General features: G+C 42.3%; 1 protein-coding gene, 3 pseudogenes and 4 gene segments (V, D, J or C); all 8 read left to right on the top strand.

The window, feature by feature from the left end:
- The first annotated feature begins 2,038 nt into the window (after nt 1–2,038).
- LOC123386255 lies at nt 2,039–2,482 on the top strand (annotated as a pseudogene).
- Nucleotides 2,483–14,317: 11,835 nt separating this feature from the next.
- LOC109497166 lies at nt 14,318–15,103 on the top strand. The segment is given in 2 exon segments: nt 14,318–14,457; nt 14,559–15,103. Coding segments are annotated over 2 exon segments (591 nt in total).
- A 20,985-nt stretch (nt 15,104–36,088) lies between these two features.
- LOC123386256 lies at nt 36,089–36,780 on the top strand (annotated as a pseudogene).
- Nucleotides 36,781–47,638: 10,858 nt separating this feature from the next.
- LOC123386257 lies at nt 47,639–81,011 on the top strand. The segment is given in 3 exon segments: nt 47,639–47,760; nt 79,764–80,202; nt 80,807–81,011. Coding segments are annotated over 3 exon segments (690 nt in total).
- A 1,648-nt stretch (nt 81,012–82,659) lies between these two features.
- Nucleotides 82,660–85,007, top strand: LOC123386291 (disintegrin and metalloproteinase domain-containing protein 21-like). The gene is given in 4 exon segments (XM_045060713.1): nt 82,660–83,269; nt 83,272–83,419; nt 83,421–83,914; nt 83,917–85,007. Coding segments are annotated over 4 exon segments (2,280 nt in total). The 3' UTR covers nt 84,945–85,007.
- A 17,661-nt stretch (nt 85,008–102,668) lies between these two features.
- On the top strand, nt 102,669–103,199 carry LOC123386313. The segment is given in 2 exon segments: nt 102,669–102,785; nt 102,871–103,199. Coding segments are annotated over 2 exon segments (360 nt in total).
- An 11,260-nt stretch (nt 103,200–114,459) lies between these two features.
- On the top strand, nt 114,460–115,194 carry LOC123386258. The segment is given in 2 exon segments: nt 114,460–114,581; nt 114,683–115,194. Coding segments are annotated over 2 exon segments (558 nt in total).
- A 13,702-nt stretch (nt 115,195–128,896) lies between these two features.
- Nucleotides 128,897–129,482, top strand: LOC123386259 (annotated as a pseudogene).
- Nucleotides 129,483–134,602: the final 5,120 nt, after the last annotated feature.

Below are 134,602 nucleotides of genomic sequence, written 5' to 3' on the forward strand. Positions count from 1 at the left end.
TCTCAGATACACAACCTAACCTTACACCTTAAGGAGCTGGAAAAAGAACAGCAAATAGAACCGAAAATCAGCAGAAGACAGGAAATAATAAAGATTACAAAAGAAATTAATGCTATCGAAACAAAAAAAAACCCAGTAGACCAAATCAATGGAACCGGAAGCAGGTTCTTTGAAAAAATGAACAAAATTGATAAACCACTAGCCAGTTTGATCAAAAAGAAAAAGGAAAGGATGCAAATAACTAAAATCAAGAATGACAGAAGAAAGATCACAACCAACACAACAGAAATAAAAACAATAATAAGAGAGTATTATGAGCAATTATATGCCAATAAAATGGGCAATCTGGAAGAAATGGGAAAATTCCTAGAAACATATACGCGACCAAACTGAAACAGGAAGAAATATAAAAATTTGAACAGACCCATGACCAGTAAGGAAATAGTATTAGTAATAAAAAATCTGTCAAAAACAAGAGTCCAGGGCCAGATGGCTTTCCAGGGGATTCCACCAAACATTTAAGGAAGAGTTAACACCTCTTCTCTTGAAGCTGTTCCAAAATATAGAAATGGAAGGAAAACTTCCAGACTCTTTCTGTGAAGCCAGAATTACCTTGATTCCAAAACCAGACAGAGACCACACTACAAAGGGGAACTATAGACCAATTTCCCTGATGAACATGGATGCAAAAATCCTCAACAAGAATTTAGCCTACCAGATCCTACAATACGTTAAAAAAATTATTCACCACGACCAAGTGGGATTTATACCTGGGATGCAGGGCTGGTTCAATATCTGCAAAACAACATGATTCATCACATCAATAAAAGAAAGGACAAGAACCATATGATCCTCTCCATAGATGCAGATAAAGCATTCGACAAAATACGGCATCCTTTCTTGATAAAAACCCTCAAGAAAGTAGGGATAGAAGGAGCATACCTCGAGATCATAAAAGCCATATATGAAAGACCCACTGCTAATATCATCCTCAATGGGGAAAACTGAGAGCTTCAATGTGCTTAGTGTTACTACAATAGTGAAGAACTAAGGTTTCTCCACACAGCATTCTGGGGCCTAAATTCCTTTTTCTGGTGATAAGCACAGTTCTCCCCTCCTGGTACAAAAAGGGTGTATTTCACATAGGAGATTTATATTCTGTTTAGGGAACAAAGGATGGTCAGTGCGTCTCTGCACTGGCTGTTTCTCAAGCAAGTTTCATTCCAGCGGCATATTTGGGGTGGCATATTCTGCTCCAATCCACCATGTAATGTTGGAGTAGAGACACTGGAATAAATGTCCTGTGAGTCTTGACAGGAACCTCCCTGCAGGGCCAGGCCTAGACTGCAGGGAGCTTTCAGTACTACCCAGCACCAGGCTGATACCCCAGGTGAGTAGGTGCACAAGGGGTGAGGAAGGCTTTCCTGTAAGAAGCCAGTGTTTCCTTTTCCAGACAGCAATCTAAAATATCAGTAGATGAGGGATGCTAAAGGGTGTTTAAATATCCTGTTCCATCAGAGCATTTAATGAACTCAGGCAGTGAGAAGACACTTGAAGACGCTGCTAGTCCAGGGCTTTTAGATATCTTCATCTAAGAGATGGAAACCAGGATGCGTTTATTACCCCATTTTGTGCAGCAGTTTGGAGTCACGCTTATCCAGGAATAAGACGTTCAGATATCAGAGCCAACAACAGGTTCAGGTGGTCTCTGCCTCATTCAATACTGGTCCACAATGGGGAGAATTTCCTGTAAGGTCTTATCACTCAGTGGCAGGAGCTCAGTCTGCACACAGTTCAGGAACCTGGCCAAGGACCCACGTCCTCAAACAAGGATTAGACTGGTGCTCTCTGAGTCCCAATGTGCACGGTCCCTGTGACATTCTCTAGATGGTTCTGGTCCTGTGTATGAAATACTCTGTCTCATGACTATGCAAATAATCATTAGAGCACTAGGTTAAATATGGGTGTGTCTGTGCCCTGAGAACATCACCATACAACGCCATCCTCTACCGGAGACCCTGAGACACACCCCCTCACAATGGACTGGAGCTGGAGAATCCTCTACCTGGGGGCAGTGGCTACAGGTAAGGGTCACCCAAGTCCCTGGACACAGGAGAGGACCAGGACCAGTCAACATTGATTTCATCCACTCTTGTCCCCTCTCTACAGGTGTGCACTCCCAGGTTTTGCTGGTGCAGTCTGGGGCTGAAGTGAGGAAGCCTGGGGCATCAGTGAAGACCTTCTGCAAAGCATCTGGATACAGCTTCACTGATTACTATATGCACGGGTGCAACAGGCTCCTGCACAAGGGCTTGAGTGGATGGGAAGCATTGACCCTGAAGATGGTGCTACAAGTTATGCACAGAAGTTCCAGGGCAGACTCACTCTGACGGCAGACACATCCACAAACACAGCCTACATGGAGCTAAGCAGTCTGAGGTCTGCAGACACGGCCATGTATTACTGTGCAAGGACACAGTGAGGGGTTGTCAGTGTGAGCCCAGACACAAACCGCCCTGTAGAAGAAGATCAGGACCGCCAGGGGGTGCACACTATGCACCATTCTGTTTGTGTTCCCAGGAGCAGGTGCAGGTAGGGGTTGCTGGAAGGTTTTGTGCCATGGCCTGAGGCTTCCTCTCCATACAGCAGTTTCCCCCAGGAAGCCTCTCTGGACACATGATTCTGTGTTTACCTACTTGGGTCTGGTTTACAAAGTTTATTTTACCAGGAAAACTATATTTACATGAACAAGAGATAGAGTCTCTTACAATTGCTTACCCTTGTACTAAATATCAGTGGTTTACACATATCCTGATGCACATCAACTGAACATTTACAGGAGTCCCAGGTGCGCTCACTTTGCATCTATGACCACAGGATCCCATAGCTCCTCATTATCCTCACCCTTCTCTTGTCCCAGTCAAAAACCATGACACTTCATTCATGTCACTTTGCTTCTCAGAACTTTATATGTGTTACAGTTTTCTTCAAATACTTGAAACTACAAGAGAAAAAGCATCTACATGTATTAGTCAGGATAATCCTGAGGAACAAAACATAGCACATTGGCTTACATGACTAAATAGGCTGAGAAGTCCCATGATATACTATCACATGCTGGATACCCAGTAAAGTCAATGGTGTAATTCTCATCTGATTCCAAACTAGTGTCAAGTCTGAGAAAGTGGGGACCTGATGGTTTAACGTTCACTCCAAGGGCAAGAAGAAGCCAATGTTACAGCTCAAGCAGGCACACAAGAAGTAAAAATGAGAGAATTTGCTTCACTTTTATTTTTATTCTATTCATAACCTTAATGGATTGGGTGATGCCCATTTACCAAGACACCCAAACGCAAGAACACAGTGCACACAGCACTCACCACAAACCCTTCCTGAAGTGCCAGTCTCCGTACAGCATATGAACTCTTATTACTGTAGCCATTACTCTCAGAAGCAGAAAAACTAACAGGTTTCCTAAAACACAGAAGACAGAGACCTAGACAATATGAGAATATGGAGGAATTCATCCCCAAAGAGAGAACAAAAAAGGATCATATCCAGGGATCTAATCAAAACAGATATAAGGAATAGGCCTAAAACAGAACTTAAAACAACAATAGTAAGGATAATGGATGGGCTTGAGAACAGCATAGAAGACATCAAGGATATGCATACCACAGAGATAAAAGACATAAAAACTGGTCAACGGTGAAATTTAAAAATGCTATGAAAGAGACATGATGCTTACTGCACATAATAATGGGTGGAAGCAGCAGAGCAATGACTAAGCGATATAGAAGATAAAATTATGGAAAATAAGGAATCAGAAAAGAGAGGGTAAACTAACTTCTTGGGTTATGGATGTAGACTTAGAGAACTCAGCCACTCTGTACAGTGTAGTAAAATTCCTTTCATAGGAGTCCCAAAACATGAGAGGGAAAAAGGAACAGAAGGTTTATTTGTGCAAATTGTAGCTGAAAGTTTCCCTAACCCAAGGAAGGAAATGAACGTCCAAATCCAGAAGGCACAGAGAACTCCTATCAAAATCAACAAAAGCAGGCCATTACCAAGATAAATCATAGAAAATTGACATAATATAGAGATAAAGGAAAAATTCTAAAAGCAGCAAGAGAATGGGAAAATAATAGGCAGGCAAGAATACTTTATCCAGGAAGTTTGTCATTGAGAAGAAGGAGAGATAAAGAGCTTCCCAGACAAACAAAATCTAAAGGAGTCTGTGACCCCTAATCCAACCCTGCAAGAAATACTAAAGGGGACTCTTTGAGTGCGAAAGAAAGACCAAAAGCAACAAACACTAGAAAGGAACAGAGAAAATCTCCAGAAAAAAAAATTACTTTACAGAAACATTGTGATAACACAATTACACTAATATCATATCTTTCAGTAATCACTGTGAATGTAAATGAACTAAAAAGTCCAGTCAAAAGACACAGGGTATCAGAATGGATTAAAAAAACAAGATCCATGTATATTCTGCCTGTGAAAGACTCCTTTGAGACCTAGAGATACCTGTTGATTGAAAGTGAGGGGTTGCAGAACAATTTACCATGCTACTGGACATAAAAAGAAAGCTGTAGTACCATATTCATATCAGGCAACCTAGATTTAAAATACAAAGACTGCAAAAAGAGATGAAGAAGGGCATTATATCATAAAGTGGTCTATCCAACAAGAAGCACTAACAACTGTACATATTTATGACCACACATTGGGGCACTGAAATATGTAAAGCAATTAATGACATAAAAAACCTCATTGATAATTATACACTAGTAGTAGGGGACTTCCACACCACACTTACAACAATGAACAGATCGTGTAAGAAGAAAATCAAGAAGGAAACAATGGCTTTGAATGACACAGGTGCAGATGGACTTAACAGATATATTCAAAACATTCCATCTTAAAGCAGCAGAATACATTCTTGTCGCGTGCACATGGAACACTCTTCAGAATAGATCACACACTGGGACATAAATCAGCCCCTACAAGTACAAAGATTGAGACTATGGCATGCATAGTTTCAGATCAGAACACTATGAAACTTGGAGTCAACCACAGGGAAAAATTTGGAAACACCAGTAATAGTTGGAGTAAAAGACCATCGTACTGAAGAATAAAGCGGTTAAACAGGAAACTAAAGAATAAATAAAAATACATGGAAGCAAATGAAAATGTTAGCGTTGACAGTCCAAATCCTGTGGGATGCAGCAAAAGCAGATTTAAGATGGAAGTATATAGCAGTACAGGCCTAACACAATAAAAATAAAATTAAAATTTTAAACACACAGCCACTTTACACCTAAAGAAGCTATAAAAGGAGAGCAAATGAAGCCTAAAGTCAGACGAGGAGGGTAAACAATCATAGAGTACCTATAAATGGCACAGAAAGAAACAAAAACAGTAGACAGATCATCAAAACTTTTAGGTTGCTTTCTGAAAGAATGAATAAAATTGAAGTTCCTGGACCAGATTATTCAAACAGAAAAGAAAAAGGACACAAAGAGACAAAATCATGAATTTCATGGGACAGATCACAACCAACACCAGAAATACAATCAATTATAAGGGAATATTATGAAAAACTATATACGAACCAATTAGGCCATCTGGAAGAAATGAATAAATTCCTAGAAACATGTAAACTACCAAAATTTCAAGAGGAGGAATTAGAAAAGGAGAATTATAGACCAATTGCCCAGGTGAACACGGATGCAAAAATTATCAACAACATACTTAGAAATTGAATCCAACAGTACATTAAAAGAATCATTTACCAGGATGAAGTCGGATTTATTCCTGGGGTGCAAGGATGGATCAATATTAACAATCAATCAAAGTTATACACCATATCAATAATAGGATAAGACCCAAATGATCCTTTCAATAAATGCAGGGAAGCATTTGATAAACTACACTATCTTTTCTTGATAAAAACCATCAAGCAAGTAAAGATAGATGGATAATTCTTCAACAACATAAAGGCCATATACAAAACACGCACTGTTAACATCATTCTCAATGGGGAAACACTGAGTGCTCTCCACATATGGTCAGGAACATGACAGGGATATCCACTGTCACTAATTTTGTTCAGCGTAGTACTAGAAGGCTTAGCCTCTGCAATCAAACAATGAAAAGAAAAAAAAAAGGCATAGACATTTGAAAGGAATAAGTCAAACTTTCACTCTTTGCAGATTACATGATACTCTATGTGGAAAATCCAAAAGATTCCACCAAAAGACTTCTAGGACGGAGACAAAACTCAGAAAAGTTGTAGGATACAAAGACAACATCAAGTTATTGGCACTATATACATACACCAAAAATGAAGCAGAAAAGAGAGGCTTTAAGGAATCAGTCCCATTTACAATTGCACCAAAAATCATAGCATACCTAGGAATAAACCTAACCACAGATGTTAGAGATCTGTATGCTAAAAACTATAGAAAGCATATGAAGCAAATTACACAAGACACAAAGGAAGAGCATTCCATGGTCATGGATTGGGAAACAAATATTGTTAAAATATCAACACTACCCAAAGCAATCTACACATTCAATGTGATCCTTACCAAAATAACACCAACATTCTACACAGAAAAAGAACAAAGAATTTTAAAATTTGTATAAAACCAGAAAACACCAAATAGGCAGAGCAATGTTGAAAAAGAAATCCAAAGCTGGAAGCATCACAATTCTAGACTTCAAGCTGTATTATGAAGCTGTAATCATCAAGAAAGTATGGTATTGGCACAAAAATAGACACATACATGAATGGGACAGAATAGAGAACCAGATTTGCTGAACAGTCTGTTCAGCAAATGGTGCTGGGAAAACTGGATAGTAACATGCAGAAGAATGAATCTGGCACACTTTCCTACAGCAAACACAAAAATATATTCAAAATGGATGAAAAACCTAAATGTAAGACCAAAAAGCATCAACATCTATAAGAGAAAACAGGCAGAAACCTCTTTGACCTAGACCTCGGCAACTTCTTAATAGACATGCCTCTAGAGGCAAGGAAAACAAAAGCAAAAAATGAACTATTGGGACCTCATCCAGATAAAAAGCTTCTGCACAGTGAAGGAAACAATCAACAACACTAAGTGGCAACTGACAGAGGAGTGAAGATATTTGAAAATGACATATGTGGTAAAAGATAGTATCCAAAATCTATAAGAACTTAACAAACACAGAAGAACAAATATCCAGTGAATGGTCAAAAGACATGAGCAGACACTTTTCCAAAGAAAACATCTGGATGGCTAAGAGACACATGAAAGATGCTCAACATCACTCATCATTGGGGAAAAACAATTCAAAATCATGATAAGATACCACCTCACACCTGTCAGAATGGCTAAAATGAACAATTCAGGAAACAACAGATTTGGCAAGGATGTGGAGACAGAGGAACCTTCCTATACTCTTGGTGGGAATGCAAAGTGGTGTGACCACACTGGAGAAGAGTTTAAAAAGTTAAAATAGAATTACCTTACGTCCCACCAATTTCTCTACAAGGTATTTACTCAAACGACACAAAAATTCTGATTCAAATAGCTAAACGGGTGATGGCGATTATGCAGGTCACTTGTTGTGATGTGCACTGGGTGTTAATGTATGTGATGAATCACTAAATTTTATTCCCAAAACTAAAACTACACTACATGTTAACTAACAAAGATGTAAATAAATAAAATCTTCAGACATTAAAAAACAGTGGAAAAAAAGAAAGGGGACAAATTATGTTCCAATGGTCATAACCAATGGGATCTAGGGCAGTGAGTTTAACTACTTGCATTTACCCATTTTATCCCTAACTGGTAATGGACATTAATTAACAAACATACTCATGATTCCCAATGTTGGTGCTACGTGAGTTGGAATTCAAACCCCAGCTGCCCTTCCCAGCTCCTCTGTGACCACATCTCATGGGCAGTCTGTCTAGACAGCTGGCATCTATGTATTGCCTGTGTGTAGACGTCCTTGCTCCTGGAGTAGGCCCATTCACCCAGGTCTGTTGGGTACTTAAGAAGCACAGACTAGTGTCAGCTGGCATTCCTTGTACTTCCCATTCCTCACTAGGGAACAAGTTCAGCCTTGAGGATGCATGTTTACCATGTGCTGTTCCACTGGTCTACACCACCTGACACCACCCATGTATTCCAGTACTTGCTTCTGAAGGGAATTTCCAAACAGATGACAATTTCACTAGTGATTTACATGAAAAAATAATTGGATCCAAGTGAGGGCACAATACTGGATTTTAGCTGCATGTTAAGGGGAACTTTGATTTCATTCTTAGAAGACAGAGAAGAGGTTTATACCAGAGACAAGGTCACAAGGACGGATCCCCCGAGAACCAGCAGTGGACCATCACCTTACTGAGAGAGGGTACATTTCACATACAATAGAAGCTGTGAATGTATAACATTTGGTGGGGGGGGGGCACAGGGTGGCCAGAACATCTCTTTACCCTCAGGTGAGGGACTTCCGGAGTCATGTCACTTGTCCACAATACAGTCAGCTTAGGATGGCTATGGTTCTGGTCTTACATCCAGAGCCCAGTTTGTAGGGCTTCCCCCGAACTCCACTGGTAGTGTCCAACATCCTCCAATCAAGGCTGCAGAAAACAGGATGCATGTCAGCCCCAGAAATCCTCTCTCAATGGCAATGACTCCTTTATGTGTCTTTCCTTGTTGTTATCTGTCTTCATGTTTCTTTCCTTACTGTTTCTCTTCACCTCAGAGCATTTTGGGGACATCCATGCATATCCACCTAGGTTCGGTTAGACACTCAGACCCAGAGGGAGACATGGACTTCATGCAAGAAAGTGTCTGTGCCTGGTGATGAGGGGTTTCATCCCACAATTCTCAAGGTATTCCCTCCCACAGATGTGCTGTCTTCAGGACCCACTCATCTTCAGTTCCGAGACGGACATTTGGTGACTGCCCATCTGTGTCCTGCACTCCATCCCCAGACTCATACACATGGCAGTAATATCAATGTCTCAAAATTAATCTCATGTGACAAGTCCCTTTGGCCACATAAGTTATTCTACATAGGTTCAAGAATGACATAGATGGCCACAGTCCACACTGATGTCAGGGAAAGTTCACCTCCATCCCATATGACACTCACATTACCACACCCCCAAATCCTCCAACATGTCAAATCATTAAATATTAAGTCAAGTCCAAAACGTACCTAAATTTCACTACCTCTAAAACGCCAAAACTAACCATGTAGCTTGGGTAGGGTGAGACTGTGGTACCTTCCATCCGGGGGTGAAACGCTCTCCATCAGCCGACCTGCATTTATAGAAAACCATTCATGTTCTACTGAATGCTTCTGCATGGTAACCATAACATAACAGGTACTGACATTCCTATGCCAGAAGAAATACAGTGTAATTGAGAAGTGCATCACCAACAAGAAACAATTTGATTATCAATCTCGGGAAACCTGTTAGGTTCAAAGACAGAATGCTCTGAATCTCAGACTCCAACTTGTCTCTGGGATTGACACTTCCTTTTTTCTTAAAGGTGGTACATGTCTGAAGCTGAGCACATTTATCCCAGTTTCATGAAAGTAGAATTTCTGAGCCCAAAAATCTTTCTTTTGTTCTCTCAATTATCAAATGAAAAGTTCTTCTGACTCTTGCCAGCTGATAAGGATAACTATTCAAGATTGTTGCTCACCAATGATTAAAGGAAATATAACTGTATATTTATAGGCAAGAAGCAGAGTGAAGGGTTCAAAGATGGAAAATATGTAGGAGGAGACATCCTGTGAACAGAAGGGTCTGCAGTGCTCATGATGGAAGGGTCTCACCCTTGCATGTTGCATAAATGGGGAGGGGAATAAAGGAGTCACTGTATCTCTGCAGGGGTCTGTGAAACAACAGGAGCACGGGGACCACCGGGGGCAATCACAACCACCAGGAGGAACTCAGAGACCAGGGAGCTCATGATCCAGGACAAGAGATTGTGTGAGGACTGGTCTCCTCTCAAGGGCTTTCAGATCCAGGCTCTGCACACTTATTCTGACATGAACACAGCAAAGAGTTTGTAAAAGCTGTGGAAACACACAAGTGTCCTCCCTGTTGAAATAAACCATGATAATGGGAATACACAAATTTTCCCAGGGTCAGACACTGGGATAAATACATCTTTGATCATTCTCACATTAACAAGAGTTTAGAAGAATAATGATCTCCATTTCATAAATGAAGAAATATTTTTAATTAACATCATCCTTCCTGATCTCAAGTGTTTTGCCTTCAACATATTTCAATAAAATTCAACCATTTTAAAGTTATTGAGGCTTTCTTTTTTAATGTTTATTTATTTTTAAGAGAGAGAGAGACAGACTACGAGTGGGCAAGGGGAAGAGAGAGAGAGGAGACACAGTATCAGAATATGAAGCAGTCCCTAGGCTCTGAGCTGTCAGCACAGAGCACGACACAAGGCTCAGACTCATAAACTGTGAGACCATGACATGAGTCAAAATCGGACACTTAACCAACTGAGCCACCCAGAGGCTCCATATTGAGGGTTTCCATTGATGTCCACATAGAGTTCATGTGTAAATGACCCATTGTGTTTGTAGAAAACCCCTGGCATCTCCATCAGCTCTGTGAGTCTCTGTCGAGGCTTCTCACTCTCTCCAATTTGTGACACAATAGACCTGGCTTCCACCCATCACTCTCCTGGGACTTCTAGAAGGTCAGGAACCTGCAAACCTCACTGGGATGTCCAGCCTTGTCCTGCATGCGGTTCAGGAGGCCGGTGGGTCCCCTGATGGGGAACACACGTTCAGATACGGGGACTACTCCCACCTCTTACGTGATCTTGGACACTCACACAATCCATCTCTGTCGCAGTGTATCTGTTAGCCTGTACAATGGTGGTATACTGATTCTTACCTCAAGTGTTTGGGTGCATATGTGAAAATAAGGATTATCATGGGTACTTATAATCACTGCAGCAAAATCACAAATTAATAAATCACAATGTCCTGAAAAATATTGTGACACCAAACACTGCCCCATCACTTACACCTGCCAAGGGCCACTGGCTTCTTGAGGATTCTATTGCAAAATTTGCTATATTGTCAAAGGACTTCTGTATGCTGATTAAACCCTCCCATCCCTGAAACTGTAGCTGGGTGAAGAGCCCCAGCCCCTAAGTGTTCACATTCAGTGATCAGAACAGAACACAGACATCTCACCATGGAGTTTGGGTTCACTTTGGTTTTCCTTGGTTCTATTTTAAACAGTAATTCATGGTGAACAAGAAACACAGACTATGTTAGTGGATATGAGTGAGAGAAACAGTGGATGTGTGACATTTTCCGGACTTGTATCTGTAGCTGTCTTGTGTGACGTACAGCTGGTGGAGACTGGGGGAGACCTGAGAAGCCTGGCAGGGTAGGGGGTCTCTGAGACTCTCCTGTGCAGTCTCTAGATTCACCTTCAGTAGCTAATTGATGAGGTACGTCTGCCAGACTCCAGGGAAGGGGCTGAATGGGGGTCTATATATCTGTATGGTATAAGATAAGCACCAAATGTCATTATTTTATTCACTGGAATTCAAAACCATTTGTGAAAGAGGCCATTTTTTCCCTAATTTTAATTCTATGAAATCTCATGGAGGATTTGCTGACTGAATCCAGACACATTTCACTCTGGTCTCTGTAATCTGCTCCACTGGTCTGTGTGTCTGACTCTGTGCCAGTAGCACACTGTTATAGACAATGTACCTCTGCAATATACTTAGAAAGGAGGATGTGTGCTGTCTCCATGTTTGTTCTTCTTTCTCAGGATTGTTTTCTCACTTCTGTGTGCTTTGTGGTACCATATAAATAAGAATTTCCCAGATACATTCATTGGCATTTTTATTTACTCAACTAATACTAGAAATTATTAGAACAGATAAAAGGAATAAAAAGTGTAACAATACAAAAAATTAACAAATTGAAATGGATATCTAGAAAGCTAAATGCAATTGAAAAAGCATCTATACTAGGAAAATAGGTAAAACTCAAACAGATAGAATTAAGGAGGGGACATTCTGATACCAAAGAAGTGAAAAACAATAACAGAAAATTCCTAGATAATTATAGACCCATTATTAGATAACAAAGGGCAACTAGGCAATTTCCAGAGCCAAACAATCCGCAAGACTGTACATGAAGAAATAGAAAATTAACAGAATGAAAACAAATAAAATTCAATCTATAATCTAATCATACACCGCCCCAAAAGGAAAAAGTCAGCTTAGTAACACAGGGCTTTATCTATGAATTATATCAAAATATAAAAGAGACTTAATGACAATACCTCTCAGACTCTTACCAAAAACTTAAAAGAAAGGAATATGCCCCAATTCATCTACAAGACGAACCTTACTATGCTGCAAAATCGAAAGACACCGTAAGAAGAGAAACTAAAGGCCAATATCTCAGATGGACATACATGCAAAACTCCTAGCATAGTGAATGCAACAGCACAATGAAAGGGTCATATGTGACAATGTAGTCACATCTATTGATCACCTATATCATCATCTATTGAGATATATAAAACTAGGCAAAATTCAACAAATTGTCATTATTAAAAAATCTCAGCAACTGAAGGAAAGAAATAAATAACCTCCACAAAATCGTGGCCATAGATGAAAAGCCCACACCTGACAGCATATTTAACAGTGAAAAACTGAAGCTTTTCCTGTCACGTTAGGAGCCGGGCAAGGATGCTCATTCTCTACATAGGTATTCCACATGGTAACATGAAGACCAGTAAAATATGGCACCCAATGTATGTCATCTTGTCACATTGCTTATTTGGAGGAAAGTCACTTGAGTAACAGCTAGTCTAAGGAAACTGTGACCCTTCTTTGTCCCCCTGAGAGCAGGAAATAAATCTCTCCTGGGAAACTTCTTCCCCTCTACCAGAATGGAAGAACCATCCTTAACACCGGAAATGGGAAGTTAGCACCAAGAAGGCTGTGCAAACAAGCCTGGTTAGTTCCTCACTAATTGATTTACCCAAACCCAAATCTCTGTCTGGTTAACTCTTCGCAAATCCATTGTTTTTTATTCTAAAAGGCACAAGTGCCACCTGCTTTCTTCATTCTCTGGGTGTCATATTATTAGGAAGCTTGTGCACATGCAAAATGAAATTTATTCTCTTCTCTAGATCTGTCTTATGTCAATTGAATCCTTAGACCAGACAAAGAACACAGAAGCAAAGAAAGAAAAAGCTTGCTGCTCCTACAAGTTGAAGATGTACCCATAAAAATTAGGTAAGAAAATGAAATAAAGACAAGTAAATCAGTAAGAAGAAAATTATTTGTTTGAGAATCACACGAACTTACATATAGTGAAACCTTAGAAAGTCCACAAAAAAAGTATCAGAACTAACAAACTCAGGAAAAGTTCAGGGTACAAATCAACATACAAAAATATGTTGCATTTCCATACACCAAAAACATAGTATATGAATAAACTAACAAAATCACACAATTGAAAATGGCACAAAAGGGAGCACCTGTGTGGCTCAATCCATTAAGTGCCTACTGTTGATTTTGGCTCAGGTCATGATCTCATGGTTCCTGAGTTGTTTTTTTTTTTTTTTTTTTTTTTCAAATTTTTTTTCAACGTTTTTATTTATTTTTGGGACAGAGAGAGACAGAGCATGAACGGGGGAGGGGCAGAGAGAGAGGGAGACACAGAATCGGAAACAGGCTCCAGGCTCTGAGCCATCAGCCCAGAGCCCGACGCGGGGCTCGAACTCACGGACCGCGAGATCGTGACCTGGCTGAAGTCGGACGCTTAACCGACTGCGCCACCCAGGCGCCCCTCATGGTTCCTGAGTTTAATTCTGAGGCAGGGTCTGCAATGATTGTGCAGAGCCTGCTTGGGATTCTCTGTCCCCTTCTCTCTCTCTCTGATCGCTCTCTCCTTCTCTGTGTCACACAAAAATAAACACACATTAAAATTATATAGCACAAGATAAAATATTTATGATTAAATTTCACCAAAAAGTAAAATGGCATACCAAACATGACCTGCTGGGAGAAAGACATGTAAAATGTCAAACACAGATGAAAAGATAACTGTGTTCACAGATTAGAATTATTTATACTGTCACAGTCCCTTCTGCAAGAAGTGATCTAGAAGTGCCTCTCAAACACTCGTTTTAAATTTGAAACAAATCTAAGTCTGGAGATTGATATATAGTCAAAGGATATGCAAATAGGGCCCTCCCCGTGCTGATTAAACCAGTCCAGCTCCAACCCTGCAGCTGGGAGAGGAGCCCCAGGCCCGGGAGTCCCAGGTGTTCCCATTCTGTGATAAGCACAGAACATAGACACCTCACCATGGAGTTTGTGCTTGGCTGGGTTTTCCTTGCTGCTCTTTTAAAAGGTAATTAATGGTGAATGAGAGACACAGAGTATGTGAGTGGACATGACTGAGAAAGAGTGGATGTGTGACAGATTCCTGACCAAGATGTCTTGTGTCTGCAGGTGTCCAGTGTGACGTGCAGCTGGTGGAGTCTGGGGGAGACCTGGTGAAGCCTGGGGGGTCCCTGAGACTCACCTGTGTTGCCTCTGGATTCACCTTCAGTAACTATTGGATGAGCTGGGTCCGTCAGGCTCCAGGGAAGGGGCTGCAGTGGGTCGCATATATTTATGATGATGGAAGTAGCACATACTACGCAGACTCCGTGAAGGGCCGATTCACCATCTCCAGAGACAACGCCAAGAACACGCTGTATCTGCAGATGAACAGCCTGAAGACTGAAGACACGGCCACATATTACTGTGCAAGTGACACGGTGAGGGGACCTCACTGGGAGCCCACACACAAACCTCCCTGCAAGAGGGGATCAGCACCACCAGGGCGCGCACACTATGCACAATTCTGGTTTGTGTTCCCAGGAGCAGGTGCAGATGGAGGTCACAGGCAGGTTTCCTGTCAGGGTCTGGGGCTTCCTCTCCACACAGCAGTTTCTCCAGGGAGCCTCTCTGGTCACAGGATTCTGTGTTTATCTATCAACTCTCTGAATTAGCAACTGTGTTGTCATAGGAAAACTACCCTAACATGCACAAAGACACAGTTGTTTGCATTGCTTACTCCTGTCACTCAGTATGAGTGAATTGCAGATTTCCTGACGCACAACAGCTGAACCTTTTTTTCATAAAGTATTTTTTTAACGTTTATTTATTTTTGAGACAGAGAGAAACAGAGCATGAACGGGGGAGGGTCAGATAGAGGGAGACACAGAATCTGAAACAGGCTCCAGGCTCTGAGCTGTCAGCACAGAGCCCGATGCGGGGCTCGAACTCACGGACTGCGAGATCATGACCTGAGCCAAAGTCGGCTGCTTAACCAACTGAGTCACCCAGGCGTCCCAACAGAAGTCCCAGATGCACTCACTGTGCAGCCAGGCCTACAGGAGCCCCCAGGCCCCCATTATCTTCACCCAGCACTTGTCACAACAGTGTGACACTTCCCTCCTGGCACTTGCTACTCAGGACTTTAAATGAGCTACAGCTTTATCCAATTCCTCTAAAGAAGAGATAATTCATCTCCATGTATTAGTCAGGATTCTCCCGAGGAACAGAAACCAAAGAAACTGGTTTACATGACTAAATACATTGATAAGACCCACATTCCACTCTCACATGCTGGAGACCCTGGAAAACCAGTGGTGTAATTATCATCTGATTCTGAACTAGTTTCCAGTCTCAAACGTCAAGAGCTGATGATGTAACTCGCAGAACAAGGGCCAGAGGAGACCAATGTTCCAATTCAAACACACACATGGGAAGTGAAACTGAGGGAATTCCTCCTCCCTCTGCATCAGTTTCTATTCAGAACCTTAATGGAATGGGTGATGCCCAGACAGACAGAAACCATGGATAGAAATGCCAGTCTCTTCTGGAACACATCACAGACATCCACAGAAACAGTGGGGCTTCTGGGCACCATGATGCAGTCAAGATGACACATAAAGGTAATCATGACAAGTCAACCTCCTGTAAATGTGCAGTTCAAAGACTGAAGATTTAGAAGTCCATGCCATCACTGGCATGGAGCCTGGTGGGCATAGCTGTGCTTCTGTGGAGAAGGAAGGCAGAGTCGCATAGGGGGCATTGTGGTCTGAGAATCCCCTGGGCGACTTGGAGAGAGACAGTTCCCTTCTCAGGGTGCATTTCGTAAAGAGAGTATTGCCTCTCGTGGGGCAGGAGAGCTGACAGGCACCATTGCACTGCCATTGTCATTAGCATAGGAGCCTCTGTTGAGAGCGGCTAACTGAATGCTGCCTTCATGTTCTTCCTCACCATGAACTCCAAGCCCCTAGTGTTCATGAAACTGCCCTCCTGGGATAACTAGCTCCAGGCACAGCACAGCAAGACCCTCTCCTAGAGGATCAGTGGGGTCCCGGTCATATTGAGTTCATATACTTTGGAGTTTTCAAACCCAGCTAGAGCTCCTGAGATAAAACATAAGAGCCCTGTGCCACCAGGTGGGCCAATGGTTTGGACACAGACAGGGTGAAAGCAGGGTTCTGATGGAAGCCTGGGACCCACAGGTACAAATTGTTCTCTCTGTGGGAGGGCTTCCTGAACAGGGGAGGCTGGGAACTCCAACTCAAGGGACTAGATAGGGAGCTGATGCCAATATTTCCTCCCACCAATCAGCATAGACAGAATTCAATGAGCAGCACAGAACCTCCCAGTAGAAGGTGAGCCACTGACACCAAGATATACCCCCCCTTGCCTTCCTCAGGTGCTTCCTTACTAGAGACAGAGGGCCTGGAAACCAGATCAGCTCCATGCCCCTCCCTCAAAAGATGACATATACCCACAAAGGCACCAAGTCTACTGACCATATAGTGAGGCATAGCTTCACCTCTAGGGGAAATAGGAATTAGCCTCTTTTACAGGCAGAACAAAGTCACCTAGTTAAAACTCACAACATTGTGGACAATGTCTAAAGACTCATCAATGGAGAAAAGGAGAAACTCTTCAGAGGACTTAGCTGAGGGACAGAGCAGCCAATACACGACAGCACAGTGCACACAGAATATGCAACAGATGCTTCCTAAAGTGTCAAGCCCTCAACAGCAATTGAACACTTCTCAATAAAGACACTACTCCAGAAGCAGAAAACAAAACAGGATTTTCTAAAACACTTAAGAAAGCAGAGATATAGACATACACCATGATGGAGGAATTCATCCCAAAAGAGAAAACGATAAAAGGTCATTGCCAGGGATATTATTAAAGCACATATAACTAATATGCCTCAAACAGAATTTCTAAAAACTCTCAAAAGGAAATAGAATTTTTCAAAACTATCGTAAGGATACTTGCTGTGCTTGAGGAAAGCATAGGAGACATGAAGGATACCCTTACTGCAGATAGAAATGACCTAAAACCCAGTCATGTTGAAATTTAAATTTTTTTTCAACGTTTATTTATTTTTGGGACAGAGAGAGATAGAGCATGAACGGGGGAGGGGCAGAGAGAGAGGGAGACACAGATCCAGAAACAGGCTCCAGGCTCTGAGCCATCAGCCCATAGCCCAACACGGGGCTCGAACTCACGGATCCCATGAGATCGTGACCTAGCTGAAGTCGGACGCTTAACTGACTGTGCCACCCTGGCACCCCGCAATTTTAAGTGTTGTAACCGACACTTCTCTAAAGAAGACATCCGGATGGCCAATAGGCACATGAAAAGATGTTCAATGTCGCTTATCAGGGAAATACAAATCAAAACCACACTCAGATATCACCTCACGCTAGTCAGAGTGGCCAAAATGAACAAATCAGGAGACTATAGATGCTGGAGAGGGTCTGGAGAAACGGGAACCCTCTTGCACTGTTGGTGGGAATGCAAATTGGTGCAGCCACTCTGGAAAACAGTGTGGAGGTTCCTCAAAAAATTAAAAATAGACCTACCCTATGACCCAGCAATAGCACTGCTAGGAATTTATCCCAGGGATACAGGAGTACTGATGCATAGGGTCACTTGTACCCCAATGTTTATAGCAGCACTCTCAACAATAGCCACATTATGGAAAGAGCCTAAATGTCCATCAACTGATGAATGGATAAAGAAATTGTGGTTTATATACACAATGGAATACTACGTGGCAATGAGAAAGAATGAAATATGGCCTTTTGTAGCAACGTGGATGGAACTGAAGAGTGTGATGCTAAGTGAAATAAGCCATACAGAGAAAGACAGATACCATATGCTTTCACTCTTTTGTAGATCCTAAGAAACTTAACAGAAACCCATGGGGGAAGGGAAGGAAAAAAAAAAAAGAGGTTAGAGTGGGAGAGAGCCAAAGCATAAGAGACTGTTAAAAAGTGAGAACAAACTGAGGGTTGATGGGGGGTGGGAGGGAGGGGAAGGTGGGTGATGGGTATTGAGGAGGGCACCTTTTGGGATGAGCACTTGGTGTTGTATGGAAACCAATTTGACAATAAATTCCATATATTAAAAAAATAATAGTACACAAAAAAATAAAATTTAAAAATTTAAAAAACAAAAAAAATTAAAAAAATAAATACATGTAACCAAGATGTTTCAACTCTCCACAGACTAAACCCTACAACCTAAGACCCCTCTGAATGGAGAGTTGTTGAGGCCATAATCTCACATGTGTTCTAACAGGAACTGTTCCCTCAACTGTCCTTGGCTCTGGCTCTCTCCTGCAGGTGAGGAGGAGTAGGTTAGGAATAATCCACTGAAACCATCTGTCTCCTGCACCTGACTCTCCCACAACATGAGGCCCAGAACTTCCTCACCCTCATCTGTAAATGAAGTCAGCTGTACCAGAACCAATTTGCACCTTGGTTTAGTGGATTGCTCCAGCTCCCCCCCTGCCCTGGGCAAAACTCTGCAGCTGCAGGTGGGGACAAAATAAGGGCTCAGTTTAGGGGTGAGTGGCAGCTGCACTTCTTTGAGGCTTGCTTGTCCTGGTGGCATGAGATCCCTGCCGTACAAGTCAGGTCTGGGGCGACCAGGCTCCCAGCATCCCTAGTGGACTGTGCCCAGGGCAGAGTTTCCATCCTGGGAGTGGGGATGCAAACAATGAGTGAGTCGCACATCTCAGTGGCACCTGCTGGGGCTTGGCCTCAACAGCAAACAGCTTAGGGTCACTGACATCCTGTCCCTCTGGGAAAGAGTCCTCTGAACAAGAGCTGCTCACCAGGAACCCTGGTATTGGTTGCAACAGTCTGGAGGGGAGGTTGCAGCCAGGCTCAGTGGCACATGCCTATAGTCCCAGCTCCTTGCACTGGAGTTTCCATTTGCTGAGCTGGGGTGGGGAAGGAAAGGCACATACCTTAGCTCAAAATTCTAGCTTTTCCGTCTGTCGGTATATTTTCTGCAATAAATGTTTCTTCATGGGCTGTATGCCAACAAGGCCATTTGCAGACACTGTAAATACATCATTTGAGATTTTATTCATATTCCACATAGTAAACATTCAATGTAGTATTACTTTCAGGTGTAAAATATAGTGATTCAACATTTCCATACAACACCCAGTGCTCATTATGACTGCGGCCCTGCAACCCCATCACCGTACTTCCCCAAACCTCCTCCCACCTTCCCTCTGGTAACCACAAGTTTGTTTTGTATAGGTAAGAATCTGTTTTGTTGTGTTTATATGTTCCATGGGTTAAGCCTAAGACTCTTGCTTTGGGCTCATGTCTTGATTTCATGGATCCTGAGATCAAGCCCCATTTTGGTTTCTGCACTGACAGCAAAGAGACTGCTTGAGATTCTCCTTCCCGCTTCCTCTGCTCCTCCCCCCATTCTATCTCAACATAAATTTAAAAACATTGAAAAAAGTTTATTTCTTGGTGTAGCTCTTCTCTCTCCTTTGTCCCCTTTCCCATTTGAAGTTTCTTAAATTCTACATATGAATGAAATCATATATTTGTCTTTCGCTCACTTGTTTCAGTTAGCATAATACTCTCTAACTCCATCCATATCATTACAAATAGCAAATGTCATTCCTTTCAGGGCTGAGAAACATTCCAGTGTATGAGTATGATTGTGTGTGTGTGTGTGTGTGTGTGTGTGTGTGTGTGTGTGTGTGTGTAGATATACCACATATACTTTATCCATTTATGAGTCAATGCTTACTTGGACTGTTTCCAGAGCTGGGCTGTTTTTGATAGGGCTGCTATAAACATACAGTTGCAATCCCCTTTAAATTAGTATTTTTGTATCCTTTGGGTAAATACCTAGTAGTTCAATCGATCAATCATAAGGTAGTTATATTTTTAGCATTTTGAGGAACGCCCATGCTGTTTTCCAGACAAGCTGCACCAGTTTCCATTCCCACAAGCAGTGCAAAAGTGTTCCTCTTTCTCTGTATCCTCACAAACACCTGTTGTTCCTTGTGTAGTTGAGTTTAGTCATTCTGACAGGAGTGAGTTGATATTTCGTTGTAGTTTTGATTTATATTTCCCTGATGATGAGTGATGTTGAGCATCTTTTCATGTGTTTATTGGCCATCTGTATGTTGCATTTTGGAAAGTATATTCATGCCTTCTGCTCATTTTTTTAATAGGATTATTCAGTTTTGGAGTTGAATTTTATACTACATACAGAAAACCTGAAAAACTCCACCAAAAAAAAAACCCCACTAGAACTGATACAATAAACCAGTAAAGCTGCAGCATACAAAATCAACATACAGAAATTTGTGCATTTCGATACAACAGTAATGAAGCAGGAGAAAGAGAAATCAAGGAATTTATCCCATTTACAATTACACCAAAAACCATAAGATACCTAGAAGTAACCCTCACTAAAGAGTTACAAGAGCTTTACTCTGAAAAACCTGGGACATTTATGGTACAAACTGAAGAAGACACAAAGAAATGGAAAAATATTCCATGCACATGGGTTTAAAAAAAAAAAACATTGTTAAAATGTTGATACTGCCCAAAGCACTCTAGACATTCAATGCAAATAATTCAGTGCAAATATCCCTGTCAAATAATACAAGCATTCCTCACAGAGCTAAAACAAATAATTCTAAAATTATCATGGAACCACAAAAGACCTTGAACACCCAAAGCAATCCTAAAAAAGAAACAAAATGGAGGCATCACAATTCTGGATTTCAAGCTATATTACAATGCTGTAGTCATCAAGACAGTATGCTCCTGGCACAAAAAGAGACACATAGATTAATGGAACAGAGTAGAAAACCCATTAATGGTCAACTAATCTTCGACAAAACAGGAAACAGTATCAAATGGAAAAATGACAGTCTCTTCAACAAATGGTGTTGGGAAAACTGGACAGCAACAGGAAACTCTAATGGAACTGGACCACTTTCTTACAATATACACAAAATCAAATTCAAAATTGGATGAAAGACCTAAATGTGAGACAGGAAACCATCAAAATCCTAGAGGAAAACACAGGCACCAAATTCTTTGAGCACGGTCAGAACAACTTCTTACTGGACATGTCCCAGATGCAAGGGAAACAAAAGCAAAAATGAACTACTGGGACCTCAAGATAAACAGCTTCTGTACAGCAAAGACACAATCAACAAAACTAAAAGGCAACTGACAAAATAGGAGAAGATATTTGCAAATGGCATATCAGATAAAGGCTTAGTATCCAAAATCTATAAAGAATTTATCAAACTCAGCACTGAAAAAAACAAATAATCTGGTGAAGAAATGGCCAGAAGACATGAATAGACATTTTTCAAAGAAGACTTCCAGATGGCGAAAAGACACGTGTAATGAGGCTCATTGTCACTCCTCGTCAGGGAACATAAATCAAAACCACAATGTGATAACACCTCACACCTGTCAGGATGGCTAAAATTAACATGGTGGGAATGCAAACTGGTGCAGCCATTCTGGAAAATAGTGTGGAGATTCCTGAAAAAAATTAAAAATAGAACTATCCTGTGATCGAGCAATTGTTTTACTAGGTATTTATCCAAAGGATACCAAAATGCTGATTCAGAGGGGCACATGGACCCCAATGTTTACAGCAGCCCTATCAACAATAAGCAAATTGTGGGAAAGCCCAAATATCCGTCAGGAGATGAATGCATAAAGAAGAGGTGGTAAATATATACAATGGAATATTACTCAGCCATCAAAAAGAATGAAATCTTGTCATTTACAACAATGTGGGTGGAACAACAACATATTAACCTAAGTGAAATAAGTCAGTAAGAAAAAGCCAAATATCATATGATTTCATTCATATGTGGAATATAAGAAACACAACATAGGGGAAGGCAAAATAAAATAAGAGAAAAACAGAGAATAGGAAACCGGAAGAGACTCTTAAATACAGAGAACAAATCAAGGGGAGAGGGGTAAGGTGGGCTAAAAGGGAGGTGGGCATTAAGATGGGTACTTGTTGAAATGAGAACTGTGTGTTATATGTACGTGATGAATCACAAAATTCTGCACCTGAAATCAATACTGCACTGTAGGTTAACACACTTGTATTTAAATTTAAAATATTATAAGAAAATTAAGTACATACATATATGAACTCTTGGGAGTACCTCAAAATAGCAAGCTTCTGCACAGTGAAGGTAACAATAAACAAAACTAAAAGGCAACCTATGGAATGGAAGAAGATATTTATAAATGGCATATATTCAGGGTTAGGATCCAAAGTATGTAAATTTTTTAAAATTATTTTCACTTGTCAGTACAGAGTGTGTGTCCATGCATACTTTGTGTGAGAAGCAAAACTCATGTATTGTGGGAAGATCTCACTGAAACTGAGATCCACTCTCTTCACTAAATTTTAAACGTACAGTACAATATTGTTAACTACACATGTAATGTTGTGGAGAAGACCTCTAGAAATTAGTCGTCTTGCATAACAGAAAATCACACCCCCTGATATCTAACCCTCATTGCGCCTCTCTGCCAGCCCCTGGCAACTGCCACTCCACTCTGTTTTATTGTTATCAAAACCCGAATTCAGCTACCTGTTGCTGGAAAGGTCAACATTCAAAGTTTTAGTTTTGGTAGGAAAGGATTTGAGCTTTATGCACAAGGCCAGCCACTGGTGAGAATGCAGACTCCTGTCCAAAAGCCAACTCTGAGGTTTCTCCCTGACGCAGGGGGTGTTAAAGGAGTAGAGCATATTTAATCAAACAAAGGAGTTCCATGGTTGATAACGTCTTTTGATCATGTGCAGATTCCACAGTGCAAGCTGCCAAAGTTACCTCAACTCCCTTGCATCTCCAGCTGAGGAGGGAACCACACATGCATGGGAGGAGACTGCCAGAGGCCAGGAAAGAACCCCAAAAAGGGATTAGAGCGGAAAACCCATGGGGCTCACACATGGTCAGCAGTACTTTCTGTTCTCCCCAGCTGGCATAAAAAAATACTAAAATACAACCTTGTACTTCACCAATCATGACATAAAATACTGGGTAATGTTTCCTCAGTAAACTCAGAGGAAACTTCAAACCAAAAACCAAAAGGATCAAATGGCTTGAAAACTAATGTCTAACCATAATGAGACATGAAAAACGACAAAGCTATTCTTTTAGTCACCTATAAAGGTAAAATTGACAGTCCACCTCCACATCTCAAGGAAGTGGGAAGCATTGGTCTCCATAATGAGGAAAAGCAGTCGTCCATAGAAAGTGACCCAGCAGTACCACAGGACATGGAATTGGTAGAGAAGTTCAGGGTGTTAAAATTTCATATCCCATATTCACTAGCTGGAGGAAAGATGGAATGTGTTGAATAGAGCCATGTCTCTGGGTCCAAGTCCTTACTATGTCCATGTGAGTAAGCTTCAACCGGCTCACCTGCTCCTCCCACATCCACCCCAGCTGAACTGTTGTGCAGGGTCACACAATGCCACACTCTGGGACTGTTACCTAACCCCACAAGTGGATCCCAGGTGCAGGGTGCAGGCCACCCGGTACAGCCCTCTGTTCTGTCAGATGGCCTAGACCTCACTTTGCTGAGGATCCTCCATTTATCCATTCTCACTGGCAGATGTCTCTGAGCAGGGGCATGAGGGTGGCAGAGGGCCAGGTCACCTTGAGGGCGTCCCTCTTGCAGTTTGCACTCTGGGCAGTGCAGGCTCCTGTCCAGGGTCTCAAGGTCGCCCCTCATGGCTCTACATCTCCTTGAGGTGGTAATTACAAAGAAGGAGCTGTACAATGGCAAGGGCATTCAGATGACTGGTTGGCTGTCCTGTAGCCTGTGTTTTGGGGCCAAGAGACACATTATCCACATGCGGCACAAGACACCCTTTTGGCCCATACATCTGCTGATGATGACTCAAGATGATCAGGTGCCTTTCAGATGGACTACCCCTCCATGCCTCCAGACTATTACTACCTTGGCTACCTGGAGGAGATTCCTCTTTCCATGGTCTCCATGGACATGTGCTATCAGGGCCTTGAAGGTATCATGAAGTTGGGTGACCTTGCCTATGAAATCAGACGCATCAGCGATTCCCAATATTTGAACACATTGTTTCTCAGAGAGTGGCAGACACCAGTGCAATGGGACCTACTTATCACCTGGGATATAAGGAGGATAGGAACCCCCTGTTCTCTCAAGCAAATATCAGTGCAGCCCCCAGGATCTCTAGTAAGTTGTAGTCATCCCATCACAGAATTTTGCTCTCAGACCCTAAACAATATACAGTGTGTTCAACCACGTGTCAACCACGTGTCAAAATGTGCCCAATTCTTAATAAGGTTAGTTAGCTTAATTGACTCATTGTTTCATGGGATTCGTGTAAGTTACTATATTGGTTTCATGATAATTTATGAGAGAGATCTAGCTAACATGGGCAAATATGTGTTGCATCAGAGTCCTTTTTTTTTTTTTTTGATACCGTGAATCCAAGGGTTTTCAAATTCTAAACCACATTCATCCTTAGTTGCGATTCGAAATGGATCCCATGAAGTTAATTTCAGTCCAGTTGTATCTAGTATATGCCATCCACAAACCCTATCATGATGGGTTATTTAGGCAGATATTATTTACTCTTGTCTGTCATAGCAACACATCAGATTGCAAAATATATTGGTTTGTGGGTTGACACTGATGAATATGCTTGCCAGAAAAGGCCCAACTGCATTAGGACCCAATTCCCTTGTATACCTGAAGCTTTCAGTAAGTGTTCCTTCATTCATACGCACTACATAATCAGTGGCATATTAGGCAAGTGCCTCTTCAACATCTAAATGGTGCATTGAAATAAAAGCCTGACCCACAATCATTTCGGAAACTACTTAGCTGACCCAGGCAAGCATTGTGACTGCAGCTCCTTAGAGCAGTGCTATAGCAATCTATGCTGTATGAGTGATTGTATTTTAACCCCTGGGGACAAATGTAATTCAGGCAGATGCTATACAAACTGCACCGATTTCGATGCTGAGACACTTGGCAGGCCAATCCAAAATATATGTGATCTTCCAGAGTCCTGCCGTGGGGTGTCCTTGTTGGGCCCTGATGACTTCCGTATGCAAGATGGAACCCCGTGCACTGAAGAGGGATGCTGCTATCATGGGAACTGCACTGACCGCACTATGCACTGCTAAGAAATCTTTGGCAGAAACTCTGGGAAAGATGAAGATGTCTGCTATACCATAAATCAAAAAAGCAGCCGACATGGACACTGCAGAATATCCTGGGGAATTCAACGCTGAACCCTGCTCCCACACAGACGTGCCGTGTGGAAGGCTGCAGTGTAGGAATGTCACAAATCTCCCTCAGCTGTAAGAGGATGTTGGATTCCATCCATCTGAGATCTCATGGTTCTGGTGTTTGCGGCTGAATTTACATAGTAGCACAGGAACAACCGAGATTGGTCATGTGAGAACTGGTACCCCCTACGCTCCTGGAAAGCTGTTTCAGGACACCTACTGCACTGGCAGTGTGGCTCAGCTGAATTATCACTGTATCCCAGAGAAATGCCATCACAGAGGGTCGTGCAACAATAACAGGAACTTCCATTGCCACATAAGCTGGGATCCTCCATGGTGCACTGGATGAGGCACTGGTGGGAGCACAGACAGTGGACCCCTCCAAGAAGAATGGGGCCAGTCAGGCAAACTCATGAATCACTGTTATATCTCAGATCAGTTTTTGGTCCCATTTAAGCCATAATAGCTTCATTCCTTGTGGTGTCGCCACAAATGTCAAATTATCAACCCCGAGAAAGTTAAGGGACTGATTGTTGCTGACGACAATCCATAATTAACCTCCTGACTGCTGAACAACTATAGACAATCCAACTGGCACATGTGTGAAAATACAGTAATGAGGCTGCAGAGCTGACATCCACGTTTCGGGGGTCTGCAGGAGACACAGGGGTCCACAGGCATATCAGGCTCTGACACACATCTCTCATGGCTCACTGACCAGAACGCTGAAATAAAACTTAAAAACTGCATGCGTGTGGCCTCTACGTATATATCTTAGCTTCCAGGAGCCCAAACTGAGCCCGAGATTATGTGCAGAGGACCTGAGTCAGCATCTGGGCCTTGAACTGAAGTATATGCTTCCAGAATTAAGAGACGTTCACACAAGCTCTTTCAGGGACAAATTCATGAGTTGTCCAAGGTATCAACGGCCTGTTTACTTAGAGACAACCTACGGAGACTCCAGTCTTTTCACTGTATCAAAAGGCTATGACAATCACCCCAAGGCACATGGTAAAAGACACACACCAAGGAAAAAGGGGAAGGCTCTGAGGAAGAGGCTCCCTAGAGCCCAAGAGCCCAAAGAGGTAGGAAGAAAGAAGCTCTGATTCTCCTGACTTGGATTTTTATGGCACGACAGCACAGGCCCACTGGGAGAGGTCAAGCCCAGGTGATGCAATCCAACTCTAAGATAGAATGGGGACAATTCAATGGGTGTGGGTTTTGGGTGTTTTTTTTTTTTTTTTGCCTTATGTCATGCGCCCATGAGCCCTTGTCCATTTGCACCTGGAGGGGAGGCACTTGACAACAGAATCTAAGGAGTTCTTCTTGAAGGACCACTCTGATTTTAAGCCTTGTGCCAATACAATTCATGGAAATACCAGCTTTAGTGTAGCAGGCATTAGCATGCATGCCATAGTCAGATGTGAAAAGGAGAATTTTCAAGAAGCCCAAGACTTCTTTGCTGCAAATGCTGATGGGATCACCACCTCCATAGATAGGAGCCCACAAGAGGGTCCCAGCAGTGCCCCATTCAAGGGGTGGAACTTCAACCCAGATCTCTTGCTCTAGAGATGATGCCCACACTACTCTTTATGCACAGCTCTGAGAAGAAGGGTCCCTAGTGACTTGATCTCAGGCAGCCTGAACACAAGCCAGAAACTTTGATCAGACTCTTTGGAATCTTCAAGAGAATGCTATTATTCCTACCCTTCGGGTGGGTGCCATCACTTCTCTGGACATGACAGCCCTGGTAGTGGGGAGCTGGGATCCCAGTGGGTGGGGAGATGCCAAGGCCCCTGCCTAGGGACACGGAGGTTTGTGGAGTATGTCCTTCCTCCTGGGACAACTGCCTGTATACTTCTGTAATTACACTGTAGGACACAGACACAGACAACACTTTATTTCTCTCATTGACTCTGAAGCCAAGGTACAGTGCTTCCCAAAAACCCCTCCAAATATAAGTGTGGTGCTCTTTAGCTTACTAGGTATAAAGGGAGGGATAGTAGAAGGGTCTCAACATCCGTTTGATGTCACTATTGGAAGAATCTTTACTGAATCTCTTTTAGCAACGGTGGCCCCTTGACCCTGCATTGTCTGGTTAATGATGTGGATGCCCTCACATGCCATCAAGGCCAGTAGGAACAAACCCAGTGCCTGGCTTTCCTGGGGGGAGCTACATATCAGGAGTCTGTAGGACTGCAAATTGCACCCCCCTACATCCAATTAAGACAGTATATGCACATCAATATTGTGTGCAATAGAGGACTGAGTAATTGCACCCCATACTTCAAGATTTACTGAAGGAGGGGGGACATTAAACACACCATTTCTCCTTTCAGTCTGCCCACTTGATGGCCATTAAAGCCCCCTCCTAACAGGTGGTGCTTTACAGTTGACTACTGAAATGTAAATTCCCAGCTGTGCATAAGATGGCTCACGTTCCCAAGACTGTCTAAGCAGTTGAGGGTATCTAAAGGGCCACAGGGGAGACTCTGCATGACTGAGCTAGCCAGTATGTCCCATTCAGCATCGATGACCAAGGAGTCCCAGCCACAGTCTGCTCTCAACCTGTACATCTCTACCCTGCTGCCTTGGGAATTCCTAACAGTCCAAACAGTGCCAAGATGTTAGGCTGACAAGCTCATGTAGAGCCTGTCATGAGTTCCCACTGGTCTGGGCAATTGAGGGTCACTGTCACTGGTCAATTATCATGCATTATTGAAAGTTTGTGAGACATGGGAGGCCTGCAGCCCTTCAGCAGCTATAAGGTGGGTTTTGTCACCTGACTGAGCTACTCCAGATTTTCGGTCTACTCTCATATGACTTGTGCTGTTAGGCAGCCTTACCTGGAAGTGGCTGAGCTATGCCACTTGAAGCACAGGTAGTCTGAATGCCAATGAAACATTTTGGGATCTGAAAAGTGTTTGTGCCATGGGGGTTATGCTGGAGCACCTAGTGACCATCTGGCACCAGATTGCCTTGCTATGTCACCGAGAGAGAGAAGCCAGCACCATGACTGTCTTCATACAAAGGGAAATATTCTTTCCCAATACTTCACCTGAGCAAAGGACCATCCTGAAGCTTCCATCAAAGTTGTGGTCCCAATCAATGCAGTGGAAGGAAAGGCAGAGTGACATTGTCGTGCTGGTTGTGGATACCACACCCTTCCATTTGTCCATCCACATGTTGCATTCACCTGCTTGCATTGGCAGGAAATAACACTACTTTGGGGGTTTACTTCCTATCCTGATGTCAAAACAATTGACAATCAGACTGATTATTTCATGTAGACAGGACTTGGAAAACCTGTGTAGGGGTCTGTGTCTGACCTGCTGAGATAACTACACAGGTGAATGGGGCAGATGCAGTCTGAAGATAGACAGTCATAGAGGTTCAGAGGGAGAGCAGGAAATGTAGTCAGTCTTTTAATAGTGGAGGAAAGGGTAGGCTCCATTTTAAAAAGGTGTTTTTTTTTTTTTTCCTGACAGGAAAGAGCCAGAAAATGAAACTAGGTGGAAATGCAGTTTTTTGATCCGTGACCTACTATGTGATGCCATGTGCTTCCAGAGCCTGGGAATTGGCTCTGGGAATCCTTACAACGGTAATCATTGGGATGGTCATCCACGGTCTTGACAATGGCAATATGGAACTATTTTGTGCAGCTTGCGTGAATCCAGAAGAATCTTTCCGTAATTCTGATGGCAGTGTAGTCGGTTAGGAGTTCGTCATAAGGTCCTTCTCAGTGAGGTGGCACTGGGTGCTCTCTGAAGACCTGATGACTGTCCCATATTCTGTAGAAAGGGTGGCAAGGCTAGTCAGTGGCAGAGGCTGTGTTCTTATTGTCTGTGGATGATATGACCCAAGTGTACCTGTTAGTTCTTGGACATGGCTATGCATGGCATCAACTTGGTCATATAAGTTATCATGAAGTTCACTCAATCAGTAAAGAAAGGGTTAAGGATTCCTTTTGAAAATACTGTCGCAAAGGGGGTCAGTCCCTGCCTGCTATTTGGAGCATTCCAAATCTCTTTAAGGGCCAAGGACAATGATTCTGGATGTTCCAGGCCAGTTTCCAGGCGGATTTTTCCTGAGGACTTTTGTGTCTAGTTTTTCATGTTCCATATCTGTTCCCCTAATCCACATATCCTCATCGTCCTCTTCTGTGATGATTAAGGATGATGTGGGGTATGAAATTCTAATTATCACCCCCAAGTCTTTGCAAGTACGTAGTTTGTCTATGTGCTGAAGTGAGTTCCTTGATCTGGCTAAATCCATAATGGAATGGCAAATCCAGGAACCATTTCAGGCATTACATTCTTTACCACAGTTGTGGCACTGGCATATCCAGTCAGACAGCATCAGTCCATCCACCAAACATGCAGTCATTAACCAAAGAGGAAGCCAATTTGTCAAATCCATCTGGAGAGCCCCAGTGGGTAGGGAGGGGCTAGAGGGACTCCCTGGGGCCTGCTGATATTATAAAAACTTGAAGAGATTTACAAGTAGTGCCCTGGGAAATAATTTAGTCAGAGGTTTAGTGGATACCTGAGAAGAACCACTGTCTTCAGTTTCTTAATTATCCCATCTGATGGGGTTGGTGCAAGACCAAAGGAGAGAAGAAAGGGGCCTCAGGAGGCCCACTCAACCCCAACGTACACCCCATCTGATCATTATCTGCCCACCTGTCTTTTCCCATTGTGAGGAACTTACATGATAAACAATAGTCCAAGTCAGGGAAAAAGGCAGGCTTCTAAAGTGAAGGAAAGGACAGGGGCCTCTGATCTTGGCTGTGTATTTGACAGCCTTGTGAGCTCTGTCAGTCGCTGGAGAGACAGTGACAGTCTCCCCACGGTTTGGGCTGGAGAGTGACTGTTAGCAATTTTAGCAGAAAGATCAGTTGCGTATAATGGGGCAGCAATTATAGGCCTGCTGGCAAAATGTCCTCTGTCCTCTGGTACTCATGGCAGTTAGGACCTGTGGGATTTACAGAGGGTGCCAACAGCCCTGAAGACTCCAGGGCAGGTCTGGAATGGCTGTGAATAGTGGCAGTCGTTCCCTCTGCAGATGTGCAAGCTTGGGAAAACCTGGGAGCGCAGTGGCTTAGACTGATTTTACAGCAGGCAGAGAGGACGCCTGGAGTACTTCCAGTAGGGACACTGGCCTGAGTGGTTCCTATGTTTCCCCACATACAGAAGCTGTCACAAAATAGAAGTCAGGGCGGGGCACCTGAGTGGCTCAGTTGATTAAGCTATGGACCTCAGCTCAGGTCATGATCTCATAGTTTGTGAGTTCAAGCCCCACATCGGGCACTGGACTGACAGCCCAGAGCCTGGAGCCTACTTCAGATTCTATGTCTCCCCCTCTCTCTCTACCCCTCCCCTGCTCACGCTCTGTGTCTCTCTGTCTCTCAATAAGAAACAAATGTTAAAGAAATATATATATATTTTTTAATAGAACTCAGGGTTGACCACCAGATGTCCCAGAAACCATTCCTGTAGCTGAGGGCAATCGTGTGGAATGAAGTAGGGTCTCCCCTTTTAAATGTTTTTAATGTTTATTTATTTTTGAAAGAAAGAGTGTGAGTTGGGAGGAGTAGAGAGAGAGGGGGACACAGAATCTGAAGCAGGCTCCAGGCTCTGAGCTGACAGCACAGAGCCCGATGCAGGGCTCAAACTCACAAACCACGAACTCATGACCTGAGCTGATGTAGGATTCCCACCAACTGAGCCACCCAGGTGCCCTGGGTCTCCCTTTTTAGGGAGGGGAGTGGTATAGCCCGATTTAAACTGTTAACATGACAAAAGATGATGGAAGGGTTGGTCAGTGGCCAGCTGGTAGATAGGTGGTGGGCATGGAAATTACAAACTTGTCAGAGAGGAATACAGAGGTGAGTGGGGATCCTAATGTATCCAGACAGCAGTTGTGGGGGTGCAAGCATGCAGTGGTGCCTGATGGCCCAAGGTCTAATTTTCATGGGAAGAAAGTTATAGGACATATCTGACAGGCACAGGTTGTCGCAGGATACCTGTAGCCACTCCATTTCCATGGAATGAGAGGTGAAACATGTTATTGACATTCAGACAGTTGAGAGTTTGGGTGTGCACAGAACTAATATTAACACTTTAAAGTAGGTTAATGACTCTGAAAGCCACGAAAAGAAATCTGCGGCAGCATCAGGTAGGGGTGAGGGGCTCACAGAGACAGAGCAAAGGCAGGGAAGTTAGGGGTCCTTGGGGGCAGTAGCCAGGTTTCCTTAAAAGGTTATGCAACTGCATTTTTGTACCGGTGAGAGGGATGTGAAAAACTGACAAGACACTTTGTGGGGAGTTTTGAAGCACTGTGACATAGTCCTCGTTGGCAGTAGCTGTTTGCAACTGTGGACATTAAGAAGACAGGAGGGTTGGGGCGCCTGTGTGGCGCAGTCGGTTAAGCGTCCGGCTTCAGCCAGGTCCCGATCTCGCAGTCCGTGAGTTCGAGGCCCGCGTCAGGCTCTTGGCTGATGGCTCAGAGCCTGGAGCCTGTTTCCGATTCTGTGTCTCCCTCTCTCTCTGCCCCTCCCCCGTTCATGCTCTGTCTCTCTCTGTCCCAAAAATAAATAAACGTTGAAAAAAAAATTAAAAAAAAAAGAAGAAGAAGAACACAGGAGGGTGAATGGCCCTGTCCGGCTGGTGCTTTAGGAGGGTGGGGGAGTCTGCAAGGGCTCTCTGACTCCTTTGGTAATAGAGTGACAAGTCACGGACATACTAAACAAGATGCAGCCTTGGGTGAAGGCACAGAATGTAAGTTGGCTTCAAGAACTTGGAGTAATATTGAGCCCAACTTAGTTGCCTTCCCCAAGCATACATGAAAAGAGAACTTGTGAATCAGAGTGCAATGGCATTGACAAGAAAGTTGAGCAGATGTTCATTCCAGTAATGCATCTTCATTACCAGGAATTGAGGCATGAGCAGCAGCCCAGTTAGGGACAAAAGATGTGGAGGGAGAGTAATAGATGACAAAAGACTTTATGGTTCCTACATTGTACAAACCAGTAGCTTTGCCTTCTGAATCAAATTCTGTTCTTTCTTTACCCACAAGATCGGGGTGTTACACGGTGAGGAGGTAAAGCAAGAACATCCTGCGGTAACAGAGTCTATCACAGGGTCAGGTCCTCCCTCTGCAGCAAGACAGGGCATCTGGCTACTGATGGGTGGGGGCAGCTCCTTTCTCAGGCCCCCTGAGCACAGGCTCTGCACTGGGGGCAATCCATCCTCTTGTGCATGTGAGGCCTAGACAATAGTGGGCACATCTTTAAGACTCATCCTCTGAGGAGTACTTTGAATGGAGGTGGGTCTCCATTAAGGAAAGGGGGAAGCTGGAGGTGTGGTCTGATGGCAGGGAAATGAGAACACCTTATTGTCCCTCCTGCATTGTGGATATTAACTCCTTTTCAATATTTTTTACTGTAATGTCTACCCTCCCATAGACTGCCTTCTAGCTCTGCAAATATTTGCTTGCCCCTTTTCTAGTATGGTGTAGTCCCCCTTGCCTGCTTTGTTCTCTGTGACTTTGCTTTTTATATCAAATCAGTCATTCTCAAGTGAATGTCATCATGTTTATCTTTCATGTTTTCTTTTAAGGCATTTAGGTTCAAGTGTTCTTCTTAATCCTTCATCCATTTTGAAATTTTATTTGTGTCGACGTGTATGTATGAAGCAAGATTATGGCCAAATGTTATTATTTTGCATGTATATATCAATAGTATTTTTTAAGTTTTACTTTGTTTTTGAGGGAGAGACACAGATCATGAGTAGGGAGGCAGAGAGATAGAGGCAGAAACAGAATCCAGGCCCTGAGCTGTCAGCAGGAGCCTGATGTGAGGCTCGAACCCACAAACCATGAGATCATGACCTGAGTGGAAGTGGGATGCTTAACTTACTGAGCCACACAGGTGCCCCTAGTCAACACCATGTTTAAGAGACACTATCCTCCCCCCACTGTGCATTGTTGGAAATCTCGTGGAGGATTTGCTGACTGCATCTGCAAACTTCTACTTTTGGGCTCCGTAATGAGCTCCCCTGGTCTAAATGTCTCATTTGACGCCAGCAGCACATTGTTGTGGTTAATGTCCCTCTGCAATATCTTTAGAAAGAGAGAAGTGTGATGTCTCCAGGTTCTCTCGACATCATGATTGTTTTGTTGCCTCCATGTGTTGTGTGCTTTCATAAGAATTGTATATTTTTCTGATGCCTTAAAAAACTCATTGGCATTTTAATTGACATAAAAAGATAAACATAAAAATAACATAAAAAGATAAAGCAGAGAGAAAATAAAGACTATCACAAATACAGAAAACAAATAAATTACATAAAAATTTGTATTTGGAAAAGTAAGTAAAATTTAAAACAAATAGGTAGCCTGGGGAAATAGGGAAGACTCAAACAAATGCAATCAGAATTGAAAGAGGAGACATAACTGAACCAAAGACTTTAAAAGGATCATTAAAGAAAAACTTTGGTATTTAAGGGCCAACAATTAGATCACCAGAAAAAATTACACGTTATGAAATAATGTAGTCCACCAAGACTGTTTCATGGAAAAATACAAAATGAACAAAAGAAAAATTAATAAGATTTCTCTATCTAAAACCTCACCCTCCAAAAAATCTGCATAGGAGTCCATGGCTTTATTAAAACTTCTACTAAATATTTAAAGAGGAATTAATGCCAATATTTCTCAAACTATTACAAAACACTGATAAAAAAACAGCACTCCCAAATGAAATTTGTGAGGACAGCATTGTTTTCACACCAAAACCAAAGAAAGACACCACAAGAAGGGAAACTACAGGTCAGTATCTCAAATGAACATACATGCAAAATTCCTTCACAAAATCTGAGCATAATGAATTCAACAGAACATTGAGAGGATCATACAACATAATCCAGTGTGATTCACTCCAGGGATGATGCAAGGATCCTTCAACATACACAGATGCATAAATGTGATGTCCTCCATTACCAGAGGGAATGATTGAATCAAAACATTAGACAAAATTCAACACATGTTCATCATTTAAAAAGAACCCAATTAAAAAGGAACTGAAGGAAACTACCTCCACATGATCATGGCCACTATGAAAAGCCCACACCTGACAGCATATTGAACGGTAAAATGCTGAAGGCTTTCCTGTCAACTCAGGAGCCAGGCAATGATGGTCACCCCTAACATAGGTATTCCCCATGATAACGTGAAGAATACATATGCCACCTCAAACTATGTCAATTTGTCACACTGCTTATTTGGGTGAAAGTCACTTGAGAAATAGTCCAAGTACACTCAGCCTCTCCATCGTCCCTTGACAGCAGGATATAAATCTCCCTCCCGTGTACCAAGAGGGAAGAACCATCGTTAGCACCAGAATAAACAATACAGGGACAAGAAGGCTGTGCAAACAAACCTACTTACTTGGTGACTAACATAATATCCCAAACTTAACTCTTGCCAAATCCAATGTTTTGTTGTCTGAAAGACACAAGTGCCACCTGCTTTGTCCTTTCTCTGGGTGTCATGTCATTAGGAAGGCCATGCACTTACAAAATGAAATTGATTCTCTCCTGTACATATGTCTTATGTCAATTGAATCCTTACACTGGCTAAATCCCAGAAGAAAAGAAGGGAAAAGCTTTCTTCTCCTACAACTGGAAGATGTAACCAGAAAAAATAGGGAAGTAAAAAAAATGAAAGACATTTAAATCAGTAAGGAGGAAGGAAAATTACTTGTTTGCAGGTGACATTGATCTTAAACATAACAAAACCCTAGAGATACCACAAAAAATATTAGAACGAGTTTTTTTTAATGAGGAAAAGAGCAGGATGCAAAATGAACAAAGAAAATAAATGAAAATAAACCACCTGTGATTCTACACACCAGCATGAAAATACATGCAAAATAAATAACAAAATTATACAAGTGAATATGGCAGAATAAAGTATTTTGGGTTAAATTTCAAAAAGTATGTAAAATACTTATAGAGTGAAAAAAATCTATGTTGATGACAGACCTGTAAAAATGCACACAAGACTGCAAATATACCTGTACTCACTGAATACAATTATTCATATTGTCACAGCACCATCTACACAAACTAAACTACAAGCGCGTCCCTAACCCTGTCGTTCATTTTTAAACAAACAAATCTAACACTGGAGCTTGATATATATGTCAGAGCACATGCAAATGGGGTCCTCTCTGTGCTGATAAAACCAGCCCATCCCAGACTCTGCAGCTGGGAGAGGAGCCCCAGCCCCGGGAGTCCCAGTCGTTCCCATTCTCTGATCAGGACAGAACAGACACCTTACCATGGAGTTTGTGCTTGGCTGGGTGTTCCTCGTTGCTCTTTTAAAAGGTAATTCATGGTGAATGAGAGAAACAGAGTATGTGAGTGGATATGAGTGAGAAACAGTGGATGTGGGACAGATTCCTGACCAAGATGTCTTGTGTCTGCAGGTGTCCAGTGTGACGTGCAGCTGGTGGAGTCTGGAGAAGACCTGGTGCAGCCTGGGGGGTCCTTGAGACTCACCTGTGTATCCTCTGGATTCACCTTCAGTAGATATGCAATGAGCTGGGTTCGCCAGGCTCCAGGAAAGGGGCTGTAGTGGCTCGCATATGTTTATGATGATGGAAGAAGCACATACTACGCAGACTCCATGAAGGGCCGATTCCCCATCTCCAGAGACAACTCCAAGAACACGCTGTATCTGCAGATGAACAACCTGAAGTCTGAGGACACGGCCACATATTACTATGCAAGAGACAGGGTGAGGGGACCTCGCTGGGAACCCACACGCAAACCTACCTGCAGGAGGGGATCATCACCACCAGGGCGCGCACACTATGCACAATTCTGCTTTGTGTTGCCAGGAGCAGGTGAAGATGGAGGTTACAGGCAGGTTTCCTCTCAGGGTCTGGGGCTTCCTGTCCACACAGAAGTTTCTCCAGGGAGCCTCGCTGGACACAGGATTCTGTGTTTACCTATTAACTGTGTGAATTAGATCATTGTTTTCCTAGGAAAACTACCCTACCATGCACAAAGACACAATTGTTTGCATTGCATTCTCCTGTCCCTCAACATGAGTGAATTACAGATTTACTGAGGCACAATAGCTAAACATTTACATGAGTCCCAGATGCACTCCCTGTGCAGCCAGGACCACAAGCTCCCACAGCTCCCCATTATCTTCACCCAGCCCTCGTCCCAAAAGAACAACGTGACACTTCCTTCATGGCACTTTGCTACTCAGACTTTAAATGAGCTACAGCTTTATTCAATTCCTCTAAACAAGAGATAAATCATCTCCATGTATTAGTCAGGATTCCCTCGAGCAACAGAACCCAAAGCACATTGGTTTCCATGACAAAATATGTTGAGAAGTCCCATGATCTACTGTCACAAGTTGGGAAGCCAGGAAAACCAGTGGTATAATTCTCGCCTGATTCTGAACTAGTGTCTAGTCTCAGAACCTGCAGAGCCTAATATGTAACACTAAGAACAAGGGCAGGAGGAGACCAATGTTCCAGTTCAAACAAGCACATGGGAAGTAAAAATGAGGGAATTCTTCCTCCCTCTGCATCGGATTCCACTCAGAACTGTGATGGAATGGGTGATGCCCAGGCAGAAAGAAACCATGGATGGAAATGCCAATCTCTTCTGGAAACTCATCACAGACATACACAGAAACAGTCGTGAATCTGGACACCCATGACACAGTCAAGATGACAAATAAACATAATCATGACAAGTCAACCTGCTGTAAATGTCGAGTTCAAAAACTGAAGATTTAGAAGTCCATGCCATCACTGGGGTGGACCCTGGTGGGCGTAGCAGTGCTCCTGTGGAGAAGGAACCCCGAGGCCCATAGGGACTGCTGCGGTTTGAGGATCCCCTGGGTCATATCGGGTGAGACAGTTACCTTCTAAGAGTGCATTTGGGAGACAGGGCATTGCCCCTCATGGGGCAGGAGAGCTGAAAGGCACTGTTGCACTGCCCTGGTCATTAGCATAGGAGCCTCTGCTGAGAGCAGCGAACTGAATGCTGCCTTCTTGTTCTTCCTCACCATGAACTCCAAGCTCCTAGTGTTCATGCAACTGCCCTTCTGGGATAACCAGCTCCAACCACATCACAGCAAGACACTGTCCCAGAGGATCAGTGGGGTCCCTGTCGCATTGAGTTCATACAATTTGGTGTACTCACACCCAGCTAGAGCTCCTGAGATAAAACATAAGAGCCCTGAGCTGCCAGGTGTGCCAATGGATTGCACAAAGGCAGGGTGAAGGCCGGGTTCTGAAGGAAGCCTGGGACCCATCAGTACAGATGTTCTCTGTGAGGGCTTCCTGAACAGGGGTGGCTGGAAACTCCAACTGCAGGGACAAGAGAAGGAGCTGATGCCAATATTTCCTCCCACCAATTATCATGGACAGAATTCAGTGAGCAGCACAACACCCCCCAGTAGATACTGAGCCACTGACACCAAGCAATACCTACCTTTCCTTCCTCAGGTGCTTCCTTAACAGAAAGAGTGCCTAGAACCCAGACCACCATTGCACCCCTCACTCCAAAGACCACCATATACCCCCACAGGCACCAAGTCTACTGACCATATAGTGAGGCATACCTTCACCTCTAGGGGAAATAGGAATTAGCCTCTTTTAATAAGGAGACCAAACTCACCTAGTTAAAACTCACAACACTATGGACAAAGTTCAAAAACTCTCCCCTGGAGGCAAGGAGAACTCTGCAGAGGACTGACCTGAGGGACAGAGCAGCCAATACATGACAGTAGAGTGCACACAGCACATGCAAGAAATGCTTCCAGAATGTCAGCTTGTCAACAGTATGTAAACATTTCTCAAAAAAGACACTCCTCTAGAAGCAGAAAACATAACAGGATTTTCCTAAAACACTTAAGAAAGCGGAGACATGGACATACAGAGTGATGGAGGAATTCATTCCAAAAGAAAAAAAACCATAAAAGGACATTGCCAGGGATATAATTAAAACACATATAAATAATAATCCTCAAACACAATTTAATACCTACCATAAGGAAACTGAACTTTTAAAAACTATCATAAGGATACTAGCTGTGCTTGAGAAAGCCTAGAAGGCATGAGAATACGCTGACTACAGATGGAAAAGACCTAAAACCCAGTCAGGCTGAAATTTTTAAAATGCTGTGACCAAGATGTGAACCTGATTCGATATAATGAACTCAAGGGTGAAAGAAGCAGATGAATGAGTAAGTGACATGGAAGCTAAAATTTTGTGAGAAATGAAGCAGGAAAGAAGAGGAAAATTAAAATATTGCATCACAAACGTATACATAGAGAATCAGCAACTCCATAAAGTGTAATAAAATTCTTTTCAAAGGAGTCCCAGAAGAAGAAGACAGGGAGAAAAAATGGGAGAAGTCTGTCTGAGTGCATTAGAGTGGAAAATTTCCACTAAATGGTGAAGGAAACAGATGTCCACATCTATGAGTCACAGAGAACTCCCACTAAAATTAAAAAAAAAAAAAAAGCAGGCCGACTCTGAGACATAACATAGTAAAATTCACAAAATACACAGATTAAAAAACCCTATAAGCATGAAGACAGAAGAGTTTGCTAATCTTTGTCTAAAAAGACTATGGCAGAAGTGTCCACAGAAACCTGCAGGAAAGAAGGGAGTGGCATAATATCCTCAAATGTTCAATTGAAAATTAGGCAGTCAATGGGGGAGGAGACAAGATGGCAGAACAACGTGGAAGATTTTTGTGTGTCTCACGTCCATGAAATACACCCAGACCAACACTAAACCATCCTACACACCTAGAAAACTGATTGAGGATTAACACAACAATCAGCACAACCTGAACCACAGAATTCAACAAGTACGTGGCGTGGAGAGGGGACCTTGGGGAGCAAGAAGCTGCAGGAAGGGAGGTGCTTTTGCAGGCAGAGAGAGGACGGAGACTGGGGAGTGGGGGAGAATAAAGGAAAAGCACCCCTCCCCAAAAGCAGCTGGACAGAACGTGGAAAATTGGAAACACCCACAGGGACTAAACTAAAAAGGGAGAAAGGAGAAAGGAGAGTATGTAAATTCCACAAAGACTGTAAACAAGGGGAGCGCAAAGGCTGCAACTCCACAGCTCGATACCTGGAGGTGTTCTGGTGGGAAGGGAGAATCCCAGGAACAGAGTGGGGTCCGGGATGTTCTCAGGCCACACGGGGAGAGGCAGTTGCATAGCTGGAAGGACATTTGGAGGAGACTGCCAAAGCCATCTGGTCCCAGCAGACCCCTGAAAAGGGCCACATTCGCTGGTGCTGGAACAAGGTCGTTTAGGGTGAAGCCTGGTGCCAGACGTGTGTTGTGATTTTCCATAATCCACGAAATGCTGCTGCTACACTCTCTCGCGAACTTTTTCTGGGGCAGGCTGGCACCTGACCATAGTCTCGGGGCACCAACAACAATAGGGTCCAGCAAGTGTTCCTAGGTGCAGCCGATATTCAGCCATTGCTCATTCGGACATTGCTTGGTGAGACCCTCCCAAAGAGGGGCAGAACAGGTCAGAGCCGCAGTCCTTTGGACATAAGGGACCAGGGAAAACAGCCGCATCTCTGACAAAACTTGGGAGAGAGGTGCGGCCTGGGGCCTGGTCACGGAGAATGAAGGAGCAGGGAGTGGACAAGGGCTGAAGACAGAGGATGGGAGCATGATTGCTGATCCAGGAGAACAGACTGGGTCCCTGGGTGGCGCCATTTTCACCTCTCACGCGCATGTGCATTTGCACCTACAAGCACCACATAATCCACCCCAGGAGCCTAAAAGCGCCATCTAGTGGACAGGAGAGCCATTACACTGAGCCCCGCCCAAATGGGCCAACTGGGCTCTTCAGGAACACAAGTCTCACTGCCGCTTAGTTTATGGAGTATAAAGAGCTACATAGACAGACATCTAGGGGATAACGAAGCAATTTCAGTCCTACTTCAATCTGTTAGCCAGTTCATCCACTCAATTTTCTTTCTTTATTTTCTTTTTCTCTTTCACACTTTTCTTTTTCTTGAATGCACAAACAAAAAATTATTTTTATTATCAATTATTATTAAAAATATTTTTATTTAATTTTTATTACTATATTTTTTTACATTTCTGTATTTTTTTCAAATTCTATTTTACTTCCATCATTTTATTTTACTCTACTTCAGTGTATTCCCGTTTTCAAATTTCCAGTTTCCTTTTTATTTTTTCTTTCTTTTTATTTTTTTCTCTTCTTCGTTTATGTAGTTTTTCTGGAATGCAGAATGAGAAAAATTTCCTTTTACGTTCAATTTCTATTAAAAATATTTTTCTTTAATTTTTTTACTATATTGATTGCTTTTATGTAATTTTTTTCAAATTCTATTTTACTTCCATCATTTTATTTTAGTCTACTATGGTGTATTTACTTTTTGAATTTTCAAAGGATTTCCTTTTTTTACTTTTTTCTCTTTTTTGTTTCCTCTCTTTTTTAATTTTTACTAAAAATATTGTTCTTTATTTTTCTACTATATTCGTTACATTTCTATATTTTTTTCAAACTCGATTTTACTCCCATCCTCTCATTTTAGACTACTTCAGTGTATTCATTTTTTCAAATTCTCAAATTATTTCCTTTTTTTCCCCCTCCCATTTTTTTCTCTAATCTATCAAACCACTTTCAACACCTAGAACAAAACACACCTAGGATGTAGCATATTCCATTCAATTTGTGTGTGTGTGTGTTTAAATTTAATTTTAATATTTTTGTAATTTTATCTTTTAATTTCAATTTTGCAACTTCATTAATTCCTTTTCTCCCTTCAAAATGACAAAAGGAAGGAATTCACCCCAAACGAAAGACCATGAAAAAACGACAGCCAGGGTTTTAACCAACACAGATACAAGCAAGATTTCTAACCCAAATTAGAATCACAATAATAAGAATACTAGCTGCAGTCAAAAATAGATTAGAATCCCTTTCTGCAGTGATAAAAGAAGTAAAAAATAGCCAGAATGAAATTTAAAATGCTATAACTGAGCTGCTATCACAGATGGATGCAGCGGTGGCACGGATGGATGAGGCAGAACAGAGAATCAGCGTTATAGAGGACAACATTATAGAGAATAATGAAGCAGGAAAAAAAAGACAGAGATTAAGGCAAAAGAGCAAGATTTAAGAATTACAGAAACCAGTGACTCATTAAAAAGGAAAAACATGAGAATCATAGGGGTCCCAGAAGTGGAAGAGAGAAATAGGGGTGGAAGGGTTATGTGAGCAAATCATAGCGGAAATCTTTCCTAACCTGGGCAAAGACACAGACATCAAAATCCAGGAAGCACGGAGGACTCCCATTAGATTCAACCAAAACTGACCATCAACAAGGCGCATCATAGTCAAATTGACAAAGTACTCAGGCAAAGAGAATCATAAAACCAACAGGGAAACAAAGTCCATGACTTACACGGGAAGACAGATCAGGTTTAGCAGACCTATCCACGGAAAGTTGGCAGGCCACAAAGGAGTGGCGGGATGTATTCAGTGTGCTAAATCAGAAAAATATGCATTCAAGAATTCTGTATCCAGCAAGGATGTCATTCAAAATAGAAAGTGAGATAAAAAGATTCCCATACAAACAAAAATTAAATGAGTTTGTGACCACTAAACCAGCCCTGCAAGAAATTTTAAGCGGGAATCTCTGAGGGGAGAAAAGATGAAAATATATCTGTATAAATAAATACATAAATACCAAAATCAACAAAGATTAGAAAGACCAAAGAATACCACCATAAACTCCAACTCTACAAGCATAATAGCAATAAACTCCTATCTTTCAGTACTCACTCTAAACGTCAATGGACTCAATGCCCCAATCAAAAGACACAGGGTAACAGAATGGAGCAGAAAACAAGGTCCATCTATACGCTTTTTACAAGAGACCCACTTTAGACCTAAAGACGCCTCCAGATTGAAAATAAGGGGATGGAGAACCATCTATCATGCTAATGTTCAACAAAAGAAAGCCGGAGTAGCCATATTGATATCAGACAATCTAGACTTTAAAATAAAGACTGCATCAAGAGATGCAGAATGGCATTATATCCTTCATAATCAAAGGGTCTATCCACCAAGAAGACCTAACAATTGTAAACATTTATGCGCCAACTGTGAGAGCACCCAAATATAGAAATCAATTAATCACAAACATAAAGAAACTCATTGATAAGAATACCATAATAGTAGACTTCAACACCCCATTCACAACAATGAACAGATCACCTGATCAAAAAATCAACAAGAAAACAATGGCTTTGAATGACACACTGGACCAGAAGGACTTAACAAATATATTCAGAACATTTCATCCTAAAGCAACAGAATATGCACTCTTTTCCAGTACGCATGGAACTTTCTCCAGAATAGACCATATATGGGACACAAATCAGCCCTAAGTAAGTACAAAAAGATCGAGATCATACCATGCATATTTTCAGACCACAATGCCATGAACTCAAAATCAACCACAAGAAAAAATCTGGAAAGGTAGCAAATAATTAGAGACTGAAGAACCTACTAAAGAATGAACCGGGCTAACCAAGCAGTTAAAAAAGAAATTAAAAAGTATATGGAAGTTAATGAAAATGATAACACCACAACGCAAACCTCTAGGATGCAGCAAAGGCGGTCATAAGAGGAAAGTATATAGCAATCCAGGCCTTCCTAAAGAAGGAAGAAAGATCTCAGATACACAACCTAACCTTATGACTAAAGAGCTGGAAAAGGAACAGCAAATAAAACCCAAAACCAACAGAAAGCAGGAAATACTAAAGATTAGAGTAGAAATTTGTGCTATCGAAACCAAAACACAGAACAAATCAATGAAACTAAAAGCTGGTGCTTTGAAAGAATTAACAAAATTGATAAACCACTATCCAGTTTGATCAAAAAGAAAAAGGAAAGGACCCAACTAAATAAAATCAAGAATTACAGAGGAGATGGGGCGCCTGGGTGGCGCAGTCGGTTAAGCGTCCGACTTCAGCCAGGTCACGATCTCGCGGTCTGTGAGTTTGAGCCCCGCATCAGGCTCTGGGCTGATGGCTCTGCAGCCCAGAGCCTGTAGCCTGTTTCCGATTCTGTGTCTCCCTCTCTCTCTGACCCTCCCCCGTTCATGCTCGGTCTCTCTCTGTCCCAAAAATAAATAAACGTTTAAAAAAAAAAAAGAATTACAGAGGAGAGATCACAACCAACAAAACAGAAATAAAAACAGTAATAAGAGAATGTTATGAGCAATTATATGCCAATAAAATGGGCAATCTGGAAGAAATGGACAAATTCCTAGAAACATATACACTACCAAAACTGAAACAGGAAGAAATAGAAAATTTGAACAGACCCATAACCAGTAAGGAAATCGAATTAGTAATCAAAAATCTGCCAAAAGACAACAGTCCAGGACCAGATGGCTTTCCAGGGGAATTCTATGAAACATTTAAGGAAGAGTTAACACTTATTCTCTTGAAACAGTTCCAAAAAAATAGAAATGTAAGGAAAACTTCCAAACTCTTTCTTGAAGCCAGCATTACCTCGATTCCAAAAACAGACACAGACAACACTTAAAAAGAGAACTATACACCAATTTCCCTGATGAACATAGATGCAAAAATCCTCAACAAGATATTATCCAACCAGAAACAATAATACATTAAAAAATTATTCACCAAGACCAAGTGGGATTTATACCTGGGATACAGGGCTGGCTCAATATCTGTAAAACAATTAACATGATTCATCACATCGATAAAAGAAAGGACAGGAACCATATGATCCTCTCCATAGATGCAGAGAAAGCATTTGACAAAATACAACATCCTTTCTTGATAAAAACCCTCAAGAAAGTAGGGATAGAAGGACCATACCTCGAGATCATAAAAGCAAGGGGTGCCTGGGTGGCGCAGTCGGTTAAGCGTCCGACTTCAGCCAGGTCACAATCTCACGGTCTGTGAGTTCGAGCCCCGCGTCAGGCTCTGGGCTGATGGCTCAGAACCTGGAGCCTGTTTCCGATTCTGTGTCTCCCTCTCTCTCTGCCCCTCCCCCGTTCATGCTCTCTCTCTCTGTGTCCCAAAAAAAATAAATAAATGTTGAGATCATAAAAGCCATATATGAAAGACCCAATGCTAATATCATCCTCAATGGGGAAAAACTGAGAGCTTTCTCCCTAAGGTCAGGAACAAGACAGGGATGTCCACTCTCGCCACTGTTATTCAACATAGTATTGGAAGTCTTAGCCTCTGCACTCAGACAACACAAAAAATAAAAGGCATCCGAATTGGCCAGGAGACGGTCAAACTTTCACTCTTCACAGATGACATGATACTCTATATGGAAAACCCAAAAGACCCCACCAAAAAACTACTAGAATTGATTCATGAATTCAGCCAAGTGGCAGGATATAAAATCAATGCAGAGAAATGTGTTGCATTCCTATACACCAACAATGAAGCAACAGAAAGAGAAATCAAGGAATCTATCCCATTTACAGTAGCACCAAAAACCATAAAATACCCAGGAATAAATCTAACCAAAGAGGTGAAAGATCTTTACACTGAAAACTAGAGAAAGCTTATGAAAGAAATTGAGGAAGACAAAATATGGAAAAACATTCCATGCTCCTGAATAGGAAGAACAAATATTGTTAAAATGCTGATAATACCAAAAGCAATCTACATATTCAATGCAATCCCGATCAAAGTGACACCAGCATTCTTCACAGAGCTAGAAAAAATAATCCTAAAATTTGTATGGAACCAGAAAAGCCACCGAATAGCCAAAGAAATCTTGAAAAATAAAACCAATGCAGAAGGCATCACAATCCCAGACTTCAAGCTATACTTCAAAGCGGTAATCTTCGAGACACTATGGTACTGGCACAAGAACAGACACTCAGGGGCATCTGAGTGGATCAGTCTGTTAAGCATCCGGCTTTGACTCAGGTCACGATCTGGCAGTTCGTGAGTTAGAGTCCCACATCAGGCTGTGTGCTGACAGCTCAGAGCCTGAAGCCTGCTTGGAATTCTGTGTCTTCCTCTCTCTCTGACACTCCCCGGCTCATGCTCTGTCTCTGTCTCTGAAAAGTAATAAATAAATGCCAAAAAAAAAAAAAAAAAAAACAAGAACAGACACTCAGATCAATGGAACAGAATACAAAATCCAGAAATGGACCCCCAAATGTATGGCCAACTAATCTTTGACAAAGCAGGAAAGACTATCCAATGGAATAAAGACAGTGTCTTCAGCAAGTGGTGCTGGGAAAACTGGACAGCGACATGTAGAAGAATGAACCAGGACCACTTTCTTACACCATACACAAAAATAAACTCAAAATGGATGAAAGATCTCAATGTAAGTCAGGAAGCCATCAAAATCCTCGAGCAGAAAGCAGGCAAAAACATCTATGGTCTTGGCCGCACCAACTTCCTACTCAACATGTCCCCAGAGGCAAGGAAAACAAAAGCAAAAATGGACTACTGGGACCTCATCACAATAAAAATCTTCTGCATAGTGAAGGCAACAATCAGCAAAGCTAAAATTCAACTGACAGAATGGGCGAAGATATTTGCAAATGACATGTCACATAAAGTTAGTATCCCAAATCTATAAAGAATTTATCGAACTCAACACCCAAGACACAATCCAGTGATGAAATGGGCAAAAGACATGAATAGACACTTCTCCAAAGAAGACATCCAGATGGCCAACCGACACATGAAAAAATGCTCCACATCACTCATCATCACGGAAATGCCAATCAAAACCCTAATGAGATACCACCTGACACCTGTCAGAATGGCTAACATTAACAACTCAGGCAACAACAGATGTTGGCGAGGATGCAGAGAGAGGATCTCTTTTGCATTTTGGGGGGCAATGCAAACTGGTGCAGCAACTCTGGAAAACTGTATGGAGATTCCTCAAAAAACTGAAAATAGAACTCCCCTATGACCCAGCAATTGCACTATTAGGCAGTTATCCACGGGACACAGGTGTTCTGTTTCAAAGGGACACATGCACCCCCATGTTTATACCAGCACTATCAACAATAGCCAAAGTATGGAAAGAGCCAAATGTCCATCGATGGATGAATGGATAAAGAAGAAGTGGTAAATATATACAATGGAGTATTACTTGGCATTCAAAAAGAGTGAAATCTTGCCATTTGCAACTATGTGGATGGAACTGGAGAGTATTATGCTAAGTGAAATGAGTCAGTCAGAGAAAGACAAAAATCATATGAGTTCACTCATATGAGGACTTTAAGAGACAAAACAGATGAACATAAGGGAAGGGAAACAAAAATAATATGAAAACATGGAGGGGACAGAGCATAAGAGACTCATAAATATGGAGAACGAACAGAGAGCTACTGGAGGAGTTGTGGGAGGGGGGATGGGCTAAACTGGTAAGGGACACTAAGGAATCTACTCCTGAAATCATTGTTGCACTATATGCTAACGAATTTGGATGTTAATTTTTAAAACTAAAAATAAATACTAATTAAAAATTAAAAAATTAAAATATTGTAAGAGAAAATAATGCGCGATCATGCTGCTGAGGTAAATATTTCTTAAAGATTATGCCGAGGCCTCCATTAATAAAGATAAAAATCCAAAACTGAAAAAAAAAGAATTCTTCATATTGTCACACCGCCAACCACACAAACTAATATTGAAGTGCGTCCCTACCCTGTCATTCACTTTTACACAATCAAATCTAAGTCTGGAGCTTGATATATATGTCAGAGGACATGCAAATGAAGCCCTCTCTGTGCTGATAAAACCAACCCAGCCCGACTGTGCTACTGGGAGACGAGCCCCAGCCCCAGGAGTCCCAGGTGTTCCCATTCTGTGATCAGCACAGAACACACACACCTCACCATGGAGTTTGTGCTGGGCTGGGTGTTCCTGGTTGCTCTTTTAAAAGGTAATTCATGATGAATGAGGGACACTGAGTCTGTGAATGGATATGAGTGAAACAGTGGATGTGTGACAGTTTCCTGACCAACATGTCTTGTGTCTGCAGGTGTCCAGTGTGACGTGCAGCTGGTGGAGTCTGGGGGAGACCTGGTGCAGCCTGGGGGGTCCCTGAGACTCACCTGTGTGGCCTCTGGATTCACCTTCAGTAGCTATGAAATGAGCTGGGTCCGCCAGGCTCCAGGGAAGGGGCTGCAGTGGGTCGCATATATTAGTAGTGGAGGTAGCACATACTACGCAGACTCCGTGAAGGGCCGATTCACCATCTCCAGAGACAATGCCAAGAACACGCTGTATCTGCAGATGAACAGCCTCAAGACCGAGGACACGGCCACATATTACTGTGCGAGAGACACAGTGAGGGGACATCACTGCGAACCCAGACACAAACCTCCCTGCTGGAGGGGATCAGCACCACTAGGGGGCGCACACTATGCACAATTCTCCTTTGTGTTCCCAGGCGCAGGTGCAGATGGAGGTTACAGGCAGGTTTCCTGTCAGGGTCTGGGGCTTCCTCTCCACACAGCAGTTTCCCCAGGGAACCTCCCTGGTTATATGCTTCTGTGTTTACCTATTAATTCTCTGGATTAGCAACTGGGTTGTCATAGGGAAACTAGACTAATGTGCATAAAGACACAGTTGTTTGCACTTGCTTACTCCAGTCCCTCAACATGAGTGAATTACAGATTTCCTGAGGCACAACAGCTGCACCTTTACAGGATTCCCAGATGCGCTCCCTGTGCAGCCAGGACCACAGGATCCCACAGCTCCTCCTTATCCTCACCCAGCCCTTGTCCCAGTCAAACAATGTGACACTTTCTTCATAGCCCTTTGCTACTCAGGACTTTAAATGAGCTACAGCTTTATTCAATACCTCTAAATGAGAGACAAACAATCTCCATGTATTAGTCAAGATTCCCCTGAGGAACATATCCCAAAGGTCATTGGTTTCCATAACTAAGTATGTTGAGAAGTCCATAATATACTGTCACAAGCTGAAGAACCAGGAAAACCAGTGATGTAATTTTTGTCTGATTCTGACTAGTGTCTAGTCTCAGAACGTGGAGAGCTGATGATGTAACTCTCAGAAAAGGGCCAGAGGAGACCAATATTCCAGTTTAAACAAGCACATGGGAAGTAAAAATGAGGGAATTCGTCCCCCATCTGCGTCAGATTCTAGTCACAACCTTAATGGAACAGGTGGTGCCTAGGCAGAAAGAAACCATGGATGGAAATGCCAATCTCTTCTGGAACACATCACAGACATCCACAGAAACCGTGGTGAATCTGGGCACCCATGATGCAGTCAAGATAACCCATGAAGTTAATCATGACAAGTCAATCTCCTGTAAACGTGGAGCTCAAAGACTGAAGATTTAAGTCGATCCCATCATTGGGGTGGAGTCTGGTGGGCACAGCAGTGCTCCTGTGGAGGAGGGCAGAGGCCCATAAGGGGAACTGTGGTCTAGTATCCCCTGGGTCACATGGGGAGAGACAATTCCCTTTGTGGAGTGCATTTGGGAGACGGGGCATTGCCTCTCATAGGACAGGAGAGCTGACAGGCACCATTAAAATTCCCTGATCATTAGCACAGGAGCCTCTTCTGAGAGCAGCTAGCTGGATGCTGCCTTCTGGTTGTTCTTCACCATGTACTACAAGCCCCTAGTGTTCATGCAACTGCCCATCCAGAGTAAACCAGCTCCAGGCACAGCACATCAAGGCCCTCTCCCAGAGGATCAGTGGGGTCCCTGTATATTGAGTTCATTCAATTTGGAGTTTTCAAACCCAGCTCGAGCTCCTGAGATAAAACATAAGAGCCCTGTGCCACCAGATGGGCCAATGGCTTAGACGCAGACAGGGTGAAAGCAATTCTGACAGAAGCCTGGGACCCACAAGTGTTCTCTCTGTGTGAGGGCTTCTTGAACAGGGGAGGCTGGGAACTCCAACTCCAGGGACTAGAGAGGGAGCTGATGCCAGTATTTTCCCCCACCAATCAGGATGGACAGATTTCACTCAGCAGCACAGCATCCCCAGTGGAAGCTGAGACACTAACACCAAGCTCCACCTACTCCAGCCCCCATCAATTGCTTGCTTACTAGGAAAGAGTGCCTGGCAACCAGACCACCACTGCACCACTTCCTCCAAAGACCACCGTAAACCCCCACACGCACCAAGTCAGCTGATCATACAGTGAGGCATATCCTCAACTCTAGGGGAGATAGGAATTAGGCTCTTTTAACAAGCAGACCAAACTCACCTAGTGAAAACTCACAACACTGGGCACAAGGTCCAACACTCCCCACTGGAGGCAAGGAGAAAATCTGCAGAGGACTGTCTTGAGGGACAGAGCAGCCAAAACACGACAGCACAGTGCCATGGAACATAAAACAAATGCTTCATGATGTGTCAGGCCCTGGACAGGATGTGAACACTTCTCAATAAAGATACTACTGTAGAAGCAGAAAAGATAACAGGAGTTTCTAAAACATTTAAGAAGGCAGAGACATAGACAACAACATGATGGAGGAATTCATCCTAAAAGAAAAAATGATAAAAGGTCATTGTGAGGGATATAATTAAAACACATAAACTAATGTGCCTCAAACAGAATTTCTAAAACTCTCATATTGAAACAGGATTTTCAAAAAGTATCATAAGGATACGATCGGTGCTTGAGGAAAACATGGACATGAGGGATACCCTTATTACAAACAGAAAAGACCTAAAAACTAGTCACGATGAAATTTTAAATGTTGTAACTGAGATGTGAAACTGATTGGATATAATGACCTCAAGGCTGAAAGAAGCAGATGAATGAGGATGGGACATAGAAGATAAAAGTATGGGGGAAATGAAGCTGGAAAGAAGAGGAAAATTAAAATATTGCATCACAAACATACACTTAGGGAAATCAGCAACTCCATAAACTGTAATAACATTCTTTTCAAAGGAGTCCCAAAAGAATAGGAGGGAGAAAAAGTGGGATACATTTTAGCTGAGTGAATTATAGTGAAAATTTCCACAAGCTGCGGAAGGAAATAGACATCCACATCTAGGAGGCAGAGAGAACACCCATTAAAATAAAATTTTTAAAAAAGGCAGGTCAACACTGAGACATATCATAGGAAAATGGCAAAATATCCAGATAAAGAAAAACCATAAAAGCATCAACACAAAAGAACTTGCTAACTAACAAGGGAAGATTAAAATAAAAAAAAAACTATGGCAGATATCTCTACAGAAACCTTCATGCAAGGAGGAAGTGGCATCATATCCTCAACATGCGCATTTGAAAATTATGCAGCTAAGAATACTTTCTCCATAAGGCAGTCATTCAGATACAAGTAGTGATAGAATTTCCCAGACAAATAAAACCAAGGAGTTCAGGCCTCTAAATCAGCCCTGCGAGAAATTAAAGGGGACCCTTTGAGTGGGAAAGGAAGACTAAAAGTAACAAAGACTAGAAATAAACAGAGAAAATCTCCAGAAAAAATGACTTTGGAGGTAATACTATGGCACTAAGTTTATATCTATCAATAATTACTGTGAATGTAAATGGGCAAAATGCTCCAATGAAAAGACATAGGATACCAGAATGGATAAAAACAAATACAAGATCCTTCTATACACTGCACACAATTGACTCATTTTCAACCTAAAACACCTGGAGATTGAAAGTGAGGGGAGGGTGAACAATTTATCATGCTAATGGACGTCAAAAGAAAGTTGTAGTACTACACTCATATCACACTAACTAGTTTTCAAACCAAAGTTTGTTACAAGAGATCAGGAAGGCAGTATATCATCATAAAGGGGTCTATCCAACAAGAAGATCTGAAGCTTTAAATATTTATACCTCAAAAATGTAAGCACTGAAATATATAACTCGATTAATAAAAAACATAAAGAAACTCATTGATAATAGACAATAGTAATAATAGAGAATGTTAACACTCCACTTACAACAATGGAAAGACAATCTAAACTGAAAATCAATAAGGAAACAATGGCTTTGAAAGACACATGGACTGAATGGACTTAACAGATATATTCACAACATTCCATTCTAAAGCACCAGAATACACATTCTTTCTGAGTGTGCATGGAACATTCTCCAGAACAGATCACATACTATGTCACAAATCAGCCCTCTACAAGTACAAAAAGACTGAGATCATTCCATGCGTATTTTCAAACCACAACACTATGAAACTTGAAGTCGACCACAAGAAAAATTTGAGCAACACCGCCAATACATTAGGTTAAAAAACATTGTAGTAAAAGTGGAATGAGATTTTCAGGAAATTACAGAAGCAATAAAAAATAAATGTAGCAAAGGAAAATGAAAACATGCCAGTTCCAAACCATCTGGATGCAGCAAAGTTGATGGAAGAGTGAAATATATAGCAGTACAGGCCAAACTCAAGAAAGAAGAAAGGTCTCAAACACACAACCACTTTACAACTAAAGGAGCCAGAAAGAGAACAACAAATAAACCCTAAAGCCAGCAGGAACAGGTAAACAAAAAAGATTAGAGCAGAAATAAATGATACAGAAAGAAAGAACAACAGTAGAACAGATGAATGAAACTATAAGTTGGTTTTTGTAAGAATAAACAAAAATGATAAACCCATGGGCAGACTTGGCAAAAACAAAAGAGAAGGGACGAAAGTAAATATAATCAGAATTTGAGAGGAGACATTGCGACTGAACCACAGAAATACAACTATGAGAAAATAGTTTGGAGATTTATATGCCAACAAATTGGGCAATCTGGAAGAAATGGATAAATTCCCAGAATAATGTAAACTACCTAAACTGAAAAAGGAAGAAATAGAAAACGGGAACAGACTGATAATGAGCAAAGAAATTGAATCATTAATCAAAAATCTACTGACACACAAAAATCCAGGGCCAGATAGGTTCACAGGTGAATTCTACCAGATATTTAAGAAGAGTGTCAAATATTGTTTTTAAGTAGAATAGAATATTCCTGTCTTCACAAACTGTTCCAAATAATAGAAATGGAAAGAAAACTTCCAAATTCATTCTATAAGATCAGTATGATCATGGTTCCAAACCAGATTAAACCCACTAAAAATGAGACTTACAGGCCACTAGCCCTAATGAGCAAGAATGCAAAAACTGTCAAGAAAATACTTGCAGGGGCGCCTGGGTGGCTCAGTCGGGTAAGCGTCCGACTTTGGCTCAGGTTGTAATCTTGTGGTCCATGAGTTCGAGCCCCGTGTCAGGCTCTGTGCTGACAGCTCAGAGCCTGGAGCCTGTTTCAGATTCTGTGTCTCCCTCTCTCTGACCATCCCCCAGTCATGCTCTGTCTCTCTCTGTCTCAAAAATAAATAAACGTTAAAAAAAAAGAAAGAGAATACTTGCAAATTGAATCCACCAATACATTAAAAGGATCCTTTAACGTGACCAGGTGGGATTTATTCCTTGGCTGTAAGGGTGGTTCAATAGTCACAGATAAATCAATGTAATACATACCATCAATCAGAGAAAGGATACGAATGATATGACCCTCTCAATAGATGCAAAAAAAATTGACATAGTACAGCATCCTTTCTTGATAAAACCCTCAAGAGGGGGTAGAGGAAACACACCTCAACATCATAAAGTCTGTACATGAAAACCCCACAGCTAATATCCTCAGTGGGGAAAAGAAACCTTTTCCTCTACTGTCAGGAACACAAGAGGGATGTCCACTCCCATCATTCTACTTAACACAGCAGTGGAAGTCTTATCCTCAAAAACAGACAACAACAAAAAATAAACGCATTCCAGTTGGAAAAGAAGAAGTCAAACATTCCCTCTTCACAGATAACATGACGATCTATATAAAAAACTCAAGACTCCACCAAATTATTGCAAGAACTGATTCACAAATTCAGCAAAGTCACAAGATACAGTATCAACATACTGAAATCTGCTGCATTTCTACACAGCAATAATGAAGAAACAGAAAAATTAAAAAAAACTATCCATCCCGTTTACAATTGCACCAAATATAATAGGATACCTAAAGTGTTAAAATATCTATACTCTGAAGACGCTAAAAACAGTGAAAGAAACTGAGGATGACACAAAGAAATGGAAACACCTTCAATGTTCATGGATTTAAGGAGCAAGGAGTGTTGAAATGTCTATGCTACACAAAGAAACGGGAGACTTAATGATTATGGATTTCATGCTATATTACAAAGCTGTACTTATCAAGACAGTAAGCTACAAGCACAAAAGAGACACATAGATCAAAAGAACAGAAGAGTAAACCCAATATGGACTCACAAAGGTATGGCCACCTCATCTTGGATGAAGTAGGAAAGACTATGTAATGGGAAAAAAAGACAGCCTTGTCAACAAAGGGTGTTGGGATAACTGGACCAGAACATGCAGAAGAATGACACTGAACCACTTTCTTACTCCATACACCAAAATAAATCCAAATGGGTGAAAGACCTAAATGTGAGACAGGAGACCATCAAATCCTAGAGGAGAACAGGCAGCAACCTCCTGGACTTCGGACATAGCAACTTCTTACCAGACGTGTCTGGAGAGGCAAGGGAAACAACAGCAAACTTGAACTACTGGGACCTCATCAAAATAAAAACTTTCTGCACAGCTAAAGAAACAATCAACTAATCTAAAAGGCATTCTACAGAAATTAAAAAGGTATTTGCAAGCCACATATCTGATAAAGGCTTACTATCCAAAATCTATAAAAAAAATACTTCTCAAACTCAACACCCAAAATACAAAGAATCCAGTTAAGTAATGGTCAGAAGACATGAGGAGATACTTTTCCAAACAAAGCATTCAGATGGCTAACCGACACATGAACATATGCTCAACATCACTCATCATCAGGGAATTACAAATCAAAACTACAATGAGAGATGCCCGCACACCTGTCAGAATGGCTACAATTAACAACGCAGGAAACAACAGATATTGATGAGGATGAGGAGAGAAGGGAACCCTTTTATACACTTTTTTTTCCTTTTATACTCTTGGTGGGAATGCAAAGTGCCTGGACCATTCCAGAAAACAGTTTAAAAACTAAAAATTAAACAACCTTACACTCCAGCAATTGCTCTACTAGGAATTCATCCAAAGCATACAAAACTTCTGATTTGAGGAAGCACATGCACCCCAATGTTTACAGCAGCATTAACTATGACAGCCAAACTGAGGAAAGAGACCAAAGGCCACCATGTGATTAATCTGCTATATTTATAGAATGGCATATTACTCAGTCACAAAAAAGAATGAAATCTTGCCATTTGCAAAGGTGTTGATGCAGCTAGAGGGTATCATGCTAAGCAAAGTAAATCAGTCAAAGATGACAAACACCATATGATTTCCTCATATGGGGAATTTAGATCTAGGGGAAGGGGAAAAAGAGCAAGAAATCATAAAAATAAACTCTAAGGTTAGAGACCAAACCGAGGGTTGCTGGAGGGCAGGTGAGTGGGGGATGGGATAATGGGTGTTGGGGATTAAGGAGGCCACGTGTTGTGATGAGTACTGGGTGTTAATGTAAGTGATGAACCAATAAATTCTACTACTGAAATTAATATTACACAATATGTTAACTAACAAATATTTAAATACAAACTTAAAAAATTTAAAAAGTGGAAAAAAGGAAGGGAGAATTGTTGTCACAAATTGTCATGAACATGGAATCTAAGGTAGTGAGTCTAACGTCTTGCATTTACTCATTATATCCCTAACTGATGGTGGACATAAATTAACATACTCATGAATTTTCACAGCAGTGCCAGGTGGGCTGGAATTCAAACCACAGATGCCCTTCCCTACTCCACTGTCCCCACACATCATGGGAAGCTTGTCCAGACACCTGCACGAGAACCCAGGTTGGGCCTCAGCAGGGACCCACATCTGCAGAACTGGAAAGTGTGGACAGTTGACGCTTCCTGAGAAGCTCTGGGTTTCCTTCCCTGACTTGCTGTCTCAGCTCCCTTGTCTTCCTTTCCTGTCTCTTGAAGAAAACCATGCCCCCTGTTAGTGGTTCATGAAAGTGAGGGGCTATATGTTCTATAAACATTCAATATGACAGATAACATACAAGGGGACAAAAAAAAAAACCCATATGATGCAGCCTGTCTCGCGGCTCCTATCACCCAATGTGGTAGAGTACAAATAAACCGAAGTATTCATTTGGTCAAAAACTGCACAGCACGTTGGAAAAGTATTAAGAGATGAGAAGCCTGGAAGAATTCCACAAATGCAGATATGAGCTCCCCTTGGAAGGAAGAAGAAAAATTACAGTCTCAAACACGCAAGAGTAAAATAATTTTAGGAAATGATACAAGAGCTTCAATGCGTTCTATTCATGATGTGTCTAAAATTGGCAATGCAAAAAATGGATTTTGAGGGTTTCACATAGAATTGCGAAGGAAAAATTGTGTCAAGAACTCGGTTGTGTGCACAGAGCTCAACGGCTCCTGAGACATATAGAAAGCCGGCTACCTGAAAAGGTAAACGTGTTTTTGGACCCCAGGAGCATATCTATCAAATCTGATGAGCAGTCTGGCCAAAGAGACACAGAATGGCAACTCTTGTGAAATTTGAACTTCAATTTCATATATTTCCACATAATTTCCATATATTAGGAAAAACCATGCCACGAAAATGATTTGCTAGAGTCTATAAATTTAAAAACAAACGACAAAACTCTAAGCACCAGAGACCAAATAGAGAAGAAGTCAAGAGTTGAGAGAAACCAGAAAAAAAACAAGACTTTTAGTTACATTGTAAGTCAAGAAATCAATGGGGTGCCTGGGTGGTTGAGTTGGTTAAGTGTCTCACTTCAGCTCAGGTCTCGATGTCACGATTTGAGGGTTTGAGCCCCGTTTTCAGGCCCTATGCTGACAGCTCAGAACCTGGAGCCTGCTTCAGGTTCTATGTCTCCCTCTCTCTCTGCTTTTCCCCACTCACGTTCTGTCTCTCTCTCTCTCTCTATCAAGAATAAACACTTTAAAAAAATATTAGTCATAAGCAATCAATCATCAAGAAAATGAAAACTATAGCTAAGAACACAAGACCCATAAAAAGAAATGGTATCAATAGACTTTGTGAAAATCAAATACGCTTATCTGCCCACATGAATACCAATAGTAAGATAAGTTACAGAGTAAGAGACAACATTCACAAATTACATAACCACCAAGGGACCTGCATCTTGAATATGCTAAGAACCCTCAACAGTCAATAGGAAGAAAGGAAACAAACCTCCCTAAAACAAGCACAGCCTTGTGTAGTAGACATCCTATCCTTGAGGTTATAGACACATTAGGTACGGACTGGAGAAGACTCTTCACACCATCGACTGTCAGGGAAATTCAAATCAAGAACGCAATAGATGCCCTATACACACATCCCAATGTCTCCGGAATGAAAACAACACTGACAGCAACATCCAGGTGAGCATCCAGCATACGTGGGGCCTCAACCAATGCAGGAAGGATTGACAAACAAACACCAGCTCTGGAAAACCGTTGGCTGTTGCTTATGAAATTATACATGGATGACATAAAAAGGAACCTGGAAATACCACTCCCAAGTATTTGTCCCTGAAGAATGAAATCCCATGCTCAGAAAATAAATGGTGTGTAAATATTTATAGCATCTTTCTTAGTGTTAGAAGCTCAGAATAAGGCAAAAGTCTTTCTAAATATAAAGGAATAAACCAACTACGAAACTTCCATCAATGGGATGCTTTGCCACAGAAATGTGACACTACTGATGCACACCTGAAACCAGGTGAAACTCAAAGACATGATGTGGAGGGAAGGGCGGTAGTTCCATAATTACAGAGGTGGTGTGACCTGGGACATTCACACAGCCAGACCATGGTGACACTGGTTTGGTTGGGCATTCCTTATCTCTTTCTTTCCCAAACCACATGATGAGATACTCTGCTTCATTTGAGAGCACTCCTATGTTCAACCACCCTCTGATGTATGGAGTCTCCACATACTGAACCCTACAACCTCGGACTCCTCTGAATGGAGAGTTGTTGAGACCATAGTCTTATATGTGTTCTGACAGGAGCTGTTCCCTCCACTGTCCCTGGCTCTGGCTCTCTCCTGCAGGTGATGGGGAGTAGGTTAGGAATCCTCCACTGAAACCATCTGTCTCCTGCACCTGACTCTCCCACAACATGAGGCCCAGACCTTCTTCCTCACACTTAGCTGGAAATGAAGTCAGTTCTATAGTAACAGATTTGCTCCTTGATTTAGAGGATTGCTCCATCTCCCCCTTACCCTGGGCAATACTCTGGGCAAAGGTCTGCAATTGCAGGGCATGTCGGGGACAAACAGGATTCCAAACAGTTTGGAAACTGAGGGCTCTGTTTAGGGGTGGCTGGCAGCTTCACTGCCTTGTGACTTGCTTGTCCTGGTGGCATGAGACTCCTGCCATACAAGTCAGGTCTGGGGTGGTCAGGTTCCCAGCATCCCTAGTGGACTGTGCCCAGGGCAGAGCTTCCTTCCTGGGAGTGGGGCTGCCAACAATGAGTGAGTCGCACATCTCAGTGCACCTGCTGGGGCTTGGCCTCAACAGCAAACAGCTTAGGGTCACTGACATCCTGTCCCTCTGGGAAAGAGTCCTCTGAACAGGAGCTGGTCACCGGGAACCCTGTGTATTGGCTACAACACTCTGGAGGGGAGGTTGCAGCCACGCTCTGTGGCACATGCCTATAGTCCCAGTTACTTGCACTGGAGTTTCTACTTGCTGATCTGGGTGGGAAAGGAAAAGAACATACCTTAGTTCAAATATTCTAGGTATTCTTTCTGGTAGTATATTTTCTGCAATAAATGCTTCTTCATGGGATGTATGCCAACTTGGCCATTTGCAGGCACTACAAATACATTATTTGAGTTTTTCTTCAAATTCCAGTTAGTTAACATGCAATGTAATATTACTTTCAGGTGTAAAACATAGTGATTCAACATTGCAATACAGCACCCAGTGTTCGTTGTGAGCGCTCCCCTTAATCCGCATCAACTACCTCCCCATCCCTCCACCCACCCTCCCCAGGGTAACCATCAGTTTTTTCCCTATAGTTAAGTATCTGTTTCGTGGTGCTTACGTGCTTCCATGGGTTAGGCCAACGACTCTTGATCTGGGCTCTTGTCTTGATCTCATCATTCCTGAGATCGAGCCCCACTTTGGTTTCTGCACTGACAGCATGACGTTTCCTTGGCATTCTCTTCCCATCTGCCTCTGCCCCACCTCCCATTCTCTCTCTAAATAAATAAGTGAACATTGAAAAAATTGCCTATTTCTTGGTTAGCCTCTTCTCTCTTATTTGTCCCTTTGCCCATTTGTTGTTTCTTAAATTCTACATATGGATGAAATCATATATTTGTCTTTCTCTGACTTATTTCAGTAAATATAATACTCTCTAGGCCCATCCCTGTCCTTACAAATAGCAAACGTCATTCCTTTTACGGCTGAGAAATATTCCAGTGTGCATGGATGGGGTTATGTAGATATACCACGTTTTCTATACCCATTCATCAATCAATGCATACTTGGGCTGGGTTGTTTCCATAGCTGGCCTGTTTGTGACATAGCTGCTATAAACATAGAGGTACAATTCCCTTCAATTAGTATTTTTGTATCCTTTGGGTAAATACCTAGTAGTGCATTTGTTCTATCGTAACGTAGTTGTATTTTTAGCTTTCTAAGGAACCTCCATGCTGTTTTCCATAGTGGCTGTGCCAGTGTGCATTCCCACCAGCACCTCGAAAAGGATCCTCTTTCTCTGCATCCTCACGAACACCTGTTGTTTCTTGTGCTGTTGAGTTCAGCCTTTCTGACCAGTGTGAGTTGATATTTCATTGTAGTTTGGATTTATATTTCCCTGATGAGGAGTGATGTTGACCATCTTTTCATGTGTTTATTGACAATCTTTAGGCCACATTTGGAAAAATGCTTATTCATGTCTTCTGGCCATTTTTTAATAGGATTATTCAGTTCTGGAGTTGAATTTTATACCATATATAGAAAACCTGAAAGACTCCACCAAAAAAAAAAAAAAAACCCGCTAGAACTGGTACAATAAACCTGTAAATTTGTAGCATACAAAATTAACATATAGAAATTTGTTACATTTCTATACACCAATAATGAAGCAGGAGAAAGAGAAATCAAGGAATCAATCCCATTTAAAATTACACCAAAAACCATAATATACTAGAAATAAACCTAAGTAAAGAGGTAAAAGATCTGTACTTTGAAAAGTCTGGGACATTTATGGAAGAAATTGAAGAAAACACAAAGAAATGGAAAAATACTCCATGCACATGGATTAAAAGAAAAATCATTGGTAAATGACAATACTATCCAAAGCAATCTAGACATTCAATGCAAATAATTCAATTTCCTGTCAAATAATACCAGCATTTTTCACAGAGCTACAACAAATAACTCTAAAATTATCATGGAACCACCAAAGACCCCAAATAACCAAAGATCTTAAAAAAGAAAAAAACCTGGAGGCATCACAATTCTGGATATCAAACTATATTACAATGCTGCAGTCATCAAGACAGGATGATACTGGCAAAAAAAAACATAGATTAATGGAAAAGATTAGAAAACCCTGAAATGGACACATAACTATATGATCAACTAATCTTTGACAGAGCAGGAAAGACTATCAAATGGAAAAAGTCCTTTCAACAACTGGTGTTGGGAAAACTGGACAGTATCGTGAACTTGTAATGAACCTGGACCACTTTCATACAGTACACACACAAATAAATACAAATTGAATGAAAGACCTAAATGTGAGACAGGAAACCATCAAAATCCTAGAGGAGAAAACAGGCACCAACCTCTTTGACCTTGGCCAGAACAATTTCTTACTAGACATGTCCCCAGAGGCTTGGGAAACAATAGCAAAAATAAACTATTGGGATCTCATCAAGATAAAAAGCTTCTGCACAGCAAAGAACAAATCCAGAAAACTAAAAGGCAACTGACAAAATGGAGGGGAGATATTTGTATGACATCTCAGATAAAGGGTTAGTATCCAAAGTCTATAAAGAACTTACCAAACTCAACACTCAAAAAACAAATAATCCAGTGAAGAAATGGGCAGAAGACATGAATACATATTTTTCCAAAGAAGACATCCAGATGGCAAAAAGACACGAATTAAGATGCTCAACAACACTCTTCATCAGTGAAATATAAATTAAAACCACAATGAGATACCAACTCACACCTATCACAATGACTAAAATTAACAATTCAGAAAACACAAAATGTCAGCAAGGATGCAGAGAAAGCAAAACCCTTTCACACTGTTCATGGTAATGCAAACTGGCGCAGCCACTCTGGAAAACAGTGTGGAGATTCCTCAAAAAATTAAAAATGGAACTACCCTGTGATCAAGCAATTGCATTTATCCAAGGATACCAAAGGTATCCAAAGGATACCAAAATGCTTATTCGAAGGGGCACATGCATCCCAATCTTTATGGCAGCCTTATCAACAAAAAACAAATTGTGGAACAGCCCAAATATTCATCAACACATGAATGCATAAAGAAGAGGTGGTAAACATATACAATGCAGTATTACTTAGCCATCAAAAAGAATGACATCTTGCCAATTACAATAATGTGGATGGAACTACAGTGTATTATGCTAAATGCAACAAGTCAGTCAGAAAAAGTCAATTATCCTATGATTTCACACATTAGTGGAATAGAAAAAACACAACATACGGAAAGGAAAAATAAAATAAATCAAAACAGACAGGGAGGAAACCAGAAGACACTCTTAAATACAGAGAACAAACTGAGGGGAAGTGGGGGAGGTGGGCTAAATGGCACGTGGCGATTAAGGAGGGCACTGGTTGAAATGAAAACTGGGTGTTATATGTATGCGATGGTTCCCTAAATTCTACCCCTAAAATCAGTACTACACTGTATGTTAACAGATTGAATTTACATTAATATAATACAAGAAAATTATAGAGAGAGAGAGACTACCTCAAAATAGCAAGCTTTTGCACAGTGAAGGAAACAATCAACAAAACAAAAAAGCAACCTATGGAATGGAAGCAGATATCTGTAAATGACATATCCTCAGGGTTAGTTTCCAAAACGTATAAGTTTTTTTAAATTGTTTTCAAATTATCAGTAGAGAGTGTGTCCATGCAGTTCAGCACACTGTTGTGTGAGAAGCAAAACTCGTGTCTTCCACTTTTATATTGTGGTAAGATCTCACTGAACATGAGGCCCACACTCTTCACAAAATTTTAACCGTACCTTACAGCATTGTTAATTACAGGGGTAATGATGTGGAGACCCCCCTAGAAATGAATCATCTTGCATAACACAAAATCATAGCCCTTGAGATCTACTCCTCATTGACCCTCCCTGCCAGGCCCTGGAAACTGCCATTTCACTCTCCATTTCATTTGTATCAAAACCCAAATTCAGCTGCCTGTTGCTGGAAAGGTCAATGTTCAAAGTTTTAGTTTTGGTGGGAAAGGAATTTGAGCTATATTCAGAAGGCCAGACACTGGGGAGAAGGCAAACTCTTGTCCAAACGCCAACTCTGAGGTTTCTCCCTGACCCAGGGCGTTTTAAAGCAGTAGAGGGTACATAATCAAGCAAGGGAGTGCCACGGTCAATACCATCTTTTGATCATGGGCAGACTCCATGGTGCAAGCTGCCAAAGTAACCTCAACTCCCCTGCATCTCCAGCTGAAGAGTGAACCAAACTACATGGGAGGAGACTGCCAGAGGCCAGGAAACAACCACCATAAGGGATTAGAGGAGAAAAACCCCGGGGCTCACACATGGTAGCAGTACTTTCTGTTCTCCCCAGCTGGCATAAGAAAATACTAAAATACAACCTTGTAGTTCACCAATCATTACTCAGAATACTGAGAAATGTTTTGCTCAGTAAACTCAGAGGCACCTTCAAAGCAAAACCCAAAAGGATCAAATGGCTTGCAAACTGATAGCCAAGGAGAATAAGACACATAAAACTACAAAGCGATTTTTTGCATCACCCATAAAGGTAAAATTGACAATGTTTACCTCCACATTACAAGGAAGCAAAAGCAGTGGTCTCTGTAATGAGGAAAAGGAGTCATCCAAAGAAAGTGACCCAGCAGTACCACAGGACATGGAATTGGTAGAGAAGTTCAGGATGTTATAACTGCATAGCCCATATGCAAGTAGCTGGAAGAAAGATGGAAGGTGTTGACTAGAGCCATACCTCTGGGTCCAAATCCCTACCCATGTCCATATGACCACTCTACCATGGCGCACCTGCTCCTCTCACATCCACCCCAGCTGAACTGATGTGCAGGGTCACCCCCTGGGACTGTTGCCGAACCCCACAGGTGGCCCCCAGGTGCAGGGTGCTAGCCACCTGGCACAGCCCTCTATTCTGATGGTCTAGACCTGGCTTTGCTGAGGATCCTCCATTTATCCATTCTCACTGGCAGATGTCTCTGAGCAGGGGCATGAGGCTGGCAGAGGGCCAGGTCACCTTGAGGGCGTCCCTCTTGCAGTTTGCACTCTGGGCAGTGCAGGCTCCTGTGCAGGGTTCTCAAGGGCATCCCTCATGGTGCTACATCTCCTCTGAGGTGGTAATTCCCAAGAAGGAGCCGTACCACAGCAAAGGCATTTAGATGCCTGGCTGTCTGTCCCATAGCCTGCGTTTTGGGGCAAGAGACATGTTATGCACATGCAGCACAAGAAACTCTTTTGGTCCAGACTCTGCTGATGATGACTCAGGAAGCTCAGGGAGCCTTGCTGGTGGACTACCCTTTCATGCCTCCAGGCTGTTACTACCTTGGCGACCTGGAGGAGATTCCTTTCTCCATGGTCACAATTGACACAGGCTATGGCAGCCTTGAAGATATCATGAAGTTGGATTAACCTGCCTATGAAATGAGACCCCTCGGTGATTTCCAGTGGTTTGAACACTTTGTTTCCCAGATAGTCGCAGACATCTGTGCAATGGGACCTACTTATAACCTGGGATATAAGGAGGACAGGGGACCCCCTGTTCCTCAAGGAAATACTAGTGCAGCCCCAAGGATCTCTAGTAAGTTCTGTTCATCCCATCACGGAATTTTCAAAGGACTTGCTCTCAGTTTCAAAACAATGTATAGTGTGTTAACCACGTGGAAAAAAGTGCCTAATTCCTAATAAGGCTAGTTAGCTTAACTGAGTCAATATTTCATGGTATTGATGTAAGTTATTGGTTTCATGGTCATTTATAGTGAGAGACATTAAGCTCACACAGGCAATTATGTGTTGCATCAGAGCCCCTTTTTTGTCTTCAATAGTATGAGTCAAAGTATTTTCGATTTCTTAAAACACATTCACCCTTAATGTGATTTGAGATGGGCCTCATGAGGTCCATTGCACTCCAGTTGTATATTCTATATGCCATCCACCAATGGGTTATATGCCATCATTCTGGGTTATTTACGCAGACATTATTTACTCTCGTCTGTCATAGCAACACATCAGATGGCAAGAAATTGTGGCTTGTGCATTGACAATGATGAATGTGCTTGCCAAAAAAGGTCCAGCTGCCTTAGGATCCAACTAACTGGTATAATGGAAGCTTTCAGTAACTGTTCCTTCATATGCCAGCACATAATGAATTGCGCAACAGGCAAGTGCATGTTCAACACTGAAATGGTGCATTTAAATAAAAGCCTGACCCACTATCATTATGGAAACTACATAGTGGATCCAGGCAAGCAGTGTGACTGTGGCTCATTCAACCAGTGCTACAGCAATCTAGGCTGTATGCGTGATTGTATCTGAACCCCTGGGGGCAAATGTAATACAGGCAGACGCTATACAGACTGCACCAACTCCGCTGCTAGGACACTCTGCAGACCAATCCAAAATATACGTGATCTTCCAGAGTCCTGCCATGGGGTGACCTTGGCGTACCCTGATGACTTCCATATGCAAGATGGAACCGCGTACACTGAAGAGGGCTGCTGCTATCATGGAAACTGCACTGACCGCACTATTCACTGCCAAGAAAGCTTTGGCAGAAATTCTTGGAAAGGTGAAGATGTCTGCTATACCATAAGTCACAAAGGCAGCTGACATGGACACTGCAGAAGACCCCGGGGAATTCAACGCTGAACCCTGTTCCCACACAGACGTGCCGTGTGGAAGGCTGCAGTGTAGGAATGTCACATATCTCCCTCAGCTGCAAGAGCATGTTGGATTCCATCTGTCTGAGATCCTGGGTTCTGATGTTTGGGGCTGGATTCACATCATAGCACAGGAACAACCGAAACTGGTCATGTGAGAACTGGTACTTCCTGTGCTTCTGGAAAGTTCTGTCAGGATACCTACTGCACTGACAGTGGGGCTCAGCTGAATTATGACTGTATCCCAGAGAAATGCAGTCACAGAGGGATGTGCAACCATAACAGGAACTGCCACTGCCACATAGGCTGGGATCCTCCATGGTGCACGGACAAGGCACTGGTGGGAGCACAGACTGTGGACCCCTCCAAGAAGAATTCAATGAGCAAAGTCATGAATCCATGGTATATCTCAGAGTGGTTTTTGGTCTCATTTATTTCATAAGCGCTGCATTCCTCTTAGGTGTTGCCATAAATATCAGAACTATAAACACAGAGAAAGTTAAGGAAGAGATTTTTGGAGAAGACAATCCATAATTCACCCTCCAGACCCCTGAAGAACTATAGACAATGCACCTGGTGCATCTGTAAAAATACAGTAATGAGGCGGCACAGCTGACATCCATGTTTCCAAGGGTCTGCGGGATACACAGGGGTCCTCAGGCACATCACAGCTCTGACACCAGGTCTCTCATGGGTCACCGACCAGCACTCTGAAATAAAACTTGAAAACTGCATGCTTGTAGCCTTTATGTAGTTTTTAAGCCAGTAAGAGCCCAAACTGAGCCTTAGTTTCTGGGAAGAGAACCTGAGAGTGCAGCTGTGTCTTGAGCAGAAGTGTCTGGTTCCAGAATTAAGAGAAGTTGACACAAGGTATTTTATGGGCAACTTCATGAGTTTTCTCCAAAACTTTGTTCTTGTGCACTGAACATTTTCTCATACTCCAGGTAATCTGTCTTCCCTCACTCCCAACATGTGTTCAGGATAATAGAGGGCTACGACCACCCATACTGCCTGTCCCAAACTGGGATGTCTGTGGGCTGTGAGGGAAAGGGACGGGCATTAGGTTCCACCTAGCGAAAGTTGTGCCTCCCTGGAGACAAAATTTCCAAATGTGGGAGACTGAGACCATGAGGCTGAAAGGAGCACCCAATGAAATCAATCAGAAAGGTAAACACAAGTGCCTATGGATGACTCTGGCATCTAGAGGGAATTCGGTGAATGTGAATCCCTGCTCTCTTTCTCTTGCCTACTTTTCAGTGAGTTTAACTGTAGATAAGAATCCACCTAGGATACCCACTTTGGTTTTCCAAGCACCTTCTAGAATAACACAGAGGTGAGCCTCTGAAAGTTAACGAATTCAGCCCCATCCACTCCCAAGAAATCCTGTACTTGCTACCCTGTTTTCTATGTCCTGATCATTGTGAATGTGGGATGGAGGCCTGCCCTTCCCTGGGTCCTTGTGCCCTCTTATTCTGGGCTCTGTAAGTCATAAATCCTGTGCTTCCATTTCCTTTGTTGGGGTGTACTGAAACCCCACCTTCAGTCACAAGGGGCCCGCACATCTCATGTACCCCAAGCGAGAGCTCAGATGCCTACGGAGCTGCCTGTCACCCACTGTGACTTGCTGTTGCCACTTCCTTCAGCAGGTCACAGTCTACATGTTCTTAATTCAGTCCAGAAGCTGAGGTCCCACAATACATTTATCCCCAAGGATGCGATTGGGAGCCTAGCTGATGGCCCCCTACAATGCCTTAGACCTAAGAACGGCTCACTCATTCCTCACCCTCACGTCTCAGCTGCTGTGGGAAGGAGCTGGTGCTTGCTGGTGGTCTGTAGCTTTGATTTGGGCTTATGCCACGTGTTGCCAGAAACCCTCACCCTAAATTATCAGTGCCATAAAAGGTCAGACTCCCTGCAGAGACCAACAAGCAGGCACCAGTCGGGGGGTGCAGGGGTGTGTATTTCCTATTCACCTCAAAAGGAGGTAGACACTGAGGACAGTGTTCCTAGATAAGTGTCGAAGAAGACGCCAGCTGCTTGGTCCACTGTGTTGCAGCCAGCACCATGGTGTTGTGCTTGATTAGCCAGCCCTAGCTAGTGATGGAGGCAAATCTACAAGGAGCATCATGGCACCCAGGGTGGAGGACTTGGCCAAGGCAAGCTCCCCCTAGTGGCTGCAATCCTCGCTGCTGTCGCCAACGGCTCCCCACCTGTCAGGTGTTGAGTGGGACACCTCAGTGTGGGAGGCCACAGAACACGACTCTGGGAAGAAATAACTTCTACCCCAGATTTTCCCTGTCACGATCCACTACCCCTACATGTCCAAGGACCAGCGTGAGAGACAGAAATGGTGACAGGCACTATACCATCATGGAAATTCAAGGCTTCCTAGAATCATTTGTCCAAAGGGAGGGAGACAAGGACATTGATTGGCTTTTGTGGGTCTTCGTCATTGGCTCCGACTGTTGCTTACAGCACTTGACATGCTGCAGCTGACTGGATTGGTCCAAGACCGCCACAGTCATCATTCACTGAAAAACTCAAAGTATCCACAGCCTGTTTACAGAGACACACTAGAGGAGCCTCCAGGCTTTTCACTCTATCAAAAGACCTTGACAAGCACACCAAGGCACAGGGCAGGAGACACAGACAAAAAAAAGGGGGGGGGAAGGCTCTGAGGAAGATGCTCCCCAAGCCCCCAGAGCCCACAGAGGTAGGAAGGAAGAAGCTCTGATTCCTGGGACCTGGATTTTTATGGCATGGCAGCACAGGCCCACTGGGAGTGACCCAATCCTCCTCTAAGATAGAATGGGGACAATTCAAAGAGTGTGGGTTTTTGGTTTTTGTTTTTGCCTTGTGTCATGTGCCCAAGATCCTTGACCATTTCCAACCTGGAGGAGAGACCCTTGACAACACAATCTAAGGAGCTCTTCATGAAGGACCACTCTGACCTTAAGGCTGTGCCATTACATTCACAGTGGGGTAACAGGACGACATAGGTTCCTGTCCACGTGGCAAGAACCTAGTCTGCTCAGGACCCACTGTGGAGACTTTGGGCGGAGGAGGGCATGCATCCATGCTGATAAGAACCGGTTTCATCAGGACCCCCTGTGGAGGATTCCAGGGGACGAGGGCCCAGGTCCACACCGACATGAACCCGGTTTCGTCAGGACCCGCTGTGGAGGATTCGGGAGGGCGAGGGCCCACGTCCAAACTGACAAGAACCTGGTCTCCTCAGGCCCTGCTGTGGAGACTTCGGGGGGACAAGGGCCCGTGTCCACACGGACAAGAACCAGTTTCATCAGGACACCCTGTGGAGGATTCGAGAGGACTAGGGCCCATGTCCAAACCCAGAAGAACCTGGTCTCCACAGGACACCCTGCGGAGGATTCGGGAGGACTAGGGCCCAGGTCCACACTGACAAGAAGCCGGTTTCGTCAGGACCCGTTGTGGAGGATTCGGGAGGACCTGGGCCTGCGTCCACACAGACAAGGACCCGGTCTCCTCAGGACCCACTGTAGAGGATTCAGAGGGACGTGGCCCCGCGTCCACACTGACAAGAACTCGGTCTCCTCAGGACCCACTGTGGAGGATTCAGGGGGACGTGGCCCTGCGTCCACACTGACAAGAACCCGGTTTCGTCAGGACCCCCTGTGGAGGATATGGGAGGGCGAGGGCCCAAGTCCAAATTGACAAGAACCCGGTCTCCTCAGGGCCTGCTGTGGAGACTTCGGGTGGACGAGTGCCCACGTCCACACTGAGAAGAACCCGGTCTCCTCAGGACCCTCTGTGGAGGATTCAGGGGGACGTGGCCACGCGTCCACACTGACAAGAACCCGGTGTCCTCACGACCCACTGTGGAGGATTCAGGGGGACGTGGCCCCGCGTCCACACGGACAAGAACCCGGTCCTCTCAGGACCCACTGTAGAGAATTCGGGGGGACATAGCCCCGCGTCCACACAGACAAGAACCCGGTGTCCTCACGACCCGCTGTGGAGACGTCGGGTGGACGAGTGCCCACGTCCACACTGAGAATAACCCGGTCTCCTCAGGACCCGCTGTGCCCTGTCCTGGGACAGCAGGCCTGCCACCTCCTTGCTTAGACTTCCTCTGGGGCACGTCGTTCCTTCTGCGGCGGTTGTAAATGGCACCGTCTCTTCCTTTCTCTTTCCGACGGGTTGTCAGGAGAGTGCAGACATGCACGTGGTGTGTGCGTGCTGATCTCCTCTCCTGCGAGTGTCCTCGTTTATCCTTCCGTTGCCCTTGGAAATCACGCCGCCAGTTATGTTACCAGCAAAAGTGGGTTTATTCAGGAGTAGCGGAGAATTGCCATCCGGGCCCAGCAAGCTGTGGCAAAACCGCGGCCGGGTGGGGAGCACACGGAGAGGAACGCTGTTTCCGGAGAAGAGGAAGTTGGGAGGGTGGTTTTGAAGGGAGGTCCCCAGGAGGAAAGCAGGGCTGCAGGGTGAGCAGGCGCCTCCCGGGCCCGGCTGCAGGCGCGGTGGGTTTCCTGTAGGGGCCGCAGGGCTCAGCTTCCCCTGGTGGGGCCTGAGCCTGGGGCTTCTCTCCGCGGAGGGTTCTAATCTTGGGTCTGTAGCCGTGGGTTGTTCCAGAGCCTGACCCTGGGTGGTGGGCTCCGCCTTCCAGCCTCCCCTCCCCGCCTCCCGGGTCCACTTCGGTGAGATGTCCCTTCATTGGTTTTGGCAGTTCTAACAGCATATTAGTGGCGTCTTGTGGACAACCGGAATTCCAAATCCCACTGCTTCCGCTGCACCCAATCACGTGGCCACCAATTGAATCCTCCCACGTGCCTCTGGCTCACGTGCTGCCTCCTGCAGGGCCCGTGGCCTCTCCGCCTGGGTGAGCTGGGTCTGGGCGTGGGCCTACGTCACAGCGTTTGACCCCTCTCTTGCTTCTGTTATGTGGGGCTGACACTGTTGTTTCGAGGAATACCTTACTCTGTGACTTCAGACGTGCAGTCAACGTGTCAGAGCAGCGCAAATACACTTTACCTGGACGCTCGTTTCTTTGCCTCGTTTGCCACTTCACATGAGATACTTTGGTGCGTTTTAACATAAATGGGGACGCCCTCCCGAGAAACCACCACAGAACCCCAAATGAGGAAATCCCTGCGTTTCCACCTTAGAACCCAGACCACAGGCCCACTTCAAGTGTCCCCACCTGCCCCACTGTGAAATGTCTTTTCCCATTCTGATCCGGTTTCTTTTGGGGACGTGCTCCTGAGACTTTCCCCTATCTGTGTAACCTGGGGGGATTTAAAGAGCAAGGTGGTTCCTGGGGCGCCTGGGGTCTCAGTCTGCTAAAGGCCGAGTTCACTTCAGGTCATGATCTCCAATTGATGGGTTCCAGCGCCTGCTTTGTGCTCTGTGCTAACAGCTCGGAGCCTGCAGATTGCTTCAGATTGTGTGTCTCCCTCTTGCTCTGCCCCTCTCGCTATCATGACCTGTCTCTGTCTCTCTTTTTCACCAATAAATAATAAATGTTAAAAAAAAAAAAAGAGCAAGATGGTTCCTGAGTGGCCTTTTCTGGATGGCTTCTGTCACTGAGGATGTTTTCTGCATTCACCCATGTTGTGACGTGTATCAGTCCTTCCTTTTTAAATTCTGATTAAATGTACGTAACATAACATTTACCACGTAAGTCACTTTAGGCATACAGTTGTCTGGCATTAACTGCATTCACACTGTTGTACATCCATCTCCAGAACGTTGTCATGTTCCCCGAGGGAAACTCTGTATCTGTAAAACCCTAAATCCCAATTCCCCTTTCCCATCGGCCCCTACAGCCACATTCTACTTGGTGTCTCTGAGTATGACTTTTCTGGACACCTCACTTAAGTGGAACCATAGTGTATTTTCCTTCTGTCACTGGCTCATTTCACTCAGCATAATGACTGCCAAGTTCAGTCGGTGTGCAGGTGTGTGTCAGAACTCTCTTCCTTTTTAAGGCTGAATCATATTCCATTGTGTATATACTACATTTTGTTTATTTACTCATCTGTGAATACTTACTTGGGTTGCTTCCATCTTTTGGCTGTTGTGAAGAAGGTGCTATGAATACGGGAACATGAATACCTGCTCAAGGCTTTGCTTTAAATTTCCAGATGTAAGTGCAGATGTGGAGTTCTGTGATAGCTTTCTGAGAAACCAGTATTCTCTACAGCCACAACATTTTACTTTATTTCTTTGTATGACAGAATAATATTCCTGTTTAAGGGTCTGCCCCAGGTTGTGTATCCATTCACACACTGATAGGCATTTGCATAGTTTCTACAATTTGGCTATTGTGAACAGTGCTGCTATGTATATGCACATGCACTTTGTTTAAACAACTGTTTTCAATTCTTCGAGACATACATCTAGGAGTAGTATTGTTGGGCCATATGGCAATTCTATGTTTTTATATTTTTTTGGGGGGGGGAATTGCCAAACTATTTTACACATAGTCTCCACCATTTTACATTTCCACAAGCAAGGTTGAAGGGTTCCAATTTCTCAACATCTTTACCAACATTTGTTATTTTGTAGTTGTATTGATTAGAGCATTTTGAGTGCGTGTAAAAGGGTATCTCACTGTGGTTTAAATCTTCATTTCCATAAGGACTATTGATGTGTAATATCTTTTCAAGTGGTATTCACCATTTGTATGATTGCACTGGGGAAAGATATAGCCAAATCCTTTGTCCATATTAAAAATTGGGTTGTCTTTTTGTTGATGAGTTGTAAAAACTCTTTATACATTCTGCATAACAGATTCTTACCAGACAAATACTGTGCAAATATTGTCTTCCATTAGGTTTTGTCTTTTCACTTTGGGGATAGCATCTTCTGGTGTACAAAGGTTTCTAATGTTGAGAAAACTAAATTTATCCACTTTTTCTTTCCTTGCTTGTGCTTTGGTGTCATCTCTAACAGCACTGCTAAACCCAATGGTCATGAAGATTTATCTCGATATATTGCTTCCAGAGGTCATAATTTTACATTTAAACTCTTGATCCATTTTGATTTGATGTTTGTATATGGTGTGAGGTCTGGATTCAATTTCATTCCTCTGCACATGGATAGCCAGCTGTCTAGCACCCTTTATTAAAAAGACCATTTGTTCCCCTATGTCATGTTGTCTGCTCTTGTCAAAATTCAGTTGACCAAAGATGAAGGGGCTTATTTCTGGGTTCTCCATTAAATCTCACTGACCTGTACGTATCTTTATTTTTGTAATGTTTATTTATTTTTGAGACAGAGAACACGCGAGGCCCAGAGAGAAAGGGAGAGATAGGAAACTGATTGGTGTGCAAAGGAAAGGGTTTGGATAGACCTGAGAATGATACATTTCTTTGACCTGTGGTTACTCAGTTGTCCTGTAACTTGATTATGTTCATCTAAACTCATAGAATCTTATAATAAACATGGTCATTTACCATATTTAAGTTACTTCTGTAAATATCATTACTTTGATTATTATATAAAATTTTATAAAATTATTTCTATAAATACTTATGTCTTCACACTCTGTGTTGTGTTCCTTCTTAGCTTGGTGGTTGTCTGATGACCATATAGAGTAGATAGATAGGATGGACCAGTTTTGTAGGGGGGACAGATTTAGTTCAGTTCATGAAAGTGATCGTTTCTAATGCAAGACTGTGGGGTCAAGGGGCTGAGATGGGGTGCAAAATAATAACATCATGGGAATGAACTCAAGGCTATTGTGGAGAGAGTCTGTCATGTTTTACCTATACAGTTCTTTCCTCAATGTGAATTATTATTAGGAGACCTGCCAACCTAACAAACTGTTGTTAAATCCACAGGAAATGAATGGAAGAGTCCAGAAGGAGACTGGCAGGTGGTGGATACAGGGATGGAGCCTGGTGGGCAGAAGCCTGGTGGTTGAGCAAGGGCCTGGAAGGAGCTGTAAATGTTAGGCCAAGGGATGATGGTCCAGATCCAGGACAGAGCTCTTGTCCCTGCACATCCCAGAGCTCAGGACATCCTGGGAAGGGAGACCCTGGGAACAAATGGGAATGGAAGCCAAAGCCCCAGAGGGAGGAGGAATCTACAAGCAGGCATGTGCTACCCCATGTGGAAGCTGTATTCAGAAAATATTGAAGTCATAATAATTTCTTTTGTATATCTAAAGTTGGTGTCAAATATTCTTTTCCGTATGAAATTGTGGTCTTTTAAAAAATATTGCCAATAGTGGGTAATTTCATTATAATACATTCATAATGATGTGACTCCTCTATAATTACTTTAATATAACATAAAATTATCTATTATCTATCTATCATCTATCTACCCTCTATCATCCATCACCTATCCACTCATCATCTATCTACTATATATCCATCTGATCTCCATTTGAAATCTATTCAGCTAACTCGGCATTTATCCTCTTGGCACATGCCTTCAGAACTATGAACACATTTTCTACAATTTCTTTAGGCTCTAATGTTTAGATTCCAATGTTGTCCATGTCAGCCAATCCATTTTCATTAATGTGGTTGTTTTAGTACCATTAACTTCTCACCTCAGATACTGATGGTAGCTGTGCCATATCAGTGAAGAGTCCCCCACTTTTCTGTGAAATCTGTGCCTCCTCCCTGAGTTAACAGCCCCTTGTGTTGGATGGGGATTTCTCAGGAGATGGAGACACCAGCCATGCATGGGAATCATATCTGCAGGTGACAGAAAGGTGTCCATGTCTTGGTGTCTGTGCACTTAAAGATGTCGGCACTGCTTCCAAGCTTTGCAGGTGACTGAGGAAGCAAACCCCATCAGCAGAGAACCATCAAGATCAGAAGTCTCTAGGTGTGCCCATGTTTTGCAAGTAGTTGTCAGGTGAGGTTAATACATCAGTGTGGAAACTAAAAGAAATGTGATCCTGGGAACAAGTGTCCTTTGCTTGTTATATTTACACCAGACTGGACATCAATATAGATTTTTCCTATGCAGTTATGTGAGGAATGACTGTTAAAATTGAATGTATTTAAAGACTTGATTTGGAAAGTTTTCGAGAAAATATGGATCCCTTCAAATATCTTTTGGACAGATAGAGTATAGTGAGTTGTGATCCACTCATTTGTTCACTATCTGATCAGAAAGGTGAGGCCATCACTTGACCTGCCTCCAACACAATTCATAGACCAAGTGCTGCCTTGACCGAGGACCAACAAGCCTGTGGATCCACAAAGAGATGCCCACAGGTGGACCTGGAAGGACCAGGGGAGCCTGACTCAATTTTTGTCCACTTTTAAGGACATGCTCCCTCTCACACAGGCAAACTTCTCTAGATCTAGAGTAAACTCCAATCTCAGGGTGTGGGAGCCCACAGCTCTCTCCTCAGAGAGAGGTGAAGTCCCTAAGGAAGGCAGAACTGTATTCAAGACAAAGAAGAGACTGTAGGGCCTTCCTTGTGCCTGGTGAGAGGTCCCAAAGGTGAGGGTTTCAGATGTCACATGTGGGATGGTGGGAATGTTTGTGACTGCTGGTGACTGGCCCAGGCTGAGTCTCCTTGTCCCCAGGGGTCCTGTCCCAGGTGCAGCTGCAGGGGTTGTGCCCAACTGGTGAATGCCTTGCACACTCTGCACCTCACTAGCAGCATCTTGGGGTTTTCCATCTCAACCAGTAATTTCTGGTGGAATTCGATCCACCGACACCAGCAGAGTGGATGCAGTGGATGGTTCACATACTATCATATATTCTATATCACATACTAGGGTCCAGACCACAAGAGCCACATGTCCATCAGTTAGGCAGTTTGTTAGGCAAGAGGGAAGAGGGATAAAGCAGGTGCTGGCCACACCCTTGGAGGTTCCCCCAGGATTAACAGCCACACAATCAGAACCGCCTCTAAGGGTGAACAGGACAGGATAGGCCTAGCCACAGAGCTGTCTCAAACACCACAAAGGACTTCTGAGAGCTGAGCATGGGCCCAAAAATTGCAATTTGCCCTTAGGTTACCTAAAAGTCATGAAGGGGCATTCACGACAACAGGGGTAACTGAGATCTCCTGGGGTGCTCAGGTTACCAGGGGGAGCTGAGGACACCAGGGTCGCTCAGTTCTGCATGGAGCACTCAGACCTCCAGGGGGATGCTCAGGTCTCCATGGGGCATTGAGGTCACTAGTTGCCACTCAGTTCACCTGGGGGCACTCAGGTCATCAGGAACGCACAGGACACCAGGAGCCACGTAGGTAACCTGGAGGTTCACAGGTCTCCAGGGGGCACCCAAGGTCTCAGAATTCATATCCAGAACCAGTGTTTCAGGGTCAGGTTTCCTGTGAAGCATCTTTCTCATCACGCCCTGGAAACTTCATGCTGACCAGTAAACAGCACACACTGTTTCCTAAACCATTTACAAACACAGATGTCTTCTAACATTTAGAGTGAACAGTCATATAGTAGTACCGACCTTAACAGAGACCAAGCTTGGGGATAAATCAACTCATATACAGACCTGTGCCTCACAAGTACACGGGCCACCATTTAAGATACATGTAAGTGATTTTCAAACAGAGGAGACTGACTCATTCAAGTGATCTAAATTTAATATATTTGAGCAGCTCCTCTCTCCTTTTATTTTTCCTTAAGGTTTTCCTTTGATGCCCATGAAGAGAGACCATGAGTTAAGACCCTTGTGGTTGTTGAAACCCCATAGCATCTTCATCAACTCCACGACTTTCTCTCAAGGATTCTCAGTATATACACGTTCCTGTGAGAGAAAAGAGTAGTTTCTACCCCTCACTCCTTTTTTTCTCCATCCAGTTCAGGAAGCCAGAAACAACCAGTGGGGAGGCACACTGAGTCAAGTCTTACAAAACGGTCAGCCAGGGGTCCATTCTACTGAAGGAGTTAAGGAATCATCCACTGGATCCACCTGTCTCTGCACCTGCCTCTCCACAGAACATGAGGCCCAGACCTTCCTCACACTCAGCTGGACATGAAGTCAACTGTATGGGAGCAGATTAGGAACTCAGTTTAGTGGGTCATTTCACCGCAGTTTTCCATAGTGGCTACACTATGTTGCACTCCCATCAAGTGAATTCTAGGATTGCCTGTTCTCCACATCCTCAGCAACACTTGAGATGTTCTCATTGTGTTTGCCTTATTTTATAATAGCCTTGCTATCAGTTGTGAGGTGATATCTCAGTGGATCGGGGGTGGAATTCTCTGATGATTAGTGATGATGAACACCATTCATATGCTGGATGGACATTTTTTCAACCTTAATAGTGAAATGGATATTTACATGCTTGACCCAAATTTTAATCAGGTGATGTGCTTACTGTTATGATTATAATTGTGATTTTTGCTATTGATGTTAAGGAGTCCCTCCTGTATTTTGGATATTAACTCCTTTTCAATATTTTTAATGTAATGTCTCCCATTTCATAGGCTGCCTTCTCACCCTGCTACTGTTTGATTTGCCCCCTTTCTAGTTTGATGCAGTCCCCCTTGTCTGCCATGGTTCTCTGTGATTTTGCTTTTGTATCAAATAAACCATTGTCAAGAGAATGTCATGATGTTTATCCTGTGTGTTTTCTTCGAAGGCATTTTGGGTCAGGGTTCTGCTTAATCTTTAATCGATTTTGAGATTTGTTTGTGTTGACATATATGTATGATGCAAGATTACGGCCAAATGTCATTATTTTTCATGTGTATATCAACACCATTTTTTAATGTTTCTATTATTTTTGAGGGTGAGAGACAGATCATGATCAGGGGAGGCACAGGGATAGAGGCAGACCTAGAATCCAGGGTCTGAGCTGTCAGCACAGAGCCTGATGTGGGGTCAAACCCACAAATCATGACAACAATACATGACTGGAAGTTGGATGCTTAGCTGACTGAGCCACCCAGGCACCCCTAGTCAACACCATGTTTAAGAGACACAATCCTTTCCCCACTGTGCATTGTTGGAAATCTCATGGAGGATTTGCTGACTGCATCTGCACAATTCTACATTTGGCTCTGTAATGAGCTCCACTGATCTATATGACTCATTTCATGCCAGCAGTACACTGTTAGAGTTAATGTACTTCTGCAATATATTTAGAAGGAAGAAGTGTTCTCCTTCTCCGGGTTCTCTCGTCTTCATGATTTTGTTTTTTACTTCCATGTGTTTTGTGGTTACATATGAATTAGTATATTTTTCAGATTCCTTTAAAAAAAAGGCATTGGTATTTTCATTGAGATAAAAAGATAAATATAAAATTAACATAAAAAGATACAGCAGAGAAAAAAGACTATCACCAACACAGAAAACAAATAAACTTCATTAAAATTTGAATTTGGAGGGGCGCCTGGGTGGCGCAGTCGGTTAAGCGTCCAACTTCAGCCAGGTCACGATCTCGCGGTCCGTGAGTTCGAGCCCCGTGTCAGGCTCTGGGCTGATGGCTCAGAGCCTGGAGCCTGTTTCCGATTCTGTGTCTCCCTCTCTCTCTGCCCCTCCCCCGTTCATGCTCTGCCTCTCTCTGTCCCAAAAATAAATAAACGTTGAAAAAAAAATTAAAAAAAAATTAAAAAAAATTGAATTTGGAAAGATAAGTGAAATTTAAAAAACTTAGGTAGCCTAGGGAAATAGGTAAGATTCAAACAAAAGCGAATGGAACTGAAAAAGGAGACGTAACTGAACTAAACACATGAAAGGGATCATAAAGGAAAAACTTAGATATTTATAGGTCAACAATTAGATCACCAAGAACAAATTACACATTTTCTAGCATTATATAATCCACCAAGACTCTTTCATGCAAAATACAAGAGGAACAAAACACAAATTAGTAAGAAGATATCCTTAATGTAAAACCTTCACCCTCCAAAAAGAAAAAAAAAAAACCAAGGCTTTATTAAAATTCTACAATATTTAAAGAATAATTAATGCCAATACTTCTCAAACTATTACAAATTGCTGATGAAAAAGACCACTCCCAGACGCACTTTATGAGGATACCTTTACTCTCACAACAAAGCCAGAGAAACACACCACAAGAAGGGAAACTATAGGCCAGTGTCTCAGATACACATACATGCAAAATTCTTTGATTAAATCCGAGCCTACTGAATTCAACAGCACACTGAAATTATCATACATGATAATCCAGTGTGATTCATCCCTGAAATGCAAGTATCCTTCAACATACACAAATGCAAAAATCTGATGTCCTCCATTAACAGAGGGAATGATTGAATCAAAGCCATCCTTAATTTATTCATAAAATCATTAGACACAGTTTTTTCATGAACAAAAATACATATCTTCATCACTTTAAAAGAACTCAATTAAAAATGAGAAGGAAATTACCTCCACATGATCATGGATACTATGAAAGCCCACACCTGACATCATATTGAACATAAAATACTAAAACCATTCCTGCCACATCAGGAGCCAGGCAATGATGGTCATCGCAATAGGAGTATTCCACATGATAACATGAAGAATAACTATGCTGCCTCAAACCATATCATCGTGTCACAGTCCTTATTTGGATGAAAGTCACGGGAGAAACAGCCAGTCCAAGGACACTCAGACCCTCCTGTGTCCCTTGACAGCAGGATATAAATCACCCTTGGGAAACTCCCTTCCCTGTACCAGGAGGGGAGAACCATCCTTAGCACCAGAATAAGGAACTCAGGGACAAGAAGGTTGTGCAAACAAACCTAGTTATTTGTTGACTAATTAAATACCCGAAAACCACACCTTTGCCTTGACTCTTGCCGAACCCAATGTTTTGTTGTCTGAAAGTCACAAGTGCCACCTGCTTTGTTCATTCTCTGGGTGTCATATTATTAGGAAGCCCAGGCACTTGCAAAATGAAATTTATTCTCCCCTTTAGATCAGTCTTATGTCAATTGAATCCTTACACCAGGTGAAAACCCAGAAGAAAAGAAGGGAAAGGCATTCTTCTCCTACAACTGGAAGAAGTACCCACAAACTTTGGCAATAAAAAGAAATAAAAGACATTTAAATCAGTAAGGAGGAAGGACAATTACTTGTTTGCAGATGACATGATCTTAAACATAACAAAACCCTAGAGATACCACAAAAAATATTAGAACCAGGTTTTGAAAATGAGGAAAAGTGCAGGATGCACAATGAGCACAATGAACAAAGAAAATAGATAAAAATAAACCACCTATGATTCTACACACCAGCATGGAAATATATGCAAAACAAATAACAAAATTATACAACTGAAAATGGCACAGAATAAAGTACTTGGGATTAAACTTCATAAAGTATGTAAAATAATTGTAGAGCGAAAATGACCTTTGTTGATGAAAGACATGTAAAAATGCACAAGTTCCACAAATATACCTGTGCTCACTGATAAGAATTATTCATATTGTCGCAGCACCATCCACACAAACTAATGGAGAAATGCATCCCAAAACTGCCATTCATTTTTAAAGAATCAAATCTAAGTCTGCAGTGTGATATATATGTAAGAGGACATGCACATAGGTCCCTCTCTGTGCTGATTAAACCAGCCCATCCCAACTATGCAGCTGGGAGAAGAGCCCCAGGTCCAGGGGTCCCAGGTGTTTCCATTCTGTGATCAGGACAGAACACAGACACCTCACCATGGAGTATGTGCTTGGCTTAGTTTACCTTGTTGCATTTTTAAAAGGTAATTCATGGTGAACGAGAGACACTGAGTATGTGAGTGCATATGAGTGAGAACCAGTGGATGTGTGACAGTTTCCTGACCAAGATGTCTTGCGTCTGCAGGTGTCCAGTGTGACGTGCAGCTGGTGGAGTCTGGGGGAGACCTGGTGAAGCCTGGGGGGTCCCTGAGACTCACCAGTGTAGCCTCTGGATTCACCTTCAGTAGTTCCAGCATGAACTGGGTCCGTCAGGCTCCAGGAAATGGGCTGCAGTGGGTCGCGTATATTAGTAGTAGTGGAGGTAGCACAAGCTACACAGACTCCGTGAAGGGCCAATTCACCATCTCCAGAGACAACGCCAAGAACACGCTGTATCTGCAGATTAACAACCGGAAGTCAGAGGACATGGCCACATATTCCTGTGCAAGAAACAGGGTGAGGGGACCTCGCTGGGAGCTCACACGCAAACCTCCCTGCAGGAGGGGATCAGCACCACCAGGGGGCGCACACTATGCACAATTCTGCTTTGTGTTCCCAGGAGCAGGTGAAGATGGAGGTTACAGGCAGGTTTCCTGTCAGGGTTTGGGGCTTCCTGTCCACACAGCAGTTTCCCCAGGGAGCCTCTCTGGACACAGGATTCTGTGCTTACCTATTAACTCTCTGAATTAGATACCTGTTGTCATAGGAAAACTGCACTAACATGCACAAAAGACACAGTTGTTTGCATTGCTTACTCCTGTCCCTCAACATGAGTGAATTACAGATTTCCTGAGGCACAACAGCTGAGCCATTAGAGGAGTCCCAGATGCACTCCCTGTGCAGCCAGGACCACAGGATCCCACAGCTCCCCATTAACTTCACCCAGCGCTTGTCCCAATCAAACAACGTGACACTCCCTCCTGGCACTTGCTACTCAGGACGTTAAATGAGCTACAGCTTTATTCAATTCCTCTAAACAAGAGATAAATCATCTCCATGTATTAGTCTGGATTCTCCTGAGGAACAGAACCCAAACACATTGGTTTCCATGACTAAAGAGGTTGGGAAGTCCCATGATCTACTGTCACAAGCTGGAGACCCAGGAAAACCAGTGGTGTAATATGTCTGATTCTGAACTAGGGTCTAGTCTCAGAACGTAGAGATCTGATGATATAACTCTCATAACAGGGCCAGAGGGGACCACTGTTCCAGTTCAAACAAGCACAAGGAAAGTAAAAATGAGGGAATTCTTCCTCCCTCTGCATCAGATTCTATTCAGAACCTTAATGGAATGGGTGATGCCCAGACAGGAACCATGGAAGGAAATGCCAGTCTCTTCTGGAAACACATCACAGACATCCACAGAAACAGTGGTGAATCTGGGCACCCATGACTCAGTCAAGATAACCCATAAAGTTAGTCATGACAAGTCAACTTCCGGACAACGTGGAGCTCAAAGACTGAAGACCTAAATTTAAATTAAAAATAAAAGAAGAAAATTAAATACATACATATATGAACTATTGGGACTACCTCAAAATAGCACGCGTCTGCACAGTGAGGGAAACAATCAACAAAACTAAAAGGCAACCTATGGAATGGAAGAAGATATTTGTAAATGACATATCCTCAGGGTTACTATTCAAACTATGCAAATGTGTTTCAATTATTTTCACATTATCAGTACAGAGTGTGTCCATGACATTCAGCATACTGTCATGTGAGAAGCAAAATTCGTGTCTTCCACTTTTGTTTTGTGTTAGGATCTCACTGAACATGAGACCAACACTCTTCACAAAACTTGAACCATACAGTACAGTACTGTTAAATACAGGGGTAATGTTGTGGAGACCCCTCTAGAACTTAATCATCTTGCATAACACAAAATCATAGCCCTTGAGATCGACCCCTCAGTGCCCCACCCTGCCAGCCCCTGACAACTGCCATTCCACTCTCCATTGTATTGTTATCAAATCCCAAATTCAGCTGAGTATTTCTGGAAAGGTCAATGTTCAAAGTTTTACTTTTGGTGGGAAAAGAAGTTGAGCTTTATTTAGGAGGCCAGCCACCCGGAGAAAAGGCAGACTCTTCTCCAAAAGCCAACTCTGAGGGCTTCTGCCCAACCCAGGGGATTTTAAAGGACTAGACGGTACTTAAACAAGGGAGTTCCATGGTCGATACCATTTTCGATCATGTGCAGCCTCCATGGTGCAAGCTGCCAACGTAACCTCAAGTCCCCTGCATCTATCTCCCCCTGAGGAGAGAAACTCACAGGCATGGCAGAAGACTGCCAGATGCCAGGAAAGAACCACAATAAGGGATTAGAGGGGAAATCCCCTGGGGCTCACACATGTTCAGCAGTACTTTCTGTTCTCACCAGATGGCATAAGAAAAAAACTAAAATACAACCTTGTACTTCACCAATCATGACACACAATACTGGGAAATGTTTCCTCAGTAAACTCAGAGGAAGCTGCAAAGCAACAACCAAAAGGATCAAATGGCTTGCAAACTAATAGCTAACCAGAAGAAGACATGTAAAATTACAAAGCGATGTTTTTCAATACGTACAAAGGTAAAATTGACAGTCTACCTCCATATCCCATGGAAGTAGGAAGCATTGGTCTCCATAATGAGGAAAATCAGTCATCCAGAGAAAGTGACCCAGCAGTACAACAGGACATGGAATTGGTAGAGAAGTTCAGTGTGTTATAATTGCATATCCCGTATCCAAGTAGAAGGAGAAAAGATGGAATGTGTTGAATAGAGCTGTGTTTCTGGGTCCAATTCCCTACCCATGTCCATGTGAGCACTGTTGACCATGGCCCACCTGACTCTCCCACATCCACCCCAGGTGAACTGATGAGCAGGGTCACCCAGTGCCACACCCTGTGACTGTTACCTAAGGGCACAGGTGGCCCCGAGGTGTAGGGTGCTGGCCACCTGGTCCAGCCCTCTGTTCTGTCTGATGGTCTAGACCTGGCTTTGCTGAAGATCCTCCATTTATCCATTCTCACTGGCAGATGTCCCTGAGCAGGGGCATGAGGCTGGCAGAGGGCCAGGTCACCCTGAGGGCGCCTCTCTTGCTGTTTGCGCTCTGGGCATTGCTGGCTCCTGTCCAAGGTTCTCAAGGTTGTCTCTCATGGCGCTACATCTCTTCTGAGGTGGTAATTCCCAAGAAGGAGTTGCACCAAGGCAAGGGCGTTCAGATGCCTGGATGGCTGTCCTATAGCCTGCATTTTGGGGACAAGAGCCATGTTATCCACATGAGGCACAAGAAACTCTTTTGGTCCAGACATTTGCTGATGATGACTCAGGATGATCAGGGAGACTTGCAGATGGACTACCCCTTCATCCCTCCAGACTGTTACTACCTCAGCTACCTGGAGGAGATTCCTCTTCCCATGGTCACCATGGACACGTGCTATGGGGGCCTTGAAGGTATCATGAAGTTGGATGACCTTGCCTATGAAATCAGACCCCTCAGCGATTCCCAACGATTTGAACACGTTGTTTCTCAGATAGTGACAGACACCAATGCAACGGGACCTACTTATAACCTGGGATATAAGGGGGATAGGAACCCCCTGTTCTCTCAAGCAAATATCAGTGCAGCCCCCAGGATCTCTAGTAAGTTGTATTCATCCCATCATGGAATTTTAAAGGACTTGTTCTCAGTTCCAAAACAATGTATAGTGTGTTCAACAACGTGTCAAAATGTGCCCGATTCCTCATGAGGCTTGTTAGTTTGACTGACTCAGTGCTTCAAGGTATTGATGTAAGGCACTATATTTCCTCCATGGTCATATAATCTGGAAGATCCAGTTGTCTTGGACAATTTTCAGGTGCCAGGGAGTCCGATTCTTATCTACTTTGAAAGACACTTGTTTGTTGCTTTTAAACCACATACAGCTTTACTTATTAAGAAAGATGCACCACAGGAACTTCAGTTTCAGCCAGCCACATATGCGGTATGCGGATCAAAATCCATCATCTCGCTTGCTTCTCTAGGCAGACATTTTTTATTGTTGTCTGTGTTAGTAGCCCAAAAAATTGCAAAATCTATTGGTATTTTTTATGACAATCAGTTTTGTGCATGCCAGAGGAGGTCTACCTGCATTATGAATCAATACCCTATTATGACAGGTTCTTTCAGTAACTGTTCCTTCATTCATATTCAGCATGTAGTGGTGAATAATTTTTGTGAGTGCATATTTGACTCAGGACTTTCCTATTTCAATAAAAGCCTGACTCACGATCGTTGTGGAAACTATGTAGTGGAGCCAGGTGAGCAGTGTACTGTGGCTCCTTCAAGCCGTCCTACAACAATCCCTGCTGTACGAGTCATTGTACTCTAACCCCTGGCAGCAAATGTAATACAGGCAGATGCTGTACAAACTGCACCTATTCCGATGCTGGGACACTCTGCAGGCCAATCCAAAATATATATGATCTTCCAGAATACTGCCGTGGGGTGTCTGTGGAGTGCCCTGATGACTTCTATATGCAAGATGGAACCCCGTGCACTGAAGAGGGCTACTGCTATCATGGAAACTGCACTGACCGCACTATGCACTGCCAAGAAATCTTTGGCAGAAATGCTGTGAAGGGTGAAAATGTCTGCTATACCATAAATCAAAAAGGCAGCCGATATGGACACTGCAAAAGAGACCCAGGGGTATTCAAATCTAAACCCTGTTCCCCCACAGACATGCAGTGTGGAAGGCTGCAGTGTAGTAACGTCACCCATCTCCCTCAGCTGCAAGAGCATGTTGGATTTCATCAGTCTGAGATCTCAGGGTTCTGGTGTTTTGGGCTGGATTCGCATCATAGCACAGGAACAACCGATATTGGTCATGTGAGAACCGGTACCCACTGTGCTCCTGGAAAGTTCTGTCAGGATACCTACTGCAATGGCAGTGTGGCTCAGCTGAACTATGACTGTATCCCGGAGAAATGCAGTCACAGAGGGATATGCAACAATAACAGGAACTGCCATTGCCATGTAGGCTGGGATCCTCCACGGTGCACTGAACGAGGCACTGGTGGGAGCACAGACAGTGGACCCCCTCCAAGAAGAATGCGGTCAGTCAGGCAAAGTCGTGAATCCGTGGTATATCTCAGAGTGATCTTTGCTAGAAGCTATGCCTTAATTGCTGCATTCCTCTTTGCTGTTGCCGGAAATGTCAGAACTATCAACAGACAGAAAGTACGGAAGAGACTGTTGATCAAGACAATGCATAATTCAGCCTCCAGACCCCTAAACAACTATAGACAATCCACGTGGCTCATCTGTGAAAATACAGTAATCAGGCGGCACAGCTAACATCCACGTTTCCAGGGGTCTGCGGGAGACACAGGGGTCCACAGGCACATCATGGACCTGACACCAGGTGTCTGATGTGTCACTGAGCAGAACTCTGAAATAAAACTTGAAAACTGCATGGTTGTGGCCTCTATGTATTTTGGTAAGCCTATAAGAGCCCAAACGGTGCCTAAGACTCTGTGCAGAAGACCTGAGTCAGCAGCTGTGTCTTGGGCTGAGGTTTCTGGTTCCAGAAATAAGAGAAGCTGCCACAAGCTCCTTTAGGGACAAATTCATGAATTTTCCCCAAAACTGTGCTCTTGCACACTGAGCTTTGTGTCATTCTTCAGGTGACCTCTCATTTCCTGGTCCCAATATGGGTTCAGGGTGATGGACGGCTACCACCCACCCATACTGCCTGTCCCACACTGGGGTGTCTGTGGGCTGTCAGGGAAAGGGACATGGATTCGATCCCAGCCAGTGCAAGCTGTGCCTTCCTGGAGAGCAAATTTCCGAATGTGGGAGACTGAGACTATGAGGCTGAAAGTAGCCCCCAGTGAAATCAATCAGAAAGGTAGGCGCAAGTGCCTATGGATGTCTCTGACATTCCGAGGGAGCCTGATGAATATGAACCCCTTTTCTCCTTCTTTTCTCTATTTTTCAGTGAGTTCATCCTTAGATGAGGGTCTGCCTAGGATTTCCACTTTGGTTCTCCCAAGAACCTTCTAGAAATCCTGCAGAGTGGAGCCTGTGGAAAGTTAGGGACCCTTTTTCTAAATATTTTTACTATTTTTACAGTTGTCTAGAATATATTTTAAATCATAATAGTGATATTAAAGTCTGTTTGTTTTCTTCTGAATTAAAAATACACAGCTTTTTAATAGTAATTGATTAGGAAATTTTCAGAACTAAATAGTGTTTCAGAAATTACTTTGGAATAAGAATTTATCCCATAATTCACCAATAGATGTAAAACACATGAAGCACATAACAGGATTTTCACTTCAGTTCATACCTAGAATCCTTTTGTTGGTGCAGATAGTCTTGTAAGTCGTACCAATGTGTCTCCATGCATGCACTTTGTCTCAAAGACACATGGTTACACAAAGTATTAGACTGCCATGTGTACACATATTCTCCACGTTCCAGGGCAAACAGGTAATCATACTTTCCCAGCACCTCCTGAAATTCCCGTGCAGCCACACTGCATGTTCCCAGCAAGAATGCGTCCAGGAATGTCTGGGAAGGAGGGCCAAACAGGTGCCCCGCCACCTGCTCAGTAAACTACAGAAGGATGCTAAGTGAACTGTGGAGTAATATCAGCCCTTCTGTCTGTTTGGACACACGTGTTACAGATGCAGACCTATTCAGTTAACACCATACATGTGCTGGAAACGTGAGTTTACCTTCAGGATGAAGTAAGAATGGGTCCTGTGGAGGATCTAGCACCCACAGGCCACACCCACTAATTGATGGGAGTCTACACACCAGCACACAGCGATGTGGGCTTCAAGTAGAGTGCTGGGTCTGAGCTGACAAGCAGAATGTGGCTGAACCTAGAGCCTAGAAAGGTGAAGGGGAGGAAGAAATTCTCCACCAAATGTTCTTGTGGACCAAGAACTAAGCTCACAGGACCTGGATGAACAGGGGAAAGAAACCAAAGTTCATTGTGTGTGCACAGAGGTCCCCCTAGATACACATTAACTAGATCAGAGAAGTGAGGGCCCCCTAAACTTACATTAATGAGCTAAGCAAAGTGAGTGCTCCCTAGAGTAATATTAACTAGATAAGTGAACTGTTGTGTGCCCCCTAGATTTACTAACTAGATAAAGTGAGTGCCCCCTCAGATATACACAAATCAGATAAGCTAAGCAGGTGCCCATTAGATTTATATTGACTAAATAAGTAAAGTGTAGCGTGCTCCCTAGATTTGCATTAACTAGATAAGCTAAGTGAGTGTCCCATAAATTTACATTAACTGGATAAGCAAGGTGAGTGCCCTTAGATTTATATTACTTAGGTAAGTGAAGTGTAGCTTGCCCCCTACATATACATTAACTCCATAAACTAAGTGAGTGCCCCTTAGATATACATTAACTAGACTGGCAAAGTAACTGCCCTCTAGATTTCTGTTAACAAGAGAAGCAAAGTGAGTGCCCCCTAGATGAATAACTAGATAAGTGAAGTTAGTGACCCCTAGATTTACATAACTAGATAAGCAAAGTTTAACCTGTCCCCTAGATTTATATTAACTACAAGAGTGAAGTGAGTGCCACCTACATATACATTAACTCCATAAGGGAAGTGAGTGCCCCCTATATATACATGAAGGAGGTAAGTGAGGTGAGTGCCCCTAGAATTATATTAACTAGATAAGGGAGAGAGTGCCCATAGATATACATATACTAGATAAGCAAAGTGAGGTTTCCCTAGATTTACATTAACTATCTAGGTGAAGTGTAGCTTGCCCCCTAGATTTACATTCACTACATAAGCAAAGTGAGTGTGTCCCCTAGATTGACATTAACTAGATGTGGGAAGTGTAGCTTGCTCCCGAGATTTGCATTTAGTAGAAAAGCAAAGTGAGTGCCCCCTAAACATACATTAACCGGATAATTAAAGTGAGTTCCCCCTATGCTGACATTAACTAGATAAGCAAATTGAATGCGCCCTAGATATACATTAATTAGATAAGCAAAGTGTGCTTACCTAATGTGTCCCATAGATTTTCAATAACAAGACAAGGAAATGAGTGCCCCCTAGATTTACATTAACTAGATAAGTGAAACGAGTGCCCCATAAATTCACATTAACTAGGTGAGTTAAATGAGTGCCCACTACATAAAAATTTACTGGGTAAGTGAATGATCCCTAGATTTACATTAACTACATAAGGGAACTGAGTGCCCCCTCGATTTGCATTAACTAGATAATCACAGTGAGCTCCCCTAAATTTATTTCAACTAAATCAGTGCAGTGCCCCCTAGATTTATATTAACTAGTTGCACTAGATCAATATTAACTAAATAAGTGAACTTTAGTGTTCCCACTAGACTTACGTTAACTACATAAGGGAACTGAGTGTCCCCTAGATTTAAATTAAATCGATAAGCAAAGTGAGTGCCCCCTAGGTCTATATTAACTAGTTAAGGGTGATGAGTGCTCCCTAGATATACGTTAACTAGATAAGGGAAGTTAGTGACTCCTAGATACACATTAACCACACAAGCAAAGCATTGCCTGCTGTTTTCAGCAAAGCCAGAAAGCAGTGTTCTGCTTTGCGATGTGTTCCCTGTAATGTCCTACACCAGGACATACATATTTGATTTCCCACATGTCTGACTTACTTCACTTATGCTGATGCCCTCAGGATCCACCCATGTTGTCACAAAGGGCAAATTTTCTTTCTTTCTTATGGACAAATCATAGAATTCCACTATACATACAGGCTACACTTCTTTTTACCCATTCTTCTGTCTGCGGACACATAGGGTGTTTTGGTTCTTGTAAATAATGCTACAATGCACAAGGATGGGGGGAATGAAGATATCATTTAAAGTCAGAGTTTTCACTTTCTTTGGAAAGTTGGACTTCCACAGACTCCAGTCCATGTGTGATCAACTAAGACTGTTTCCCAGAACCTCGGAGACCACAGACAAGAAAGGTGGAACAGGTTCAGGGGTCACTATAGATTCCATAGCCACACTCAGGTATGTTCACCTATGCATGTGTAGGGAAGACTCTTCAGGGGTCCATTGGCATATGGAGCTGGATCCCACAGGGCCCAAAAATGCACATTTGTTTGTGGATGGATGCCAAGTTTTGGATGGATGTGAGAGACAACACAGGGACATCTTAGGCTGCTAGGAGGCTGACATTAGCCCTCTACTACACTTCCAATTCTTTTGTGAGATGCAAAAGACAAAAGCATCAAGTGTGACTATAAATCAATGTTCATGGGTACACAATACATACAGATGTGACCTGTGACATCAGTAGAGTGGGGAGTGGTGTGGAGCTGTTAAAGTGTACTTGTCCATGGGATTGAATTTAAGTAGTTATCAGTTGACAATGGACTGTTATGGCTTTAGAGTCTTTTGTGTAAGGGCATGGTAAACCCAAAGGATCTATCTAAAGAATGTGCACAAAAGGAACAAAGAAGCAAATGAAAATGTGTCACTGCAAAATATCAACTAAGCACAAAGGAAGCCATTCATATGGGAAATGGAGTACAAAAGCTGTGAGATGTAGAAGGAAAACACAGATCTTATGTTATGTTCCAATCACAATGATGAAAAGTGTTCACCGTTCTTGTTCACCGTTTTGTTTTGTTTTGTTTTGTTTTGTTTTGTTTTACATCCCAAATTGCTCATGATCTATCCCCTGGCCATAATGTCTTTAATTTTCTTCAAAAATGCCACGATCTCTACTTAGCACCAGTGTCCTAACACCTGTTGTTATGACTGTTGTTTCTATGAGTGTACAGAATCACATGAAATTATTCCCACCAACACAGACACATGCACACTTGTATGAAATCTTCTCTGTGCATAAACATCTTTAGGGTTAATATCACATATTGTATGATTTGCAGTCATGTCCATGCATAGTTAAATTATTACCAGCCAAATGTGTATAGGAATGTCTTCTAGGAATCCCTTATTTTTTGGCCCCAGATTTATTGAGATATAATTGACATATAACATTATGTACGTTTAAGGTGTACAATGTGATGCCTTGATACATGTATATAATGCGAAATGTTTACAAAGTTAAAGTTAGTATATTCTTCAGCTAATTATGGTAAGAACATAAAGCAACTTTCAATATACAATATGTATATTAATTATTGTCATCTTACTATACATTAGACCCATGGAAGCTTTTTGTCTATCTTCTAACTGGAAGTTTGGACACACTGAGCAATGCCCCCCCCCCATTTTCTCTGCCCCTCAGTCCCTGGAACCCACCATTGCACACTCTGTTTCTGTGAATTTGATGTGTCTAGACTCCACATGTAAGTGTGATCATACAGAATGTGTCTTTCTCGGACTAATTTAACTTAGCATAATGTCTTCAAGCTTCATCCATGTAGTCACAAATGGAACGATTAACTTTTATAAGGATGAAACCTATCATCTATCTATCTATCTATCTATCTATCTATCTATCTATCTATCTACCTACCTACCTATCTATCTATCTCTGTATCCATCCATCTATCTATCTAATCTCACATCTTCTTTATCTATTAATCCCTTGATGAGCAGTTAGGTCTTTTCAGTGTCTCAGCTATGGAGAATAATACTGCAATGAACATGGGGTGCACATATCTCTGATGTAGTGACTTCATCCCCTGTATATATCACTCAGAAATGGGATCGCTGGGCACAACCATACTTTTGTTTCTAATTTTTTGAGAATTCTCCACACTGCTTTCAGTAGTAACCTCACCAGTTTACATTCCTAGGGACAGTGTACCAGGTTTGCTTATTTCCACATGCTCACAAGCATTTGTTATCTCTTGTCTGATGGTAACAGCCATAATAACAGGTGTGAAGTGTTATGGGATTGTGGCTTTGATTTGCATGTCTCTGGTGATGAGTGATGTTGAGCATCTTTTAATGCACTTGCTGGACGTTTGTACATGGACTTTGGAAACATGCCCTTTCAAGTCCTCTACTCCCCAATTTTTTTAATTCGGTTGCTTGTTATAATATTCAGCAAAATAAGCTTTTTTTAAATTTTGGATATGAACCTCATATCACACGTTTTACAATGTTTTTCCATCCCTGTAAAATGTCTTTTCCTTTGGTGAATGTTTCTTTTCCTAAGCAGAAGATTTTTAGTTTGATGTGTTCTCACTCACTGATTTTTGTCTTCATTGAATGTGCATTTGGAGTCATATCTAAAACATCATTTCCAAGGCCAAGGTCAAGGAGATTTTTGCCCATGTAGTTTTTAGGTGTGTTATGGTATCCCTATCTGGGTTTTGTGTAAAAGGAAGGCGGGCATTTTAAAACTAGTGGGGACATTCACTCTTCCTCTCAAGTTGGGCACCAGCAGACAGCCCCTTTGTGTCTCCAGCTCAGGAGAGAAACCCACATGCATAGGAGGAGGCTGCCAGAAGCTGGGAAAGAATCACAATAAAGGATTAGAGGGAAAAAATACTGGGACTCACACATGGTCAGCAGTACTTTCTGTTCTCACCACTGGCATAAGAAAATACTAAAATACAACCTTGTACTTCACCAATCATGACACAGAATACTGGGAAATATTCCCTAAGTAAACTCAGAGGAAATTTCAAAGCAACAACCAAAAGGATCAAATGGCCTGCAAACTAATAGCCAACCAGAATAAGACATGTAAAATTACAAAGCAATGTTTTTCAACACGTACACAGGTAAAATTGATGTCTACCTCCACATCCCAAGGAAGTAGGAAGCAGTGGTCTCCAAAATGAGGAAAAGTAGTCATCCACAGAAAGTGAACCAGCAGTGCCACAGGACATGGAAGTGGTAGAGAAGTTCAGGGTGTTAAAATTGTATATTCTGTATTCAAGTAGCTACAGGAAAGATGGAATGTGTTGAATAGAGCCATGTCTCTGGGTCCAAGTCCCTACTATGTCTATATGAGCATGCTTGGACAGGGCCTGCCTGCCTCTGCCACATGTGCTCAAGCTAGACTGATGTGCAGGGTCACCCAATGCCACACACTGTGACTGTTACCTAACCCCACAGGTGGCCCCAAGGTGTAAGGTGCTGCCTGCCCAGCACAGCCCTCTGTTCTCACAGATGGTCTAGATCTGGCTTTGCTGAGGATCCTCCATTTATCCATTCTCACTGGCAGATGTCCCTGAGCAGAGGCATGAGGCTGGCAGAGGGCCAGGTCACCCTAAGTGCGTCCCTCTTGCTGTTTGCATTCTGGGCAGGGCCGGCTCCTGTCCAATGTTCTCAAGATCATCCCCCATGGTGCCACATCTCCTCTGAGGTGGTATTTCCCAAGAACGATCTAAACCACAGCAAGGGCGTTCAGATGACTCGCTGGCTGTCCGATAGCCTGAGTTTGGGGGGCAGAGACAAAACTTCATTTTTACTTTCAATTTCTATTAAAAATATTCCTATTTGGGGAGAGAGCGGAAGATGGAGGCTTAGGAGAACACCTTATCATGCTGATCGCTTAGATTCCACCCACATCTGCCTAAATAACCCAGAAAACTTCCAGAAGACTAGCAGAATGGACTCTCTGGAGCCAGCACACACAAGAAGCCTACGGAAGAGAGTAGGAAGGGCAGAGAGGCGGTGCATGCTATACGGACAGTCGGGAGGGAGCCAGGGTGGTGGAGGGGGAGACCGCCCCCGAAGGCACAGCCCCCAAAGTCTGGCTTGCAAAAGCGGAGGGGCCAAACTCTGTGAGTTCTGACAGCCAGCGGGGCTTAACATCTGGGATGCTAAAAGTCAACAGCTCTGCTCTCAGAGAGCGGGAAGAGTAAGAGGACACCTGGAGGCAGAGTTGATGAGTCCCGGAAGACAGAGCTCAGCTCGGCAGGAACAAAGGCAGTGGCCAGAGCCATCTCCCTCTCCCATCCCCCAGCCAAAATCCCAAAGGGAACCAGTTTCTGTCACCAAACTTGCTTGCATCACGCAAAAATCCAACACTGTGCTTCTGTGGATCCATCCTTCCGACGGGTCTGCCTCCCTCCTGGTGCTTCAGGGCCCCTACCACAGGGGACCACTGATGGCAAAGCGAGCTAAGCCTACCCATCCCGCCACTGTGAACCTTGTGGATCCACCCTGGTTGATATGCCAGATCCTATCGAAGCAGCACCCCAAGCCTGGAAGTGTGCAAGCAGCACAGACAGGGGCCACACCACTCCACAGTGAATCTTGCCCCTGGGAGAGGGTAAGATAAGGTACACACCAGTGTGACTGTGGCCCCAGCAGTGGGCTGGGGGCAGACATTGGGTCTGACTGCAGCCCCGCCCACCAACCCAAGTTACACCAGACAGCACAGGGGAAGTGCCATGCAGTTTGGAGCCACCACAGGGACTACCGAAAATGATGAAATGGAAGAACTCGCCTCAAAAGAAACTCCAGGAAGTAGCGACACCTAACGAATTGATCAAAAACAATTTAAGCACTATAACACAACAAGAATTTAGAATAATAGTCATAAAAGTAATCACTGGGCTTGAAAAAGGCACAGAAGAAAGCAGAGAATCTATTACTACAGAGATCAAGGGACTAAGAAATAGTCATGAGGAGGTAAAAATTACTATCAATGAGGTGCAAAATAAAATGGAGTTGGCCGTAGCACGGACTGAAGAGGCAGGGGAGAGAATTGGTGAATTAGAGGATAAAATTATGGAAAAAGAAGAAGCTGAGAACAAGAGAGATAAAAAAAAATCCAGGAGTATGAGGGGAGAATTAGAGAACTAAGTGATGCAATCAAATGGAACAATATCTGTCCCATAGGAATTCCAGAAGAGGAAGAGAGAGAGAAAGGGGCTGAAGGTGTACTTGAACAAATCATAGCTGAGAACTTCCCTGATCTGGGGAAGGAAAAAGGCATTGAAATCCAAGAGGCACAGAGAACTCCCTTCAGATGTAACTTGAATCGATCTTCTGCACGATATATCATAATGACACTGGCAAAATACAAGGATAAAAAGAAAATTCTGAAAGCAGCTAGAGATAAACATGCTCTAACTTACAAATTGAGATCCATAAGAGTAGTGGCAGACACATCTACTGAAACTTGGCAGGCCAGAGAGGAATGGCAGGAAATCTTCAATGTGAGGACCAGAAATGCAGCCAAGAATCCTTTATCCAGCAAGTCCGTCATTCAGGATAGGAAACATAAAGGTCTTCCCAAACAAACAAAAATGGAAGGAATTCATCACCACTAAACCAGCCCTACAAGAGATCCTAAGGGGGATTCTGTAAGTGAAATGTTGCAAGGACCACAAAGTACCAGAGACATCACTACAAGCATGAAACCTACAGATATCACAATGACTGTAAACCCATAACTTTCGATAAGACTGAATGTAAATGGACTAAGTGCTCCAACCAAAAGACATAGGGTATCAGAATGGATAAAAAAACAAGACCCATCTATTTGCTGTCTACAAGAGACTCATTTGAGACCTGAGGACACCTTCAGATTCAAATTGTGGGGATGGATAGCTATCATACTACTGGAAGTCAAAAGAAAGCTGGAGTAGCCGTACATATATCAGACAAACTAGACGTTAAATTAAAGGCTGTAACAAGAGGTGAAGAAGGGCATTATATAATCATTACAGGGTCTATCCATCAGGAAAAACTAACAATTATAAATGTCTATGCACCTAATATGATAGCACCCAAATATATAAAATCATTACAAACATAAGCAACCTTATTGACAAGAATGTGATCACTGCAGGGGACTTTAACACCCCACATACAACAATGGATAGATCATCTAGACACAGAATCAATAAAGAAACAAGGGCTCAGAATGATACATTGGATCAGATGGACTTAAGAGATATATTTAGAACTCTGCATCCCAAAGCAACAGAATATACTTTATTCTCGAGTGAACATGGAACATTCTCCAAGATAGATCACATACTGGGTCATAAAACAGCCCTTCATAAGTACAAAAGAAGTCAGATCATACCATGCACAGTTTCAGACCAAATGCTATGAAACTTGAAATCAACCACAGGAAAAAGTCTGGAACAGTTCCAAAAGCATGGAGGTTAAAGAACACCCTACTAAAGAATGAATGGGTCACCCACGAAATTAGAGAAGAAATTAAAAAATATATGGAAACAAATGAAAATGAAAATACAACACTCCAGGGGGGCCTAGGTGGCTCAGTCGGTTGAGATTCCAACTTCGGCTCAGGTCACAATTTCCCAGCTTGTGAGTCTGAGCCCCACGTCCGGGTCTGTGTTGACAGCTCAGAGTCTGGAGCCTGCTTTAGATTCTGTGCCTCCCTCTCTCTCTGCCCCTAACCCACTCGCATTCTGCCTCTTTCTCTCTCAAAAATAAATAAACATTAACAAAAAAGAAAATACAACAATCCAAATGCTTTGGGATGCAGCAAAGGCAGTCCTGAGAGGAAAATACATTGTAATCCAAGCCCATCTCAGAAACAAGAAAAATCCCAAATACAAAATCTAACAGCACACCTAAAGGAAATAGAAGCAGAACAGCAAAGACACCCTAAATCCAGCAGAAGAAGAGAAATAATAAAAATCAGAGCAGAAATAAATAAAATAGAATCTAAAAAACTGAAGAGCAGATCAATGAAACCAAGAGTTGTTTTTTTGACAAAATAAACAAAATTGATGAACTCTAGCCAGGCTTCTCAAAAAGAAAAGGGAGATGACCCAAATAGATAAAATCATGAAGGAAAATGGAATTATTACAACCAAACCCTTAGAAATACAAGCAATTATCAGGGAATACTATGAAAAATTATATGCCAACAAACTGGACAACTTGGAAGAAATGGAAAAATTCCTAAGCACCCACACACGGCCAAAACTCAAACAGGAAGAAATAGAAAATTTGAACAGACCCATAACCAGCGAAGAAATTGAATCAGTCATTAAAAATCTCCCAACAAACAAGAGTCCAGGACAAGATGGCTTCCCTGGGGAATTCTACCAGATATTTAAAGCAGAGGTAATACCTCTAGTTCTCAAGCTGTTCCAAAAAATAGAAAGGGAAGGAAAACTTCCAGACTCATTCTATGAAGAGAGCATTACTTTGATTTTTAACCAGACAAGACCCTACAACAAAGACAACTACAGCCCAATATCCCTGATGAATATGGATGCAAATATTCTCAATAAGATACTAACAAATCGAATTCAACAGCATATAAAAAGAATTATTCACCATGATCAACGGGTTCATTCCTGGGCTGCAGGCCTTGTTCAACATTCACAAATCAATCAGTGTGATACATCACATTGATAAAAGATAAGAACCATATGATCTTGTCAATTGATGCAGAGAAAGCATTTGACAAAATTCAGCATCCTTTCTTAATAAAAACCCTCAAGACACTAAGGATAGAAGGAACACACTTGAACATGATAAAAGCCATTTATGAAAAGCCCACAGCTAATATCATCCTCGATGGGGAAAAATTGAGATATTTGCACCTGAGATCAGGAATACGACAGGGATGTCCACTCTGACTGCTGTTGTTTAACATAGTGTTGGAAGTTCTAGCATCAGCAATCAGACAACAAAAGGAAATCAAAGGTATCAAAATTGTCAAAGATGAAGTCAGCTTTCACTTTTTGCAGATGACATGATACTACACATGGAAAACCCAATAGACTCCACCAAAAGTCTGATAGAACTGATACATGAAATCAGAAAAGTCGCAAGATACAAAAGCAATGTACAGAAATCACTTACATTCTTATACACTAAAAATGAAGCAACAGGAAGACCAATGAAGAAACTGATCCCATTCACAATTGCACCAAGATTCATAAAATACCTAAGAATAAACCTAACCAAAGATGTAAAAGATCTGTATGCTGAAAACTATAGAAAGCTTATGAAGGAAACTGAAGAAGATGCAAACAAATGAAGAAACATTCCATGCTCATGGATTGGAAGAAGAATATTGTTAAAATGTCAATACTACCCAAATCAATCTACACAATCGAAATTGCAATCCCAATCAAAATTGCACCAGCATTCTTCTCGAAGCTAGAGCAAGCAATACTAAAACATGTATGGAACCACAAAAGACCCAGAATAGACAAATATTGAAGAAGAGGACCAAAGCGGGAGGCATCCCAATCCCAGACTTTAGCCTCTAGTACAACGCTGTCATCATCAAGACAGCATGGTATTGGCACAAAAACAGACACATAGACCAATGGAATAGAATAGAGACTCCAGAATTGGACCCACAAATGTACGGCCAACAAATCTTTGACAAAGCAGGAAAGAATATCCAATGGAAAAAAGATAGTCTCTTTAACAAATGGTGCTGGGAGAACTGGACAGCAACATGCAGAAGAATTAATCTAGACCGCTTTCTTACACAATTCACAAAAATATACTCAAAACGGATAAAGGACCTGAATGTGAGACAGGAAACCACCAAAACCCTAGAGGAGAGAGGAGGAAATAACCTCTCTGACTTTAGCCACAGCAAATTCTTACTTGACACATCTCCAGAGGCAAGGGAATTAAGAACAAAAATGAACTATTGGGACTTCATGAAGATAAAAAGCTGCACTGCAAAGGAAACAATCAGCCAAATTAAAAGGCAGCCAACAGAATGGGAAAAGATATTTGCAAATGACATATCAGACAAAGGGCTAGTATCCAAAATCTATAAAGAACTCATCAAACTCCACACCTGATAAACAAATAATAGAGTGACGAAATGGGCAGAAGACATGAATAGACACTTCTGTAAGAAGACATCCAATTGGCCAACAGGCACATGAGAAGATGCTCAACGTCGCACCTCATCAGGGAAATACAAATGAAAACTACACTGAGATACCACCTCACGCCAGTCAGAGTGGCTAAAATGAACAAATCAGGAGACTATACATGCTGGAGAGGATGTGAAGAAACGGGAGCCCTCTTGCACTGTTGGTGGGAATGCAAACTGGTGCAGCCATTCTCGAAAATAGTGTGGATGTTCCTAAAAAATTAAAAATAGGTCTACCCTATGACCCAGCAATAGCACTGCTAGGAATTTATCCAAAGGATACAGGAGTGCTGATGCATAGGGGCACTTGTACCCCAATGTTTATAGCAACACTTTGAACAATAGTCAAATTATGGAAAGAGTCTAAATGTCCATCAACTAATGAATGGATAAAGAAATTGTGGTATCTATTCAAAATGGAATACTACCTGGCATTGAGAAAGAATGAAATGTGGCCTTTTATAGCAACATGGATGGATCTGGAGAGTGTTGTGATGAGTGAAATTAGTCATATGGAGAAAGACAGATACCGTATGTTTTCACTCTTATTTGGATCCTGAGAAACTTGACAGAAGACCATGGGGAAGGGGAAGGAAAAAAAAGTTAGAGAGGGAGGGAGTCAAACCATCACAGACTCTTAAAAACTGAATAAACTGAGGGTTGATGGGGGGTGGGAGGGAGGGGAGGGTGGGTGATGGGTATTGAGGAGGGCACCTGTTGGGATGAGCATTGGGTGTTGTATAAAAACCTATTTGACAATAAATTTCATATTTACAAAATAATCTTATTTAATTGTCATTACTATGTTTTTTTTAATTTTATGTAAATTTTTTCAAATTCCATTTTATTTCCATCATTTTACTTTCGTCTACTACAGTATATTTTTTCATTTTTTTCAAATTATCAAATGATCTTTTTTTTCTTTTATCTTTATTCTCTTTTTCATTTCTTTACTTTTTTCTAAAATACAGAACAAAAAACTCATATTTATTTTTAATTTTTATTAAAAATATTTTTCTTTAATCTTTTCTACTATATTCTTTACTTTTGTGTATATTATTTTCAATTTCTATTTTACTCCCATCTACCCAATTTACTCTACTTCAGTGTATTCATTTTTTCAAATTCTCAAATGACATACTTTGCCCCCTGTTTTTCCCCTAATCTGTCAAACCACTTTCAACACCCTAAAAAATCACACCTGGGATGTAGCATTAACTATTAGATTTGTGTGTGTGTATGTTTAATTTTTAATTTTAATATTTTTGAAATTTTATTGTTTTATTTCAATATTTCTACTTCATTAATTCCTTTTCTCTCTTCAAAATGACAAAACGGAGGAATTCACCCCCAAAAGAAAGACCATGAAGAAACGACAGCCAGGGATTTAACCAACACAGGTACAAGCAAGATGTCTGAACCAGAATTTAGAATCACAATAATAAGAATACTAGCTGGAGTCAAAAATAGATTAGAATCCCTTTCTGAAGAGATAAGAGAAGTAAAAAAAAAATAGCCAGAATGAAATTAAGAATGTTATACCTGAACTGCAATCACGGATGGATGCAGCTGTGGTAAGGATGGATGAGACAGAACAGAGAAGCAGCAATATAGAGGACAAACTTATAGAAAATAATGAAGCAGAAAAAAAGAGGGAGATTAAGGCAAAAGAGCATGATTTAAGAATTAGAGGAATCAGTGACTCATTAAAAAGGAACATCAGAATCATAGGGGTCCCAGAGGAGGAAGAAAGAGAAATAGGGGTAGAAGGGTTATGTGAGCCGATCATAGCAGAAAACTTTCCTAACCTGGGGAAAGACACAGACATCAAAATCCAGAAAGCACAGAGGACCCCCATTAGATTAAACAAAAACTGGCCAGCAACAAGGCATACCATAGTCAAATTCACAAAATACTCAGGCAAGGAGAGAATCATGAAAGCAGCAAGGAAAAAAAGTCCCTAACATACAAGGGAAGACAGATCAGGTTTGCAGCAGACCTATCCACAGAATCTTGGCAGGCCAGAAAGGAGTGGCGGAGTCTATTCAGTGTGCTGAATCAGAAAAGTATGCAGACAAGAATTCTTTATCCAAGAAGGCTGTCATTCAAAATAGAAGGAGAGATCAAAGTTTCCCAGACAAACAAAAATCAAAAGAGTTTTTGACCACTAAACCAGCCCTGCAAAAAATTTTAAGGGGGACTCTCTGAGGGGACAAAACATGAAAAAAAATATACATATATATACACACACATATGTATATGTATATGTATATGTATATGTATATGTATATGTATATGTATATGTATATGTATATCAAAAGCAAGAAAGATTAGAAAGGACCAGAGAACACCATCAGAAACTCCAGCTCTACAAGCATCATCATGGCAATAAACTCATATCTTTCAGTACCCACTCTAAACCTCAGTGGACTCAATGCCCCAATCAAAAGACATAGGGTAATGGAATGGGTAAGAAAACAAGATCCATCTATATGCTGTTCACAAGAGACCCACTTTAGACCTAAAGACACCTTCATATTGAACATAAGGGGATGGAGAACCATCTATCATGCGAATGATCAACAAAAGAAAGCCCGAGTAGCCATACTTATATCAGACAATCTAGACTTAAAAATACTGTATCAAGAGATGCAAAAGGGCATTATATCATGACCAAGGGGTCTATAGACGAAGAATATCCAATAATTGTAAACATTTATGCGCCAAATGGGAGAGCACACAAATATATAAATCAATTAATCACAAACATAAAGAAACTCACCGATAGTAATACCATAATATTAGGAGACTTCAACACCCCACTCACAGCAATGGACAGATCATCTCAACAAAAAATCGACAAGGAAAGAATGGCTTTGAATGACACACTGGACCAGATGGACTTAACAGATATATTCAGAATATTTCATCCTAAAGCATCAGAATATGCATTCTTCTCCAGTGCACATGGAACGTTCTCCAGAATAGACCATATACTGGGATACAAATCAGCCCTAAGTAAGTACAAAAAGATCGAGATCATACCATGCATATTTTCAGACCACAATGCCATGAATTCAAAATCAACCACAAGAAAAAATTCGAAAGGTAAAAAATACTTGGAGACGAAAGAGGATCCTACTAAAGAATGAATGGGCTAACCAAGCATTTAAGAGGAAGTTAAAAAGTATATGGAAGTCAATTAAAATGATAACGACACAACCCAAAATTCTGGGATGCAGCAAAGGTGGTCATAAGATGAAAGTATATAGCATTCCAGGCCTTCCTAAAGAAGGAAGAAAGATCTCAGGTACACAACCTAACCTTACACATTAAGGAGCTGGAAAAAGAACAGCAAATAGAACCCAAAACCAGCAGAAGACAGGAAATAATAAAGATTACAAAAGAAATTAGTGCTATCGAAACCAAATAAACAGTAGACCAAATCAATGAAACCGGAAGCAGGTTCTTTGAAAAAATGAACAAAATTGATAAACCGCTAGCCAGTTTGATCAAAAAGAAAAAGGAAAGGATGCAAATAACTAAAATCAAGAATTACAGAAGAAAGATCACAACCAACACAACAGAAATAAAAACAATAATAAGAGAGTATTATGAGAAATTATATGCCAATAAAATGGTCAATCTGGAAGAAATGGGAAAATTCCTAGAAACATATACACTACCAAACTGAAACAGGAAGAACTATAAAAATTTCAACAGACTGATAACCAGTAAGGAAATAGTATTAGTAATCAAAAATCTGTCAAAAACAAGAGTCCAGGGCCAGATGGCTTTCCAGGGGATTCTACCAAACATTTAAGGAAGAGTTAACACCTCTTCTCTTGAAGCTGTTCCAAAATATAGAAATGGAAGGAAAACTTCCAGACTCTTTCTCAAGCCAGAATTACCTTGATTCCAAAAGGAGACAGAGACCACACTAAAAAGGAGAACTATAGACCAATTTCCCTGATGAACATGGATGCAAAAATCCTCAACAAGATATTAGCCTACCAGATCCTACAATACATTAAAAAAAATATTTCACCACGACCAAGTAGGATTTATACCTGGGATGCAGGGCTGGTTCAATATCTGCAAAACAACGTGATTCATCACATCAATAAAAGAAAGGACAAGAACCATATGATCCTCTCCATAGATGCAGAGAAAGCATTCGACAAAATACGGCATCATTTCTTGATAAAAACCCTCAAGAAAGTAGGGATAGAAGGAGCATACCTCGAGATCATAAAAGCCATATATGAAAGACCCAATGCTAATATCATCCTCAATGGGGAAAAACTGAGAGCTTCAATGGGCTTAGTGTTACTACAATAATGAAGAACTAAGATTTCTCTGCCCAGCATTCTGGGGCCTAAATTCCTTTTTCTGGTGCTAAGGACAGTTTTCTCCTCCTGGTACAAAAAGGGTGTATTTCACATTGGAGATTTATATTCTGTTTAGGGAACAAATGATGGTCAGTGCATCTCTGCACTGGCTGTTTCTCAAGCATGTTTCATTCCAGCGGCATATTTGGGGTGGCATATTCTGCTCCCCTCCACCATGTAATGCTGGAGTAGAGACACTGGAATAAACGTCCTGTGAGTCTTGACAGGAACCTCCCTGCAGGGCCGGGCCTAGACTGCAGGGAGCTTTCAGTACTACCCAGCACCAGGCTGCTACACCAGGTGAGTAGGTGCACAAGGGGTGGGGAAGGCTTTCCTGTCAGAAGCCAGTGTTTCCTTTTCCAGACAGCAATCTAAAATATCAGTAGATGAGGGATGCTAAAGGGTGTTTAAATATCCTGTTCCATCAGAGCATTTAATGAACTCAGGCAGTGAGAAGACACTTGAAGACGCTGCTAGTCCAGGGCTTTTAGATATCTTCATCTAAGAGATGGAAGCCAGGATGCATTTATTACCCCATTGTGTGCAGCAGTTTGGAGACAAGCTTATCCAGGAATAAGACGTTCAGATATCAGAGCCAACAACAGCTTCAGGTGGTCTCTGCCTCATTCAACACTGGTCCACAATGGGGAGAATTTTCTGTAAGGTCTTATCACTCAGTGGCAGGAGCTCAGTCTGCACACAGTTCAGGAACCTGGCCAAGGACCCATGTCCTCAAACAAGGATTAGACTGGTGCTCTCTGAGTCGCAATGTACACGGTCTCTGGGACCATCTCCAGATGGTTCTGGTCCTGTGTATGAAATCCTCTGTCTCATAACTATGCAAATAGTCCTAAGAGCACTAGGTTAAGTACGGGTGTGTCTGTGCCCTGAGAGCATCACCGTACAACGCCATCCTCTACCGGAGACCCTGAGACACATCCCCTCACAATGGACTGGAGCTGGAGAATCCTCTACCTGGTGGCAGTGGCGACAGGTAAGGGTCACCCAAGTCCCTGAACACAGGAGAGGACCGGGACCAGTCAACATAGATTTCATCCACTCTTGTCCCCTCTCTACAGGTGTGCACTCCCAGGTTTTGCTGGTGCAGTCTGGGGCTGAAGTGAGGACGCCTGGGGCATCAGTGAAGATCTTCTGCAAAGCATCTGGATACGGCTTCACTGATTACTATATGCACTGGGTGCGACAGTCTCCTGCACAAGGGCTTGAGTGGATGGGAAGCATTGACCCTGAAGATGGTGCTACAAGCTACGCACAGAAGTTCCAGGGCAGACTCACTCTGACGGCAGACACATCCACAAACACAGCCTACATGGAGCTAAGCAGTCTGAGGTCTGCAGACACGGCCATGTATTACTGTGCAAGGACACAGTGAGGGGTTGTCAGTGTGAGCCCAGACACAAGCCGCCCCATAGAAGAAGATCAGGACCACCAGGGGGTGCACACTATGCACCATTCTGTTTGTGTTCCCAGAAGCAGGTGCAGGCAGGGGTTGCTGGAAGGTTTTGTGCCATGGCCTGGGGCTTCCTCTCCATACAGCAATTTTCCCCAGGAAGCCTCTCTGGACACATGATTCTGTGCTTACCTACTTGGGTCTGGTTTACAAAGTTTGTTTTACCAGGAAAACTATAATTACATGAACCAGAGATAGAGTCTCTTACAATTGCTTACCCTTGTACTAAATATCAATGGTTTACACGTATCCTGATGCACATCAACTGAACATTTACAGGAGTCCCAGGTGCGTTCACTTTGCATCTAGGACCACAGGATCCAATAGCTCCTCATTATCCTCACCCTGCTCTTGTCCCAGTCAAACACCATGACACCTCATTCATGTCACTTTGCTTCTCAGAACTTTATATGTGTTACAGTTTTCTTCAAATACTTGAAACTACAAGAGAAAAAGCATCTACATGTATTAGGATAATCCTGAGGAACAGAACACATTGGCTTACATGACTAAATAGACTGAGAAGTCCCATGATATACTATCACATGCTGGATACCCAGTAAAGTCAGTGGTGTAATTCTCATCTGATTCCAAACTAGTGTCAAGTCTGAGAATGTGGGGACCTGATGGTTTAACTTTCACTCCAAGGGCAAGAGGAAGCCAATGTTACAGCTCAAGCAGGCACACAAGAAGTAAAAATGAGAGAATTTGCTTCACTTTTATTTTTATTCTATTCATAACCTTAATGGATTGGGTGATGCCCACTTCCCAAGACACCAAAACGCAAGAACACAGTGCACACAGCACTCACCACAAACCCTTCCTGAAGTGCCAGTCTCCATACAGCATATGAACTCTTCTAAATGTAGCCATTACTCTCAGAAGCAGGAGACATAACAGGTTTTCTAAAACACAGAAGAAGACAGAGACCTAGACAATATGAGAATATGGCGGAATTCATCCCCAAAGAGAGAACAAGAAAGGATCATATCCAGGGATCTAATCAAAACAGATATAAGGAATATGCCTAAAACAGAACTTAAAACAACAATAGTAAGGATAATGGATGGGCTTGAGAACATCATAGAAGACATCAAGGATATGCATACCAGAGAGATTAAAGGCATAAAAACTGGTCAACGGTGAAATTTAAAAATGCTAAGAAAGAGACATGATGCTTACTGCACATAATATAGAGATAAAGGAAAAATCCTAAAAGCAGCAAGAGAATGAGAAAATAATAGGCAGGCAAGAATACTTTATCCAGAAAGTTTGTCATTGAGAAGAAGGAAAGATAAAGAGCTTCCCAGACAAACAAAATCTAAAGGTGTCTGTGACCCCTAACCCAACCCTGCAAGAAATACTAAAGGGGACTCTTTGAGTGCGAAAGAAAGACCAAAAGCAACAAACACTAGAAAGGAACAGAGAAAATCTCCAGAAAAAAATTACTTTACAGAAACATTGTGATAACACAATTACACTAATATCATATCTTTCAGTAATCACTGTGAATGTAAATGAACTAAAAAGTCCAGTCAAAAGACACAGGGTATCAGAATGGATTAAAAAAACAAGATCCATGTATATTCTGCCTTAAAAGACTCCTTTGAGACCTAGAGATACCTGTTGATTGAAAGTGAGGGGTTGCAGAACAATGTATCATGCTACTGGACATAAAAAGAAAGCTGTAGTACCATATTCATATCAGGCAACCTAGATTTAAAATACAAAGACGGTAAAAAGAGATGAAGAAGGGCATTATATCCTAAAGTGGTCTATCCAACAAGAAGCACTAACAACTGTAAATATTTATGACCACAAATTGGGGCACTGAAATATGTAAAGCAATTAATGACATAAAAAAACTCATTGATAATAATACACTAGTAGTAGGGGACTTTCACACCCCACTTACAACAATGAAAAAGATCATGTGAGAAGAAAATCAAGAAGGAAAAAATGGCTTTCAATGACATACATGCAGATGGACTTAACAGATATATTCAAAACATTCCATCCTAAAGCAGCAGGATACATTCTTGTCGAGTGCACATGGAACATTCTCCAGAATAGATCACACACTGGGTCATAAATCAGCCCCTACAAGTACAAAAAGATTGAGACTATGGCATGCATAGTTTCAGATCAGAACACTATGAAACTTGGAGTCAACCACAGGGAAAAATTTGGAAACACCAGTAATAGTTGGAGTAAAAGACCATTGTACTGAAGAATAAAGGGGTTAACCAGGAAACTAAAGAAGAAATAAAAATACATGGAAGCAAATGAAAATGTTAGCGTTGACAGCCCAAATCCTGTGGGATGCAGCAAAAGCAGATTTAAGATGGAAGTATATAGCAGTACAGGCCTAACACAATAAAAATAAAATTTTAAACACACAACCACTTTACACCTAAAGAAGCTAGAAAAGGAAGAGCAAAGGAAGCCTAAAGTCAGACGAGGAGGGTAAACAATCATAGAGAACCTATAAATGGCATAGAAAGAAACAAAAACAGAACAGATCAACAAAACTTTTAGGTTGCTTTCTGAAAGAATGAATAAAATTGAAGTTCCTGGACCAGATTATTCAAACAGAAAAGAAAAAGGACACAAAGAGACAAAATCATGAATTTCATGGGACAGATCACAACCAACACCAGAAATACAATCAATTATAAGAGAATATTATGAAAAACTATATACCAACCAATTAGACCATCTTGAAGAAATGAATAAATTCCCAGAAACATGTAAACTACCATTTTTCAACAGGAAGAATTAGAAAAGGAGAATTACAGACCAATTGCCCAGGTGAACACGGATGCAAAAATTATCAACAACATACTTAGAAATTGAATCCAACAGTACATTAAAAGAATCATTTACCAGGATGAAGTCGGATTTATTCCTGGGGTGCAAGGATGGATCAATATTAACAATCAATCAAAGTTATACACCATATCAATAATAGGATAAGACCCAAATGATCCTTTCAATAAATGCAGGGAAGCATTTGATAAACTACACTATCTTTTCTTGATAAAAACCATCAAGCAAGTAAAGATAGATGGAAAATTCTTCAACAACATGAAGGCCATATACAAAACACGCACTGTTAACATCATCCTCAATGGGGAAACACTGAGTGCTCTCCACATATGGTCAGGAACATGACAGGGATATCCACTGTCACTACTTTTGTTCAACGTAGTACTAGAAGGCTTAGCCTCTGCAATCAAACAATGAAAAGAAATAAAACGCATAGACATTTGAAAGGAATAAGTCAAACTTTCACTCTTTGCAGACTACATGATACTCTATGTGGAAAATCCAAAAGGTTCCACCAAAAGACTTCTAGGACGGAGACAAAACTCAGAAAATTTGTAGGAATCAAAGACAACATCAAGTTATTGGCACTATATACATACACCAAAAATGAAGCAGAAAAGAGAGGCTTTAAGGAATCAGTCCCATTTACAACTGCACCAAAAATCATAACATACCTAGGAATAAACCTAACCAAAGATGTTAGAGATCTGTATGCTAAAAACTATAGAAAGCATATGAAGCAAATTACACAAGACACAAAGGAAGAGCATTCCATGGTCATGGATTTGGAACCAAATATTGTTAAAATATCAATACTACCCAAAGCAATCTACACATTCAATGTGATCCTTACCAAAATAACACCAACATTCTTCACAAAAAAGAACAAAGAATTTTAACATTTGTATAAAACCAGAAAACACCGAATAGGCAGAGTAATGTTGAAAGAGAAATCCAAAGCTGGAGGCATCACAATTCTAGAGTTCAAGTTGTAATATGAAGCTGTAATCATTGAGAAAGCATGGTACTGGCGCAAAAATAGACACATACATGAATGGGACAGAATAGAGAACCAGATTTGCTGAACAGTCTGTTCAGCAAATGGTGCTGGGAAAACTGGATAGTAACATGAGGAAGACTGAATCTGGAACACTTTCCTACAGCAAACACAAAAATATATTCAAAATGGATGAAAAACCTAAATGTAAGACCAAAAAGCATCAACATCTATAAGAGAAAACAGGCAGAAACCTCTTTGACCTCGATCTCGGCAACTTCTTAATATACATGCCTCTAGAGGCAAGGAAAACAAAAGCAAAAAAATGAACTATTGGGACCTCATCCAGATAAAAAGCTTCTGCACACTGAAGGAAACAATCAACAACACTAAGTGGCAACTGACAGAGGAGTGAAGATATTTGAAAATGACATACGTGGTAAGAGTTAGTATCCAAAATCTATAAGAACTTAACAAACACAGAAGAACAAATATCCAGTGAATGGTCAAAAGACATGAGCAGACACTTTTCCAAAGAAAACATCTGGATGGCTAAGAGACACATGAAAGATGCTCAACATCACTCATCATTGGGGAAAAACAATTCAAAATCATGATAAGATACCACCTCACACCTGTCAGAATGGCTAAAATGAACAATTCAGGAAACAACAGATTTGGCAAGGATGTGGAGACAGAGGAACCTTCCTATACTCTTGGTGGGAATGCAAAGTGGTGTGAACACACTGGAGAAGAGTTTAAAAAGTTAAAATAGAATTACCTTATGTCCCACCAATTTCTCTACAAAGTATTTACACAAAGGACACAGAAATTCCGATTCAAATAGCTAAACAGGTGATGGAGATTATGTAGGTCACTAGTTGTGATGCGCACTGGGTGTTAATGTATGTGATGAATCACTAAATTTTATTCCCAAAACTAAAACTACACTACATGTTAACTAACAAAGATGTAAATAAATAAAATCTTCAGACATTAAAAAACAGGGGAAAAAAAGGAAGGGGACAAATTTTGTTACAAATGGTCATAACCAATGGGATCTAGGGCAGTGAGTCTAACTACTTGCATTTACCCATTTTATCCCTAACTGGTAGTGGACATTAATTAACAAACATACTCATGATTCCCAATGTTGGTGCCACATTGGTGCCAAATGTTGGTGCGTTGGAATTCAAACCCCAGCTGCCCTTCCCAGCTCCTCTGTGACCACATCTCATGGGCAGTCTGTCTAGACAGCTGGCATCTATGTATTGCCTGTGTGTAGACGTCCTTTCTCCTGGACCAGGCTCATTCACCCAGGTCTGCTGGGTACTCAGAAAGCACAGACTAGTGTCAGCTGGCATTCCTTGTACTTCCCATTCCTCACTAGGGAACAAGTTCAGCCTTGAGGATGCATGTTTACCATGTGCTGTTCCACTGGTCTACACCACCTGACACCACCCATGTATTCCAGTACTTGCTTCTGAAGGGAATTTCCAAACAAATGACAATTTCACTAGTGATTTACACCAAAAAATAATTGGATCCAAGCGAGGGCACAATATTGGATTTTAGCTGCATGTTAAGGGGAACTTTGCTTTCATTCTTAGAAGACAGAGAAGAGGTTTACACCAGAGACAAGGTCACAAGGATGGATCCTCCCAGAACCAGCAGTGGACCATCGCCTTACTGAGAGAGGGTACATTTCACATAAAATAGAAGCTGTGAATGTATAACATCTGGAGGGAGTGACCTCAGAGGGTGGAGGGGCCACAGGGTGGCCAGAACATCTCTTTACCCTCAGGTGAGGGACCTCCGGAATCATGTCACTTGTCCACAATACAGTAAGCTTAGGGTGGCTATGGTTCTGTTCTTACATCCCAGAGCCCAGTTTGTACGGCTGCCCCCGACCTCCACTGGCTAGTGTCCAACATCCTCCAATCAAGGCTGCAGAAAACAGGACGCATGTCAGCCCCAGAGGTCCTCTCTCAATGGCAATGACTCCTTTATGTGTCTTTCCTTGTTGTTATCTGTCTTTTTTCATGTTTCTTTCCTTACCGTTTCTCTTCACCTCAGAGCATTTTGGGGATTCCATGCATATCCCCCTGGGTTCAGTTAGACACTCAGACCCAGAGGGAGACATGGATTTCATGCAAGAAAGTGTCTGTGCCTGGTGATGAGGAGTTTCATCCCACAATTCTCAAGGTATTCCCTCCCACAGATGTGCTGTCTTCAGGACCCACTCATCTTCGGTTCCGAGACAGACATTTGGTGACTGCCCATCTGTGTCCTGCACTCCATTCCCAGACTCATGCACATGGCAGTAATATCAATGTATCAAAATTAATCTCATGTGACAAGTCCCTTTGGCCACATAAGTTATTCTACACAGGTTCAAGAATGACATAGATGACCACAGTCCACACTGATGTCAGGGAAAGTTCACCTCCATCCCACATGACACTCACATTACCACACCCCCAAATCCTCCAACATGTCAAACCATTAAATGTTAAGTCAAGCCCAAAACGTACCTAAATTTCACTACCTCTAAAACCCAAATCTAACCATGTAGCTTGGGTAGGGTGAGACTGTGGTACCTTCCATCCTGGGGTGAAACTCTCTCCATCAGCCGACCTGCATTTATAGAAAACCATTCATGTTCTACTGAATGCTTCTGCATAGTAACCATAACATAACAGGTACTGACATTCCTATGCCAGAAGAAATACAGTGTAATTGAGAAGTGCATCACCAACAAGAAACAATTTGATTATCAATCTGGGGACACCCGTTAGGTTCAAAGACAGAATGCTCTGAATCTCAGACTCCAACTTGTCTCTGGGATTGACACTTCTTTTTTTCTTAAAGGTGGTACATGTCTGAAGCTGAGCACATTTATCCCAGTTTCATGAAAGTAGAATTTCTGAGCCCAAAAATCTTCTTTTGTTCTCTCGATTATCAAATGAAAAGTTCTTCTGACTCTTGCCAGCTGATAAGGATAATTATTCAAGATTGTTGCTCACCAATGATTAAAGGAAATATAACTGTATATTTATAGGCAAGAAGCAGAGTGAAGGGTTCAAAGATGGAAAATATGTAGGAGAAGACATCCTGTGAACAGAAGGGTCTGCAGTGCTCATGATGGAAGGGTCTCACCCTTGCATGTTGCATAAATGGGGAGGGGAATAAAGGAGTCACTGTATCTCTGCAGGGGTCTGTGAAACAACAGGAGCACGGGGACCACCGGGGGCAATCACAACCACCAGGGGGAACTCAGAGACCAGGGAGCTCATGATCCAGGACAAGAGATTGGTTGACGACTGGTCCCCTCTCAATGGCTTTCAGATCCAGGCTCTGCACACTTATTCTGACATGAACACAGCAAAGAGTTTGTAAAAGCTGTGGAATCACACAAGGGTCCTCCCTGTTTAAATAAACCATGATAATGGGAATACACAAATTTTCCCAGGGTCAGACACTGGGATAAATACATCTTTGATCATTCTCATATTAACAAGAGTTTAGAAGAATAATGATCTCCATTTCATAGATGAAGAAATATTTTTAATTAACATCATCCTTCCTGATCTCAGGTGTTTTGCCTTCAACATATTTTAATAAAATTCAACCATTTTAACATTACTGAGGCTTTCTTTTTTTAATGTTTATTTATTTTTAAGAGAGAGAGAGACAGACTACGAGTAGGCAAGGGGAAGAGAGAGAGAGGAGACACAGTATCAGAATATGAAGCAGTCTCCAGGCTCTCAGCTGTCAGCACAGAGCACGACACAAGGCTCAGACTCATAAACTGTGAGACCATGACCTGAGTCAAAATCGGACACTTAACCAACTGAGCCACCCAGGGGCTCCATATGGAGGGTTTCCATTGATGTCCACATAGAGTTCATGGGTAAATGACCCCTTGTGTTTGTAGAAAACCCCTGGCATCTCCATCAGCTCTGTGAGTCTCTGTCGAGGCTTCTCACTCTCTCCAATTTGTGACACAATAGACCTGGCTTCCATCCATCACTCTCCTGGGACTTCTAGAAGTTCAGGAACCTGCAAACCTCACTGGGATGTCCAGCCTTGTCCTGCATCGGTTCAGGAGGCAGGTGGGCCCCCTGATGGGGAGCACAGGTTCAGATACTGGGACTACTCTCACCTCATACGTGATCTTGGACACTCACACACTCTGTCTCTGCTGCAGTGTACCTGTCAACCTGTACAATGGTGGTATACTGATTCTTACGTCAAGTGTTTGGGTGCATATGTGAAAATAAGGACTATCATGGGTACTTATAATCACTGCAGCAAAATCACAAATTAATAAATCACAATGTTCTGAAAGATATTGTGACACCAAACACTGACCCATCCCTGACACCTGCCAAGGGTCACTGGCTTCTTGAGGATTCTATTGGAAATTTTACTATATTGTCAAAGGACATCTGTATGCTGATTAAACCCTCCATCCCTGAAACTGTAGCTGGGAGAAGAGCCCCAGCCCCTAAGTGTTCACATTCAGTGATCAGAACAGAACACAGACATCTCACCATGGATTTTGGGCTCACTTTGGTTTTCCTTGGTTCTATTTTAAACAGTAATTCATGATGAACAAGAAACACTGACTATGTTAGTGGATATGAGTGAAAGAAACAGTGGATGTGTGACATTTTCCTGACTTCTATCTGTAGATGTCTTGTGTGACGTACAGCTGATGGAGTCTGGGGGAGACCTGAGAAGCCTGGCAGGGGAGGGGGTCCCTGAGACACTCCTGTGCAGTCTCTGGATTCACCTTCAGTAGCTAATTGATGAGGTGGGTCTGCCAGACTCCAGGGAAGGGGCTGAAAGGGGGCCTACATATCTGTATGGTATAAGATAAGGACCAAATGTCCTTATTTTACTCACTGGAATTCAAAACCATTTGTGAAAGAGGCCATTTTTTCCCTAATTTTAATTCTATGAAATCTCATGGAGGATTTGCTGACTGCATGCAGACACATTTCACTCTGGTCTCTCTAATCTGCTCCACTGGTCTGTGTGTCTGACTCTGTGCCAGCAGCACACTGTTATAGACAATGTACCTCTGCAATATACTTAGAAAGGAGGATGTGTGCTGTCTCCAGGTTTGTTCTTCTTTCTCAGGATTGTTTTTTCACTTCTGTGTGCTTTGTGGTACCATATAAATAAGAATTTCCCAGATACATTCATTGGCATTTTTATTAACTCAACTAATATTAGAAATTATTAGAACGGATAAAAGGAATAAAAAGTGTAATAATACAAAAAATTAACAAATTGAAATGGATATCTGGAAAGCTAAATGCAATTGAAAAAGCATCTCTACTAGGAAAATAGGTAAAACTCAAACAGATACAATCAGAATTAAGGAGGGGACATAACTGATACCAAAGAAGTGAAAAACAATAACAGAAAATGCCTAGATAATTATAGACCCATTATTAGATAACAAAGGGCAACTAGGCAATTTCCAGAGACAAACAATCCACAAGACTGTACATGAAGAAATAGAAAATTAACAGAATGAAAACAAATAAAATTCAATCTATAATCTAATCATACACCGCCCCAAAAGAAAAAAGTCAGCTTAGTAATACAGGGCTTTATCTATGAATTATATCAAAATATTAAAGAGACTTAATGACAATACCTCTCAGACTCTTACCAAAAACTGAAAAGAAAGGAATATGCCCCAATTCATCTACAAGACGAACCTTACTATGCTGCAAAATCGAAAGACACCATAAGAAGAGGAACTAAAGGCCAATATCTCAGATGGACATACATGCAAAACTCCTAGCATAGTGAATGCAAGAGTACAATGAAAGGGTCATATGTGACAATGCAGTCACATCTATTGATCACCTATATCATCATCTATTGATACATATAAAACTAGACAAAATTCAACAAATTGTCATTAGTAAAAAATCTCAGCAACTGAGGGAAAGAAAGAAATAACCTCCACAAAATCGTGGCCATAGACGAAAAGCCCACACCTTACAGCATATTTAACAGTGAAAAACTGAAGCTTTTCCTGTCATGTTAGGAGCTGGGCAAGGATGCTCATTCCCTACATAGGTATTCCACATGGTAACACGAAGACCAGTAAAATATGGCACCCAATGTATGTCATCTTGTCACATTGCTTATTTAGAGGAAAGTCATTTGAGTAACAGCTAGTCTAAGGAAACTGTGACCCTCCTTTGTCCCCCTGAGAGCAGGAAATAAATCTCTCCTGGGAAACTTCTTCCCCTCTACCAGAATGGAAGAACCATCCTTAGCACCAGAAATGGGAACGTAGCACCAAGAAGGCTGTGCAAACAAGCCTGGTTAGTTCCTCACTAATTGACTTGCCCAAACCCAAATCTCTGTCTTGTTAACTCTTCGCAAATCCATTGTTTTTATTCTAAAACGCACAAGTGCTTTCTTCATTCTCTGGGTGTCATATTATTAGGAAGCTTGTCCACATGCAAAATGAAATTTATTCTCTTCTGTAGATCTGTCTTATGTCAATTGAATCCTTAGACCAGACAAAGAACACAGAAGCAAAGAAGGAAAAAGCTTTCTGCTCCTACAAGTTGCAGATGTACCCATAAAAATTAGGTAAGAAAATGAAATAAAGACATGTAAATCAGTAAGAAGAAAATTATTTGTTTGAGAATCACACGAACTTGCAAATAGTGAAACCTTAGAAACTCCACAAAAAAAGTATTAGAACTAATAAACTCACGAAAAGTTCAGGGTACAAATCAACATACAAAAATATGTTGTATTTCCATACACCAAAAACATAGTATATGAAAAAACTAACAAAAACACACAATTGAAAATGGCACAAAATGGAGCACCTGTGTGGCTCAATCCGTTAAGTGCCTACTGTTGATTTTGGCTCAGGTCATGATCTCATGATTCCTGAGTTTAATTCTAAGGCAGGGTCTGCAATGATTGTGCAGAGCCTGCTTGGGATTCTCTGTCCCCTTCTCTCTCTCTGATCTCTCTCTCCTTCTCTCTGTCACACGAAAATAAACACATATTAAAATTATATGGCACAAAATAAAGTATTTAGGATTAAATTTCACTAAAAAGTAAAATAGCATACCAAACATGACCTGCTGGGAGAAAGACATGTAAAATGGCAAACACAGATGAAAACATAACTGTGTTCACAGATTAGAATTATTTACACTGTCACAGTCCCTTCTGCAAGAAGTGATCTAGAAGTGCCTCTCAAACACTGGTTTTAAATTTGAAACAAATCTAAGTCTGTAGCCTGACATATTGTCAGAGGATATGCAAATAGGGCCCTCCCTGTCCTGATTAAACCAGTCCAGCTCCAACCCTGCAGCTGGGTAGGAGCCCCAGCCCCAGGAGTCCCAGGTGTTCCCATTCTGTGATCAGCACAGAACATAGACACCTCACCATGGAGTTTGTGCTGGGCTGGGTTCTCCTGGTTGCTCTTTTAAAAGGTAATTCATGGTGAACGAGAGACACTGAGTATGTGAGTGGACATGACTGAGAAAGAGTGGATGTGTGACAGATTCCTGACCAAGATGTCTTGTGTCTACAGGTGTCCAGTGTGACGTGCAGCTGGTGGAGTCTGGGGGAGACCTGGTGAAGCCTGGGGGGTCCCTGAGACTCACATGTGTGGCCTCTGGATTCACCTTCAGTATCTATTGGATGCACTGGGTTCGCCAGGCTCCAGGGAAGGGGCTGCAGTGGGTCGCAAATATTTATACTGATGGAAGTAGCACAAACTATGCAGACTCCGTGAAGGGCCGATTAACCATCTCCAGAGACAACTCCAAGAACACGCTGTATCTGCAGATGAACAACCTGAGGACCGAGGACACGGCCACATATTACTGTGCAAGAGACACGGTGAGAGGACTTCACTGGGCGCCCACACACAAACTTCCCTGCAGGAGGGGATCCCCACCTCCAGGGGGCGCACACTATGCACAATTCTGGTTTGTGTTCCAGGAGCAGGTGCAGATGGAGGTTACAGGCAGGTTTCCTGTCAGGGTCTGGGGCTTCGGTGGAGAAGGAGGGCAGAGTCCCATAGGGAGAATTGTGGTCTGAGAATCCCCTGGGAGACATGGGGAGAGACAGTTCCCTTCTCGGGGTGCCTTTTGTAAAGGGTGCATTTCCTCTCATGGGGCAGGAGAGCTGACAGTCACCATTGCACTGCCATGGTCATTAGCATAGGAGCCTCTGCTGAGAGCAGCTAACTGAATGCTGCCTTCATGTTCTTCCTCACCATGAACTCCAAGCCCCCAGTGTTCATGCAACTGCCCTCCTGGGATAAGCAGCTCCAGCCACAGCACAGTGAGACACTCTCACACAGGATCAGTGGGGTCCCAGTCATATTGAGTTCATATACTTTGGAGTTTTCAAACCTAGCTAGAGCTCCTGAGATAAAACATAAGAGCCCTGTGCCACCAGTGGGCCAATGGTTTGGACACAGACAGGGTGAAGGCAGGGTTCTGATGGAAGCCTGGGACCAACAGGTACAGATTGTTCTCTCTGTGGGAGGGCTTCCTGAACAGGGGAGGCTGGGAACTCCAACTCAAGGGACGAGACAGGGAGCTGATGCCAATATTTCCTCCCACCAATCAGCATGGACAGAATTCAGTGAGCAGCACAGAACCTCCCAGTAGAAGCTGAGCCACTGACACCAAGCTATACCCCCCCCTTGCCTTCCTCAGGTGCTTCCTTACTAGAGAAAGAGGGCCTGGAAACCAGATCAGCACTGCACCCCTCCCTCAAAAGACGACATATACCCCCAAAGGCACCATGTCTACTGACCATATAGTGAGGCATAGCTTCACCTCTAGGGGAAATAGGAATTAGCCTCTTTTACAGGCAGAACAAACTCACCTTGTTAAAACTCACAACACTGTGGACAATGTCTAAACACTCATCACTGTAGACAAGGAGAAACTCTGCAGAGGACTTAGCTGAGGGACAGAGCAGCCAATACACGACAGCACAGTGCACACAGAATATGCAACAAATGCTTCCTAAAGTGTCAAGCCCTCAACAGCAATTGAACACTTCTCAATAAAGACACTACTCTAGAAGCAGAAAACAAAACAGGATTTTCTAAAACACTTAAGAAAGCAGAGCCATAGACATACACCATGATGGAGGAATTCATCCCAAAAGAAAAAACGATAAAAGGTCATTGCCAGGGATATTATTAAAGCACATATAACTGATATGCCTCAAACAGAATTTCTAAAAACTCTCACAAGGAAATAGAATTTTTAAAAACTATCATAAGGATACTTTCTGTGCTCGAGGAAAGCATAGGAGACATGAAGGAAACCCTTACTGCAGATAGAAATGACCTAAAACCCAGTCATGCTGAAATTTTAATAGCTATAACCAAGATGTGAAACTGATTGTATATAATGACCTTAAGTCTTAAAGCAGATGAATGAGCAAGTGACATAGAAGATAAAATTATGGGGGAAATGAAGCAGAAAGGAAGAGGAAATTTAAAATATTGCATCACAAACATATACTTAGGGATCTCAGCAATTCCATAATGTGTAATAAAATTCTTTTCAAAGGAGTCCCAGAAGAAGGAGAGGGAGAAAACAAGGGAAGAAGAGTTATCTGAGTGAATTACCATGGGAAATTCCCAAAATGGGGAAGGAAACAGACATACACATCTAGGAGGTACAGAGAATGCCATTATTTTTAAAAAACAGGCCAACACTGAGACATATCAGAGAGAAATTGGCAAAATACACAGAAAAAGGAAAACCCTATAAGCACCAAGACAAAAGAGGTCACTAACTAAACAGGGAAGATAAAAGGAAAGATTATGGCAGATGTATCCACAGAAACCTTCAGGCAAGAAGGGAGTAACATGATATCCACAACATGCTCAGTTGAAAATTATGCAGCCAAGAATACTTTTTCCAGAAAGGGTCATTCGGATACAAGAATAGATAGAATTTCCCAGAAAAGCAAAAACGAAAGGAGTTCATGGCCTCTAAACAAGCGCCCTGCAAGAATTATTAAAGGGGACACTTTGAGTGGAAAAGGAAGACTAAAAGAAACAAAGACTAGAAATAAGCAGAGAAAATCTCCAGAAACAGGGACTTTAGAGATAACACAATGGCAAAAGTTTATATCTATCAATAATCACTGTGAATGTAAAAGGGAAAAATGGTCCAATCAAAAGACATAGGATATAAGAATGGATTAAAAAAATACAAGACCTTCTGTACACTACCTACAATAGACTCATTTTCAACCTAAAGCAACTTTAGATGGAAAGTGAGGGGAGGGAGAACAATTTATCAGGCTAATGGACATCAAAAGAAAGGTGTAGTACCAGACTCATATCACACTAACTAGATTTTAAACCAAAGTCTGTTACAAGAGATGAGGAAGTCAGTACATCATCATGAAGGGGTCTATCCAACAAGAAGATATAAAGCTTTAAATATTTATACACCAAAAGTGGAAGCACTGATATATACATAAATCAATTAATAAGAAACATCAAAAAACTTATTGATAATAATACAAGAATAATAATAGAGAACTTCAACACTCCACTTGCAGCAATGGACACACCACCTAAGCCAAAATTAATAAGGAAACAATGGCTTAGAAAGGCACACCAGACCAAATGGACTTAACAGATATATTCAGAACATTCCACCCTAAAGCAACAGAATACTCATTCTTTTTGACTGCACATGCAACATTCTCCACAACAGATCACATAGTATGTATAAATCAGCTCACTACAAGTTCAAAAAGACTGAGATCATACATGCACATTTTCATACCGAACACTATGAAACGTGAAGTCAATCACAAGAAAAACTTTGGCAACACCACTAATACATAAGGTTATAGAACATTGTGGTAAAGAATGAATGAGATTTTCAGGAAGTTAAAGAAGCAATAAAAAATACATAGATGCAAATTAAAATGAAAACATGCCAGTGCCCCATCTGGATGCAGCAAAAGTGGTTGGAAGAGGGAAATATATAGCAATACAGGCCAAACTCAAGAAAGAAGAAAAATCTCAAACACACAACCACTTCACAACTAAAGAAGCTAGAAAATGAACAGCAAATGAACCCTAAAGCCAGCAGAAGGTAAATAAAAAACATTAGAGCACACAAATGATAAAGAAACAAACAAAACATTAGACAGATCATTGAAAATATAAGTTGGTTTTTGGAATCACAAATAAAAATGATAAACCCAAGGCCAGAATTATGAAAAACAAAAGAGAAAGGACTAAGTCAATATAACCACAAATTTAAGACGAGAGATCACAACTAATAGCACAGAAATACAATCAGAAGAAAATATTTTGGAAATTTATATTCCAACAAACTGGTCAACCTGGAAGAACTGGATAAATTCCTACAGTAATGGAAACTACAGTAACTGAAATAGGAAGAAATAGAAAACCTGAACTGACTGATAATGAACAAAGCAATTGATCCATAATCAAAACTCTACTGAAACACAAAAGACCAGGGCCTGATGGCTTCACAGGTGAATTCTACCTGATATTTAAAGAAAAGTGTAAATAATCTATTTAAGTAGCATAGAATATTCTAGTCTTCCCAAACTGTTCCAAATAATAGAAATGGAAAGAAAACTTCCAAACTCATTCTATAAGAACAGTATGACCATGGTTCCAAATCAAACAAAACCCCACTAAAAAGGAGACTTAAAAGCCACTAGCCCTAATGAGCATGGATGCAACAATTATCAAGAAAATAATTGCAACTTGAATCCAAAAATACGTTGAAACTATCATTTACCACGATCAGGTGGGATTCATTCCTTGGTTGTGAGGGTGGTTCAATATTCACAAATGACTCAATGTCATACAACACATCGATGAGATAAAGGATAAAAACTATATGATCCTCTCAATAGATGTAAAAAAAAAAGCATTTGACAAAGTACAGCAATCTTTCTTAATAAAAACCCTCAACAAGGCATAGAGGAAACATACCTTAACATCATAAAGACCATATATGAAAACCCCACAGGTACTATCCACAGTAGGGAAAAAACCTTTTCCTCTACTGTCAGAAACACAAGAGGGATGCCCACTCCCATCATTCTACTTAACATAGCACTGGAAGTCTTATCCTCACAAACAGACAACAAAAAGCAATAAAGGCATTCAAATTGGCAAGAAAGAAGTCAAACGTTCACTCTTCACAATGACATGACACTCTATATAGAAAACCCAAGAATCCACCAAAATATTGCAAGCACTGATACACAAATTCAGCAAAGTAACAAGATACAAAATCAACATGCAAAAATCTATTGCATTTGTATATAGTAATAATGTAGAAACAGAAAGACAAATCCAAAAAAATTCCATCCCCTTTACAATTGCACCAAAAATAATAGGATAACTAAAGGGTTAAAAGATCTACACTCTGAAAAATACAAACGCGATGAAAGAACTGAGGATGACACAAAGAAATGGAAACACAGTCAACGTTCAGGATTGAAGGTGCAAGTATTGTTGACATGTCTATGCTACACAAAGAAACAGGAGACTTTATGATTGCCGACTTCATGCTATATTACAAACAGTAGTCATCAAGACAGTATGCTACAAGCACAAAAGAGACACACAGATCAATTGAACAGACTAGTAAGCCCAGATATGGACTCACACATGTATGGTCACCTCATCTTGGATGAAGTAGGAAAGACTATGTAATGGAAAAAAAAAAAAAAAGACAGTCTTCTCAATGAAGGGTGTTGGGAAAACTGGACCAGAACATGTGGAAGAATGAAACCGAGCCACTTTCTTACACCATACACAAAAATAAATTCAAAATGGGGGAAAGACCTAAATGTGAGACAGGAGACCATCAAATTCCTAGAGGAGAACTCAGGCAGCAACTTCTTTGACATTGGACATCACAACTTCTTACTGGACGTGTCTCAGAAGGCAAAGGAAACAATAGCAAACATTAACAACTGGGGCCTCATCAAAATAAAAAGCTTCTGCACAACTAAAGAAACAATCAACTACACTAAAAGGCAACCTACAGAATTGAAAAAGGTATTTGCAAATGATATATCTCATAAAGCCTTACTATCCAAAATCTATAGAGAACATGTCAAACTCAACACCCAAAATACAAAAAATCCAGTGAAGAAATGGGCAGCAGACATGACTAGACGCTTTTCCAAACAAAGCATCCAGATGGCTAATGAAAAATACTCATCATCACTCAACATCAGGGAAATACAAATCAAAACTGTAATGAGATAGGACCTCACAACTCTCAGAATGGCTAAAATTAACAACTCAGGAAACAACAGATATTGATGAGGATGAGGAGAAAAGGGAACCCTTTTATACTCTTGTTGGGAATGCAAAGAGGTGTGGCCATTCCAGAAAACAGTTTAAATACTTAAAACTGAAACTACCTTGTACTCCAGTAATTGCTCTACCAGGTATTCACCCAAAGGATACAAAAATTCTGACTTGAGGAGGTCCATGCACCCCAATGTTTATAGCAGCATTAACAATGAGAGCCAAAGTGAGGAGAGAGACCAAAAGTCCAATGAGTGATGAATGTGTTATATGTATAGATTAGAATATTATTCAGTCATAAAAAAGAATGAAATCTTGCCATGTGCAAAGATGTTGATGCAGTTAGAGGATATCATGCTAAGTGACATAAGGCAGTCAAAGAAAGACAAGCATGATATTATTTCTTTATATGGGGAATTTAAGAAACACAGCAGATGAACATAGGGGAAAGGGAAAAAAGAGCAAGAAAAAATATAAAAGACTCTAAGGTTAGAGAACGAATTGAGGGTTGCTGGAGGACAGGGGTGTAGGGGATGTGTTAATGGATGATGGGGATTAAGTAGGCCATGTGTTCTGATGCGTACTGGATGTGAATGTAGGTGATGAAACAGTGAATTCTACTACTGAAATTAATATCACACAGTATGTAATCTAATAAAAATTTAAACACAAACTTAAAAAGTTAGAAAAGTAGAAAAAAAGGAAGGGAGAAACATTGTCACAAATTGTCGTGAACATGGAATCTAAGGTAGTGAGTCTAACTTCTTGCATTTACTCATTTTATCCCTAACTGCTAGTGGACATTAATTAACATACTCATGACTTTTACAGTGGTTCCAGGTGGGCTGGAATTCAAACCACGGCTGCCCTTCCCAACTCCACTGTGCCGACACCCCATGGGCAGCTTGTCCAGACACCTGCACAAGAACCCAGGTTGAACCACAGCAGGGACCCTCATCTACAGAACTGGAAAGTGTGGAGAGATGACCATTCCTGCCAGGCTCCTGGTTTCCTCCCACCACTTTGCTGGCTCCGCTCCCTTATATTCCTTTCCCTTCTCTTTGAAAAGAAGCATGTTCCCTGTCTCTGGTGCATGAAAGTGAGGGGCTATGTGTGCTATAAATATTCAATATGACAGATCACTTACATGGGGACAAATAAAAACCCATATGGTGCAGCCTGACTCATGGGCTCCTATCACCCAAACTGGCAGAGTACAAATAAACCTAAATATGCACTTAGTGAAACACTGTACAGCACGTTACAAAAGCATTAGGAGATGAGAAGCCTGGAATAATTCCAAAAATGCTGTATGAGCTCCCCTTGGAAGGAAGAATAAATATTATACTCCCAAACATGCAAAACAAAAAATAATTTCAGGAAATGATAAAACAGTTTGAGTGTGTTCTATTCATGAAGTGTCTGACAATGACAATGCATAGAATGAATTGTCAGCGTTTCACATAGAATTGTGAAGGAAAACTCTTGAGTCACGAACTTCGTTGTGAACACAGAGCTCAATGGGTCCTGACACATAGAGAAATCCCCAAACCTGGAAAGGTTAACGTTTTTTTAGACCCCGGAGCACATCGATCAAATCTGATGAACAATCTGGCCAAAAAGACACACACAGCATCTCTTGTGAAACTTGAATTCAGTTTCAGCATGAGAACAGAATTTCCATATATTATGAAAAAACCATGCCATGAAAATGAGTTACTACACACTATAAACTTAAAAACAAAAAACAGAGACCAGAGACCAGTTAGTGAACAAGTCAGCATTGAGAGAAACCAGAAAAAAAAAAGATTTTAGTTATATTGTAAATCAAGAAATTAGTCGGGTGCCTGCGTGGCTCAGTCAGTTAAGCATCTGACTTCAGCTCAGTTCACGATATCACGGTTCATGGGTTTTGGCCCGGGGTCAGTTTCTATGCTTACAGCTTGGAGCCTAGAGCCTGCTTCAGATTGTGTCTCCCTCTCTCTGCCTCTCGCCCACTTGCACTCTCTTTCTCTCTCTAAGAATAAAAATTTAAAAAAAATTCTCAGTCACAAGCAATCAATCATTATGAAAACCAAAATTATACCTAAGAACCAAAGGCCCATAAAAAGAAATAGTATAAATGGGCTTTGTGAAAATCAAATAACTTTTTCTGAACACGTGACAATCAATAGCAGTAAGACAAGTTACAGAGGAAGAGACAATATTCACAAATTGCATAACCACCAAGGGACTTGCATCCTGAATATGCTAAGAACCCTCAACAGTCAATAGGAAGAAAGGAAACAACCCTCTATAAAACAAGCACAGCCTTGTGTAGTAAACATCCCATCCTAGAGGTTGTAGACACATTAGGTAAAGACAGGAAAAGACTCTTCACACCATACCTGTCAAGGAAATTCAAATCAAGAATGCAATAGATGCCCTATGCACTCATCCTGAGGGCTCAGGTATGGAGGGAACACTGGCAACACCATCCAGGTGAGCATCCAGGACTCGTGGGGCCTCAAACACTTCAGGTAGGAAAGAAAAACGAACACCAGCTCTGGAAAACCATTGGCTGTTGCTTATGAAATTATACATGGATGACTTAACATGTAACCTGGAAATACCACTCCTGAGCGACTGCTCCAGAGTGAAATCCCATGCTCAGAAAATAAATGGTGTGTGAATATTTATAGCATCTTAGTGTTAGAAGATAGGAATGAGGCAAAAGTCTTTCTAAATAAAAAGGAATAAACCAGGTATGAAACTTCCATCAATGGGATGCTTTGCCACAGAAATGTGACGCTATTGATCCAGAATTGAAACTAGGAGAACCTCAAAGACATGATATGAGGAAAGGGAAGTCGTCTCAAAGACTACAGAGGTGGTGTGGCCTGGGACAGTCACACAGCCAGCCCAGGGTGACAGTGTTTGGCTGGGTTTCTTTATCTCTTTCTGCCCAACACTCACATGATAAGTTCCTCTGCCTCATGTTGAATGCTGTCCTGCGCTCAACAATGCTCTCATGTTTCAACTCTCCACAGACTAAACCCTTCAACCTCAGTCTCCTCTGAATGGAGAGTTGTTCAGGCCATAATCTCACATGTGTCCTGACAGGAGCTGTTCGCTCCACTGTCCCTGGCTCTACCTGTCTCCTGCAGGTGAGGAGGAGTAGATTAGGAATCCTCCACTGAAACCATCTGTCTCCTGCACCTGACTCTCCCACAACATGAGGCCCAGAACTTCCTCACCCCCATCTGTAAATGAAGTCAGTTGTACCAGAACAGATATGCACCTTGGTTTAGTGGATTGCTCCAGCTCCCCCCTGCCCTGGGCAAAACTCTGCAGCTGCAGGTGGGGACAAATAAGGGCTCAGTTTAGGGGTGAGTGGCAGCTGCACTTCTTTGAGGCTTGCTTGTCCTGGTGGCATGAGACCCCTGCCATACAAGTCAGGTCTGGGGAGACCAGTCTCCCAGCATCCCTAGTGGACTGTGCCCAGGGCAGAGTTTCCATCCTAGGAGTGGGACTGCAAACAATGAGTGAGTCCCACATCTCAGTGGCACCTGCTGGGGCTTGGCCTCAACAGCAAATAGCTTAGGGTCACTGACATCCTGTCCCTCTGGGAAAGAGTCCTCTGAACAGGAGCTGGTCACCAGGAACCCTGGTATTGGTTGCAACAGTCTGGAGGGGAGGTTGCAGCCAGGCCCAGTGGCACATGCCTATAGTCCCAGCTCCTTGCACTGGAGTTTCCATTTGCTGAGCTGGGGTGGGGAAGGAAAGGCACACACCTTAGCTCAAAATTCTAGCTTTTCCGTCTGTCAGTATATTTTCTGCAATAAATGTTTCTTCATGGGCTATATGCCAACAAGGCCATTTGCAGACACTGTAAATACATCATTTGAGATTTTATTCGTATTCCACATAGTAAACATTCAATGTAGTATTACTTTCAGGTGTAAAATATAGTGATTCAACATTTCCATACAACACCCAGTGCTCATTTTGAGTGCGGCCCTGCAACCCCATCACCGTACTTCCCCAAACCTCCTCCCACCTTCCCTCTGGTAACCACAAGTTTGTTTTGTATAGGTAAGAATCTGTTTTTGTTGGGTTTATATGTTCCATGGGTTAAGCCTAAGACTCTTGATTTGGGTTCATGTCTTGATTTCATGGATCCTGAGATCAAGCCCCATTTTGGTTTCTGCACTGACAGCAAAGAGACTGCTTGGCATTCTCCTTCCCACTTCCTCTGCTCCTCCCCCATTCTATCTCAACATAAATTTAAAAACATTGAAAAAAGTTTATTTCTTGGTGTAGCTCTTCTCTCTTCTTTTTCCCCTTTCCCCTTTGAAGTTTCTTAAATTCTACATATGAATGAAATCATATATTTGTCTTTCTCCAACTTGTTTCAGTTAGCATAATACTCTCTAACTCCATCCATATCATTACAAATAACAAATGTCATTCCTTTCAGGGCTGAGAAACATTCCAGTGTATGAGTATGAGTGTGTGTGTGTGTGTGTGTGTGTGTGTGTGTGTGTGTGTAGATATACCACATATACTTTATCCATTTATGAGTCAATGCTTACTTGGACTGTTTCCATAGCTGGGCTCTTTTTGATAGGGCTGCTATAAACATACAGTTGCAATCCCCTTTAAATTAGTATTTTTGTATCCTTTGGGTATATACCTAGCAGTTCAATTGATCAGTCATAAGGTAGTTATATTTTTAGCATTTTGAGGAATGCCCATGCTGTTTTCCAGACAAGCTGCACCAGTTTCCATTCCCACAAGCAGTGCAAAAGTGTTCCTCTTTCTCTGTATCCTCACAAACACCTGTTGTTCCTTGTGTAGTTGAGTTTAGTCATTCTGACAGGAGTGAGTTGATATTTCGTTGTAGTTTTGATTTATATTTCCCTGATGATGAGTGATGTTGAGCATCTTTTCATTGGCCATCTGTATGTTGCATTTTGGAAAGTCTATTCACGCCTTGGGCTCATTTTTTTAATAGGATTATTCAGTTTTGGAGCTGAATTTTATACTACATACAGAAAACCTGAAAAACTCCACCAAAGGAAAAAAAAAACACTAGAACTGATAAATAAACCATTAAAGCTGCAGCATACAAAATCAACATACAGAAATTTGTGCATTTCAATACAACAATAATGAAGCAGGAGAAAGAGAAATCAAGGAATTTATCCCATTTACAATTACACCAAAAACCATAAGATACGTAGAAATAACCCTCACTAAAGATTTACAAGAGCTTTACTCTGAAAAGCTTGGGACATTTATGGAAGAAACTGAAGAAGACACAAAGAAATGGAAAAATATTCCATGCACATGGATTAAAACAAAAAACATTGTTAAAATCTTGATACTACCCAAAGCAATCTAGACATTCAATGCAAATACTTCAATTCAAATATTCCTGTCAAATAATACAAGCATTCCTCACAGAGTTAAAACAAATAATTCTAAAATTATCATGGAACCACAAAAGACCTTGAACACCCAAAGCGATCCTAAAACGAAAAGAAATAGAGGCATCACAATTCTGGATTTCAAGCTATATTACAATGCTGTAGTCATCAAGACAGTATGCTCCTGGCACAAAAAGAGACACACAGATTAATGGAACAGAGCAGAAAACCCATAAATGGTCAACTAATCTTCAAGAAAACAGGAAACAGTATCAAATGCAAAAATGACAGTCCCTTCAACAAATGGTGTTGGGAAAACTGGACAGCAACAGGAAACTCTAATGGAACTGGACCACTTTCTTACAATATACACAAAAATAAATTCAAAATTGGATGAAAGTCCTAAATGTGAGACAGGAAACCATCAAAATCCTAGAGGAAAACACAGGCACCAAACTCTTTGAGCACGGTCAAACAACTTCTTCCTGGACATGTCCCAGATGCAAGGGAAACAAAAGCAAAAATGAACTATTGGGACCTCAAGATAAACAGCTTCTGTACAGCAAAGACACAATCAACAAAACTAAAAGGCAACTGACAAAATAGGAGAAGATATTTGCAAATGGCATATCAGATAAAGGCTTAGTATCCAAAATCTATAAAGAACTTCTCAAACTCGACACTGAAAAAAACAAATAATCTGGTGAAGAAATGGTCGGAAAACACGAATAGACATTTTTCAAAGAAGACTTCCAGATGGCGAAAAGACACGTGTAATGAGGCTCATTGTCACTCCTCGTCAGGGAACATAAATCAAAACCACAATGAGATAACACCTCACACCTGTCAGGATGGCTAAAATTAACATGGTCGGAATGCAAACTGGTGCAGCCATTCTGGAAAATAGTGTGGACATTCCTGAAAAAATTAAAAATAGAACTATCCTGTGATCGAGCAATTGTTTTACTAGGTATTTATCCAAAGTATACCAAAATGCTGATTCGGAGGAGCACATGGACCCCAATGTTTATAGCAGCCCTATAAACAATAAGCAAATTGTGGGAGAGCCCAAATATCCATCAGGAGATGAACGCATAAAGAAGAGGTGGTAAATATATACAATGGAATATTACTCAGCCATCAAAAGAACAAAATCTTGTCATTTACAACAATGTGGGTGGAACAACAACATATTAACCTAAGTGAAATAAGTCAGTAAGAAAAAGTCAAATATATGATTTCATTCATATGTGAAATAAAGGAAACACAACACAGGGGAAGGAAAAATAAGAGAAAAACAGAGGGAAGAAACAGAAAAAGAGTCTTAAATACAGAGAACAAACAGGGGAAGTGGGGAAGTTGGGCTAAAAGGGAGATAGGCACTAAGGAGGGCACTTGTTGAGATGAGAACTGGGTGTTATATGTACGTGATGAATCACTAAATTCTACACCTGAAATCAATACTACACTGTAGGTTAACACACATAATTTAAATTAAAAATATTACAAGAAAATTAAATACATACATATATGAACTCTTGGGAATACCTCAAAATAGCAAGCTTCTGCACAGTGAAGGAAACAATAAACAAAAATAAAGGCAACCTATGGAATGGAAGACGATATTTATAAATGGCATATCCCCAGGGTTAGGATCCAAAGTATGTACATTTCTTTTTAAATTATTTTCACTTATCAGTACAGAGTGTGTGTCCATGCATACTTTGTGTGAGAAGCAAAACTAGTGTATTGTGGTAAGATCTCACTGAAACTGAGATCCACCCTCTTCACTAAATTTTAACCATACAGTACAATATTGTTAACTACATATGTAATGTTGTGGAGAAGACCTCTAGAACTTAGTCGTCTTCCAAAGCAGAAAATCACACCCCTTGATATCTAACCCTCATTGCGCCTCGCTGCCAGCCCCTGAAAACTGCCACTCCACTCTGTGTTATTGTTACCAAAACCCAAATTCAGCTACCTGTTGCTGGAAAGGTCAACCTTCAAAGTTTTAGTTTTGGTAGGAAAGGAATTTGAGCTTTATGCACAAGGCCAGCCACTGGTGAGAATGCAGACTCCTGTCCAAAAGCCAACTCTGAGGTTTCTACCTGACGCAGGGGGTTTTAAAGGAGTAGAGTATATTTAATCAAACAAGAGAGGTGCATGGTTGATAACGTCTTTTGATCATGTGCAGATTCCACGGTGCAAGCTGCCAAAGTTACCTCAACTCCCTGGCATCTCCAGCTGAGGAGGGAACCACACATGCATGGGAGGAGACTGCCAGAGGCCAGGAAAGAACCCCAATAAGGGATTAGAGCGGAAAACCCCTGGGGCTCACACATGATCAGCAGTACTTTCTGTTCTCCCCAGCTGGCATAAAAAAAATACTAAAATACAACCTTGTACTTCACCAATCATGACATAGAATACTGGGAAGTTTCCTCAGTAAACTCAGAGGAAGCTTCAAACCAAAAACCAAAAGGATCAAATGGCTTGAAAACTAATATCTAACCAGAATGAGACATGAAAAACGACAAAGCTATTTTTTTAGTCGCCTATAAAGGTAAAATTGACAATGTCCACCTCCACATCCCAAGGAAGTAGGAAGCATTGGTCTCCATAATGAGGAAAAGCAGGCGTCCATAGAAAGTGACCCAGCAGTACCACAGGACATAGAATTGGTAGAGAAGTTCAGGGTGTTAAAATTTCATATCCCATATTCACTAGCTAGATTGAAGGTGGAATGTGTTGAATAGAGCCATGTCTCTGGGTCCGAGTCCTTACTATGTCCATGTGAGCACGCTTGAACTGGCTCACCTGCTTCTCCCACATCCACCCCAGCTGAACTGTTGTGCAGGGTCACACAATGCCACACCCTGGGACTGTTACCTAACCCCACAAGTGGATCCCAGGTGCAGGGTGCTGGCCACCTGGTAAAGCCCTCTGTTCTGTCAGATGGCCTAGACCTCACATTGCTGAGGTTCCTCCATTTATCCATTCTCACTGGCAGATGTCCCGGAGCAGGGGCATGAGGGTGGCAGAGGGCCAGGTCACCCTGAGGGCATCCCTCTTGCAGTTTGCACTCTGGGCAGTGCTGGCTCCTGTCCGGGGTTCTCAAGGTCATCCCTCATGGCTCTACATCTCCTTGAGGTGGTAATTACAAAGAAGGAGCTGCACAATGGCAAGGGCATTCAGATGACTGGTTGGCTGTCCTGTAGCCTGTGTTTTGGGGCCAAGAGACCCGTTTTCCACATGTGGCCAAAGAAACCCTTCAGGTCCAGACATCTGCTGCTGATCACTCAGAATGATCAGGGAGACTTGCAGATGGACTACCCCTCCATGCCTCCAGACTGTTACTACCTCAGCTACCTGGAGGAGATTCCTCTTTCCATGGTCTCCATGGACATGTGCTATCAGGGCCTTGAAGGTATCATGAAGTTGGATGACCTTGCCTATGAAATCAGACGCATCAGCGATTCCCAACATTTGAACACATTGTTTCTCAGAGAGTGGCAGACACCAATGCAATGGGATCTACTTATAACCTGGGATATAAGGAAGATAGGGACCCCTGTTCCTCAAGCAAATGCCAGTGCAGTCCTCAGGATCTCTAGTAAGTTGTAGTCATCCCATCACAGAATTTTGCTCTCAGACCGTAAACAATATACAGTGTGTTCAACCACGTGTCAACCACGTGTCAAAATGTGCCCAAATCTTAATAAGACTAGTTACCTTAATTGACTCATTGTTTCATGGGATTCATGTAAGTTACTATATTGGTTTCATGATAATTTATAATGAGAGATATCCAGCTAACATGGGCAAATATGTCTTGCATCAGAGTCCTTTTTTTTTTTTTTTTTGATACTGTGAGTCCAAGGGTTTCGAATTCTAAACCACATTCATCCTTAGTTGCGATTTGAGATGGATCCCATGAAGTTAATTTCAGTCCAGTTGTATGCAGTATATGCCATCCACAAAGCCCTATCATGATGGGTTATTTTGGCAGATATTATTTACTCTTGTCTGTCATAGCAACACATCAGATTGCAAAATATATTGGTTTGTGGGTTGACACTGATGAATATGCTTGCCAGAAAAGGTCCAACTGCATTAGGACCCAATTCCCTTGTATACCTGAAGCTTTCAGTAAGTGTTCCTTCATTCATACACAGTACATAATCAGTGGCAGATTAGGCAAGTGCCTCTTCAACATCTAAATGGTGCATTGAAATAAAAGCCTGACCCACAATCATTTTGGATACTACTTAGCTGACCCAGGCAAGCATTGTGACTGCAGCTCCTTAGAGCAGTGCTATAGCAATCTATGCTGTATGAGTGATTGTATTTTAACCCCTGGGGACAAATGTAATACAGGCAGATGCTATACAAACTGCACCGATTTCGATGCTGGGACACTTGGCAGGCCAATCCAAAATATATGTGATCTTCCAGAGTCCTGCCATGGGGTGTCCTTGTCGGGCCCTGATGACTTCCATATGCAAGATGGAACCCTGTGCACTGAAGAGGGCTGCTGCTATCATGGGAACTGCACTGACCGCACTATGCACTGTCAAGAAATCTTTGCAAAAATTCTGGAAAGGTGAAATTGTCTGTATACCATAAATTAAAAAAGCAGCCGATATAGACACTGCAGAAGACCCCGGGGAATTCAACGCTGAACCCTGTTCCCACAAGGACGTGCCGTGTGGGAGGCTGCAGTGTAGGATTGTCACACATCTCCCTCAGCTGCAAGAGCATGTTGGATTCCATCCATCTGAGATCCAGGGTTCTGTTGTGTGGGGCTGGATTCACATCGTAGCACAGGAACAACCGAGATTGGTCATGTGAGTACTGGTACCCCCTATGCTTCTGGAAAGCTCTGTCAGGACACCTACTGCACTGGCAGTGGGGCTCAGCTGAATTATCATTGTATCCCGGAGAAATGCAGTCACAGAGGGTCGTGCGACAATAACAGGAACTATCATTGCCACATAAGTTGGGATCCTCCATGGTGCACTGGACAAGGCACTGGTGGGAGCACAGACAGTGGACGCCTCCAAGAAGAATGCGGCCAGTCAGGCAAACTCATGAATCCCTGTTATATCTCAGAGAGGTTTTTGGTCCCATTTAAGCCATAATAGCTGCATTCCTTGTGGTGTCGCCACAAATGTCAAATTATCAACCCCGAGAAAGTTAAGGGACTGATTGTTGCTGACGACAATCCATAATTAGCCTCCTGACTGCTGAACAACTATAGACAATCCAACTGGCACATGTGTGAAAATACAGTAATGAGGCTGCAGAGCTGACATCCACGTTTCGGGGGTCTGCAGGAGACACAGGGGTCCACAGGCATATCAGGCTCTGACACACATCTCTCATGGCTCACTGACCAGAACGCTGAAATAAAACTTAAAAACTGCATGCGTGTGGCCTCTACGTATATATCTAAGCTTCCAAGAGCCCAAACTGAGCCACAGATTATGTGCAGAGGACCTGAGTCAGCATCTGGGTCTTGAACTGAGGTATATGCTTCCAGAATTAAGAGACGTTCACACAAGCTCTTTCAGGGACAAATTCATGAGTTGTCTCCAAAACTGTGCAGTTGCACACTGAATATTTTCTTATTCTCCAGGTAATCTGTCTTCCCCCAGTCCCAATGTGGGTTCAGGATAATGGAGGGCTACCACCCACCCACACTGCCTGTTCCACACTGGGGTGTCTGTGGGCTGTGAGGGAAGGGGACTGGCATTAGGTTCCACATAGCACAAGCTGTGCCTCCCTGGAGACAAAATTTCCAAATGTGGGGACTGAGACCATGAGACTGAATGGAGCACCCAATGAAATGAATCAGAAAGGCAGGCACAAGTGCCTGTGGATGACTCTGGCATCCAGTTGGAGCCCGATGAATGTGAATCCCTGCTCTCTTTCTCTTGCCTACCTTTCAGTGAGTTTAACCGTAGATAAGGATCTGCCTAGGTTTCCCACTTCGGTTTTCTGAGAGCCTTCTCGAATAACCACACAGAGGTGAGCTGTGAAAAGTAAGGGACTTCAGCCCCAACCGTTCTCAAGTAATCAGGTACTTGCTACCCTGTTTTCTATGTCCTGATCACTGGGAATGTGGGAAGGAGGCCTGCCCTTCCCAAGGTCCTTGTGTACCCTTGCTTCTGGGCCCTATGAGTCATAAATTCTGTGCCTCCATTTCCTTTGCTGGGGGTGAAATGAAACCACACCTTGAGTCAGGAGGGCCCCATGCATCTCATGTATCCAAAGCCAGAGCTCAGATGCCTAGGGAGCCGCCTGTCCACCCCCTGAGCAATGGCTCTTGCCTATTCCTTCAGCAGGATACAGTCTACATGTTCTTAATTCTGTACAACAGCTGGGGTCCCCAAAACATTTGTCCCCGAGGTGGGATTGGGGGCCTAGGTGGTGCCCTCTAACAATGTGTTAGCACTGAGAATGGCTCACTCGTTCCTCACCCCCACATCTCAGCTGCTCTGGGAAGGAGCTGGAGCTTGCCGGTGGTCTGTAACTTTGCTTTGGGCTGATGCCAGGTGTTGCCAGAAACCCCCATTCTAAGTTATCAGTGCCGTAAAAGGTCAGACTCCCTGCAGAGACCAAAAATCAAGCACCATCCTGGGGTTCCAGAGGTGTGTATTTCCTACTCATCTTCAAGTGAGATATTAGTGGACACCAAGGACCGTTTCCCTAGATTAGTGTTGAAGAAGACGCCAGCTTCTGGGTCCACTGTTTTCATCCAGTACCCTGGGGTTGTGTTTGCTTAGCCATGCCTACCTAGTGACAGAGGCAACTCTACCAGGAGCATCATGTCATCCTGGGCGGAGGACAGGAACAAGGCACCCTCCCCCTACTGGCTGTATTCCTCACTGCTGCTGACAATGGCTCCCTATTTGAAGGTGTTGTGGGGGATACCTCAGTGTGGGAGGCCTCAGCACACGTGTCTGGGAAGAGCTAACTTCTATCCCAGGTCCTCCCTGTCAAGACCACTACACCAACATATCCACGGACCAGTGTGAAAGAGAGAAATGGTGACAGGCACTACACCATCATGAAAATGCAAGGTTTGCTGGAATCATTTGTCCAAAGGGAGGGAGACAATGACATTGATTGGCTCTAGTGGGTCTTCACAATTGGCTCCAAGCTGTTGCTTTAAGCACTTGACATACTACAGCTGTCTGGGTTGGTCCAAGTGCCCCAGATTCATAAATCACTGCAAAGCTCAAGGTATCAACGGCCTGTTTACTTAGAGACATCCTATGGAGCCTCCAGTCTTTTCACTGTATCAAAAGGCTATGACAATCACCCCAAGGCACATGGCAAGAGACACACACCAAGGAAAAAGGGGAAGGCTCTGAGGAAGAGGCTCCCTAGAGCCCCAGAGCCCAAAGAGGTAGGAAGAAAGAAGCTCTGATTCTCCGGACTTGGATTTTTATGGCACGACTGCACAGGCCCACTGGGAGAGGTCAAGCCCAGGTGATGCAATCCAACTCTAAGATAGAATGGGGACAATTCAATGCGTGTGGGATTTGGGTTTTGTTTTGTTTTGTTTTTGCCTTATGTCATGCGCCCATGAGCCCTTGTCCGTTTCCACTTGGAGGAGAGGCACTTGACAACAGAATCTAAGGAGTTCTTCTTGAAGGACCACTCTGATCTTAAGCCTTGTGCCAATACAATTCATGGAAATACCAGCTTTAGTGTAGCAGGCATTAGCATGCATGCCATAGTCAGATGTGAAAAGGAGAATTTTCAAGAAGTCCACGACTTCTTTGTTGCAAATGCTGATGGGATCACCACCTCCATAGATAGGAGCCCACAGGGGGGTCCCAGCAGTGCCCCATTCAAGGGGTGGAACTTCAACCCAGATCTCTTGCTCTAGAGATGAGGCCCACACTTCTCTTTATGCACAGCTCTGAAAAGAGGGTCCCTAGTGACTTAATCTCAGGACAGACAAAACACGAGTCAGAAACTTTGATCAGACTCTTTGGGATCTTCAAGAGAATGCTGTTTCTACCCTTCGGGTGGGTGCCATCACTTCTCTGGACATGACATCCCTGGTAGTGGGGATCTGGGATCCCAGTGGGTGGGGAGATGCCAAGGCCCCTGCCTAGGGACCTGGAGGTTTGTGGAGTATGTCCTTCCTCCTGGGACAACTGCCTGTACAATTCTGTAATTACCGTGTAGGACACAGACACAGACAACACTTTATTTCTCTCATTGACCCTGAAGCCAAGGTACAGTGCTTCCCAGAAACCCCTCCAAATATAAGTGTTGTGTCCTTTAGTTTACTAGGTATAAAGGGAGGGATAGTAGAAGGGTCTCAACATCCCTTTGATGTCACTATTGGAAGAATCTTTACTGAATCTCTTTTAGCAAAGGTGGCCCCTTTGACCCTGCATTGTCTTGTTAATGATGTGGATGCCCTCACATGCCATAAAGGCCAGTGGGAACAAACCCAGTGCCTGGTTTTCCTGGGGGGAGCTACATATCAGGAGTCTGTAGGACTGCAAATTGCACCCCCCCACATCCAATTAAGACAGTATACGTACATCAATATTGTGTGCAATAGAGGACTGAGTAATTGCACCCCATAGTTCAAGATTTAGTGAAGGAGCGGGCCATTAAACACACCATTTCTCCTTTCAGTCTGCCCACTTGACGGGCATTAAAGCCCCCTCCTAACAGGTGGCACTTTACAGTTGACTACTGAAAT

This window comes from Felis catus, chromosome B3 (genome assembly GCF_018350175.1).
Source record: "Felis catus isolate Fca126 chromosome B3, F.catus_Fca126_mat1.0, whole genome shotgun sequence".
Taxonomy (NCBI): Eukaryota; Metazoa; Chordata; class Mammalia; order Carnivora; family Felidae; genus Felis; species Felis catus.